Raw genomic sequence first — 130,873 nt, 5'->3', positions numbered from 1 at the left:
CGGGTCAAATTTGACCCACTTTCAAAGCTCTTTGCAAGTAAAGTTAATGATCAGGTCAGTACATTTCAGAAACAGCATCCCCAAACTGAACTTTGACATATCTGTGATCATCCATCAACATGAGCTCCTCTGATCTTAGCATTTAGTCAAAATAAACCATGATTTCTGCTTTTTTTAAATAATTAAAACAAATTAGATATACATTAAAAGAATTCCAAGAAAAATTTTAAAACTAGTGGTTACAAGTTGGTAGTAGTGGTTTATATAATGGTGGTAGTGGTGGTGGGTTTTTTTTCAATTTTGACCCGGCAGGACAACAAGTTCATAGTCTACAGGAAGACAACACAAGGGTTAAAGTAGGCTATCTGATATTTACTGTACTAAGTATCAAAAGTCATTTTATGATATTAAATGTAGGCTTCGTAACTATTAAAAGTACAAGTAATGATTAATTGATTATTATTGTGGCTTCCTTATAGTGAAGCATAATCTTCAGGGTTTCCACACCTTCTTAAACCTCAAATTCAAAGTCTGACGTCAACAAAGAGACAAACTGAAACTGAATTTTTTTGTGTGAGAAGAACCATTCACTCTAACATACAAAAACATTTCTTGCAAGTATAACGAGTAACGAAGATGCTTATGGGTAGGGATCGACCGATATAGTGTGCATCATATGGATGGGTGCACTGCTTATGGTTAACTGTGCAAGGGTAAAAGGCTTTCATCAACATCTACAACACAGCCTTGATGATGCATTGCTTGCTGACATATTATAAGATATAATCAAATCATAAAATCGGTCTATCACTACTTAAGGGAACTGTAGCAGAGTAAAAGTATACAATTTATTTAGGATATGTAGTGGAGTAAATGTAAAAGTTTCCAGAAATATAAATAACGAAGTCAAGTACAGATAAGTGGAAATTCTACTTAAGTACAGTAACAAAGTACTTTGTTACATTACAACACTGCAGTGTTGGAAGAAGTATTCAGATCCTACTTAAGTAAAAGTACTAATACCACATTGTGAAAAATACTCATATACTATACTTGTAATGTTGCAAGTACAAGTCCTGCATTGAAAATGTTGAAAGTATGCAAGTATCATCAGAAAAATGTACTTAAAGTATTCAAAGTGAAAGTATTAAAAATAAAAGTACTTAATGCAGAAAAATCGTAGAACTGGAAACGATCAAAACTGTTCTGTCAATCAACTTAGTGTTGAGTGTCAAAGAATGCCCCGCGCACACACACACACGCACACACACACACACACACACACACACACACACACACACACACACACACACACACACACACACACACACACACACACACACACACACACACACACACTAAGTATTTCCCCCCTTGTCTACCTTGTTCTGGAGCTGACTGCTCTTTGGTATTACTGTAAAATAAATACAAGGGTGGAAATCAACAACAAATCACCATAAAAAGAAACACTCTTGTGTGTCCTCTCTTAACAATGACTTTACAGATTTAACGTTGGCTTAACAATGCAGAAAACTGTAATAAACTTAAAATACCTCTATGCTAAGACTAGCTGAGTTTGCATGTCTGCTTGGGCTTCTTTCAGTTTCCTTCCACAGTCCAAAAATATAATTTGGGTGTGTGTGCGAGTTGTTGTTTTACTATGTAATAGACACACACACACACACACACACACACACACACACACACACACACACACACACACACACACACACACACACACACACACACACACACTTCTGCATCACTGCACCAAGCTGAAGTTAAGACATTAATGTAGGCTACTTAAACCTGCATTCATTTATTTATCTGGCCACTTGGGGGCAGCTGAAACAATCTGTAAAATCAGCACCGACATCATCACCTTTTAAGTTGATATGGCAAGCTTGGGGGTGGCTGTGGGATCAGAGGTATGGCGGGGTCGGCCCCTCAACCACAAGATTGGTGGTTCAATCCCAGGCTCTTCTGGCTACATGTCAAAGTGTCTTTGTGCGAGACACTGGTCCCCAAGTTGCTGTATGTGTCCACTGCTCCTAAGACTTAGGATGGGTTAAACAGAGATTGAATTTCACTTCATTGAACTGTACGATTGTATGTGACAAATAATCATTCGTTTAGAGCACGTGTGTCAAACTCAAGGCCCGCGGGCCAAATGCGGCTCGGTGCAAATTTTGATCCAGCCTGCGTATACATTTTAGGTTCACAATACATTTTGGCCCTGGCTAGTTGTGCACCAAACCAAAAAGATGGAAAACTGTTTTCAAACTCCAAATGACGCGACTCTCAGAGCAGAATTTGGCAGATTTACAGACTTTGAGACTGAGAAACTCCCACAGAACCAGAGAGTATTTTAATATTCAGGCGACGAAAACATCAATCATTGTTTTGCATGATTTGCTAATCTCTATGATGGCTAAGGAACTCTTTGCTGACTTTCTAGGGGTTTATGTCGAATGAAGTGCGACAAAAGTTGGAAAGAGCGACAAAAAAAAGCAACAAAACGATGCAAAAACCGACAATAAAAACCAAGAGTGATTAAAACGTCTGAGAAAGCCACAAAAAAAGTCAGAAAAAGCAACAAAAGTGACCAAAAAAGCGACATTCAGTAATACAGTCAAAGATATTTTACTTTTTTCGATGTATGCATGTGAATTTAACTCTACATATCTGGCCCTTGATGTGATTCTCTTTTCCAGTGTGGCCCTAAATGAAAATTAGTTTGACACCCCTGGTTTAGAGTCATGTTTGTGTCCAGCTGATGAATTTATGTCCAATATTCAACTCTCCTTTAGCTTTGTTTTTGTGTCTTTCTATCAACTCCTGAGGAAAATATCTCGCTACTCAGCTGCTAAATTCTCCACTCAAGTCCTCCAGCGAGTCGCTTACTTCGTATGACCACTGTTTTGTGTAGAATGAACAATGAAATAAAGGACGCTAAAACGCTCTGTCGAGTTGAGCCGAACTGCAGTCTGGTAATACTGATTACAATAGTAAATTCCTTGATTTTAATCAAAATTAATAGTGGGACTTCACATTTCTTATTTGCCTGTTCGGAGGCCTATCAGAGGCTCGGAGCAGCTCTGCTAGAATGATTTTTGTAGAATAAAAATTGGCCTGTTTACTCGGTTACTTTGACATCAACAAGGTAAACAGATCAATCTGTGTTGATGGTGGCTTTAATTTGAGCATTTTTTACAGGCACAAATTGCATCTTATTTTATTTGCAAACATTAAAATAATGAAAACCTGCCTCTCAAATACACTTAGTTCCATATAAATGTAATGTCAACTAAATTATCATGCACTGCCTGATATATTCTAAAATCTAATTCAGAGCAGAATCAAGAGTCACAGGTAGAAGTCTCCCAGGAACACACCACGCAGCCACTTAAACAAGAGAACAGAAGCTGCTGTGGGATTTTACATTGTAATGTAAGCCTGAGGTCCCGGCTCGGCTCACAATAAATGGGTCATCAGGTGAAATATTAATGCAGGTGGGTCGATGTGTTGTAATTTTAATGCCATCTAATGGATTTATTACATGATATTAAAGCTACATGTTTTCTGAGAGCACTGGCTGCACCGCATGTGTGCACTGAAGTTCACAATTAAACACCACAAAGACACACATTCTCATTCAAACACATGAAGACAGATATGAAGGTCCTGTGTTGTTCTTACTGTCTGACAGGCAGTTATACTCCTGACTTATTTATGTTGCTTTCATACTGTGGAACCTGCCATCTTTTTCTTCTACTGTCAGATTTTCAATGGTTTTACTGAACACAATGTGTAAGTCAAATATTACTCCAAATCTCTCCATATAAGTCATGAATCCTTTATTGGATTATACTGCACCTGAAACATGCAAAACACCTATACTATAAATGTAAGGGAAAACTAAGCATTTTGGTAATGCTTTACAGTACAGACTACTGATTACTGCATATTAGCATATAAGATTATTAATAAAATACCTACTGGGTGCCTATACTGTGACAAAGACCCAGATCTCAGGGAATAAGGGGGTAACAACATTGTGTTTAAGAGGAAATGACACTGTGCTGTACTGTAGCTATTTAAAAAAAGAAAGAAAAAGATTATCTTTTCGGGCATTTTAGGGCTTTATTTTATAGGACAGCTGAAGTCATGAAAGGGGAGAGAGATAGGGGGAAAGACATGCAGCAAAGGGCTACAGGTCGGAGTTAAACCCCCGGCCGCTGCGTCGAGGAGTAAGCCTCTATATATGGGCACGCGCTCTACCAGGTGAGCTACCCTGGCATCCTGTAGCTAATTTTTTTTATTGTAATCATCTGTAACACTGTTGATATTGCAATTAAATTATTTATTTTTTTAAATAGTATTATTTCATTTTGAATTAGGATGTAAAAACAATCCCTTTGGTAATAACAATGTAAAAAGCTGACATTGCAGGACTGTCGCATTAGACTGCATTTACACTGAATGTGTTTATTCCTGTAGCCTGAATAATGGAAGTGCAATTGACTCACTCGTGAAGACACTTGACAGTTTTTATCTATTTGGGATATTTTTGGAGCAGTTTCTGTGTGTAGTATTAACACTAAAACATATTTTCCTGGCATAAACAGTAAGCTGTATGTCTCGTTTGTACCGTAACTTCTAACCGTCTGTATTTCTTATCAAAATATGACTTTTACGTCTATACTTTTTTTGTGTAAAAAAAGGTGTATATCTTGAACACTTGTACATTAGATATTTGATGTCACTGCTATGTGTGACTAATTGATTTCTCAAGTGTGAAAGAAGCAGCGATATGAAACTGCACAGCTTGCATGTCCGGGCCTTTCTGACTCCTGTTACCCATTCAATGAGCTACATTTTTTGTAGGTCAGGTATATTTTACAAAACATTAATTCAGCAAAAATGTTACAGTGTACTTCACCACCTGTCCTTTCATGCAAGTGTGCACATAACTAACGGCTGCAAAAAAAAAAAGAGACTAGAACTATCTCTGTGGTAGATTCCTTCAGTATCTCTCTGATTTGTGTCACTTTCAGCAGCTATCTATATGAAGAAAAACACTCCCCGCAGTCTTCCTGAATATATTCATTGTTAAAGTTGCCGGAGATACAGTTATCTCGCTGTCAGCTGGTGGAATATGAGCTTAGCCTTGACAGTCTATTCTAGATAGCATAACTGGACTTCTTTGTATAAACCACTTCCTCCCCATTGCACTTTGCTGCACTGTATTGTATGTCTGGAGACAACAAAATTATGGATTACTGGTATTCCTACAAAGTGCAAAGGGTTCAGCTTTATTGAATCTTTTGTGCCATCTAGTGGTCGTCACCTAAAATACTAGTTCTCTTCCTGCTTTTTTATTTAATTTTTTTATTTGTAGGGGTTGGTGGGCTGCAGGTTGAACTACTATCAACGGGTCACCAGTCCCTCACAGGGCTAATTCAGATTGACAGACAATCATTCACACTCATGTTCGAGTACCTGTTGGCAGCTTTAGTTTTCTTCTCGTCTTATTTTGACCTGCATGGCTTTGTAGAGAGGAAAGAAACACCCAGAGGAAATCCATGTGAGAGCATGAGAACAAGCAGTGTCCTCTTAAAAAAGGCCACAGCAGGGAATCAAACCTGTGTCGCTATTGACAGGCACCATATTTCCAGAGGGTACTACTGTATAAAATGAGAAGTGTTGATCTTGTTACTCACAAAAGAGAATACCAATGTCAAAAAAACTGAGGCTTACATACGGAGGTGGTTGGATTTTTTTTATTTGCATGGAAATGTCATGTTATCAGACATTGGTAGCTTTGTTTCTGCTTTGTTTTTAAAGGATAATGCATGCAATGTAATTCTATATTTTCATCATTGCCAACCAAATCCCAAAAGTCAGTGTCTACTAGCCCCACGCCTGTTTGTTCCTACAGAACATACTAAACCACCATTTTCCCAAAGGGTTCTTCTGTTCATAATGAGAAGTAACACAAAGTATTTGTAGTCTTATTTGCAAAAGAGGATCTCAAATCTGGTCCACAAACCTTTTTTCAACCAGCACCTTTATGCAAAATCATTACGCTGATGATGGAATTGCGGACACTCCGTTAATTTAAACTGGATATGCCGTGTGTAATGATGATTGGGTCCCTTATCTCCATGAAAAGTCCCATTATTTGGCATTTAGCTCTATTCTTGCCACTTGTCTCCGTGGGCTCCACTTTACAAACTATTGTCGGGCAGCCAATCAGTGTTGGACCAACATAACTTTTGTTTAAATGATAATGTTTCTAAAACATTCTGAAGAGGGTCAACACTCCAGCAATATATAGAAACCACTTTATTATAAAATATGGCAATAAAGTAGTTGTTTATAACCTACTATAGGTTTATGCTAATGTTTTGAACTCTTCAGACTTCTCCATGCACAGTAGAAGTAGCTGGTAGTTGTTCTTCCAATGTTTCCAACAAGACTAATTAAGAGTCTACAGCCATGCTACTGGCTCTGTGAGACTGTACTTTGACAAAGTGGGGATTTAAGCTAATTGCTAACACGCTCACAATGCTAACATGCTGATGCTGAGCAGGTATAGGTATATTTACCATGTTCCCCATCTTAGCTAATTATGTTAGCGTGCTAATATTTGCTAATTAGCATCAAACGCAAAACACAGCTGAGGCTGATGTAAAGTATTTAGTTATACACTAAAGTACTGGACACATTCAAATGTTGACCTAATGATGGCGCTAGATGGAAAAGTCAGGTTATCACCAAAGTTGTAGTCTAAATCCACGATGTTCCACTTCCGGGATTGCTTAAGTGCCGCAGGAAACTCCGCCAGATGCATGTATTTTTGCAGATGTCCGTTTCCTTCTGCTTGCTTTGCGTTGGAATTTTAAACTCTGGTGGATTTCTGAGGACTATGGTTAACTGCTCCTCAGATCTCTGCAGGGTAAATCCAGACCGCTAGCTAGACTATCTGTCCAATCTGAGTTTTCCCTCACACAACTATTTTATAGCAGCTCCGTGCAGAGCTTAGCGCCACCCATGACGATTGTGATTGGTTTAAAGAAATGCCAATGCAATAAACCAGAGCACGTTTTTCTCCCATCCCTGAATGCTGTGTGGACTAGCCAGACCTTCCTTCGCAGCGTTTGGATGGTCTAGCAAAGCGAGACTAACAAAGTTGTAACAATTCATCCTGAGGGAGGCACAGGTATGTGTAAAACATTTCATGGCAATTCATAAAATATTTGTTGAAATATTTCTGAAAGTGCTGCTTGCATGGCTAAAATGACCAAAGATATCAGGCTGAATTGAGGCATAACACATCTACAGTACCGTGTTTCCTTCTGATGTAACAGTGCAGCTACAGTGTAAGCAAAGTGCTGTATTGGCTTTGAACATTTCACATTGTGCACAGTGAGCATCCAGTAAGCAGCTTCAATAAAGTGCTAAAACAAGCAGAAACATTTTTCAGTTTGTGATACTCATATACAGAGAGGAAAATATGTCTTTTCTGCTAATGTGAAAGACAAAGAATTAAGAGTTTAAGAGTCTAATGAATGCTTCAAGAACATTTTATGCTCACATTAACACAGGACGTCAAAAAGACGACATCAGAGAAAATATGGTGACAGAGTGCTCTCTGAATCTTGCAAAATCTCATTTACAGTACAGTTTAATGTCTGACTTATTCTTTTATGCTGTGTCATATTCTTTGCATATCAATTTGAACTCCCCTTACCAAATCATATTTGGCAACACATCTAGTATTTCGTACATTTCTGAGAAACAGAGTTGGCCTAGTTTAAGTTTCCTGATACAGAAGCTGCTTTTCATTGATAAGTGCTTTTCTGACAAACTCCCCTCACCACGCTGCCACTTCATTTGAAAAAGCATAAAAACACGTCATAATGATGTTTTTTTTTAAGGTTGTGAACGGTTGCAAACGTTGGCATTTGGATGAATAGCATTAAAACGCACCTACACCAAATCTGAGCAAACCACAGTTACTTCAGTGACCTCTTCAATAAATCATGCCTCGTGGTGAATACAGCAGCCAGGCCTGACGCTTGCAATTTATCCTGCATGTAAAAACGTTGACGCCTACTCACAACACAAATTATAAACTATAGGAAGACTTAAATTAGAGATTTCACAATGACAAATCAAAGCATGAAGCATTTCTGTCCTCAGTGAATTAAATTGGAACGAAATCAAAATTGTACGTGCATATCTTTTAAATTAATTCCTCCCTCTGTTACAAAAAATGTGCTGAAAATGTGCAGACTTGTAGGTGACATGCGTTTGAAGAGTCCTCACTGTGAAATGGGAGCTACTAGTTTGCTGTGGACATTGACTGCTTCCTTCCTGCCTTTCCATTAAAAATGTAGGAGTCACACTGACACACTCAGATTGTGCAGCAGGACGACTCGCAGCAGAGAGCTGTGAATAGAGGCTGTTTGTGTGTGTGTGTGTGTGTGTGTGTGTGTGTGTGTGTGTGTGTGCGTGTGTGTGTGAGTGAGAGAGAGAGACTGGATGTATGCCACGCGTTTGGTGATATGAGCCCTGTGTGCTATGGGCCTTCTGTCATTTATCACTCTTCACCGTCATTACAGTGGAGATTGGATTTGGACGCAGCATAAGGAATATGAGGATGACCTTGTCTTGTTTTTTTCTTCAGGCAGAGATAATGAAATTCTGCCTGTGCAGCGCAATAACACTTATTCTAAACTACTCTCCATGAGTTTAAATCTGCATGTTTTACTTTTTTTTTTTTTGTCGGAAGTAAAAAAAATAAATAAATCAATCCTTGCGGGCCGCTGTGTAATGTGACTCAGCAAGATCATCAGCTGTAACTCGGCACCATTCTCGTCCTGCCCTTCAGAGGCTGAAAAACAGTAATGATTCGGATTTAATTCTTGATTGCCAATTTGCTTCACGCTAGCATTGCATCTGTTTTATGCTCTCCACATGGTACTGCACATGGCGACTGCTTTAGTAGCTCAGCTCGACAGATACTGATACAGCATCAATTGTTTGCTGAGGACTTTTATGTTCCTACATCTGAGACTCACCATGCTGAAACTAAACCCCAGGTCTCTGTGAGCAAAACATTTTCTTCTGCATACATTGCAACTGGCTTAGGTTTTACAGACAAGGAAAAGGAGCGTGAAAAGATGTTCAAATTATGAGAAATCACAGCTGAGCCTCGCTGATGTCCTTGTATATCTCAGACGAGACTCTTTCTTCGTTTTTTTTTTTTAATAACAGCAGAGGGTGCTCTGGCTCGCCCCTCTCATGATGAATTTCATTCAAAAGAAGATGACAACAAGCTGAGAGAGATAATGAAGAACATCTGATACATGTGGACAAAAATATATTTGCTGTTTATGTTGATGTGATCCTGTATGATATGACACAGTGATGCAACACACATGTTGCTCCAACAACAGGACAGCAGCACCTAGTGTATAAGGAGGCCCAAAGGGTCATTTGTTGTTTGGTGAAAACTCAGCAGAGCCCTTTTTTTTTTCTTCTAATCTTTAGACTGATTGATAGTGAAGAGATACATGAGATACAAGAGGGAATTCAGACCAAATGGCATCTTCATCACCAACAATTGTTCTGAAGGGCCGCCACTAACTATTCATTTCATTGTCTATTATTTTCTCCATCAAGCCATTGGGCGATTAATCGTTTGTTCTAAAAAAATGTCAGAAATGCTGACATTTAGTTTTAGACATCTACTTTCCCCAGAGTCCAAGGAGACGTCTTTGAATGTCTCGTTTTGTCTGACCGACAGACCTAAATCCAAAGAGTTTAAAAATCACAGAAAACTAAGGAACCCAAAAGTATTTATTTAATTAATTGCTTATCTAACAAGAAAAGAATCCACAATACATATGTTGCACCAGCTGAACTGATTGGTCCATAGACAGAAAAACTCTCCAGGCTCCAGCTTCCTAAATATGGATCTTTGCTGTTTTCCTTTGTCTTCTAAGGCAAGGTAATTTTATTTGTATAGCACAGTTCAGCAGCAATGCAATTCAAAGTGCTTTACACAAGACGTAAAGACACATTCAAAAATTCATACAAATTGGTAACAGATAAAAAAAACAGTTAATACGGAAGAATAAAAAATAAAAATTCTCTTTTACCACAATGTCTGACAGTTTCTTAAATATATTCTGCATCAGCTTGTTCCAACTTTTCATTGAATCTGTGTGATGATTGCATCTATAGTAAACTCTCCATGTCTTTATGGCTGCACATTTCCAATCAATGGGAATATTCTAGATGTATTGTTCCTCATTTCATACACACTTTCCCAGATTTTAGCATAATTGATTTGGTGTATGTTTGGGAAATTTTATTTTAAATTGAATAAAGTTCAGTGGGTTTAAGCAAAGTTTGGCTGCACAGCATGAGTTTAAGCTAACTGTGTGTGAGTGTGGGTTTTACACTGAATACCTTTGGGGTTTGCCTTGTTGCTCAGACAAAACAAACAATTTGAATACGCCAATTTGGGCTTTCGGGAAATTGGAAAAGGATTTTTCATTATTTTCTGAAATTGAATGTGAATGAACCAGATCTATTAATTAAATTGGTAATTAAAATAGTTGTTAGCTGCTGCCCTGCTATTTTCTGTGTCTAAACTATTTTCATGCATTTGGTTTTGTCTAATCAGTGTTGTGTGTTGTTAAGAGTTGCTCCTGAACTTCTGTACGGTTAGACAGAATTTTATGGAGCAGACAGTTGACATCTGGTGTGAGCATGGTGGCCAACCTACAGGCTAAAACTCAATTTAAAACCTGCATCAGTGCTGGCACTTCTGCTGACTCGTGCACAGTGTTGGGGGAGCTATTTTGAAAGCATAGCTTTGCAAGCTACCAATCACTTCACACTGGAAGAAGATGAACTACAGCTTAGCTACTATAGGCAGAAATCTAGTTTGGTTAACCAAAGCTTCTTAGAAAAAGTAGTTCAAACTACTTTGTAAAAAAAACAGGATCAAATTGACAAAGTACATGTGATACGACACTATGACAAAATATAAACAAAAAAGTGACATGCCAGCGAACAAATGCCACTCAATTAAGTTATTTTTAATTATTTTTATTTTATTTATTTTTTTACAAAAAGTGCCCACTTGTTCACAGGTCATACAAAAATAAAATACACCACTATTCATGGGAAAGTGCAGCAATGTCAAATAGACTGGACAGTCTATGGAATGTCCGCTTTGGTAATGTCCGTCAGTCAGACACCTGCTTTCAGAAATTAGAGTCTAGTGGGGGTATCGCACCAAGCAGAATGGCTCTGTTAGTGAGGTAACCTCTAAAATAGCATGGATAAATAGCAATAACCAATACTTATGGCTGACACCGAATACAGTATATTCAAAAATTCAAGTTCAAAACATTAAAAAAATATAGCCAAATATTTTTCACAGTGAGCTTACATTCCATCTTGCTGGAATAGCCCTGAGATCTCAACCTGTCCTCAACAGAAGTGGCTGCCTGACATATCCATTGCCATGTATTCACAGCGGTCGGGGTGAACAGCGGCTCTTCAAAGGGGGTTCAATTACAATAAAGAAGCAAAAGGTAAAATAAATATCACAGTAATAAAACAAAAAAAAAGAGTAAGTAATTTAACTACTTGAATCACTTTGCAAATTTGAATGTACAGTAGATGAACTATCAGCAGGCTACTGCAACATGTAGTTAAACTGCTAGTCTAATTACATGTAGTTCACTACTCTCCCTAACACTGATAGCTCCCAGGAAAGATGTGCAGTTGTGACATCAGACCAGCAGAGGACTCCCCTGAGCCTCGACTGCAACAGACGCTGCTCTGAAAACAGGCTGACTTCAATCTAAAAATGATCCTTCTTTTCCTCCTCTGTCATCCGCTCTTTTCAATACACCTTTCATTAACATTGGAACGCTGGAAAAGCTCATTGCAAATGTCCACAGATGAAACCACCACATAGTACATATTATTAGTACAAAACACGAGGACAAAATGACTCTTTGCAGGTACACAAGCTCAACCCCTCTAGTTTAATGCAAAACACATCTGATATTCCCTCACAGAAACATGGAGGAGAGGCAAGACTTGAGGCCTGTGATATAATGCTGCAGAGTAGATAAATGGGCTCTCGAGCACAAGTGGCAATTACATGAGGGATCCATTTGTACCGAGCAATCAGTGGCTGTAGATGTGAAGACTGAGAAGTCTCTTTTTCTTGTTCTGTAAGTATCAGAACCATTGGACGATGATGTTTTAAGTGGGGATGATCTCATCCAATCTCCGTGTTTCACAAAAAACTGGTTACATTTGAATTACTTTTCCAAACATTTTTTCTCCCAAAACAACTCACAGAACTCTCTATCAACAGCAAGCACAGCTGTCTGAAACTACATACATTATCATTATAGAAATGATGAAGACATGTATTATGGCAGGATGTTGACGGATCACACTGACTTGACAGAAATAAGAAAGGGTTGATGATGAATAAAGTGATTTCAAGTTGTGAATATGCATGCATGTTTGATATTGCCGTTTGTGCTTACTGCATATAATAAGACAAGCATTAAAAAAAAAGGCTTGGCATTACTAAACTTGTGTATGGAAGCCTATTTCTGCCACAAGAAGAAAAAAGAAAAGTTAATCAAGATAAAAAAATAAAAAAAACGGTCATGTTAAATTACAATTATGAGATAGAAGCCAAAATTATGAGTTAAGAAATCAAACATTTGACTTACTAATTTAAAATACTGTAAGATACAAACTAACATTTGGACTTACTAAAACAATACAATGACAAAATAAAAATGAAATTATAAGATTAAAAACTGAAAATGATGAGGGACAGTCAAAATTAAAAGATGAAAGTCAAAGTTCTGACAATTTCAACACACTAAGTCAAAAGGATGATAAAGTAAGTCAAAAGTAAGAGCTAGAAAGTCAAAATGATGAGATAGTAAATCAGATTTATGAGCTAAGACATCCAAACTTGAATTACTAACGCTTGGTTCAAACTACACCGGACGTGTTCCCTCACAATCGTGACTTTGATCGATACACGAAGGAGCACAGAGCGTTCTTCATCTGTAAACATGATGAAGCAGAGGAGCAATGATGTGAAAGATCAAGATGTTTTTGGTGCTGTGAGGTGGAACTCTAAAACAGAGGAAAGGTCACCGTCTTGTGCAAAGTAAAGTTATGGTAAGTCAGAAATGTATAATAAGAGGTCACAATGTTGCCATACTAAGTAAAAAAAAAAAAGATTTGATAAATAGTGAACATTATAAGATAAAATTATGAAATAGTAAGAAATTTAAGCTAAGACGTAAGATAAAATACTTCCTAAATCAGAATTATGACATAGTAGCTAAGTCAACTATTTAACTTTTAGTTCATATTTTTGACTTTCCATAAGTTTTTTCTTTTTAAATGTATTGTGACTAACTTGACATCAATAGTTATTTCTTTTTTTTTTATTTCTTTTTTTAACCTTTATTTATTCAGGGAAGGTTCACTGAGAGGAAACCTCTCTTTGCAGGAACGCCCTGATCCCATTCACACAGTTCCACATTCACACCTGGAAGCTGCCCAGTACAACCACAGTCTGATCTGCTGGCCACTGGAGCGGTTGGAGGCTAAGGGCCTTGCTCAAGGGCACCTCAGTGGTGGTAATGAGGGAGGGACAAGCGCTGCTCTTTCACTTTCCCCAGATTTTATCCTGTCGGTCTGGGGATTGAACCGGCGACCTCTGAAATCGGAATATTGTTAAAAAAACAAAACAAAAAACTTCTTTCCTTCTATGGTGGAAACTGCCTTAGTGCAGAAATATACATTCGGAGAAAAAAAATGTGAAATGAGTTGAGATGAACTGTAATTTTTGTCACACAGCGTGCTGTACTGTAAGCAGCCTCGTTATATCGGTTTATCAGATGCAGCAGGAGTGAGGGCTCCTCCAGGGCTCTCAGACACTGTGACACCGCCATTTAAGAGCATGACAAAAGAGAGGCAGTGTTGCCCTGTATGCACTCCCTCTGCTGGCAAGGGTCCCGAAACATTTAGAAAAAAGAAAAAAAAAAACGAAGAACAGCTAAGCCTTAGAGGCAAATGTTGCAGCCATAGTAGATGCTTACCTTCGCACTCTGGTGCATTGGATGTAAATGACTTGCTGCTGCTGCTGGCCCTGCGCTGCTGTGACACTCAGCCTATAAATAAACTCCCCGGTCCTCCTGGCTTTCTGAAGGTCCTTTGCACTTGCACACACATATGCACACACACACACACACACACACACACACACACACACACACACACACACACACACACACACACACACACACACACACACACACACACACACATCAGGGAAACAAAAGCCCTGCTCCTGTGACTAAATGAAATCTGCTGACAAGGTATGTTAGCAGGTCAACAGCTACAAACCTCGACCATGTAAAGAGAGATAACAGGAGCTTAATTAGTGACAGCAGACGAGAATCAGCTTTATCGCTGCTATGAGTGCCTCTTTTGAGACATATGGGAGTTTTTTGTTTAGTAATTGTTGCGGCTGGTACTGTAAGAGTGAAGCAATATGGAGTTTATCATAATGAGATGGAGCCAGACGGCGATCAGAGACGCATAAGGTCAGAGCCAGGGGGCCGAGGGGCCAACAGCTGAATCTCACATTCTTCACTGCAGTCAGACAGACTGCCACATCCCGCCATCTGTACCTCCCTGTACTGTCAAACCCCCCCCCCCCACACACACACACACAGGAAATGTACTTCTTGTACTACTTCTCGTGACTGTCTCATCCTCACCATTGTATCAGGTAAGATATCATATTATCTTTTTTTTAAATCTTTTCTATCTATTTTAAAGGTTCACATACACATACACATACCTACCTACAGCAAGCACAAAAAAAAGACCAAATGTCACCTTAAATCTTGTTAAATGCTAAAAGTCACTCACTCACTCACACACACACAAACACACACACACACACACACACACACACACACACACACACACACACGGGAAAAGAGACAAAAAAAACTCAAAGAAATTGGATTGTGTGTTAAGAGCTACAAACGTTTTCATGAATTATTGTTCACAATGCTTTACAGTAATACATATTTTGGGAAATATTTGCTATACTTGCCGAGAGACTCCTGCACCCGGCCAAGAAATAATCAGACACATAACCGCCCATAAAACCACAACTTTACTTTCCACTCCGGGTTTTGTACGGAATAAACAAGCGACATATAACAATGAGCTGTGGAGGTGGTGATATGCATACTTTTTTGGGACAAAGCCAGGCTAGATATTCCAATTTGTTTCCAGTCTTTATGCACTAACTATCTCCTGGCACCAATTTCATATTTAAAGTAATGGACAGATATTGAATCTTCTCATCTAACTCTCTGTAAGAAAGTGTATATAGGCCTACAGAGACTGTCTTCCCAAGAAGAACGATAGCTTCAGTCCAAAACAACATCTGCTTAGAGCACTTGTTGGAATACACACATTTCCCAAAATGTCAAACTATTCCATTAATGTTTTTTGTTTTTTTTCTACTGAATGGATATAAAGTCTGGATTCTTCTATGCATAATAGGTACAACACTAGCCTCTGATTGACTGACATCTGCGTCGTTAATTCAAATGTTGCAAACGTGCTGGGGATTCAAGCGAAGGTTTCCTGTCCAAATGCTGCAAACTCTCTCGATTGTGAAGATTGTATTGAATATTTATTGACACCTAGTTCACTTGTGATGAATTCTCAAGCTACGTTTACACACCCTCACGCTACAAAATCTACTTTTAAAAGAGGAAAAAAAAGAGATGCTCTTTTGAAACAAAGGAAGAGAACTGGAGCTCTGAAGAACAATTGTGTTACAGTGAAATGCCTTTATTAAAAAAGGCATAAAAAACATACAACAGGTATGCAACCCAAGCATGACTCTTCCTGCATCAAAGCAGAAAAGCAGAGCCACGTGAAATGATATCATGGCTCTACTGATGACTTCTCTGAGGTTTTTAGTGGAAGTTGAAAAAGACACCACCTCCATCTGACACCTCCAAGACTCCAGCCTCTCTCCTGTTGAGATGACTCTATTTTCTGCCAATTTAGCCTTTGTGGCCCTTAATAAGCTACACACTTCCACCATAGCTGAGATCCAAGCCATTGTGGGGCCCCCTCTTTGTGTCAAGCCTCGCAACAGACATCTGGACAACTCTTCTGTTGCCCAATTTCCAGTCCCATTCAAGACGGACAAAGGAGAGCAGGCGTCTGACCGTCTAAAAGTCACTCTCCATCATGTTGGGCTCTCCCAGGCTGACATGGAGACAATACGGTGGAGGGAGAAGAAGCAACGGCACCGAGGAACCGATCTGCTCTGTGCTGGAGGAGGGGGAAATGAGTGAAACCGAGCTCATACCCCCAAGGGAGCTGTGTTTGTCCACAGGAGGAGGACAGAGGCCAGGCACCAGAGGCTCCAGCGGGGGGCCAGATTGTGGAGGGAGGAGTGGGTGTGAAACAACAGCTGCTTCTTAAATCAGAGAGTGGAGGCTCAACAGCAGCGATCCGGAGTGGCGAGGATGCAGGACGACCGTTAGCACGCACGCTCTCCATCATCAGCAGCAGCCGCATGACGATGGTGACGATGATGATGACACTGAGAAACGTGATGATGGGTGTGCTGAAGTGTCTATTATTGATAAACAACGGCAGTCGTCAGCAATTTAAAGTGCCACGTCAAGTTTATTTCAAACCGCACATAATCACACATTTGCCTCAGAGGGTTTTACTGAGAAGGAAAAAATAAGCTCACAGGCAAGAGTATAGAATAATCATCACTTTTTGTCCTGCAATTAATTGCTCATTTCACACTATGTTCAAACAACACGACAATTATGCTAGAGACGGTGTAGGGAGAAGAATAGAGAGCGACTTATGGGAGGATAATGTATAGGATATGAGCAGTGTTTATGACAAACACAAGACGTGTTGTGCTGAAAAAATAATAAATAAAAAAAATACAACATGAGGAAAAATATCTTGATGAAGCAGCGACCAGAAGGCGACCACGAGGAAATATACAAAATGAAAACCGATTCTGGTGGCTGGACATTGTTGAAGAGAGATGCAGTGCTTCTCATGAGTATAGGAACCCATGCTAAAGTTGAATAAAAAGAGGAATAAAAAAAATAATCTTTTGGAAATTGATCTAAATGCCTTAATTGAAAAAAATGAGGAAAAATACAACCTTTGAGAACACCAATTTTCTTTGTGAATGAATAATGTATCGTAAATAAATAAATGTTCTTCCTTAAAATACAGGGGGCATAAGTAAGTACACCCCTATGTTAAATTCCCATAGAGGCAGGCAAATGTTTATTTTTAAAGGCCAGTTATTTCATGGATCCAGGATACTATGCATCCTGATCAAGTTCCCTAGGCCTTTGGAATTAAAATAGCCCCACATCATTACATACCCTTCACCATACCAAGAGATTGGCATGGGGTACTTTCAATAAGATCATCTCTCAATGCAAATCAAAACCAGCTATTAGGCTAACTGAAATAAAACCACCAGAATGAGACCTAATAAAGCGATATTATAACTAGTATCATACGGTTTATCTCACTGACACTATTGTTGGTCATCCTTTTGAATCGCCATCATGAAAAGCATTTAGGTAAAAAAAAGAAAAAAAAGAAATGAAGATATAAACTTTAAGTGTAGCTTCACAAATGAATACATTCAGCACCTTGGATGGATAGCATTAGTGGAAGTGCTTTAGATAAATAAAAAAAAGCCTGGCGTAAGTGCAGTCCATTTACTGTGATGTAACTTATTCAGGATTCCCTCACTGGATTCACTTGAATTTCCAGTCTTTCGAAGGACTACACTGTATCCCTTTTATACTTTGGTGTTGTTTCCTATCAGGGGTTTTGATAAAATAAAATATTTTAGACTTCCAAACCCTAAAACCTGAAATCACAATCTTAACTTTAATATAAAATCTTTTTAAAAACTGATGTAAAGCCCAAAGTTGACCTCTAACCCAGTGGTTTCTCAACCGTCTTAGCTTATGGCCACTTAAAATGAAACGATACGAACGAAAATTAGTAGGAAGTCAGAATAAAATGAAAAATCTAAAACCATCTAGTCACCCCTAACTACAATTACCCTAAACCCAAGGCTCATTTTGATTTTAACATATTTCCTCAATAATAGACCCAATCCTGTTTTTAGGACTCATTTAAAAAGACTTTTTACCTTATGTTGTGTCAAGATTTTAGAGTCAAATGCAATATCCAAACCCTAAAATCTATTTTAGTCACACATAAATTCACAACCTAATCTTTGAACCCAAAATACAAGGTTCATTTCTATGCCTATCACTTCCAATAATAACCCGAACCCAGAAATAACCCTCCTTTTATAAGTCTGATCTCATTCCACTGACTTTTTTGGTTACACACACACACACACACACACACACACACAAAAAAAAAACACACACACACACACACACACACACACACACACACACACACACACACACACACACACACACACACACACACACACACACACACAGGGCGCAGATGTCGTCTCTGTCTCTTTAAAACACTGACTCCTGGAGGTTGCCGAGGATTTGTTGCAGATAGCTGGGAGTGCGGAGCTCAGCTCGGCATGTGCAGCGCCTCATTTTCGCTCAAACTGACGCCACAACCTGCAACTGCCCGGATCAGAGCAGAGAGAGAGACAGACAGAGAGAGAGAGACAGAGAGGAATACTTGTATGTATGACCGCGGCTAAATATAGTTAAAGCTCTTTTTTTTGTTTAGTTTTTCAGCAGCACCGGGGCATGTTGAAGAGAAGCCGGTGTATGTGTGTGACTATGCGGGGATGAAGAAGCGCTGCTGCCGAGTTTTGTTATAAGGTTTCTCCGTGGCGGCGGTGCTGCTGCTGCTGCTGCTGCTGCTGATTCTGATGATCCTGCTGCTGTTATGGCTTTCTGGGAGTGACATGGAAGTTTTTATTTTAGTTTGACGTGTTTTAAGTTAAAAAAAAAAAAAAAGATTCAGATTTTCTGACTGGAGGTTTGATTTAATCGATAATTTGAGTGTCCTGTCAAGAGGCTGCAGACTCCGGAGAGTGAGGAGATGAACTTTGGAAATTTACTTCTTGTGACTGTCTCATTCATCACCATCGTATCAGGTAAGATATTATATATATATATATTTTTTAAATCTTCTTTTCTATCTATTTTAAAAGGTTCTCTCTCTCACACACACACACACACACACACACACACACACACACACACACACACACACACACACACACACACACACACACACACACACACACACACACACGGCGTGACTGCCTCACAGTGTATTTGTCTTATCATGTTTTCTGTCCCTCCAGATGGATGTAAATGTTGTGTTCAGTTGCATTTCAACAGCGTTTCCCAGACAGCTGTGGGTACATCCTCACAACAACAAAAAATGAATTCCAAAGTGGAAATGTCACACGTGCATTAATTTGTAATTTAAATACCACAAGCTTAAAGCAATAAGATGCACATTTTCCCAGAGTGTGCCCCCTGAGCACTGGGGTGGTCACACAGGGAGGCCATTAGGCAGCATTGGCGGTCAAAAGAGGCTCCACTGTAGCCAAAATGAAACCATTTAACTGTCACTTTTAGTTCAGCTGTGAGCACATAAACTCTCAGGGATAGTGTCATAGGTTGACAAGCCTGCACCTCCCCTCAAAAATGGTTTGGAGCAGTTGTCTTCAACGTTTGTTTTTTTTAAACCAAGGACCCCTTAACTGAGAGGGAGACAGAGCAGGGACTCCCTACTACATATATTGTATAAAATGAAGTTGCATATTAAACTGGGCCTACTATAACGTGTAGGGCAGCCTAAAGCCTAGTTTATACATACCTCTGTTTGCTTAGAATACTAAGCTATTAAAATAATAATTCTTGGCATGATTTTATAAATCATGTTTTAATGTTAAACATAAATGTTGCACAGTGAATCCTTCGGATGAACTGTATCTGTGGATCTTAGTGACTGCCTTACCTATAGGCCAGTTAGCCTATCATCAGTGGGGATTTATATTTGCTAATAATATGTCGGATTCATGTTAAGACTTACATTTTTATTTTTTACTTTCAAAAATTAACAATAATTTGGAGGCCCCCCCCTGCAGTGACTCTGAGGACCCCCTAGGGGTCCCGGACCCCCTGTTGAAGATCTCTGGTTTTGAGGATGCAAACATATTATGAAATGCTTTTAAAAGCTCATTTTGATTACCTTTGAGAAAGGGATTATATTTTTTAACCATTGCTATAATAACAGATTACATTTCTGAGCCTTAATCCGAACCCCAAATAAAAGCAGGGCTCAGAAAATAATTCATGAGAGTGCAGATGTTTTTTCATTCTCGTGTATTAAAAGGTCCGAATGGCCCGTTTCAGTTGTAAACTTTGAGCGAACTAAACTGAACTTAACTCAGTCTCAGTGGATATAAAATGAAAGGAAGTCTTCGCTGCTAACCATATATCAATATTTGAGTTTTAAAAATCTGAAAAAAAAATCTGAGCTGATATTGATTTATTTACACAAACACATACACAACATTTAAGATCCAGATTGTGGCCACTAATAGCACTATGAGTAATGTTTTTACATGGCGGCCAGATGTGGTTTCATTCCTGCTAGGCTGCTGATTGAAAAATGGTAGCATTAACGCGGCAGTAAAGACTTATAGTAACAATGCAGGTTAAAATAGATTTTTTTTAAAATCAGCTTTCAAATGATCTACAAAGAAGGAAATGCACTCAACACATTTGTTAGGTCTCAAGAATAAACATAATGCGTTCTGGTGAGAAATCCGGAATGTTTGTTTACATGAAAATGGTACTTATAAACCGGCAATAACTGATTTGTGTTGGCCACTTGGGAGGAAACAAGATGTAAACACAACACTGACATTATCAGCTTTTATGTTGATCCTGTGTGGCTCACTTGTTAGCATGGTTGCTTGTCTTCACATCCAGCAGGTACATTAGCAACTTTAGCATTCATTAGGAGTCTTGTTACTGGCAACCAAGTGGATGTAAGTCCAATATTCTTCTTTTCGCTAACTTTGTCTGTCTGCTGTTTGGTGCTGGACCAAAGAGATTTACAAGTGTTTTCAATGGGAACATCTGCCGAAAATGACGCCGATAAAAGCAGTGAACCAAAATAATAAAGTTGCAGGACGTTAACCCTATGAGGACGAAAGACGCACCGCCGCGTCCAAATGATGTTTGACAAAACTCCTACTCAAAAAGCCATATTACAAAATTTCATTTCAGACATTTGTTTACTATTTTAATCATGTATAACCTAGGACTTTGGTGAACTCATTTCAAGCACCGAAACAATTCGTCAACACATCATGAGTAAAGGTTTGTTTTCAAAAGAGATTTGAGGATTTTTTTAAAAGCCTACATCGACGTTTCAGCTTTAGCGCCAAACCATCTCCTTACACATTTCTCTAGAAAATGTGTGGGCGTCACTATATGGAAAGCGGAGTTTGTTCTGAACATTTTGATAAGAAACACATGGGGATCAGTTATATGCAAATACCCTAAAAAGGTGAATTTAAGAAGATATGTGAAAATGCCCTTAGACCTCAGAGTCCAAAACCAAAACAATGAGCGGAAAGATGCTAAAAATACTCCTAAAGCTAAGGGAACTACAGAGTCAGTTGCTGATTCCTTGTGGGTTTGTCACTATACGAGCAACTCCTTTCACATTGTTAAAGGTCCCATGGCATGAAAATTTCACATTATGAGGTTTTTTAACATTAATATGCGTTCCCACATATGGTCCCCCAGTGGCTAGAAATGGTGATAGGTGTAAACCGAGCACTGGGTATCCTGCTCTGCCTTTGAGAAAATGAAAGCTCAGATGGGCCAATCTGGAATCTTCTCCTTATGAGGTCATAAGGAGCAAGGTTACCTCCCCTTTCTCTGCTTTGCCCGCCCAGAGAATTTGGCCCACCCATGAGAGAGAGAGAGACATCATGGCTTTCAAACGAGCAAAGTGGCAGTTGGTCAAGGCCACACCCCCACCCTCCATCTTGCCCCCCCCCCCCTCTCCTCCTCAATAGTTACAGACAGAAATGGCACATACTAAGGAAAGCTCATTGTGGGACTGGCTCTAGTGGCTGTTATTCTGCACCAAGGCTGAATTTCGGGAAAGAGACTTCAGATACAGTATTAGGGGACCACCAAGTGCCTATATAAAAGCATCCAAAGAGCACCATGTCATGGGACCTTTTAATATAAAAAATATTGATGAAAAGCAGCTTTAAATAATTGTGGAAAATATATTTGTTACTCTTCTCTTTCTCTCTCTTTGTTTCTAACCTACCTCAAACATATCTTTGGCATTTCAGTTGTGCAATTTCTGGTCACCTATTGGCTGACATGCACGTTAATACCAATATGAGCTAATAACAGCAGATATATCAACCTGGGCCAATTTATCAGTCTAGCTTTATTTTACATCTTCATCAATGATATACTATAATTTCACTATAAATCCTGAGCTCTGTGACTCCTCTTGCTACTCGCTCTGCTCCATTATTATAAACTGGTTCCACCTCTCAACATTAAAAGGTACCTCTTAACACCCACACCATCTGCCTTCATCCATTAATGTGGAGTGGGTATTTTCTTTTATTCCCACCATTCATCCATCCATCCATCCATCCATCTCCTATGGGTACTGCACATACCCATAGGGTGATGTGTATTTTCATAAAATACTTGAGAGAAGAGGATTCAAACAGGCTTCACAACCTCTTTGGGAGCGGTGTTGAAATAAATACCGAACCGGTAGATTTTCTTGTTGTTTTTGTATAATAGAAATAAAGAATCTAAGAGTTATAGTGAGATATGTTTTTTTGTTTTTGCCTATGTGTCCAGCCAATAACTTCTTCTCCATTGGTCTGAAGAGGCGCGGTGGGGGGTTTGATTGTGTTTTCACACAATCCTCTGTGTGATTGTGAGCTTTATTAAAGCAACAGTCTCCTTCACAAATTGTGTTCGATTCACACAAACCAAATCTCAATTAGGACGGCATCAGTGTCGACCCTAATGCGTCTCATTGAAATGTGTTATCTTGAGCTGTATTCAGACTCAGCTTGTTGGCGTGCTCGGCGTGGAACTAATCAATGCAGAACAAGCCTTAGCTGGTGATTTGTGTCCACTCTCTCCTCTTGCTCATTACTTCATGACAAATATGGCTGAAGGCCGACTAAAGCCTCTCACAGTCCCTCTTGATGAAACGACTGTGAGTGAATGAAAACCACTGTGTGCCTCGTGCTTGAGTCATGTCGGCAGATGTTGACGATGCCTCCATACAGTCGCTGATGACATCATTTAAAGATTAGATTACGGCCAAGGAGGCCGGTTGCCAAACAAAGGCTCAAAAAGCCCAGACTGATGCCAGAAGTAAATCAAACCTGACTCCTCTGCTTTGAAATTTTGTTTGTTGTGGCACGTTATCGGCTTCCTGCAGAGGTTACTTGGCAGTGCCACAACACTTCTTGAATGATTTTGGCCTTTTTAAGCATGTAAATGAATTGAAATTGAAAAAGACACGAGTAAATCTCAGCAGACAGCCCCCAGCCCCACAGACAAGCTGCCAGCCTTCTGCTCCTGTCTCACTTTAACCTGTAAAGTTAGTCTCTGAGCAGTGTGCCTATAGACAGTTAGTGTTTTTTTGTTTTTTTTACCAGATATCAAGCAGTGCGCTCAGACAGGTCCAGCTTCTTCCATGCGTTTGGCTCCGAGCCTGGCTGTCGCTAAAAGGCACCGAGATCTTAAGCAAAACACAGACGTGCCCTCTGCAGCTTTGTTGTTTTCGCACATCAGTGTGGCATCAGTGCACTTCTGCCCCTGGGGAGGATGCAAGGTTAATATTTTGAAATACTAATTAACGAAAGCGCCCCTTGTTATGTAATGCCACCGCTAGGAGCCAAGAAATGCCAAATATAGCCCAAGTCAACAGAGTTTTCAAGACGTGATCTCGATCACCACCCCCAGCTCTTACCCTGCTAAATATGTGTGTTCGATGAGGCAGAAATGTAGGAGACGCCATGAGCAAACATGTGGGCGTGTGTCTGAGTTTGCAATTAGGACCAATGCAATAGCTCGTCGGAGCTGCGTGCGGCACTAATGGGCATCATTTGGCTGCGGTTGCTTGCTTTCTCTGGGTTTTTTCATTTGCTTTGTGAATAAATGAAGAAATTCTCACAGATCAGAAGCAATCATGGCAATTACTGCATCTAATCATCCTCACACACATGAACAGATCACAGTGAGTTAGGTCACATAAAGACCATATAGACAAACAGCACCATACATACAGTACAGTGGCTATAGGCTCTCACCAAAAAGCCACCAATCAGAGGACGCCAGCAATTCTTCCTGGTATGCATACAAATGAAAGCGGCTATAGTATACGATATGATATTTTATTGACGCGTCATGCCACTAAGTGGCCCATCCCACACGGAATTACATGTCACCAATACAAAAGTAATTTCATCCACAGCTTCCGGTCCAATGTCCACACACATCATACTCTACTTTGCACAAAATAAAGAACAAAGAAAACATATCACAGCAGCCATAACACAATAGTGTAACCCATAAATTGTCCAACTAGAACTAAACATTTTATACATGAAACATTACTGACACAAAAATAAATAACAGGGAAAATAACAGGCAATTCCAGACAGAGAATCATCACTATCAATATTATTATCAATATATAGTCAATATTCTTTTTATAGCAATGTATTAAATGACAACGTGAAAGGAGTCGCTCGTAGTAATGGACCTACGGAGTATAATCACCCGAATCTGTAGCTCCCCTCAGCTTTATGGAGCGTTCTAGTGAGTTTCACTTCATTGTTTAGCTGTCTTCCCCACCACTTTACTGTTTGGGTTCAAACAAGTCCTCCAAACCATCTGACGATATACTGTTGGGGTGAGGAGAAAATCTAAAATCGTATGCATTGTTATTGTTTTTACGACAATTATGAAAATCATTTCTTTTCCCCAGAATCAATATATATATTTAATTTCTTTTTTTACCTATGAGTCACCTATTTTTTGTCTGTTTATACTGTACGCTGACGGTGACTACATCATATCGGTTTCCAGCAAAACAGAGCGAAAGCAGAACATGCAGAAAATCCATGTTATGTACTTCTTTACAAATGTCTTCTTTTTAGAAAACAGTTAGTTTTTAGAAATGCGTGTATATTATAAATGCGAGTGTATTATTAAACTTTTGGTTTTGTTAAAAGAATGAAAAGCATACCATTGATGTTAAATAACCTTAAGTGTTTCATTTAGTGGGTAAAAAGAAAATACCAGCTTCAATGTCAACACGTATCAAATGAGTAGAGCCGTTGAATCAAATTCAGTGTATTTCTCCTATGAAGGACACCTCAGCCTCCCGCCCTGGCGCATCCATTTAAGGATAGCCGTGAGAGTGTACAAGAGAGCGATAACCTTGCACGAGACTCTGCACAGTCCCCCTCCGTAGTGATGACAGCTGAAGGTTGACTGCTTTTCACTCTTATGGATTATCTTAAAGCGTAACTCTAGGTTGCCAAAATGCAACCAAGGGTCTTTTTGTGAATGTACCAGAGTCAAACTTTCGCTTAAAAGCTTATTTAGGATGGAAGCGCCACTTTTAAGATTTACCGTATTTTAGTTTTTTGGTCAAATGGCCTTTTGGATGGGAGTGGTAGGGGCACTTTTATGATGGCCTCAAAATAACTATTTTTAAAACACTGAGAAGGCTCGACACAACATTAAACTTTGCTCCAGTAAAGTATTGCCAGGGGCTCTACACCTTAACGAAAGCATTGACAACATTGTTTGTGGACCCAGAGTTTACTAAAAAAGGTTTTGAACAACTCACCGTAGCTCTTGTTGTTTCCGGCCGCTACCACCTCGGCAGTCAAAACGAGTCGATATCAAAACAAGTAGCCACAGATTTAGTATATCCGTTGTGCACCGGTGTAGTTAAGGTGTAGAGCCCCCGGTGATACTTGGAGCAAGGTTTCATGTTGTGTCAAGCCTTCTTAGTGTTACAAGAAGAGTTACATGCACACCAATATTCCACTATTATTCCGAATATGACAATATTGCGAATTTGATACACTAGTGCAGTGCCTGTTAAAAATGTGCCTGTTTGGAACGGGCCGATTGCTTGGCCTGTGGTATTGCTGCTTGTAGAATTCATCAAAACCAAATCCAAAACCAAACCCAAAATTACTTACAGAAGGACCCCAAACCAATTTATATGCAACTCCCCTGTATACCCTACTACTAACTTACTGATTTACCTGACAGAGAACGTTGCAGATTCAGAATGTAATCACAAAATATCACAATGAAAATGTGGAGTTATGTGGCCGGGTTGGCTCAGGGGGTAGAGCAGGCGCACATATAATTAGAGGTTTATGCCTCGATGCAGTAGTCCAGGGTTCGAATCTGACCTGTGACGATTTCCCGCATGTCCTCCCCCTTTCTCACCTAGTTGTCCTGTTGAATAAAGGTGGAAAAACCCAAAAAATAATCTTTAAAGGTCCCCATGGCATGAAAATGTCACTTTATGTGTTTTTTTTTTTAACATTAATATGCGTTCTGCCAGCCTGCCTATGGTCCCCCAGTGGCTAGAAATGGCGACAGGTATAAACCGAGCCCTGGGTATCCTGCTCTGCCTTTGAGAAAATGAAAGCTCAGATGGGCCGATCTGGAATCTTCTCCTTATGAGGTCATAAGGAGCAAGGTTACCTCCCCTTTCTCTGCTTTGCCCACCCAGAGAATTTGGCCCACCCATGAGAGAGAGAGAGACATCATGGCTTGCAAACGAGCAAAGTGGCAGTTGGTCAACGCCACACCCCCACCCTCCACCTTGCCCCTCCCTCTCTCCTCCTCAATAGCTACAGACACAGAAATGGCACATCCTAAGGAAAGCTCATTGTGGGACTCGATCTAGTGGCTGTAATTCTGCACCAAGGCTGAATTTCGGGAAAGAGACTTCAGATACAGTATTAGGGGACCACTAAGGTCTATATAAAAGCATCCAAAAAGCAGCATGTCATGGGACCTTTAAAAAAAGAAAATGTGGAGTAATCAGACATTAGCCTCATGGACTCATGGCAGTGCGCTACCCACTCCAGTCCGTTTGGTGCGTTCCGTGCCGTCGTCCGTTGGAGGGGCCATTGGCCTTCATTTTGGCCGACCTGACTTGCTGACTGACTTGAGGGCGGGCAGTCGGGCTCAATGACCAATCTGTTTGGTGGAGTGCTAACCCGGAAATGGCGAGTTCGAGTGACGAACGCCTCTCAAAATCTGACAAAAATCTTTTAAACTTACCTTTGTCGATCTGAAATTAAGACAGATTCAGCAACTGCATTGCCTATTTCTCGCTGAAAATGTTTTCAGAAACACGTTTCAGTGAACTATCTTGGTAAAATACGAAATTGTATCTATTTTTGTATTAAGTCTCGCGCACGCGCAGAACGTACGCTCAAGTCGGCGTTGCTTTGGTGCGTTCCGAGGCACTTTTTGGACCTCGCGGAGCTGAATGATCAGTCCGACTGCCTTTTCTGCCGACGGTCAGCCGTCGGGTTGGTGTGTCAGGGCCTTAAGGTTCAGAGAAGGTAATGTGTGTTTAAAAGCGTTTTATGGATTCGTCCTCTATGACATGGCTTTGTCACAAAGATGATGCATGTTTTGTAACTACCGGGGCTGATTTGTTTTGTATGGTAAGATTCAATGCATCCTTTTGAATCAATACACATTGAATTGGACATTTGACCTCCTGTTTGGTTAAAAGAATCTGGGTTGTTGAGCAGATGTCCTGTTGTTTCTTTTTAAACCCACCTATAGCTGTATTTGTTCATTGTAAAGCACTGCTTTTGTGTTATTTGCTGCCGAGAAACCACTTGAAGCAGCCAGAATTTAACTTCAATCTTTTATTCTGAGGTCTCCAAAATAGTGCTTTAATAAAATTGAACGTACAGTGAATTGAAAATATTCTCCTGCTGTAATTTGCTGCAACATATCGATCAAAGCTGTGAATTTGGGGAATCATAACAGCTTAAATAGAAATGAAGCAGCAGTTGGTGAAACATTTTTTTTTGTGTTTATGTCATTTGTTCTAAAATTCGACATCAGTATAGCCAACGTCCTTCTACTTGTACTTGTTCACCTCTTGTAAACATGAAAGTCATTTCACACCAGAATTCCCCAGATTATTTTTTTCACACAAATCAAGTCACACTCTAAATTCCCATGTGCGCTGGGATATCTCCGAGGGCCCACTGCCGGCTCAAATGGGCCGTGTTTATGATCTGACTAAAAACATACCTTCACAGAGGTCCCCATTATCGCCCGTGACGTTTATTTTCCAACGAGGATGACAGAGTATCTTTTTTTTTTTTTTTGCTGAAAGGTGCTTTCAACCACTGCACCGCAATCTTCCTGTCATGAAGCAAACGTAACTGAAAATATTCCTTCTCACAAAGAAAATGTGTTGCTGTCGCGCTCAAGGTGGCGGAGACTTTTTACTGATTGCACACTTGTCACAGGAGCATGGTTGTTGCTTGTCACTTTGCCCACATGAGGCTATTTGCAGTTCTTTTTGTTGCTGTTGACAAAACTATTTACTTTGTAATACAATGGCGCCGCATTGATACTGTTGCACGATAGCTGTTGTAAGTAAACATATTAACCCTCATTAATAATCCCCACGCCTGATGTGTCAGTGGGGCGTCAAAATTCCTTTTGACATTTTTCAAAGGCGTTTCTTGTTTCATGCAAATATGCACTCTCCGAATCAAACGAATACACAAGTATTTGTCATGGTGACATTCAAACCAACTGAAAGCAACCCAAACTTCACAGTATGTGCTGCTGACACACCGAGTGCAAGGACTGCTGGATCTTATTCATGCTGCAAAGAGAACATTACAAAACAGAGAGCCTCGACTACAGCCACAATAAATGCATATAATAAAAGGAGGGAAATTACCCATTGTTAAAACTTAATGGTGTTGTTAATGGCAGATTGATGGAGGTGGTTGGAATGATGGAAATAACCATTGAGCCTAGCCTGTATTCCTGTGAGTAAATATAATGTAATTTGTAGGTAAAATAAAGTTATTCGATATATGTATGTATGGTCAGGTGAACACAAACATGACTCTAAATTAATGGTTATGTTGCTCTATATCCGCTGGATGTGTAAATAGACAACTATTTAAGGCAATGACATGTCAATGTTGTGTTTGCAGTTTTGGTTCGCTGCTCCCAAACAGCCAAAAACTTTACAGCTTTAAAAGGGAGATTTGTTTTAAATGATGCACCGTCTTTAGAAAGTAAAGTCAGATAATCAGATCTGGAGTTCTCAAGTCTTGTACCAAAGATTGCGGTTTAAGCTAGGGATGCACCGATACCATTTTTTTTTAAGATCAAGTACAAGTACTTACATTTGGGTACTTGCCAATACAGAGTACCGATACGAGTACTTAACAATCCCTCTGGGATCAGAGGTTTTTTCAGACACACTTCTCTGATATTGTTATCAATTAGAAACAAAGCAGTATTTTCAAAGTGCCATGCCTTTTTTCTATTCAAAGCTCAGTGCCTGGGCCTGGACATTTCCCCGAGCTAGTGTCAATAAAATAAATCCTATAATTCCTACTAATAAGATAATGAGTGAAGTTTAGAAAGATTGAAGAACACAAAGTCCGATGACCTCATTTAAGTAGCATATTAAAACGTGCGTTCATCGGAAAAACATTTTTCCCAGTGAAAACGAAAGGAAATCACAAATCAGCTATTTGTCGACTTCTTGAGCCGTGTGTCGCCAGTGCACACATCGGTTTGAATTATGTTTTTATATGTTTTATTTGCTCTCACGATCGCTTACCACTGCCAGGGTTGCAACTGAAATAATAGGCCAAAGCAACGACAATTTATGGAAAGCACAAGTGTAATTATGGTCAAATCTTGTGCCTGACTGATGAAGTGATATTGATAAGAGTTGTGATTTAAACATCTACAGCGTCGGCTATTTTTTGTTGCCAGCTTTCCTGTATTGCGTTTTCCTTGGAAAACCGCGTCTGTGTTCTTAATATTTATGTAGAATTATAGTTTGCTCTTCTTATATAAAATATGCGGCTCTGGTAGATGTTTGCGATTGGTCGTGCTGTGCAAACACCGCCTTTTTTATGTGAACGCACGCGCCGCTGGATTGGGAAACCCTGAATTGACTGAACTAGTTGTTAACCAGCGTCGTGACACAACTTATGCGGGACCGTGGTTGTTAGGTTAGGTGAAGCTGGGTAACTGAAAGAAATCCAGGGCATGTTGCACTTGCTTCGTAGTACAGGCCTCTGATGCTCTAGGCTACGGCCAACAGTTGGTGGCAGTCATGCAACAAGTTGTTATGCCAAACGCCAATACAACAGAAGAAGAACACGCAACAGGCTGCTGACATGCTTTTTCACAAAGCAGCTTTGGAAACACTGTTCCTGTGATGTGGTGACGGCTGGGAGTCTCTCGGCTCCAGTACACTGAGAAGACGTCGAAACCCAGTATTATTAACGTCTGACAATGGCTGGTCGTTAAGTGCAATCATGCATTGGTCAAGAGCCTAGTTATTTTTTTTACAGCCAAAAATCTCCAAACGGCTGCCATTGGTCCTCTTCCGTCGCCTATACCTGCTTGACGGAGAAGTTATTGTCACATTGCTATGAGGTGGTAGCGGTTGTGGTAGTATCGGAGTAATTTTATGACTACAAGTACATGTGCACGGCATCGGACCAATACCCGATACTGGCCTCGGTGCATCCCTAAATTTAAGATTTTGTTTTAATCTGCATAAATTACGTTGATGATGTCATAGTCTTGGTGTCTTGGAGACCTCAACAGAAAGCCTGTCTTACAAACTTGGGAAAGCGAGGGAGGGTATAACGAAAAACGCCTTTGAGACGCATTATGGGATGTGCAGGATCCACTGTTGTTCAACATCATTGCCTCTGGGGGGTTTTTTTAGCGGCTATTTTAGACTTTGCTGCATGGATTTTAATACAAACTTCATGGGAATGCAGCATGAAACTGCTGAAAGTAATCTTTTAAGAGGTCAAATCTCTCGCAGTATTTTTGTGTGTGATAAAATCCAGTTATGATAGAAGAGGAATAGTTCAGAGTGATGTAAGTGTTTTACATGAGCTGGGATTTGAAACTGCCAGTGAATCCTTTGCATACTTTAAAAACCCGGTTCACCCCCAGGTCATCACTCAGCTGTTCAAAAAACGAAATCAAAAAACATTTTCTGTAGACAAACGCAGTCAGATGTGTCAATATTTACTTGTCACAGATGCGATAGAATCTAATCTAAAGGAAAGTACATTATAATATCTTCAAGGATAAGTTTACAGGCCTAGCATGAAAAGATTTACACTCGTTCTCTTTTTGTAACAAAGTCTGTGTTTTTGTTTTTGTTTGGACTGACTGGAGGTGCTATGGCACATTTTAATGGCTCGATTAGTATTCATCCACATCCTGCATTAGTGTTTTGAGCTGTCCTGGTTTGTGACCCCAGGGTGTTTAGCTGAGAGCGCACAGATCGCTCTTTAGATGTTTACTTCAGGTTTGTGCCATTATGGCGACTCTTGCTCCGCGTGGATCAAATCACTTCACGAAAAGACATAAATCTGCTTACAGCTGAAAAGTGAGGGTTTATCCTGATGCCTCCGATTTAAGTATAATGCAGCAGAAGCATGTGCAACAACATGTGTGTCATTAGGTTACTCCTGACTGCTCCTCTCCAATGATAATGGAGGATTTTCTAGATGTCTAGATTATGTGCTGAAAATAATGCCTCTGACTGAGCTGCACAATAATCAGTGGCACAGTGACCATTTTATTTTCTTTCATTTTTTCAGAGTGAGTGAGAGACCATCTGTTCTTAAAAGCAGTGGCATTTTGAATTATTCATTTTTCTAACTGTAACACACTGTCAGAGACATTTGGTCTTTGCCTAAAAGCTTACCTTAGGATTGGAAGCAGTGTGCCTTTCCCTTACAACTAAGGGAATATAATGGATCCCCAGAGAGAAGAATATGGGCGTTATCTATATCTCTCCAACTTGCTCATTCTCTCAACTTCGGTCTTTCTCCTCTTAAATGCATAGATCTGCTGCTTGTCTTTTCTCAGCTGTTCACCAACTATCATCTCTACCTCTGCAACAATCCTGGTTGAGACAGAAATTGGCCATTACCATATCACATGGCTGATTGAATCCTCTGTACAGGCGGTGTCTGCTGTGAAAATACTCTGCTGGATATAGGGTATATATGTTCTCTTAAGGCAATATGGGGCTTCTGTGTTTTGCTATTTGCAGAATATAGCAAGAACAAATGGATATCAAATGTAGTGATCTGAAAGGCGCAGGTTGTTGTTGGAAAATGTAATGCCTTCCCTTGACTTCAGAGTTAACCTTCAAAGAGAGATTTGCTGCTTTGCTACACAAACAAAGTGTTTTTTGTCCAGCAACCTCTAAAAGGAAGATATCCTTGCTTTTCAAATGGCTTTTCTGTCTTGCCCTTGTTACAAAGAGATTAAACATTTCCATGAATGCTAGGTGGTCAGATGGATACATAACATCTGTCCTCATCTCCACTTCACAGGGTCCCGGGCACGGTTTGAAGACAGCGCACCTCGGATTGTGGAGGACCCCTCGGATTTGATCGTCTCCAAGGGGGAGCCTGCCACCCTCAACTGCAAGGCAGAGGGCAGACCCGCTCCCAGTATAGAGTGGTATAAGGATGGCGAGCGTGTGGAGACCGACAAAGACGACCCCAGATCTCACCGCATGCTCTTGCCCAGCGGCTCCCTCTTCTTCCTACGCATTGTACACGGACGCAGGAGCAAACCAGACGAGGGTGTCTACACCTGTGTGGCCCGCAACTACCTGGGAGAAGCCATTAGCCGAAATGCTTCACTAGACGTTGCGAGTAAGGCTCTACATTATTGACCATAGTCCTAAAATTGTGTGTGTGTGTGTGTCATGTTTTTTTGTGTATTGATGTGTGTGTACAGTATACAGATGCTTCGTGCAGTTGTGTCCCAGATCTTTTTGCAGCCGTCTGGCAGCTTTATGGAAGTCCACTGGAGAGTTGGCCGTGCTGAAGAATAATGACATGAAAAAAAAAACAGAGTGTCGGAAGCAAACCCCAAAAAGATGGTGGTGTGGGTGGACATATGTTTAGTAATAAGTAATAGTCTGCGGATTTGTTCCTAATTTTAGGCTACTATGGGAATAAGACTTGAGGCACATTGAATTAAAAAATTGTTGGGGCATTTGAGCTAGTTAACTAAAGACTTAGCAAATTAGTCATACATTTACAGTAAGTATGCAACTATTTAAGTAACATGGATATAATACCAATACAATGACATGTTTTGTTCATCGATTGAGATTTTGGCTAATTTTAGTTTCACAATTGCTTATAAGATCTCTATTCTGGTATTAGAGGGTGTAAATTTTATTTGTAGTGTCAAATTATAACAGAAGTTCTCTCAGGGTAATTAACAAAGACCCAACAATTCCCAGTGTTCTGAAATTACACTATATAAGTTTGTTTTCAACGTTGATTGTGAATTCTGGTGGTTGTCTAGTCTCAGATTCTGTCCAAGTATTGATCATGAGGACACTTAACCTTGGAATGCACTGATTAGAGATGCTGGATAGGTATGGGTGCCTTTACTGACTATAGGAAATATCAAGTGTTTATGCTAACAGTAACAATCATAAAGATGATTTAATGAATGTGTGGTATACAGATATTATTACTGGCAAATAGACTAGTAATGGACTGGTATTGGATCAGTTTATGATTTGAACTGAGGTACAGGAATCAGTATTAGGAGAGAAAAAGTTGGATCACTTCACCCCTAATTCAACTCACAACCTCTATTGCAAATATTTGGGAAACTCTGGTGAGATCAACATCAATCGCTAAAAAAGTGCAAGCCTCCTTTAACATCCAAAACCCTTCAGTTTAACAGAAAAAGCATTACTTCAAACGCATTCAAGTCTTTGGGTCATCCGTTATGCTATGCAGCTCACTACAACAGCTGCAGGGGACTACTTTCTGTTTACTGTCAGTCAAGTGTTTGAGATGATTTCTGTTAAACTGACGTGTTTTGGAAAACTGTAGGAGGGTTGTGCTTCTTCTGATCGGTTTCTTTATTGCCAGAGATTGAGTTCCCCAAAATCTTTACAATGGAGGTGGTGAACATGTTATCATGACTAATGGACAAACGTATGAGGATAGCACCCAGGTTCTCTGAATTTTCCTTTGAATTGCTTCTTCCTGCCTGGCCTTTATATCCACATGATCCCAGTAATACTCTAGGTATGCTATAGCTAAACTCTCCAATCAACTTTCAAGAAAAATCTCTTTAACGTTTTGTCTATAAACATGTCATAAAATAGTGAAAAATCCCAATATAATTTCCCAGAGTCCAAAGAGATGTCTTCAAATGTCTCATTTTATCTGATCAACAGTCCAAACCACAAAGATAGTTAACGGTCATATATGTCAAATAGCGGCAGAAATCATCACATTCTAGAAACTAAAACCAGTGACATTTTGGCATTTTTGCTGCTACATAGAAAGAAAAACTGCTCACTGGTCAGTTTTATTGAGAAAATGTAACACAACTGTTGTTGCTGACCTGTGGAGACCTTCTCTGCAGCAGCCAGATTCTCATCATATCACCTGCGAATCCTCTCTGCGTGCACCAACAAGATCATGTGTGTGAGCCTGCACGTATAGCCATGTTTTCTTTATTGTATGTTGACTGCTGAGTACAGCAGGGGAGTGTGAGCTTTCTCATACATATCTTGGTGAAAGTGCACTGAAGTAAAAAGCTCCCTCTAGGAGCCGTGTCTATTATTTCCACTCCTCGGTCGAGGACACGTGCCATTGTCTTCCTTCCCTCCCTCCTAATTGTGCCAGTGTGGCTCGGCCCTAGGCTGAACTGCAGCTTCTCTTTGCCATGAGAAAATGGATTAGTCAGTGGGTTGATTATGGGAAGGAGCGTTGCATTTTAGCAAGGTCGAACTGTCCTCGTTAAAAAAAAAACACACAAAACAGCAATTTGGGCACAGTCTTATCTTCCACCATATTGAAGCTTCCTTACTGACTGGTGTACAGTAAGTGCTCATGGCTGGCTGACATCTGTAGATCGCATCCGAAAATAGGGACTTAGATATGCTGTATATTGGGAACAATGAGCTGCTGCGACTAATGCAAATATCTAAGCTGGGAGACGATATGATGCACATATTGTCTTATGGCCTCTTTTAAATTTTTGATAATGCAATTATGCAGCTGGAGATTACAGTACAGTCATACTGGTAAAGGGAGGATTCACCTGCAGGCACTGAGTGACTAACAGTATTAATAAGTGCCTGTTTTTGCTCCTAATCTTGCTGCCTCTGGCTAGAGAGGGCATATGCTAAGACAGCATGATGGTGGTCTTAGACTCCCCCCCCGCCCCCCGTCTGTGTGAGGTTGTGCTGACTGTGGGGTAAATACTGACCCAATTAGCTCTGGAAGGGAGGTGGGGGGAGTATGCAGTGTTAATGAGCGGCCAGTTTTTAAGCTGGTGGTCCTGCAGGAATGTGTGTGGCAGCCGTCTGACTGACAACAGGTGGGAAGAGGAAGAGCTTAAAACTCCCACTGAGCAGTAATTAATACTGATGCATCTGTTCGGCTGTTAGTACGAGTCTGAGTCGGGAGCGGGAGTGCTGGCATTAACCTGGTTTTAACCACGGTAATTACACAATAGTCTCGCATTGCCAGACCTTCCTCCACAGCGCTGCGAAGGAAGGTCTGGCTAGTCCACCCAAAATTCCAGGATGGAAGAAAAAAGTGCTCTGGTTTATTGGCATTTATTTAAACCAATCACAATCGTCTTGGGCGCCGCTAAGCACTGGACGGAGCAACGGTGCCGCTGCAAATTAGCCTCGGGAAGGAACTTTTTTTTGGTGGAACGTGTACGTTCAAAGGTTGTTTTAGTCGTGCAACAGAAAACTCCGATTGGACAGATAGTCTAGCTAGCTGTCTGGATTTACCCTGCAGAGATCTGAGGAGCAGTTAACCATATCTTCATAAATCCACCGGAGGTTAGAATGTCAACACAAAGAAAGCGTAAGGTGACGGACTTCCGGCAGAACATTCCCAGAAATGAAACGATGATATAATAATACACTGTGCTGCATGACTAAGACTTCTGTGCAGTGCACTCACAAGATAAGAGCTTTTCTCTGAACTGGCATCTGCTAGCTGGATTTGCTTCTGCTGAGATGCATATCTTTGTGAAGCTATGCAGAAAAGGGTGTTATGGGTAATCGTAGATCGCAAAGCTTGCAGAGGAGCCAATGCGCCCACCTCCCAAATCTCAACGTCTAGTGCGGACCTGCATGTCAAGCAAGCTGATTGGTTGATCCAACATCATGTTGATATGTTTTCTGTATGTATTCTTACAGGGTTTGGGTGTACATTTCAGCATAGGACAGCCAAAGGTGATTGTCAAGCAGAGCATAGAAAACAAAAAAATTCCTTGAAGGAAGTTAATTTCTTTGACGATAAAACGAACTTCAATTTCCTGATTTCTTCTACGTTTTTATTTTTTACATTGTGGTTTACTATACGCCACACCTACTATCTACTATCTACTGTACTATCTACCCCCAAAGAAACATACAAGAAGGTGTTCGAACAATACCTGTGTATGTTCGCTTACATGCAGCCCAGGGAAGAATAATTCCGGCCTTAGCTGTGTGCTACAGGTGTCTTCCTTTTTCTTAGAGCTTTTTGAATGATGTGGAAACACAACCTATGACATCTAAATCTGATATATCTGATAATATGACATCTAAAAGATTAATGTGATCATATCGACTCTGTTGCCACAGACTGTGAAGCAATAAACAATCTAAAAAGCTCTGAGGCTTATCAGTACTTCCACACAAAATAAATACTACCGGGCATGTTTTGTTAAAAAGGAGATTGGGTGCAACCTTCAAGATCAAGATTACTTTATTTGTCCCTCGGGAAATTTGTCTCGGACATAAAGAATGCCACATATTACATACACAGACGTAGTGTAACACAGTCAAGTGCAGACAAAGTGAATTCACATACATGCACCTTATGTCCTTTAGGAGATGTACTAATAGAGGGATGAAATATTATCCTGTATTCAATTGGACCCCTGTAGTGTCTACCTGATGGGAGCAGTACCTACATATCTAAAAGACAAAGACCCAAGTCAGATCCTTTGGATTTGTCTTCTTTTGGTGACCGATTGGAAACTGGATTGTTGACAGGAACAATCCGTTTTTGGTTGATGTAAGCTGCAAATCTAGTTTAGCTTGATCATCCGAGTGTGCATATTCAAAAGGCTACGTATCCTCACATTTCAGCAGCTGACCCAGTAGATGTTTGCCATTTTTTTCTTGATCTTTCTGAAATTTAGCTTAGCTTAAACGTTGGAGCAGACGGGACCAGTAAAACTCATCTGTGAACTGTCAAACATTTGAGATTTAACGCAATTTTGCCCACTTGTTCATGTCGTCCTACCATCTCTCTGCAGGAGAAGGCAGAGGTATGATCCCATTATCCCATTTAAGGTGCGACAGGTTTTGTTTACCAGATCATTTATTTCCCATACAGCTAACTGTCGCAGACACCACTTCAGTTAAAGGAATAACCAGAAGGTTTCATGGGCTAGTAGCTGGGGAGCAATGTGGATTTGTATCTCAATAAATAGAAGAAAATAAAGCTGGAACAAATGCTAACTTCACTGCTGAGTCAAGGAGGTTTGTGTCCAAACATAAAAAAGGATTAAAGAACTTAGATTTCTTATTCTTTGCAGTCAGTCCCTATGTGCTTCACAGATGCAGTTGAGGTAAAGGGTTGTTTATGCTGAAATGCATCTTGCGCACCCCAAGGTCCACAAGTTCTGTTTTTTGTATGGCGTGTATATCGTAGCAGGGAGCTTGCTTTGCTTGGAAATGCCAGCAGCAGTCATTATTCTGTCTTTTTTTTTATTCCTGTTTTTACTGTAAGCTGCCAGTGACCGGCTGACTTGCCTGGCTGTTGAAAAGAAAAAAACTGAATAATGAGACAGTGGATTTAAAATATAACTAGAAAACAGTAGTAGTGTCTATTTCAAAACCATGAATGTGAGCGTCTGTCTCAGGGAGGAGACGGCCACATGGTGGATTAGAATAAAGTAGGACAAATAAAAAATAAAACTTGCTTAAAAAGCTTTAGAGCCAGATGTTCCTCTTACTCCTGATGAGGGATTATGGAGGAATCAAAGTTCTGGTTGCAGCTTGTTTCTTGGCTTCTTCTGCTTTACGTTCTGTTTTCACTGGGGATACATATCAGATACATATCATCCCTGATAAATACGGTTTATACAGTATGTGTAGCTTAGAATTTATCTGCACTTGGATGCAAGAAAATCACCAGTTTGACTGAAATTGTGCAAATAACCACCGCTATAGTTTATATGAGTGCTGTGTATATTAATGACAATTTCAGACCAAACCAACTGCATACTAAGCATGCGCCGAGGCGTTACCAAACAAACACAGATTAATTCGTCCTGAAAGGACATAACAATGAGCACTGCCAAGCCTCACTAACAATGCAGAATGTCTTGTCTGTATGCAATGTTTGTTTGTAATTGAACCATCCCCACATTTTTGGAAAGTGGAAGAATTTATAGTCATGCGTTTGTCATAAAGACTATTTGCCCTGGAGTCTCTTCTCATCCTCCATCAACACAATCAGACAATGGATGGATTAAAGCAATCTCTCTTCTCTGTAGGAAAAGCCTCCATTAGCTGTGACAGGGCAGTATCATGGCAATGGGATTAGACTACCTCCCTAACGGGTTTATTGCACTCCGAAATAAAAGAACAATAGGAGCCAGGAAGCGGGTCGTCTCAGGCTCTCAATAACGTGCACTTCCGCTTTCCTTTAACCTCTCAGTCCGCCCTCCTATCTGTCAGCCGTGAAAACACAGAGCCTGGTAGCCATTCACACATCTGGCCGGCCCACGCTGTCTGCTCTGCCTGCTTCCCACACTCACTGTCACCTCGCGTTCAGTACAAAAGCCTTTTTTTATTTTCTGTCCCGTCTGTCACACTCACCCATCATGTTGCTTTCGTGCTGGGTATGTAAATGGTCTGTGAACTGTTACGTAATTTCCCCTGTGGCTGCTTGATTTTAGACCAAGTCACAATCGATTTACAAATATACAATATACATTAATTAGCCCTGTGCATGCAATGCAAAGTGTGAATGCCATGCGCACAGTTTTTCTTGTGATTAATATCGCTTCCTCACTCTGTTCATTTTTCCAAAAACACCAACAGATGGCCTTTCTGCCGTCCTAAAGCTCCTCTGTGCTAAACACTACATTATAGAGATAAATGTCACTTAAAAATCAAGTGATGAATATTCTCGTGGAGATTAAATCTACTAATCTGTATATCCCTGAAATATTAAAGTTATGAAAATGAATGGGCGCTCTCGGATATAGCGCCCACAGAAATAATGATGAAACCGCTGAAAGTCATTGAGCCCTCCTTTGCCATTATTTAAGCTCACAGGAAGTGCCTTGGGCGACATGAGGATTTGTCTCCGCAGAGGCTGGGTCAAACCTCAGCTGCCCTGCAGTAACCACGCTCCCTGTCTGACCCCAGCGTGGACGGACGGACCGAAGCGCGAGCGCAGCCTGGTTTAGGAGATTATTTTTCAGACCTATTCGTATTAACTTGTTAAGTTAAGTTAGGGACAGTAGCCCCTCAGGAGACAGAGGGAGGATTCGTCTTTGTGTTTCTGAGGAGATTGGTCGATTCTGTGGTTGGATCATCACATACTTAAACATCTGTGAGAAACTCTGTTTGGCGTGTCAGGCTTTTAAGTCGGAGCAATGAAGGATCACATTAACTTGAACACAGCTTCAAAGAACATTTTGGAGCTTATGTTGCACAGTGTTTGGGGGTAGTGAGGTAAGGAATATACTCTGCTCTCTAGCATGGGTTTCAAACCCTGAAATGTCCCACTTTCTGCAAGTCTGTGCCCGGGGACTTGGGGTTTCAAATGCTAAAGGAAGGTGTGTGCGTGCATGTGTGTACAGTTCAGGGATTAGCTCTATGCCCATAACTTTTTCACTTCAGTCACCATGGCAGTGAAACAAAAGGTTTCTGTGTGCACATCTAACCAGGCCTTACAGACGGAGGTCTAAAAATAATGCAGTGCTTTCAATTAGCCCCTCAGCTCTGCTCAGGCAGCCATGTGAACAGAGTCTGGTTTTTTGGTGAAAAGTCCTTTGGGAGGAGAGTGAGTGCCTTTCCTGGTTATAGGCCACCCCGGCTCTTGCTATAGCTCCTGCAAAGGCTTCTTAATGGTCCTGGGTTGTGAAGGTCTTTAGGGTGTTTTACTTCTCTGTGGCAGATGTCCACACTACAAATGTCTTCTACAAGCTCCCTGGTCAGGAAAAATCCTCCTCAGTGTTCAGCTAATACCTGGGTCCTCATTTATAAAACCGTGCGGCGCATTTGCGCCAGAAGTGGCGTACAGACGAAAAATAGGATGCGAGTACGCAGAAATATTCTGATTTATAAAACCATGCGCACACACATCCTACGCCGGTTTCCCTTTATAAATCACAATCGACTAATTGTGGCGCAGCTTTGGCAGCTTCATGTCACGCCCACAGTTGCCCTTAAATAGTCAGTGAAATGCCCCAAATTAATATTTATTCATACGGACATGCGCAGAGAGAAAAACAAAACTAGGGACTTTCACTCAATGTGAAGTTGTAGTTCTTGTTAGAGAGTTGGAATAGAGGAAATAATGTTTGGAGGGCACAGTGTGGACATTACTAATGCAAAAAAGCTGTGAGTGACAACATGTTGCAGACGCAGTTAATGCCACAGCCTCAGAGGTCGGACCGTGCCGAAATTAAAAATAAATGGTCTGATATTAAAGGTGATTAAAAAAAACACAGAGAAAGTGTTTTTGCCACGGAACACCGGAGCAGACCCCTATTGGAGTGGGACTGTCACGGCATGGTTTCCACGAGTGCTCCTCTGTAACGCTGGGCCGAAAACAGCAAAGAGATCCAACAGGACAGCTCGAGGAAGTCGGAACCGGCTCTGAGGCCACTCGTCCTCATTTGCCAGCAACTCTTATTACCGTTTGTCTCCATTTGCCACATCTTCCAATAGTGCAAAGCCAGCCATTGTGCGTCATTACACATGGCATGCCTTTTTATACCCATCAATTTGATTGTATCTAAAAAGCTAAAAGGAGCATGTATTTAGTAAAACTTTATTTCTATTGCACCTTTCACAATGGTTAAAACATGCTTCAGACCTACAATAAAAATTTTAAACAAAAATAAAAAGATCTAAAGTCATAAGAATAAACACTATGATAGTATATGATGACCATATTATGCTCCGCCAAATGGAGGCATCGAAAACAGCATCAGTGTTAACATTATTTGTCCTGTTTATTGTATTATTTATGAGAATAAACTCCATAACATGCCAATATAATTACAGAACATGTTTTTTTTGCAAATATTTGTTTGAATTTAAATTTACGATATTAGGCTCTCTCATTTTATTTTCTGTATTTCACTGCAGATCAATTAAACGGGTGTTTGTGTAGGATATTTATTGTAAGAATGGCTTTGTGAATTCTTTATATCATCACTCAGAGGCAATATTTTGATTTGTTTTACACAATGGTCTCAGTTTCACATGTTTCATCCATCTGCCGTCGGTGTTGCCGTTTCTCATTTCAACCGTTTCTGTGGGTACACCTGGGTCAGGGTTTCTGTGGAGGACCGCACATTTTCCCGTCATGTTTGCTTTTTATAAATCCCAATTCTTGGGTAGAGAGCGGCATACGTCTTCTTTTGCACGTACGCCACGTTTATAAATGAGGCCCCTGCTCTAAGATGTATTACAGCGTCACTGCAAAGCAATAAAGACATTTAATCGAGGTTAGAAGTTCTGAAAAAGTCTTTTTGTAAAGACTTCCCACTTTTCCTCATCCTAACTGTCAAGGCATTTAAAATCCCACTCGGGGAAGAGAGTAAACTTCCACTTAATTTAAATAAAGTTCCGTTTTAGAACGCAGGTATGTAAGATTGATATCACGGAGTAAGTTGAAGACAGTGCGCATAATGCATGGGTTGACTGATGTCCACTTCAGATCTGAGAGAAAATGATCAGCTGCTTTACATAGTCTTGGTTTATTCATTAGGGGTTTACCCACACAATTATGAGCATCAAATTTAGAGTGAAGAATGATTTTCCGTATTTAAAAAACTGTGATAGTCATTTCAGACCCAGTAGGTCTAAATATTAATGCTGTATTAAAGGACAGGGTTGCCATGTTGACGCATACCTGTCTGGCGTACTGATGGATAATTAATGTGGCATAGATTGAATTATGTTCTCAGAGTAATTTGCTTTGAATGAACTAAGTCCTTAGTTTAGTAGATTTAAGGTGGATTACTGCAATGTCAGTAAATCCTAATAAGTAAAGACTAGCTGAGATTACACCAATTGATGGTTCGCTTGTTCCTCTTGCTACACACCTGTCAAGCTAGTGAACATGTAGGTTACAATGACTTACCACTTGAAATTCACGGCCATTTAAAAAAAAAAAAAAAGAGAACCGAAATAAACAGAACTTCTCATTTCTAGAAAATTGCTGTGGATTTTGCTGGCTAAAATATCTGTCATTAGCAAAATTGTATCTGTAGGTAGCAAGATAACGCTAACTTCGCATCTTGGCATAAAACTGTCTCCAGCTGACTTTTTAATGTTCCTGCTGATAAACGAGAACCATGAAAATCTATAAAATGTGCACTTGGTGGTTGCATACTTGATTAAATGCTAAAAGACTGTGTGCTATGCAGTCAGCAGACTCACCATTTGATGATCGAAATAGAAACGGAAATAAAGAAACAGCATTGTGTATTTTTCTTCCCTGTAAAGCGACTTTGAGTCCATGAAAAGCACTATACAAATTAAATTTATTATTGTTTTAGGGAAGAGATAGTCAGCCCTCTATTACTGCATTATAATTAAAAATATAATTAAAATGTGATTTATTCAGCATTTTGCAGTTGGTATGCCCATAAGGTATGCATAGAAAGGAAGGGAGATTCTGTGCTCTTGACTTTTGCAGTAAGAATTTCATACAGTTATATATATATATATATATATATATATATATATATATATATATATATATATATATATATATATATAAGGTTATATGCTACATTACTTGTGTAAAGGGAGGTTTCTGTGCTTTCAACCCTTTCTGGACTCTGGAGTTCATTTCCCACAAACTAACCTGAGCTAACTTGGGCGTAGTCTTGGTTGGCATCATTACTACTAGCTGCCGTTTCACACACTGGTATTGTTAGCTAGGTACGGAGAAGACAGGTGTGTGATAAAGTGCTGCATACAATTTTACCTTTAAACTGTATTTTGACTTGTTTACAGAAAGTTTCCACATTTCTTAATACTGAAAATGTTCCTGGATTGTTTTTCGAAATCAACTCAATGGTCAGACTTTTACAAACTACTAACACAAATTTGGCTTTAAACTTCCCCAAACCAAATTAAGTGCAGGACAGAGCTGCTATCGTTCAATTCAATTACATTTATAGTGTTGAATCATAACAGTAGTTATCTCAGGACACTTTACAGATAGAGTAGGTCTAGACCACACTCTATAATTTACAAAGACCTTACAATTTCCCCCAAGAGGAAGCATTTGGTGCGACAATGGCGAGGAAAAACTTCCTTTAAACGGGCAGAAACCTCCGGCTGAACCAGACTCTTGGTAGGCGGCCATCTGCCGCTGCCGGTTGGGACACAGAGACACTGATACAGATATACAGAAATATGATTCATGATAATTATAGCAGTTGGTATGATGAACAGTGGCAATTATAGTAACAAAGATAATAAAACTACGACTAGAAATAATAGTAGCAGTGCAGGCCGAGTGTGAAGCGGCTAGGATGTAGCCTGTGACACCAGACCCTTCTCAGATGTAACAGAGTGGGTCTGGGAAAGGTTAATTGACAGTTCATTTCCAAAGGGGCGTCACCAACGGACGCCGCTCAAATGCCTCTGGGCGCATTGGATAGTCCTTCAACCAATCAGACCAACAAAAAAAATGTGAGTTTGGTTTTTGGTGTGGTCCCTCCATGCCCTACTTTTTCCTTACAGGTGTTGCATATTGCAAACTTGTTATCTTCTGCACACACGCTGAAGAATTTCCAAACAGCTGACATGTTGCAGGTTAATTCACAAGGTTCCCTACATGTGCAAGAATAGCGCGGACACGCGCTTCACACCGCGAGCGGGTACACGCCACACACGGCGGAGAAGTTGAGAGAAAGGAAAAAGAGACTGCGTCCTTGAGAACTGTAACTCGTATAACTAGTGTTGTTAGTTAATTGTATCATTGACCGGCATGAAATCGGCATATGTCAGACTGACCTGCCGGTCGCCGGTCATGGCCGAGCACGTGAAGCACGGCTTCAGTAGCCGTCATGTTGAATGTAAAGCTGCTCGCCGTCGCTGCGCTATCCTCGTCGCGTAAAGCCCGCCTCAACGGTTGTGATTTGTGTAAAGCCCGCCTCAGCGGTTGTGATTGGTACCTAAATTTTGAGGACATTGGAAATGGGTTTGAATGGGCTCTTCCCCAGACTGACTTGCAGAGCAAATCTCAAATTTTCCGGAAGTTCGTCAGGGTTTACCATAGACAGTATATAATGGACCAACAGACCCCGTTGCTCTGGACGGAGACGGTGTCAGTACCCGATCCGTTCCACCGGCACGATCCGTTCTGCGCATGTGCAAGATGACACGTATGCCATGACGTATGCGCAGATGATAATACTGTTTTACGACCTGCCCAATCTGTTCCACGCTAGCCTCCACCGGGATAGCTAACAGCTAATTTGGCTAACCGCTAGCCGACAGCCTTCAGTCTAAAATAACGCATGCACAGAACGGATCGTGCAGGCAGAACCGACAGATAGATTCAATCTAAAATAACGTTAAGTCAAACATAATGGGAAAAGCAGGCTACAGCTAAATTAAGACTTTACAGTAATAACAATAAAGACAAGTATTGAGTGATTGTATTTTAAATGAGCACAAGTAGAACTGACGTAACAGCTGTTATATATGTTAACGTTTATTTTCAAGTTTTATTTTGAGGGTCTTTTAAAGTTTACATGCTGTCTCAGCTAGCGGTTAGCCGAATTAGCCGTTAGCTAAACTCACGTTAGCTTAACTGTGGAGGCTAACGGCAGACCGCTATAATCACCTAGCGGTCCGCCGAATTAGCTGTTAGCTAAACTAACGTTAGCTGGAGGCTAGCGTGGGAACAGATTGGGTAGTGTCGTAAATCCTCGTACCACAGCGCATGCGTGAACATCCTGCGCATGCGCAGAACGGATTGTGCAGGTGGAACGGATCGGGTACTGACAAGTGAAGGCTATTAGAAACACTTTTCCGGTGATGGCCAGCTTTACTGCGCAGCCTCCAACTGAGAGAGACAGCGTAAATGTGACGTGATCAACGTGTCTGAAAGTTGCAAGTCTTCTGGTAGCTGTGCCAAGAAAAATCTCAATCATTCCCAATCTTACAGAGAAGGAGAGTGTAGGTATATGTAAGGAGATAACCTAGGCACAGGCTAATTATTGCTAACTAAAATGCTAGTTAACATTAGTAATTAATCCTAAACAGCTCATGTAAGTCGAAACTGCCTGCAAGTTTATCCTGTACTATACGGTAATTCCTCTACTATGTGACACAATCGTTAGCCTATTTTTACAAAAACGTTTGCTACGGAGCCATAACGTGAGGTACAAGGTAATGGAGCCTTTTATACATTGTCGTGTTTCTTTAGAACTAAACAATGGACAAATAGAGTCTTTAAACGCTTCAGATGTAAAGTTATTCGCTGTCAAGTGGCGCCAAAATGAATGCTGTCAGTGGAATGCTAACGGGAGGTGATGGCCAGGTAGCAACAAAATGGCGCCATAGGAGGTTCGAGTTCTGAAGCGAAGCTTACCCCCTTGGGGTTTACCCAGGCTAGCTAGGATGAGGATCAGCACCTCTAAATCTGAGGCGATGGTTCTCAGCAGGAAACCGATAAGTCTTTACCCCAAGTTCAAGTATCTCAGGGTCTTGTTTGCGAGTGAGATTACAATGGAGCAGAAGATTGGTTGGAGAATCAGAGCAGTGGGAGTGACCTCCAAACTCCTGAATTGAGGTCAGTCATGCCCAATTACTGTTGCTAAGGTAGGATTGCTTTTCGGGGGTGGGGCTTTAGTGATTGATCAATTGATGATTGAGTTTGTTAATGTTTAATATGTTGCCATGGATTGCAGATTGACTTGAAAGCAGATGATCTTCCCATATTTGTATCTGTGAAAGATCGATAAAATATTCATTAAGTGTAAAAAGATTGTATTGATTGATTATGCAGGAGTAATATGCTTTGATGGAGAGAAAAAAGCCTGTCAGCTGTAGATACAGGATGTGGTCGAACACGAAGAGTGAAGCCGATTTGTGTGTGTTTGAAAATGTGAGCCTGTCAGCATTTGGGTATGAATTTCCATTGTACAGGAGGGCTCATGAGAAGGCTCCAGTTCACAGTTCACACTGAGGCTTTCATCTGTCAATCACAGACAAAGATCAGAAGATATCAAAAAGGTCTCCGTGTCAGAGTCATCTCATCCGGTCGTCATCCACAGGGTGGCGTAAGTGCAAACTTCAGGGGTGACATGAGGATAGATATTCATTCCAGGGCTGATTTTATTTGAGTCTGAGTTTTTCAGATTCGTAAGATAGCTTTTGGAATCAGACACACAATCCCTTCAATAACACAGGGGCCTTTTTTTCTCCCTCACACATGGGCTAAATTATGAATGCGCTGTTATTTGTTTACTCCATGTTGGACTGAGAGATGTGCATTATTCATCTGCTCTGACAGGAGAGACAGCAGAGTAGGACGCAGGCCTGGGAAAACATTAAAATGAAGCGCAGTCTAACAAGGACGTTGCCAGGGATTTGAGCAGTCATGCACATGCAAACACAATAATCGACTTTCTCTCAATGAGCTTGTTTGCCGCAAACCCTCTACAAGAAGATATGGTCCACTCAAGAAAACAAGTCTTAATGATTTCCAAGATGAATTGGTGTTTCTTTTGAGGACAGTGGTCACGTGTCTATGCTGCTGCTCACCAATCTGTGGGTCAGATTTACAGTCCTTGTTTTGAGTACATCAGACAGACAGAGCTCCTGGAGCTAATTCGATTTTTGGTTCTCTTTTTAGTCCTGAGAGATGATTTCCGGCAGGCCCCGAGCGATGTGGTGGTGGCTGCTGGTGAGCCTGCAGTGTTAGAGTGTGTGCCTCCACGTGGTCACCCTGAGCCCACCGTGTCCTGGAAACGCAACAACGTCCGAGTCAGCGCCAAGGATGAACGCATGTCTGTGAGTTCAACGTAAACACTGAACAAAGACTGAGTCAAGTGCTCATTTCAAATTAAAATAGGATAAACAAACATAGCTATTTAACCTATTCAACTCTCCATGTTGTGCAGCCAAGCATCAGTCAAGTTTCAATCCAAATTTGGTGCAAATTTTAACCACATTTCCAGAAAATCGGCTAAAGAAAAGAATGCCATAAATTCTCACTAGAGCAAATGTGTATTAATCTACAACTGAAAATAGTCCCCAAACAAATTCATGATTTACTCCTGTTAAAGTAAAGTACAGTGCCCAGCTGTTTAGGAAATTATTCAGCCTTTTTATTTTGTTTGTTAATGAAAGTTTGTCACGTTAGATTGACTTCAATGTCTTCAGTAGGAACAAATGGCCTTGTTGCTCAAACCATACATAGGACAGGCAAGTCAGAAGGTATTAAGAGACATCCTGATGCATTTTTGGTTTCTGTCTTTTTTGACAATAACAAAAATATAGAATATCACCATCCTTATCTTTTAAGGAGATCAGGAGTGTAAATGGCCAAACAATAGCTAAAATGAACAAAAATGAACAATCTAACAAGAAATGACATCTGAAACAACTACAAGACGGCTTCTTTCTTTAGAGCTTCTTTATAAACCCATTTATTACCATCATTCAGCAGTCTTGGAGAAAGGCAGAATCATTTACTAACATGGGCAATAGTTTCAATAGACCATAATTCAATGCCTTGGTTTTCTATGGACCGGAAAATGTCTTGGATTTTGCTGTCACTTGTGTTCTCTCCTCTCTCGTGTATAATCAACAGCTGGACACAATCTTGAGTTGTTTTAAAAAAAAAAAAAATCTCAAAATGTAGGAAATCACAAGCAGTTAGATAATCGAAGCTGTGGTCGAGGGAAGGAATCAGACCCTTTACTTAAGTAAAACAATACGCACTATAAAAATACACAAATAGAAGCAAAAGTCCTGCACTGGAAATGTTACTTAAGTGAAAGTGCGTATGTATTATTGGTAAAATGCAAGAATCTAAAGTAAAAGACAAATATATTATTGGGTTATTATTACCAATACATTAAAGTGTAAGTAGCATTTTCCTCATATGTTTTGTATGTAAAATCTTAATCTTCAAAATAACTTGTAACCATAGCTGTGAAATAAATGTGGTAGAGCCAAAAGTACATTATTTCTCTCTGAATTGTAGTGGAGTAAAAGTATAACTTAACATAAAATAGATATACATTTGGGCGACTTTACTTGACTTTACTACTTTACTTTAGTATTTAAGTGCAATACTACAGTAAATGTACTTATTTCCATTAGATCACTATACAGAAGTATACCAAAATGACTCATATAGTACTTTGAGTAAGAAGGATTAATGATTTATAACCAAATGTGGATTATTTTTCCATTAAAGCTATAGTGCGTAGTTTCTGTCTTCCCCATGAGGAATTCTAAGTAATGACAACAACACTGTCAGCGCATCCACATGATACAAGCCTTCCGTGATCGCGCACACGACCCCACCCCTCCTCCACACAGTTGCTAGTAGCCAAGGAGGACACTGAGGATTAAAAAAAAAAAAAACATGGACTCTTCAGAAGAGGTCATTCTCGAGCTTCTGCGTGGCAAAGTCGCCGGACGCCACAATCTTCTGAACGTAGCCATACTGAGAAATACAGAGAGAGTTGTGTGGAGCGGATAGTCTTAATTAGCTTTGTAGCAACTCATTTGGCAACGGCTTGAATGGAACGGATGTTCATTAATATCAAAAAGTTACGCACTAAAGCTTTAAAGGCTGTGATGATAACGAGTAGTGTAAGTAAGTAAAGTTTATTTATATAGCACTTATCACAGTCACAAAGTGCTTCACAGGCCAAAAGCATAAATACATTAGATATCAATCATAAAAAGCAAACCATAGTAAATCATAATAAAACAAAAGCATAACATACATAGTAATACAGTCGAGAATGTGGCTTAAAAAAGGCCCGACTAAAAAGATGAATCTTTAGCTGCTTTTTAAAGATTTCATGTCTATCTGTTGTCTTCACTCAGGACACTGTGAAGACTAATCTCTTCAACTATCACTGTACTGTTTTTCAGATGCATGGGGGCAAACTGATGATCTCTCAGACCATGAAGAGCGACGCTGGCATGTATGTTTGTGTGGGCACTAATATGGTTGGAGAGAGGGACAGTGATCCTGCAGAGCTGGTAGTGTACGGTGAGTAAATGTCTGTGCAGCAGTATTAGGTCTTTCAAGGAACATAAGCTGGACATGTTTGATATCTTCGGTCTTCCTGCAGAACGCCCTGTGTTGGTACGGAGGCCGGTGAACCAGGTGGTCATGGAGGAAGAGACCGTCGACTTCCTGTGTGAGGTCCATGGAGATCCCCCTCCCACTGTCCGATGGCGGCGAGAGGAAGGGGAGCTTCCCCGCGGGAAGTGAGTGTGACAGACATGAGCACAGACCAATAGAGAGACTGGTGCTGCACGTTTTATGAGGTTGAATAAGAAATACAGCTTTACCAGAGACAAGTCATGCATTGGATAATTAACACGTGACCTAGAAAACGTATGTGGAGTGATTGTTAATTCATATCTTTCTATCAGTCTACTAATATAAACTCATAAATGGATCAGACCAAAGAGGATTCATTAGATGGCGGAATCCTCCTGTGACCAGTTTCATCCTCCCCCCCCCATCTAAACTCAATATAATTTATATTTAGCTAAGCCTATTAAATAATGAAATTTTTTTCACTTTCCAACATACTCTAAAACTTAAAATAAAATGTTTAAAAAATAATAAAAGAGCTAATCACTTATACAGCCAACACTATGTTGAGCTGAGGTTATAAATTCTAGGTATTCTCTACTTCATTTATTTAATAAATGTATGCAGATGATTTTATGTTTCCTGCCTGCAGCACTGCATGCTCTACAACAACTTAGGATGTAATGCCTAAAAATTTGTGAGGTGCCAATTAAATCTAAAGCAGGTAAACCAAAAAGTTGATTATTTTAAAAGAATAGTTCAACATTTTAGGGAATAGCTTTCGTGCTGACCGTTAGATGAGATTGATACCGCTCTAATGTCTGTACGGTAAATATGAAGCTACAGATTACAGTGTGTTAGCTTAGCATAAAGACTGAAAACAAGAGGAAACCGCTAATAAGCTAGTTAATCAGCGAGCTACAAAAAAGGTAGTTGGCAGACTTTGTTATCTTTGGACCGAGCAATGCTAGCCGTATTCAGCTTCACATTTATTCATACAGACATGAGTTCTTTTGTCCACTTTAAAAAAATAGGTAAATAGGTAATTATGATGAGAAACTCATGAAATGATAGTTTGTGAAGAGCTATATTTTTGTCTGTCTTTCATCTATTCCTGGTTATCTTTTATCTTGTATTTCTTATATATTTTGCTTTCATGGGTTATGAGTATGAAATTAAGTGAATTATACTAGTTTGATTCATTGTATCCCTTTGCATAGTCAAAGACAGCTGAATTAGCTTTCTGTATTGTGGTCGCATTTGGCATTTTCAATAATTCTGCTCTGCAAATCCATCTTAACTTCATGTTAAATCCACTACAAAAAAAAATGCTGTTTCCCAGAATAACATGAAAAAACCTTTAATGGGTTAAGATGATCTTACTTGTTTCCAATTGATTTTCAACTGTTCCAAGACTTTTCCAGGAACTAGCGACAGTATCTGAGGCAGATAAGGCACATTGTTGCAGTCGTTTCAAGATGTTACTGGATTTGAAAAAAGAAAATCCTTGCAACAGGTTGATTGACAAGAAAGAAATGAACTTATCTCGTTCTGCTGGCAGATTTTCTTCGCTTTGTGTAAATTAGTATGCTAATTTTCTTTTGGCTATGCTTCTCTGTTAGATCTTACATTATCTCTTTTTCTCACTCCGAGGTTTGAAATTCGCAACGGCAACAGCCTCCATTTGTTCCGTGTGAAAGAGCAGGATGAAGGGACGTATACCTGCACATCTGAGAACAGTGTGGGCAAGACTGAGGCCTCGGCCATGTTGCAGGTCCACGGTAAGAAACACATCATGCATATTGTATAGCTGCACACTTAGACTTAGGCATGCATACAAAAGCTCATGTTCATGTATACAGGCACAGAGCAACAGAATCATGCAAAAGCCGGTTCCCATTCCCTGTCCAGTGCTCTGGGTTTGTATCAGTGTATCTTCCAGCGGTGCTGCCAGGAGCTTATGCTAAACCGTATGGATTACGCCATTTGACAGATGTTTGGTACATGTGTGCCTTAACTCAGTGCCAGAGCAGTCCCAGTATTAATAAGACATGACTCCCATCCTCTCGCCTCCTCGCTCTCCGTGTGTCTTGGTTTAAATAGTCTCAGACGACTTCATCCACTAATGCTTTTATCAGTGTAAATGAAATCCAAACCGAGCAGTTTTCCATTCACTCGGTTTTTGTTTTGTTTCCTTTGGCTCTTTCCCATGCTAGCGCTGGTTTTGTTTTGTAGCTGAGCATTTTATCCATCTCATTAATTTTCCATCTCTCTCTCCATCATGTTTCAAACCCTATCATCATTCCAGTTGGCCCATTCCGTAAGTTCACTTTCCATCTAATTCTTCTCTAACAAAAGGCATTTTGTTTTATGCTAATTTATTTTTGAAATGGTTGGTGCTCTTTTCTGTATAGCATTCTTAATAGATTTTTAAATCAACAAGCAATGCCTAATGGTGTAAATAAGTTCCTCCATTAGGCACTGAGTGAGTGCAGTCAGGCATTAGGTAAGCCTCAGACACAGTGAATTAATGTACAGCAGATTAAGGACTCCTATCAAAACACACATCTGCTGTGCAGAGAGGAGTGTGTCAGGATAGTATGACACCCTGTAAATCCCTCTCTCATTTGCAGCTACCAACTGTAGCTGCAAGGTTTTTAATTACAACTCAGTGGAAGTCTTGGTCTTCATTTGTAAATGAGGACATGACTTGACCTCAGGTTACATTGCTGATCATTTAAAACAAAAATATCTATCTATCTTGTTGTATTACTATTAATCATTTGGGGTGAATACACACACCCTTTTACATACTGAATAATAATAATAGTTAATATTAAAAAGGGGTACTCCAGCCATTTAGAATTGCTTTTCCCTAACATTAAGGGAATCATACGAGACAGTAATTGTTAAAATCACTACATGAAAGGAGATCCTGAGTTGTAGTCCCTTGTAGCTCTAAAAACAACTGTATCCTACATTTCCCATTATGCAACTCAGATTTTTTCATTACACCTTTCATGACCAGTAAACAACCACATCTTTCTTCCATGCCCCTTGTTTTTCTCAAATTTATGTTTTACATTTTTGGTGTCAAGCTCAGTTAAAAAAACAACCCTGATTATGTCATAGTGATGTCATAAGGGTTGTTTGAGTTATTTTTTTATTAGTTATTTTCTCTGACTTGACAAAATCTGCTCCAGAGCTGCAGAAGAAATACAACGGTTTTAAATGGCTGATCAACAGAGAGCCAAAGTGACGCCCTTCTACTTCCGGTCCATGGGACCTTAATTCGAAAAAATATGAACGAGAGTGAATGAGGAGATAATTATTTTTTGATCCTGTTTGAATTGAGCCATGGATTACAAATATGATGTTCGTCAATTTAAAACATTTTTCAGCCGCGGAAAGTCTCAGTTTATTGTTAAACTGTTGAAGTATAAGACTGTGAAAATACATAATTAGAAAGATTTCACACTTCAATGTCTCATGGATGACGTCTCGCTGAAGCTACGATGTCTGTGTGTAGCGTACCGGAGATGTAAAGTTACTCAAATGAGCAGAGGATCTCGCCTGTTCTTTTGCTTATCTGCTAAAAACACTTCACTGGATAAACACATCAGCTAAGATAACGTTACATGTGTTGTGGAACAGAGCCAAGCTAGCAAGCCGAGCATCAAGCTATGTGACGTAAATTGTGTGACACGGGAGATGTAGTTCACTGAGCGGTTTCACACAAAATTAAGTGGTACTACGACAAACCTACGGCTAACAGACTTTCTTCGGTTGAAAAATTCTCTTTTAAATTGACGAACATCATATTTGTAATCCATGGCTCAATTCAAACAGGATCAAAACATTATTTACCTCTCCCCGTTCACTACCGTTCATATTTTTTCCGAGTTAAGGTCCCATGAGGTCCACCGGAAGAGGCATGACTTCGGCTCTCTATACTCCCCATACAGTAGCTATACTACCTTTCATGTGTAGAATTTGTGGAGTGTCCCTTTAAGTAATACTGTAGTATTAGTAGTAGCATCTCTTGTCTTGATTTTATCAATATTATAAAGATTTTCTTTCTTGCATCCATTGGTATATCCATCTATTTTTTCTTTAATCTCAGTGTTTCCCATACATAGGTTCTACTTGGGCGCACTGCCCAGGTAAATTGAGACCCACCTAGGTAGCTAAAATCCCAATTACATTTTTCTCCCCAAACAGTGTATTTTTTTTTTACAGCGCACCCAGACCAGCTGCTTCAACAGGAGTTAGGAGGAAACAGTGTTGAGATTTATAACATGTAACTTTCTGTATGGATCATAGTACAGTATTATGGGTATTTTATCTGCTGAACATTTTCCCTTTATTTTGTTATATATCTTTTTTGTGCATGTAATAGGTTTACAAAGTGAAAAAGCCCAAAGTCCACCCCAAAGGGAATTACCATCTCCAACAGAAAATACTGCTGTAGTCCAGCCTTTACTTCCGTGACGAACGTGTGTCACAACACACGTTATAATGCTCGCCTAGGCTAGCTGCCAGCGTGGCACACCCTCATACTCTGCTTCTGACTGGCTTGTAGTGCTGACCTAGGCACTGCGCATGTGCGACTCCAAAAAAAGATGGAACAGAACTGAGATGCCTCACTCATACCCCTTTTCCACCAAGGCAGAGCTGGTGCGGGTTCGGAGCCGGAGCCTAGTTTCAAATCGGTTCATTGTTTTTCGACCACCAAAGCACCAGCTCCGAACCAGTAAAAGCGGTTCTTAAGAACCAGACGTAAGAACCACTTACGTCAGTGGCTGGGGCCGAGGTTACCGTGAACAACAAGACGAACAGAAACTTGTGACCGCCATTTTTGAATTAGCAGATAAACACGATGGACGCGATTAAACAACAGCAGCGGTCAGAGGAGGAAACAAGCTGCTTTCTTGCACTATAAAGGCGAGCCGCGCGAACACGTTGGATCCGCCAAGTTTGGATGCCGATGTAGGTCCGCAAAGCCATGAACATCAAAAGCAAAGCAACGTCTGCCATTGTTGATGGTGTGTTTGTGTTTGGCGCCGTAAGACCTGGCTCTGTGCTGGCTCTTTAGCTTGTGGAAAAGCAAACCGGTTCTTTGGAGGCTCGTCAGTCGAACCAACTCCGAACCGGCACTAGCTCTAGCTCTGAACCAGCACCTGGTTCTTGTTGGTGGAAAAGGGGTATCTGTAGCTGAAAGGAGAGCTCAACACACAGGGTGTAGAAAGGAGCTGCAGCAATGTGCAGTACTACAAAAATATGGTGTTTTGAAAATTAAACTAGGTAAACCTATTCTGATACAACCTCTAAATACAATTATGAACCTGAAAATGAGCATAATACGAGCACTTTAAATTCAAAGAGCAATTTGTTGTATTTTAGCAGAATACTAAGCAGCAGAAAGGCAGAAATTAGTTCATTTTAATCTGTTAATTTATCGCAAGTAATTTTTATCATTATCGCAATATTCAACAACGTTAGGGCATGTTGCATATTTTCCTCATATAATTCATCTTTTTTTTGCAACCTTCACTGTATCACAACTTAATTGCAACAAAAATACAAAAGACATCGCAACTTTTAAATCACAATATTTTACAAAAGCTCTCGCAAAATCAGCCATTTTGGGCCGCAACAATCTCAAAAAAAGCTGTGAAATCCTGGAGGGACTGATATTCTTCATCTGAAGCCATTTTACATCAGCTGCTCGACTTTCAACTTCCAACTAGATGAACAGCATTATACAGATAACACAAAATATATCACACAATCAAAATATAAATCAAATAAAATCATAGTTGCCAACAAGTCATAAAAAAAAACTAAATAGATTAGACCAATCTAAAGCTATAAATCATAAGACCATAAGTGTATGAGACTAACCAAACAGATTTGATGAAAGACATTACAATCAAAACACTTTGATGTTGATGAAAATGGGAGAAGTAGTCAGTGTTTGGGAACATGCTCTTAGTGAGAACACTACGACACACACAGATGACTCAGATACCTTGTTATTGAGCCAAATGTGTGTTTGCATGCTCTCGTGTGTGTGTGTGTGTGTGTGTGTGTGTGTGTGTGTGTGTGTGTGTGTGTGTGTTCGCTCACAGATTTATAGAGGATGAATCCTGGCACGAGAAGCTTCTCATCCTACGGGAAGCGTGAACCAATTATTCAGACGGGAGGTAGAAGGCGGTGGTCAGTGTAAATCCACAGAGGATGTGATGATGGGACCAACGCAATGATCTGACCCGAGCTGGAAATTGGCAGCTCTGCCCAGACCTTTCCCAAAATAACTGAGTAAATGTCATCTGAATGCCGCTGCGGTGATTTGTTAATTTCAGAGGACACGGAGGTGATGTCTCTCATTAAAGATGAGAAAGCAATGACAGTGTTGTGATACATCAAAAAGCTCAGAAGGTTAAAGAAGCAAGCCTTACATCTTTGCTTGTTAAGGGCTGATGAGTGCTTTATAGGTACAGATCTGGCTTCCAAGAAGTGGTGGAAAGTAACGGAGTATATTTACTCAAAACTGTCAATCAATGCCTTTACTTGCATGTTTTACTACACTGACAGCTGCTACAGTATAGTTACTTTTGAGATTAACATTTTACTTCAAAAGCATATTATTTATTTTATATGGACATCACAGTAGCCATTGTAATTGTAACATAATTGCACAAGAAGCAGATGCACGGTGTTGAGGGTTTGTATTTAAATGCTAATTCACAACGTCAGAGGAGGCTTTTGTTTTTAAAGTTAAAAGATACATGCATATACTAAAATATATTGACATGGGGTACTTTCCATAAGATCATCTCTCAATGCAAATCAAACCAGCTATTAGGCTAACCGACACAAAACCATGCCGATCTCTAGGTATGGTGAAGGGTATGTGATGATGTGGGGCTATTTTAATTCCAAAGGCCTAGGGAACTTTATCAGGATGCATAGTATCCTGGATCCATGAAATAACTGGCCTTTAAAAATAAAAATCTGCCTGCCTCTATGGGAATTTAACATAGGGGTGTTCTCACTTTTGTTGCCAGTGGTTTAGACATTAAAATTAAGTTATTTTGAGGGGAGGTTTTATATATATATATATATATATATATATATATATATATATATATATATATATATATATATATATATATATATATATATATATATATATATATATATATATATATGTATGTGTTATACAAGCTGTACACTTAATACTTTACATGGTAGCAAAGTGTAATTTCTTTAGCATTGTCCCATTAAAAGATAATGAAATATTTACTAAAATGTGAGGGGTGTACTCACTTTTGTGAGATACTCCGTGTGTGTGTGTGTGTGTGTGTGTGTGTGTATAAAATTTAAAAAAAAGTTATGTATAAGTGTATGGGTTAGCAGTTCCATCACAGAATGACTCCCCCCTCTACACTTCTACCAAAGAGGTAAAATTATCACATATTTCACAAAACCAAAAATGATTGCTTTTCTTTTCTATATTTCTACCTCATTAATCATCTCACGACCCCTCAGATTTATCTAGAGACCCTTTGGTGGGTCCCAACCCCTAGGTTAGAAACCACTCTGGTATATAAAGTAGTTAAAACCAGCTCCACCTCAACCAGCTAGTTACTAGGGTTAGGTACTGAACCCTGTACTTTTACCGGTACCGACCGAATCACGTCGGTATTACTGAATATTGCTTCACGTAAAATCAAACTGTGGCAAATTTCGGTTCCTGGGAGCACGTAAGCTTATCTGTCCTCTCCACACCCACACACGGCAATGCCGATAAAGTGGTTTCAACTTCACGCAGACACCATTCACTATGATAGGATATTAATGGCGAGCCGAAAGCAGTCGCGGTGCTGTTGATGTTACACTTCCTGTGAGACAAGCAGGCACAACAGTGGTTTCTATGCCCTGGGGGCTGACTGACAGGCTGAGGTTGTAAGGCAAGGCAACTTTATTTCTACAGCACCTTTCAGCAACAAGGCAATTCAAAGTACTTTACATGAAACATTAAAGAGCAATTAAAAACAGTCATGATGAAAATGAAACAGGCTAAAAAAAAAAAAAAAAAGAATATACAAATACAAGTTTAATAATTATTCAATTTAATAGGTTGTAGGGACGGGTTTGGGAGGAGAGAGGGAGGGGTTTTATTTTTATTTAATTTCTGTCAGTGTAAAATATTCTAAATAACATAATGTTCTAAGTAATTAGGATAGGAATTATTTTTACAACTGAATTCTTTTTTGTAATTACAGAGGGAAAGTACCGAAAAAAGTACCGTTGATATTGGTTCAGATGCGAAAGGTACCCAACCCTACTAGCTACTACAGTAAAATGCTGTTACACATTGATGCATCAGTTAATCTAATTAGGTTATACAGACTAGGGTTGCACGATATTGACAAAATGTGATATTGTGATAGATTATGAAATTTGCGATAATTTTTAATTTGTAAAATTACAAAAGTTATGGGAAAACAGATTAAAATAGATTCATAACAAATTAAACAAGTTTTCTTACAACACAAGGTTTACTTCAACTGACTGTCATATTGGACTGGTCCAACATGAATGAATGAATGAATGAATGAATGAATGAATAAGGACCATGTCTACAGAACAGGACATGTTTTACTGGTTGGACAGTATAAAATATATAAATAAAGAGAACAGGACATGTGTTACTGGTTGGACAGTATAAAATAAATAAGGACCATGTCTACAGAACAAGACATGTTTTACTGGTTGACAGTATAAAATAGGGCTGCAGCTATCGATTATTTTAGTAATCGAATATTCTACCGATTAATCAAGTAATCGGATAAGAAATAGTAAGAAAAACTTAGTAAACAGCAATAGTAAATATTTATTATTGCCGTTTACTAAAAAAAAAAAGGAAACCTGTCGCTTGTATATATACAAAAGACAGGTTTCCTTTTTTATAAAAAGCAACATTTTTTATTACCAAATTCCAAGACCCTTAAAAAAACAAAAAACAAAAAAAACATTACAATAGTACATTTTTGGTGGCCAAAATGTTAATATTTTTCACCCCATTCCCCTTCTTGCCTCTGGCTCTTTACACTGGATATGCAAAAGAGCTGTTCACTGACCAGAGGGTAAATGTGACTGTACAAAGCTTACAGCAGGGCTATTCCACTATACTGTTCTGGGGAACACATTTTTAGAAGCCTAATACACAGTGAGGAGCATAGATATATCTATGGTGAGAATAAAGAATGCATGATGACGTCATTCACGTGCATATTGAGTAGCCATGCTGGGGGGAGGAGCCAGTTTACCTCGGCAGCAGCTAAATGTCCAAAGAGTAGAAGCAAACTAATAAACAGACTACAAACCGACAGCTTTCGTTTTAGCTTGGTAAAACATCGCTATTAGCAGAGTAGCATGCTGTAGGCTAGTTGTGTAAAACATGGCTATTAGCAGAGTAGCATGCTGTAGGCTAGTTGTGCAAAACATGGCTATTAGCAGAGTAGCATGCTGTAGGCTAATTGTGTAAACAGAGAGCAGCAGACGTTAGCTACCTTGTGTCGGGTTGGCTCCGTGGAATGGAGGAGTACACTGGATGTTTGTTACAGAGATCATGTAGCAGCATGTTTGCAGCTTAAAATGATCCCAAACTTTCTGTCGTTTTCTCTCGCCGGTCTCTTCTCTTAGACCCTTGCTATTTTAGTCTTCCTTCATTTGTAATCTGGGCCGTCAGTCTTGTGTTTATATACTGTCTGTGCTTGTGTTGTGTCCATGGATGTATTAAGAGAACGGTTGTATTGTCCGCAGAAGCGCAAACCTACACAGTGAGCCGTACAACCTTAATTACATTGATTTAACGAAGCTTCGAGGCAAAGAATTTTGCTTTGAGGATTTTTTGTAATCGAATTATTCGAGGAATCGTTTCAGCCCTAGTATAAAATAAACAAACAAACAAAAAAAAAAAAAATAGAAAAAGGACAACTTTTCTGTCTCTTCTCCGATTCGTTTCGTTGTCTCTATTCTGGGTATATACAGAAATCCTGGAGGTAAATAAAAAGGTAAATACCTTTTAATACCATTTTTAATAACTTCAATATTTTTTAAAACCAACATGCCATTGAGCTGCAGGTTTATACGGCAACACGTTTGGCCAATAGAACAATGCAGATAGGGAAAGTCAACAGAATAGATTGAGACTCACTGACTTTGGAAAGATCATGCATTTATTCCACCTATTGAATAAAATTAATAGATGAAATAAAATTATAAATTAAAGCAGTTCAAAGAAACAAGCATTCACTGATGCCATTGTAACCACTTAAAACTAATTGAACCTTATCCTGTATATTCAGACACACCGTTTGAACTCGTGATGCCATTATAACCATTTGAAACTAAGTGAAAGTGTGATCTCATGGTAAGTGCTTCAATTTAATTGCTTTTTCTTCCCCACGACGTGTACATACCGCTCAAAACCAGTGTTTCCTTTAGGATTTTTTTTAGCAGTGGGGGCAGGTCCGCCACCCCCCTCCCCCATGAAACGGTCCTGACACTTCGCTGCAACACAAACCAATATATTTATTCACCTCTATTCACACACACACAATGAGGCATATTTTCAGTTGTGATAGAACTGTATTTTTTTTAGTTACTGTATAGCTAAGCCAACTTTGATCTTGACATATAGGTTAAGCTTTCTGTAGCAAATAACAATAAACTCACTATTAATTACATTATCTTAATGCAGTGTAACTACTTCAGTATGTAAATATTGCACCTAAAATACAAACGTGGGCAAGGGCGTTCAGCAATCGCTATTATATCGAATCAACAGCCACGTGCAATTTAGCTCGCAGGTGAAGAATACAAACAAATCACCAGTTAATTTAAATTTGCAAGACCAGGCTTAAATGAACTGACAACATAAGTTATATGACTTACAGTTCTCATGGACGTACACACCATCTCAATTGGCTAGTTATCCTCGTGTGTCTGCGCTATTCTCCAACATGCACTAACAATGCAGCCTTATTTCTGATACCGTGGGGGGCCGCCACGGTCAAATCAACCGAGGAAACACTGTTAAACTAACATGAAAAATGTAGCTAGTAATGTTCAATCAGCGTTTTGTTTTGTTGTTAAACTGTGTAAAATGAGCAGAGACGTTAAATCACTGGTTTCATGTGGCACCGTCTATTTGCTGGATGGTTTTAAGGTAACGGTCGGTAGCTAACATTAGCAGATAAGCCCATTGACAGCGACGTTATTGTTCATATTTTGGCACAATCAATGTTTCTGACCGTTGTAGTAGTGGTCACAGTGACTGAAAGTGTGATGTGAGATTTTAAAAAGAATCTACGTACGCTGTTTTCAGGTAACGTTACTTTTTGACGATCAACACCCCCACCCCCGCTGCAGAAAACAATTCTAGAGGAAACACTGTCAACCATCACAGCATCTACATCGAGAGCTAGGAGTACATAGTATATTTGTTTCAGAACTTGTTCAAATAAATGATTTAGGTAAAAGCAATGACACTTCCACACTGTTAAAAATCAAAACATAATTCAACAGTGATTCAACCATGAACCATGACGTTGTTTCAACCGTAAATAAACGTTGAAATGCCGGCTGGGTGCACAAAACCACCTTGCACACTGAGACCGCCAACATGTCCTTAATCAATCTGAATAACCTATCCACTTCTACTGTCCCTATACAATATTTTCTTACAATGCTGAGATGCCACCTGCCAACTGCTTGTCCTGGAGGAATGTTTGCACTATACTCTTCATCTGTGTGATGCACCACTCAATCTCTGTTCACGTGTGTGGGATACAAACAACTTTTAAACAAAGAAGAGCTGCTTCTGGCTAACAGCGGTCTTTGGAATCGGCTTTGGCCGCGACTCTGGAAGACTTGGAGTTAATCTTTTCTTTGAGAAAAGAAAGAATGGCACTGAAGTAATTCTTAAAAAAGGTAGATGTGTTCGGAGTTTTGCCAACCGGATACGGCAAAAGTTTAATCTATCAACTAGCTCCGCAATCTTCTTCGTTGTTCTGCTTGGTTGTAGCGTGCAGAGGGAATTTGAAAGACAACCGTTTATCCCGCCCCTCGGATGGAGCCCTGCCAATGGTGTGGATTGTCAGGCTAAAATAGGCTATCACCCGATGCGGGATAGGATATTATATCACACAAACTTGACAAGATCAACTTAAATAGACCTATTAAAACAAATTGACAATTCATAGTTCGCAAAATTTTTTTTTTAAAATGAATACCTCGTAAAATGACGATTAATACCTTTTTAATGGTCTTAAATTTTTACTAATTTGATTTACTACCTTTTAAAACCCCGTGGTCACCCTGCTATTTCTTCACTTACACTGTCACTCTGTCCAAATGTGCACACACGTGGTACGCTCCATAGGGTTTGTCACGTAGTGAACCCGTGCGCTGACATGTACAACGTGCAAGTGGCATGGTAACTGGCCAATCAAACATGATCATTAGAGCGTTTCAAGCGAACTCTAAATCAAACCCAACTAAGCCTCAAAGCCAACGGACGGGACGCAGCACTCCACAAAATAAACTAAATATTGCATACTTATTGAGACACTTTCAATATAATATTGCGCAACGTGATATCACGATAACGAGTCGATATATCATGCACTCCTAATACAGACTTTTTTTTTTCTGTAGAACAAGCACTTAAGTACTTTTACTTGTGAAACTAGTTTGCTGATAATACTTCTGTACTTTTACCTAAGGACCTTTACTACTGTAATGAAGTATTTTTACATGGTTGTACTGGTACTTTTGCTTAAGTAAAAGGAAATAAGAAAATAAAAAGATCAAGTGTTGGCGCACAGTTGAAATACAGAGCAAAGCAGGAGCTTAACAGTTTTCATGCAGTGGAAACAGTGCAGCTTTTAATGGGTGGTCACCCCTCTTTTCCTCCTGCAGTACCACCTCAGATTGCCACAAAGCCCCGAGACCAGATTGCCAGCCAGGGCAGGAGCATCACCTTCCAATGCGGCACCACAGGAAACCCCCCACCTGCCATCTTCTGGCAGAAAGAGGGCAGCCAGGTAAGAGACTGGAGCAGGGAACAAGACATCCTCTAATGCTGAATACTGCACCAACATCCACTACGGTAGTGTTCGAATCACTGGATGAGTACGGTGTGTTTGGGGATATTTGGAACACTTACTCATACTGTATAGTTTTATCATATCCACAAGCAGAGTTTTCACACCTTCTTTGTTTTAAAAGGCGAGAACTCACATGAACAGGTTTTGTCCGATTTAATCATACTTTTTCCTCACACTTTTTTTTTTTAGGACTCACTTATTAACACACATTTTTCAAAGAGAAATAAGCGAGAGGCGAACAAGAGAATGCAGCACATTTGCATTTGGCTACGAGATACGACTAGAGACAAAGTGTTGGAAGGCATTGTGGTATTGCGTTGGCGAGAAATGTTTCTCCTGCTTGCGGCCGCAGTGTAACAGAGTTGTGATGAAGAGGGGGTAGGGGTAGAAAAGAAGAGGGAGAGGTGGCAGGAAGTACACCAGGTGTGAAAACTGCGTCTTCGGGGCAAACCTGTAGACAAACACTGTCCTCCTTCCACACTGTACACAACTATAAATACCTTGTTGCTCAACAGCAGCTGGGATCAGTGACTTGGAGGAGCAGTTTCAGATAGTTTTAGAAGCTTGTCAGAGAGCAAACAGGAAGTTCAGCTACAGATTTTGTGAATAAGCTTCCGTCTGCAGGATGGTTCGGGCATGGCTTGGCTGTTTGTAGAGCTTTTTGCTGTATTTGGGGGATTATCTGTAGCCTTATAACCTTGGTCCCTCCACCAAAGTCTAAGCCTCTTAGAGGAATGAAATGGATGGCTGAATGGATTGATGTGGATCCCTTCCCCCTTGTTCACATCCATCACACATACAGAAAAACAGAATGGGACAGCTATAAGACGTCTGTTAACCGGCATGAATCCCAAAAAACACCCAAACAACTATAGCCCACTCACTCAATTCTAATTGGTTACAGGATTATCATGTGCCCCTTTAAATCTGATAGATCCATTGCATGGGAGATGAATTGGTGAGGGGTACTAAGATGTAAAATTGGGATGAGTCTACAGTAGCCAACAAATTCGGGCATAGGAGTCTGAATAGGGTGCAGAGAGGCCTAGCGTCACTGTGTCCATGTTCAGACACCACTCGCTGCTGTTGGCCATATCCAGACACTTCCGTCCGGACGCACTTTTTGCGTTACTTTCCAATTCCGATCATCACCAGCAGAATTGATCTATACCCATCTAACAATCTACGTATGAGTTTTCGTATATGCACATGGACATTTACAGGTCTAATTAGTATATAAAAGTGAAAATATTTTTACTGTACTGGAAATTAAGGAGGTTTTATTGCATAATTCAGAGTTGTTGAAGCATGTCATTTTATTGTGACGGACGTATGTGCGATCCCAGTAGTTTTGACAGCATTGATTGAACTTAATACCCCCAGAAAACCAGCAGCGCCCAGTGTTTACAGCAAGGAGATAGGGGTGTCCAGTTACAGCAAAGGGTAACGCACGGCTTAGTCACCGGTGTTACCATATCATAGCCAGAACTTGTAAAGTAAAAGCTTATTTGACACATGAATCACATTACTATCACACCTGAATACACATTAAAACCACAGTGATTGAATGGCATTCAAGAACATGTTTATTCCAGATTCAGGCAAACCTTTAAAATGTCCTTATGACCCCAAAAGAAGGTTAACACTCAGTTTGTGGTACCACAAACGTTGGCATGCTTGTTGGAGCTCATTTGAAATCCTCATGGAGAATATGGCCTGTACTCACTGTTCCTCAGTAACTCAGAAAGCTGTTAGTAGCAGTCTTTTCAAACCCTCTGTCCAGCGGGAAGCTGTACGATGAAGAAACCTGTCCTGAGTCTCTGTTCGTGTGCAGAACACAGGCTCTTCTCCTGCCATGCAAGTCATGAGCACCTCTACTGCAGCAGCGTGCGTGGCAGCATCCGACGTACACTATCCAGAAATTCACAAACACTTATGAGCTTACGAAAGCTTAACTTAAATGTCCATATCATTACAGTTATCAATACTCACCCAGAAACTTGGTGGCAAAGTGGGTTTAAGTCGGTTTAAGCACGCACAGTATCTTCTCCCAGCTGGTGAGGGTGATAGTTAATTAGCTAGCTAGCTTATTAACAACCGTACAACCTTGACTGTGACGTTAGCTCCACTTCAGTAGCTCCAAAACACAGCTCCCGTTTCAGCAGGGTTACAGACTGACATAAATTCCCCGGGTTTTAACTTTAATGAACAGTAATGTAACCGATATACTGAACTTCCAGCCAACCCTTGACGTTTTTCTGACTTTTCCCTGCTTTTCTTGCTCACAATCTTTTTCTCGTACCGCTAATTCCCGCCCGCAAAATTACGAATCCCACTATGGCCACGCCAAGACCCGCCCTACGAAGCAGCTTGATTGGTTAGGGTTAGGCATTTCACCTCGAGTGGTTAAGGTTAGGGTTAGGGGATTGGTCAGGGGATAGGACCTGTACGTGTTAGCATGGACGCCTGGCCAATAGTAGTGTGTGAATGCTATTGAAGGGCGGGTCTTGGCGTGGCCATAGTGGGATTCGTAATATCGCTTCCCGCCCCCTCAAAAGAACCCGGTAGGTTGCAAGACTCTTCTCTGATTGGCTAGTAACAAAATTGACACCTGACTGGCGTGGCCGCACCCAATACAGAAGAAAACCACCTGAGAGGTTCAAGGACTACTAACAACAGAGGACATTTTAGTATCTTACCAAACTATGTGTTTCTCTGTGTTTATGCACAAGTTATAATATACCAGGGGATTAGGGCTGGGCAATATATTGATATTATATTGATATTGTGATATGAGACTAGATATCGTCTTAGATTTTGGATATCGTAATATCGTGATATGACAAGTGTTGTCTTTTCCTGGTTTTACAGTAAAGTGATGTACTTTTCTGAACTTACCAGTCCTAATACATCCATGTACCAGACTGTTTTAGCTGTTCTATTATTTTCCTTTTCCCCACTTAGACATCATGTTCACATTACTGATGATTATTTATCCAAAAGTGTAAGATATCTAAGTGTGATATCTAAGTGTGAAGATATTTTGTTAAAGCACCAATTGTCAACCCTAGAATATCGCCGCAATATCGATATTGAGGTATTTGGTCAAGAATATCGTGATATCTGATTTTCTCCATATCGCCCAGCCCTACCAGGGATAATTGAACCAGCCCATATATTTTTGTATATTTTGTATATTTTTGTTACATATCAAAGAGCAATATATAAACAAATTCAGCAGGGTGCTACACAACAATCTCTCCCAGTTCGTTTCAGCCATGCTAGTGGTGACGTCGGTCTGTTGGTCCACCATTTGTTTCACTATTTAATGCCATTTTAAAGATTAAATTATTAATTAATTAATTAATTGAATAATAGACACAATGTAGCCTTGCTTTTATCTTCTGTTCTGCTGTCTGTGTGTTTAGATGTTGTTGTTCCCCGGCCAGCCACCGTCGCAGTCTGGCCGTTACTCTGTCTCCATGAGTGGAGAACTGACCATCGCTGACGTCCACCCCGAGGACTCTGGTTTCTACATCTGCCAGGCCATCAGCGTAGCAGGAAGTGTGTTGACCAAGGCGCTGCTGGAGGTGGAGGGAGGTGAGACTTCAGTCCACACAGTAACATTTGAACCTGGAAGAGGTTCATTCTTTATTCTCTACTCAGCTAAAGAGAAGAAAACATATTAATTACTAAGTAGGTGCATAACAATACGGCTCATAAAGACCAGGAAGGAACACAGTTAGAGACCCCATGCTGGATGAGCAATGAATGTTAGGCTCAATGTTTTTCCTCAGGCTGCTTGTGAACACCAGATTTAAGCTTCTTTTTTTGTGCTTTTTATGCAGCCTATTATTTTCTGCCTACTAAGCATCTGAAGTACTCTCACCCTTTACACTCGGGCAGGTATTAACTTTATAATCTTATTTTCTATAGGCCTTTTGTACGCCCTACAAATATGTTTTTCACCACTTTTTGACAATCTGATCTTGATTGTTTTGTGGTTCCTATCCTATCATCTACTGGCTTGACCTCTGTGAGTTGATTCTGAAAGCAGTTACGAGGGCTTGATAAACCAAGTGACACAAAGCAGCGTTCAGTTCACGATTTTCCAAAGGTTTAATGAGACACACAAGAATACTTACATTTTCTAAAAATGTATCTACTCTTACTTCGATGACGTGAGAGTAGATAGATAGAAAGAGGCACCAGAGGAAAGGAGAAATTTAACTCAAGGTAGGTTCATGGTGATAAATCTTCAGGAGAGAAAACAGTGTAACACTTTATCATACAAATTTACGATCCCAATTAAAGCAGATGAGGGAGGCTTTGTTCAGAGTTTTAACAGAATGGAATGTAACAGATTCACAACAATAGCCAATCAGAAGACAGACATAATATTCTGCCTCCTCTCCCCTCAAACTGGTAGGTCCTTCAGGTCGTGTCCCGCCGATTATTCGCCAAGGACCGGCCAATCAGACTGTATCTCGGGGCTCGACGGCGCACCTGCACTGCCGTGTGATCGGAGGACCCTCGGTGAAGATTTCATGGGAGAAGGATGGAGAGAGACTTCTGGGAAATAAACCTCGACTGACCTTGATGGAGAATGGCAGTTTGCGAATCACAGACATAAAGGTGTGTGTGTGTGTGTGTGTGTGTGTGTGTGTGTGTGTGTGTGTGTGTGTGTGTGTGTGTGTGTGTGTGTGTGTGTGTGTGTGTGTCAAGTGGGTGTCATTTATTAGAAAGGGCGTGAAAAGGATGAGCTTTGCTGCTAAACTGAAGGTAAAACTGTCCGTGTGACTGCACAGAACAGTGTAAAAATTTCCTGTCTGATCTCTGGCCTTCTTTCACTTTCTCTGCAGCCCACATTGCAACATGTTTTTTCTTCTTCCTTTTCCATTATAAATTGTATTTTCGTTTGTAAAATTAAGGTGAGACTGAGTTTCAAAGACCAATCTCTCTGAGGCAGAGCGTATCTCTCCAGCACAGTTATGTGCTCATACGGTGTGTAATTGTAATGTTAATGAAGGTGCTTGTTTGTAAATGCTAATGTGTTCTACTTTGATGGAAGAGCAGTCGGCAGCCCCTTTGTGCTTTAACCCCTCCTGGAGGTCAGCGAGTGCACGCAGGACGGAGCGAAAGCAGCATCGTTTTCGTTAATTGACTGGCGATAGATGATTAATCATCTGACCGGCTTTTAATTAAATCTCCTGCCCCGACTATGCTTCTCCACTTCCTCCCACTTCCTCTCTCATCCTCTTTCCCCCCGCTGTGGTGCTGAGCAAACTTGGAGCATTAAGGTTTGGTCCAATGCACCACTGAGGCTGGGGAAATCTGCCATGCCAGTGGACTCAATGGAACAGAAGAGATGCATTAGTGTGGCATCAAGGGGATGACAAGGGGAAAAAAAAGGAAGAGGGGAAATTTAGATGACGAGTGAGGGACTAAAAATATTTACCCTGCTGATGCCTACCCACCATCAATATTTTAGCAGCAGCTGAAGTCATCTAAAGAAGTTCACCTGCCCACATGCTGTGCTGTCTAACAGCCAGAGGTCAGCAGCACTGCGGTGGATGATCTCATACGGTCTGATGACGGTTCCAGCAGACTGGCTCTCAGCCAGGCCAGGGCTGGAGCCAACACTAGGAGTGTCAGTGAAGCATGGAGGCATATACTGTACAAGGCAAAATGTAAACAGGAGGGCAGGTACAGTAGAGTTTGGTGTGGTGCCTCATGGTTTGTTGCAACGGAGCTTTGAGAGCTGCCGTGGCTCAGGTGAAGACTACTGAGCAGTGTTGGAAGAAGTATTCAGATCCTTCACTTAAGTAAAAGTGCTAATACCACACTGTAAAAATACTCTGTTACAAGTAAAAGTCCTGCATTGAAAATGTTACTTAAGTAAAAGTATGTACATATCATTAGGAAAATGTACTTAAAGGTCCCATGACATGGTGCTTTTTGGATGCTTTTATATAGACCTTAGTGGTCCCCTAATACTGTATCTGAAGTCTCTTTCCCGAAATACAGCCTTGGTGCAGAATTACAGCAACTAGAGCCAGTCCCACAATGAGCTTTCCTTAGCATGTGCCATTTCTGTGTCTGTAGCTAATGAGGAGGAGAGAGGGGGGGCAAGGTGGAGGTTGGGAGTGTGGCCTTGACCAACTGCCACTTTGCTCGTTTGAAAGCCGTGGTGTCTCTCTCTTTTTCATGGGTGGGCCAAATTCTCTGGGCGGGCAAAGCAGAGAAAGGGGAGGTAACCTTGCTCCTTATGACATCATAAGGAGAAGATTCCAGATCGGCCCATCTGAGCTTTCATTTTCTCAAAAGGCAGAGCATGATACCCGGGGCTCAGTTTACACCTATCGCTATTTCTAGCCACTGGGGGACCATAGGCAGGCTGGGGGAATGCATATTAATGTTAAAAAAAAACTCAAAGTGACATTTTCATGCCATTGGCCCTTTAAATTAATAATAGTAAAAGCACTCAATTCAGAAAAATCCTCACATTTTAGAAACTGGAAACTAGAAAAACAGTTATGTGGTTAATCATTTCAGCTGGACTTGTAGGCCTGTATTTTGTTGGGTAGTTTAATTTGTAATAAGACATCGTATTTTATAGACTGCGTGTGTGCGTGCAAAGAAATCTTATTTTGTAAATTAACTAGTAAAGAAAGCTGTCCGATTAATGCAGTGGAGTTAAAAAGTACAATATTTCTCTCTAAAATGTAGTGGAGTAATAGTAGAAAGTAGCATGAAAAGAAAAATACTTAAGTAAGGTAAAAGTACCTTAAATTTGTACTTAAGTACAGTACTTGAGTAATTGTGCTGAGTTACATTCCACCACAGAGTGAGTTTAGGCAAGCGTGGATTACATTTGAATTTAAGAATGATGGAAAACCAGACAGCAGTGGTCAAAGAAGTATTCATATCCTTTATATAAAGCTGAATTATGACCCGACACTGCAGTCACCCTCAGCTCGACAGAGCCTTTTAGTGTCTGCCAGCTTATTGTTTAGGTTTTATCACTTTAAATGTGCTGGGTTTGACTCTCACTGCTCTCAGCAGCATCATGCAGCTGTTTTCAGTGAAAAAGCACAGATATTTCCCTCAGGAGTTGGCGGAGGCCCAAAATGGAGCTAAAAGGAGAGTGACTATTGGACTTACATTTATCAGGTGGCCAGCATCACGACTCCAAATGAATGCTAATGTTGCTCCGTAACTGATGGATGTGTAAGTAAGGAACTGTTTCCAATAATAACTGAATGATGAAAGAATAACTATTTGGGTTCAAACAGGGCATCTCCTTTCGGGCATTCTTATTTTCTCGATAATTACATGATTCCTTGATGAAAACGTCTTGGGTTAGAAGTTAGAATAAAATGATTTGGAATTTATGGACTTGTATAAAGCGTTAGTTTACTTACATTTATGTTAACTTAAAACTTATTTTCATTGTCATGACCTGGCTCAGGTGGTCACAACAAACAGGGAGACGACACCATGTTGAATGTTTAAAGACAACTTTATTTAATCAGGTTAAATCAAATTAGACCACATTAAATAACCAAATTACCGATATACAGAATGGGATGTGGAGATCAGTGGAGTCAGTGGCGTAGGGTGTGCATGAGTGAAAGAGGTGAGTGTGTGTTGGTGTTGTGAAGTGTAAACATCGCAAAAGGCAAACCTAGGACAGCATAACCAAACCACGGTGTGCCTGTGGAGACAGCCAGAGCAGAAAGAGGGAGAGCCAGAGGATACTGCAGTTTAAAGTGATGGTTCGGAGTAATTTCACCCTAGGGTCCTTTGCACCATGACCTCGAGCCAAACACCCCCCCAGAAGCTTTTTTCACCTGGGTCGAACATTGGGAGAGTTAGCTAGAGTAGCGTTATCAGCTGAATAGCTTAGCGCAGGGGCTAATGGACCCACGTTTGTATCTCGTAAATGACCCCACTAATAATGCCCGAAATGATACCAAACTTCTACACTAGTACAAATAGGTTATGTACTCATTAAATGATGGATTGGAAAGTTTGTAAGTACACCAGAAGTTTATGAACACTTGCCTGCTCTCTTCTGCTCTCTGTTGCTCGCTGCTGCTGCTACCTGCAGTTAGACGAGTGCTTAGGGCCGTCTACAAATTAAAACACCGAAAAGAGATACAACAAAAATATTTATTAATTTCATTTAAATGAGATAATGTCTCCAAACTTACCTCAATTATAACATATCGTTATACTACAGCACTTACTTTAAAAAAAAAAGTTAACTTAAAAAATATTTTTGTTGGGAGGCAGAGGTTAGAAGCACACCTCCACAATGTCAACAGCAAAAAAACACTCCAAAATGACACCACAGGGGCATCACAATTATGTTTTAATGGGATGCATTAATATGTGAACAGCATGTTGTAGCTACATTATACTTTAAAATAAATCTGTAAAGTACAGAAACTAGTACATGTACATGTAGTTAAGTAAAACATGCAGTATTTATGTTTTGAAATGTCAAAGTACAAACTAGCATATTATGGAAGTGCTTCAAATTGTATGTACAGTAAGCACAATACTTATAGTAAATGTAGAGTCTTCTACTGCCAGACAGATTGAGAATAGGATGACTTTGCTGACTTTGGCGTTCTTGAGCAAAAAATTTTTTTGCAGTCATCTAAATAGATCCAAACCATCCTTCAAAAATGAATAACTGCTGACAGAATTTGTTCTCTCTCCTTTTTTCCCGGGTGTCTGTCTCAAATGTTAACTGCTGTGCAACAGGATGCAGACTCGGGGATGTACACGTGCGTGGTATCCAGCGCCACAGGGGAGACGAGCTGGAGTGGGATGCTGACTGTCAGAGGTACTCCCACCAAAACTCTCCACACTCTGTCTCTCTGATACACTTTACACTCTGTCACTCTCACACTACACCTCCATGCTCAAGAAAACTACATGCTCTGCCAGTGTTCTTCATAAGAGCACAGTCTGTAGCCATAACAGGACAAAATCCTCTCCAGTTTCAGCCAAAATGTTGATGAGAATCAATCTGTTGTCGTGGTATAACAGTGCTGTTTGTGCTGTGGTTTGTGTAACAGAGGATGGAGTTTCTTCTGTATCCAGAGAGTTTATCCAGCTTCCGGGGCCTCCACAGAAGCCTGTAGTGACGGAGGTGACCAAAAACACTGTCACCCTCACGTGGCAGTCCAACCCTCATGAAGGCGGGGCCGCCGTCACCTCCTACATCATAGAGGCCTTCAGGTACACAATGACACACTGATACAGGAACACCTTCAGGTTTTTTGTACATTGTACAATTTACATTGTTTAAAAAAACATTTTGAGTTTGCAAAGTCAGATCAGGCATTGTATTGTAATCTGAAAAGCCTTATCTATTAAAATATATCATTAAAAGCATAAAAAGAAGATGTTTTCATGATTGTAGTCTGGCTAAAGGAATACTTTGATGTTTTTGGGAAATATGCGTATTTGCTTTCTTGCTCAGAGTTAGATAAGAAGATTGATACTACTTTCATATACTGTGTCTGTTCAATATGAAACTATTGCAGCTTGTTAGCTTAGCTAAGCAGGAAGACTGGAAAAAGGGGGAAACAGTTAGCCTGTCAACCCTGCATAAAAAAAATCCACCAACCAGCACCTTTAAAACTCCCAAATGACCGACTGATCTCATAAAGTGGCCTATGTATGACACGCTAATTCGTATGCCATTTTGGCGTGTTATCAAGACGCATAATCGTTTTTTGGTGTGTTTATCAACTCCGTTTGGCCTCCATTGACCTACATTACGCGTGAATTATTGCCGTAGCGAGTAGTATGAAAGGACGGAAGTCTGCGGATGGGTAAAACACAGGACTTTTTTTTTTAAGCCTTCCCAAATGTTTCTTTCCTAAACCCAACCATTTATTGTTTTCCTAAGCGTGTGACGTTGGTCACCGTATTGTTTTTGCTGTTTTTTGTGTGTTACTAAAGCCTTTCCCAATGTTCTTTTCCTAAAACCCAACCTGGGTGGCGACGCCACGTGGTGTACGTTTACATCCGCTGTATACAGCGTGGACATACACGTAGATAGCTCAAAATGCGTACAGATAACACGCCATTTGGCTTTAGGAAAGTGGCGTGTATGTTTACGCAAAGTCATGATGCCACGTTGCAAATGAACACGTTCCATCTCGTTTGTTGAATCCGTCCAAACAGAGCTAGTATCTGTAGCTTTTTCAACTGTATCCACACTCTTTTTATTTCGTCAGTATTCTGACTATTCACACATAATGAGGTCTTCTTCATTTAGAGTTATTAGAGTTGGGGAATGACTCATCTCTGCCTGAGGGAGAGACAGTTCTATTAAGTGACATTCTGAAGTGAAACCGTGACACTCATCGCATCCGTATTTAGCCGTGGCAATCCCGAGGAGAGCCATGGCAGTTCTAACAACAAACTAGAGGCTTTAGTGAGACAGACAGTGAGTGAAAGAAGAGACAATTACTGCTGTGGTCAGCTCGGCAGCTCTGTCCTGTCCTGGGGCGAAGGAAGGAGGGGATGCTAGCCCAGTTGGAGAGTTCACTCATTATAGAAGCAGGAGAGAGGGTACAGGCCAAGTGTACAGACACAAACACACACAAAAGTCCAGTTGGTATGTGTGTGGAAAGAAAGCTCATTGTGGTAGACTTGCACGCAGAGCTGATGAGGAAGATCCACTCACTGTTGCACGCTCCACCACCAACAAATTGTTTGGAAAGGTTTGATTTCAGGCTTCAGCAGGAACAAAGTAAGGAAGTGCAAACCAATATGTTTCTGTTATAGTATCTACTGCTTGTATACAGTACATAACAACACTTTCATTTCTATTTTTAATTTAAAAGAGAAGAAATATTGGAAGGAGGATGTATGTAAAAGCAGCCACTGTTTCCTCTCCAAAACCCATTCACAGATGCAGCTTTTTAAAAAGCTGGAAAATTCTATTGAAATGGCAAAAACTGTTACTCTGGAGAACATTTGGCGTGAACGGAAACATTGATGATAGGGAAACGCTGTGGCCTGCTCGTTGAAATTGCCTCGCTATTTTCCTCTCCAAGGAGTTGAAGAAAATGTTCAATTGTGCTCACGCTGTCTGATAGTCACCCGTCCCTGCACAGCATCAGGCTGTCATATCCTCGCAGGACCCAGTCAGAAGCTGACGTTACAACTGGCTGCAGTAACAAAAAGGAAAAAAAATTGTCATTGGAGCTGTCCGCAAGCGGAGACCCGCCATGTGGTTTTAAATTAATAGAATCTCATGGATCCAAGACGCAGCTGGTTTATTCAAGATTCAAGTTTTTATTCATCCAATAATGGCTGTTAAGAGCCATGGCAGTGCCAACAGATGATTGTCTTTGGATTGCTTTGCATTTTCTCACACTGTCCTGTATTAAAAAATTATTATTTTGACATGTTTTGTTTGCTTTCTTGCAGAGAATTCGATGAGAAGATCGATACCCTCCTAATATCTGCCCGTTAGAGGTCCTGATAGATGGATATGAGAGTGGTATCGATCTTCTCCAACTCTCATCAAGAAAGCGAATAAGTGAATTAAGTGTATTTCCCAATATGTCAAACTATTGCTTTAGGACACCAACCAATGCTGAAACAATAAGCGGTTAATTGAAAGTCAATTGATATTAAAGTAATTACCTGCAATTTTAGTAATCTATTAACTATTTAAGTCATCTGTCAAGACATGTTCTCAAATGTGTTTTATGTCATTTTAACTGACATGAAAATATTAATATGGACTTTGACTGTCACCTTGTGCTCGGGGAAACTGCAATGGGCCTTTTCTGACCCAAACAATGAATCAGTTAATTGAAAACATAACGGACAGATGATCTAGAGTGTCATTTTTTTTTACCTGCAGTTGTAATCCCAACTAATTTATGTCATTACCTTGAGATATCACACTTTGTTTTCTCATAATCCCAAAGATAGCAACACATGTTTTCAAAACTTAAATGTGTGATTTACCCAATATGTAATAATTTAGATCTCTCTTCTGTTATTGTCTGTTCCAATTTCATCAGTCTGTCTGCTGTCAGGCTTTCAGAAATCAAACCCATTATGATGTTATCGCAACTTGATAATGAAGCCGTGCTCTCAAGATAGCAGCAAGAGAAAAAAAAAAAAAGTTTGCCTGTTGAAACATTAGGTTTTAAGATCCTCCTGATAAAGATCTTGACCTCAAGTGTGACGCTATAATCTTACATTCCCCCAAATCCCTAAATAATGAAATAAATATCAAAAGCAGTCTTTTAATCTGACAATCTAGGTATAGTTAAACCATGATCACAAAGCAGAGAGATTTTAAGAAATGCTTTAATTGTCTTGTTTCTTTCCCTTCAGCCAATCAGTGGGCAGCACCTGGCAAACGGTGGCGGACCACGTGAAGCATGAGAGGCACACAGTGGTCGGACTCTTCCCCAACACTGTTTATCTCTTCATCGTCCGAGCAGTCAACTCTTATGGCCTCAGTGACCCCAGCCCCATCTCCGAGCCTGTCAGGACGCAGGGTGAGTTATAGAAACAAAAACTCATATTTTTCTGATTATACTCTTGCGTAATATAAGTCCTACTTTACAATCTTTTAGTTTATATTTTTGAAGAAAGACATTAGAGATACTGAGGCTGGCACCAAGATAATGAGGTTTAAAAAAACTTTGCTTTTCATGTGCAGTCTCAAAACTAATTTGCTTTCCCAGTGTGATTCTCTTTTACCTTGAGCGCTGCTGAATTTCATCAAAAAGCTTCGTTTTTTTTTTTTTTTTTCTGAATAATTGCTATCCGGCTGTTATTGTGGCTTGGACTGACTGATTTTTTTTGTTGTGTCAGATGGAAGTCCTACAGAACAAGGTGTGGACCACAGACAGGTGCAGAGGGAGTTAGGAGAGGTGTCTGTCTACCTGCAGAAGCCTGTGGTTCTGTCTCCTACCAGCGCCAGGATTTCTTGGACTGTGAGTTGAATACTCGGCTCATCAAAAAGTCTACTTACTCAATGTCGGCTTGCAGCGTGCGGAGGACACGCTATTCTCCAAGAATTAACTTCAAAACCCCCAAACATTACGTGACACAAACAGATTAGCTTGAAGTACAGACACAGCTGGTTCTGCTTGTCATTACTGATGTAAATGTGAAACTCTGTTTCTTCTTCTTCTTGCCTTGCCAACTTTTCTCAGGTCGCCTTTCAGTCCCGGTACGTTCAGGGTTATCGTATATTTTACCGGACTATCGGCAGCTCCTGGTTGGTCCAGGATGTGGAGGCCACGTCTGACCACAGCATCATCTTGGTAGATCTGTATAGCAGTACGGAGTACGAGGTCAAGATTCGCCCTTACTTCAATGAGTTACAGGGACATGACAGCCTCATGGTCCTGCTGCGGACGCCTGAGGAGGGTAAGAAATGCGTATCAATAACTTTGTCAATAGCATAGAACTGTAATTATCAAGTGAAGCTCAGGAATGATTAGATTAGCAGTTGATATAATTGTCCCTTAAAAGGAATACATCAAAGTTGGTAACACTTAAGTTGATGGTCCATATGTTCTTATTCCTTTCGAAAAGGTTTCCTTGAAATAACTATGCAATTTGGGAAGTAATACAGAGACAGTGTTCACTTGCTACACTTGCAACTAAATTTGTTCATTTGCAAGTGTAAATGGAAACAAATCTGTGCACAGCAGGTCTGCTGAACACGCACACATGTGCCAGATATGGAGAATAACGTTTCCAATAATAAATAAATAATTACAGAATATTGAATTGGATTTAAACAGAGCCTTTCTTTCAAGGACATTCCTATTTCCCCCGAATAATAGCACCACATTACACTTTTTTTTTGAGGGTGGGGGTGAAGGGGGAAATGGGGGGACCTCTTGGACATTATTGGGAAATTACCCAGAAATCACAGACCTGTAAAATCGATCGCTACCATAACACTGATATCAGTTAATAATGTAGAAATGTAATTTTCTTCTTCTTATCTCTGTCTGCAGTTTTAAGTGCACCTCCACAGGCTGTATCAGTGGTTCAGCTCACCAACAGCTCCAGTATCAGTGTGTCCTGGGAGCCTCCGACTCATAATACTCAGAGCGGCATCATTCGAGAGTACAAGGTGAGACCTTCTTCCTGACATTTACCAAAAAAATTTCCCCGTTAATGAGTTTTTCCTTGACTACAGCTATCAGTATGTGACTAGACCCGACTCCTGAGACAACACCCGACTGTCTGTCTTGTTCTCTGATGTTTATTTCTTCTTTTAAGTCGGTCAATCGGTAGTCTATATCCACGACGTTCCGCTTCCGGGATTGCTCCGTTGCCGCCGGAAATTCCGCCGGAAGTCCGTTACCTTCCATTTTCTTTGTGTTGGAATTTTAAACTCCGATGGATTTCTGAGGACTATGGTTAACTGCTCCTCAGATCTCTGCAGGGTAAATCCAGACAGCTAGCTAGACTATCTGTCCAATCGGAGTTTTCTGTCGCACGACTAAAACAACCTTTGAACGTACACATGTTCCACCAAAACAAGTTATTTCCCGAGGCTTTTTTTGCAGCGGCACTGTTGCCGTTGCCGTGGTACTTAGCGCCGCCCAAGACGATTGTGATTGGTCTAAAGAAATGCCAATAAACCAGAGCACGTTTTTCTCCCATCCCGGAATGCTGTGTGGACTTGCCAGACCCTCCTCCGCAGCGCTGTGGATGAAGGTCTGGCAAAGCGAGAGAAGTGACGCTGTAGACTGCGTTTACAAATACGAAGGAACAAATTGTTCTTTTAATCCATATTTTTACACACTCAGTGTTGTCCACATTTGTTGTTTAGACACAGAAAAACACTCATTTTTAATTAACAATTAGTAATTACTCACGTCTCTAATCTTCTGCCAGTCGCCGAAAGAGCCTCAATTATGTCATCCGATTGAACACTGACTGTCCCTGTCGTCTGTTTGCTCCGTGAAGAAAACATTGAGTTCTGACTGTCTGTCTCTTAGTATGAGCACGACACTGATTACTAATCATCAGGCTGCTATTGCAGAAAAAAAAGGAGGAACATGCAGTTCTATTGTTTTGATTTATTCTTCCCATCTGCGTCTACATGTAGAAAGTTAGTGAGAAAACCGCACGTCTGATCATGAAAAACCAGATCCTTTTTGTGTGTGGCGGCTCATCAGCCGATGGCAAAGATCACACTTAATCCCCTTAAACATTTAATTTGCTGAAACCTGCACGCCATGTTTTGTATAAGCCTCCCCGTGGGCTGAATGTAAAAAAATTAAATGTTGAATTGGCAGTACGGTGTTACAGGATAGATTTTCATCACAAAAACTATTTTTTTAATAAAAAGTTGTTTCATTGTACATTATGCAGATGATACTGGAGGTAGAAGGTACCTAAGAAGTTCTTTACTAATGTATTGAGGGACTAAGGAAAAAATATTCTACTTTTTGTTCCACTATATTTATTTTCAATAGTTGCAGATTTTAGCTGTTTGCTCATTTTGAAGTAGTATGCATGATCCACTGTTAAAATTAGCCAAATGTGTAAAAAGTAGTTCAAATTTGCTCCATCTTGACCAACTGCAACATTAACATGCTAAAAAAATTCTGCAGGATACTTTTATTTTGAAACTTTAAAGTAGCTTTTTGCTGTTAATGTATGTTTAAATCGAGACTACACAGAACAAATAACATATTCCTCACTTACTTATTAAAAGTGGAATTCATGAGCGGTAAAATGCACTATTGTTCAATTTAATAGACTTCAGGGTTACTTGGTCTGGTATGACCGGTAGCTTACGATGGCTAATGTTAGCAAATTTCAGATAGATACTGCTGTCTGATGATGCTGACTTGATGACTTCATTTTATTTCTGCAACTTTTACAAATACAGTTTAAGCATTTCCCATCCTGTAATGGTCACTTGGCCATAGTAGCCAAAACACATTTAAAATAAATCAGATATAATTAGTTGTTTATCAACTTGATTAATCAGAAAATAATGTCAGCACTTCATTATTTTTTGAAGTTATTTATCAAGTAAAGAAACAAAAATATGCTCAACTATTCACAGCAGTTATTTGAAAATATGACTCTGAGCTACAGGAACTTCTCATCTGTCACTATTTATGATCTTATAAAACATTTTCGCCACTGTAGTGAAGAAATCGGAATATTTCTTCCACTGCAGGATTTTAAAAGACATACTTCAAATCTAACATGCATGAGAGTAACACATCCAACACATAAAGTGAATGCCTAAAGGCACGTACATTTGGAACATCAGGATTTTAAATCTGGCTTTTAACTGTCATTGCACTGACATCCCTTTCGCTTTCATCTTTGCTGTATCTTTGCCGTCATTCTCCACTGCGTTCTGCCAGATAAAGCTTCAATGCCTGTCTTATTATAATAACAGGCCACGTCTTGTCACAGGGTGTGCAGGATAAATGAATGTCTCTATGATTCAAACATTAACCCTTCATGTTTGCTGTGGATCAGGTCTGGTGTCTGGCCAGCAGCATGGAGCAGAAGAGCCAGATAAACCGAACAGTGGATGGATCGGTGCTGTCCATCCTGCTGACAGGCCTGTTGCCTGACGTCCACTACACCGTGGTGTTGGCTGCTGTCACCAGTCTGGGTGTGGGTGCTCAAAGCGCACCCGTCAGCCTGCTTCTCAGTGAGTCACTCTTACTGTAAAAGCCACTACAGATAGATAAATATGGCAAGATGTGCTTTCAGCGGGCTCAGTTTACCATGAATGAAATCTGTATGTGGAATGTTGATTTGCTGTGTGAGTGACTTTACAACAGATAAGTCATCAACACTGATGCACTGATTGTGAAAATGTTAAAAGTGTAAGAAATTCACAGTGAAGCTGAGACGTTAATTAAAACTGCATTTGAAGTCTGGTCAGCTACACAGCCAGTTACCCAGACAAGTTTTAGGCCAGAGGGAGTGAGCGGTTTTCTGAGACCTTTATCCTCTCCTCTTTACCTTCTGCTGCAGTTTTTTGAGGGAATAGTTTGACATTTCTTTCTCTTGCTGAGAGTTAGATGAGAGGGTTGATGCCATTTCCATGTCTGTAGGGCAATTGTGAAGCCACAGCCAGCAGCCGCTTAGCTTAGCATAAAGCAGGCACATATTTGTGTTCCTTTAGTCCTATCTTTCCCAGCCAAATGTCTTTTTAATATGACACATTAAGGCAACCTTTCAAAAGGGTTTTATGTTCTCAGCATTGTTTTTTTTCCCTAGGTCAATATGTTGAAATCAACCACCTAAGGCTTATAGCCTACTGATGTTATACTCCTTAAAACCTATGTCCTCAAATTTGCGGGCAAGCCCATTTTCTTGACTTTAGACATTGACATCTCCACAGTGGCTGAACGGATCTTTACGATTCAAACTGCATTTGAAAAGTCCATCTCCCTTCTCTCTTGAACTCTGAAGATATCCCTTACCAATCTCTTGCAATGTTAGTTTATATTAACAACATAGCCCCATAAGGCCTAGAAACAGCTGGAAACAGCTGGGAACAGCTAGCGTGGCTCTGTGTCCAAAGGGAACAAAACCTGCCTTCCAACACCTCAAAAGCTGACTAATTAACACATTGTATGCCGTTTGTTTAATCTATACAAAAAACAACAAGTTGTGATTTTACTGAGGGCTATGTGGCACATGCCTAGCACCACATAAATTGTGGTTTTACAGTCAGGCTAGCTGTTTCCCCCTGTTTCTAGTCCTTACGCTAAGCTAAGCTAAGCTAACCAGCAGCTTCATATTGAACTAACAGACATGAGAGTGGTATTGATCTCTTCTGTCAGCAAGAAAGCAAATAAATAGATTTCTTAAAATGTCAAACTTTTCCTCTGAACGGTCACCAGATCAGGATGATATAAAAACAATACAAATGCATCAGTAGAGAACAGCTCTCCACTTGGTCTTTAACTTTGCTACTTTTCTTTCAGCTCTCCCCCCGGACAAAACGTCAACGCCTGTGAAGAAAGGCGGTAACCTCAGCATATCAGAGCAGATCACAAGCGTGGTGCGACAGCCGGCCTTCATCGCAGGGCTGGGTGTCGCTGCGTGGTTGGTGCTGATGGGCTTCAGTGGTTGGCTTTACTGTCGACACCGCAGGAGGAAGCAGCTGGGACACTACACCACATCCTTCGCATACACACCGGCAGGTATGTGGAAAAAGCTCGGACTGATCTTAACTGAGTTTTAACGTCAGGACAGGTGTTGGTAGCGCAATGTAATAACAGGAAAATAAATCTGTATATTGAGTTTCTGGAATTCGACATTTGTAGAGATGTTCCGCAGCTTGAGATTTTTGATGGCAGGAAGATTTATACTTAAAGAATGAACTGTAAAAAGCAGAAAAGGCTACAATGACATGACCCAGGATGGTTTTCAGATGCACTCGGTCACATCTTATTCATTATAAATCTCTTGTCCATGAAAAGGAGAAGTTGCAGACAAAAAAGGCTTCAGTTGTTGTACAGCGGAACTGTCAGATTTTAAGTTCTAAATAAACCACTGGGGATATCTCCAGCAGTGATGAATCTTTTTAATTTTAGTTTGCACACACTTGCACTGGATATTCGGTTAATTAAAATGTATGTATCCCCACTGGGCAGTTTTCATGAAGACACACTGAAGCATATGCAAACCGTAACCACTCTGTGCAGTTTATTTTAGATTTGTATGCCCTTTGGCACATTAGCACATAAACACATCAGTTGTTTTCTGACTTTGAGAGATATTTGTCCATGTTCATTAATAATCAATGGACAGCCCAAAGCTTTGAGCAAAAATATCAGCAACTTGATTTTCCCATTAATATTTCACAGTGACTATTATTGCCATGCTGATGACTAAAATGTTTTTTTCTTTCATTTTAGTATGGAATCTTTTATCATCTTGTTCATTTAGATGCCACAGACTGATTCATCAAATAACATTTGTAGTTTTTTTATGTATCGCAGGCATCATGTATATAGACGCGTTTATGTAGGTCAGCTTATAAAATATTGATTAAAATCTGCAATCTTCAAACTTGTGCTTTTGTTTTTTTTTAAGAATAGAGCAAAATTCAGTTTGAAATGTATTTAATTTCCAGTGAGTCTTTTGTGTCTTCTCTGCTGTAAAACAAGATTAATAACAGTGATATTTGTTCTTTCAGTAGGCTTTGCTCACAGTGAAGGATCTGGAATCATCAATGGAGGGTAAACTGAAGATTATGATTTGATTCAGATAATATTTGTGTTCTTGATGTACAAAGTATTGATATAATCTCACCTTTTTTTTTTTTTTTTTTTTTTTTTTAGGCCTGGCTTGTTGGGGTCAAATATGGGCAACTACCCCTGGCTGTCCGACTCTTGGCCGACTCCGAACGTCATTCATAACAGCAAAGACTCTGTCAACTGCTGCTCTGGCAAACTGGACTCAGACAGATATTATAACAGTAAGAGCTCTCGGTCTTTGAATGTTTGGTGCAATAACTCTTTTTAGAATATTGAATATATAATTCCCATTGTTAATGAACCTTTGCTGTTCAGCAGTCGGCATCATGAACTACCCGAACCAGTCCGAGAAACGCAGCACGGCGTCCAACGACAGTCCCATCTACAGCACCATCAACACAGCCGCTGAGGACGACCTGCTGGCCTACTACGACACCTACTCCAGTACGTCCTACAACCAGGGTCCGGACCCGTACAGCAGCAACCCGGTACTGACAAACCGTGGCCTTGTGGGTCTGGAGCTAGACCTGGACCAGTGGACCATCCAGTCTGGTCAGTCTGGGTCTGAATATGCCAAGCTCCAGTATACCAAGAAAAGCAACGGTGAGTTTTCTGCCTCTATAATCCATTAGAAGTAAATCAAAACAATGCTGCAATGTAGCGGCTAAGTGTAAGAAATCCAAGAGAACCTTGAATATAAAAAGAAGCTGGTCAACCAAGAGAAACATCCTTAAGGCATTTATAAGCAGAGCAAAGATAAATAAATGCTTTAAAAGACTGCATTGACTTGAGCATATTTACACTTTGAAACCGCCAGCGGATTCAATCTCAGGGTCAGTCTGGAGATAATAAAAACACAGTGGTTACACCTTGTACACAGTACTGTGTGACATATTGTGTTTTGGCTTTATAGACAAACTGGTAAAGCAGAGGTCCGCTGGGTCCTCGTCCAGGTCAGCTCCTCTCACCTGGGTGGATGTTTTATCGCTGCCTCTTCCGGCCAACAAAGACAGAGCTCACCCAAAGACAGACAAAGAGGAGCAACACAGGTGAGACTAATTTAGACTTATTTAACTTGTACATCAAGGCCCTTTTTTCCTCCTTTAAGAAGCTTTTTGTTCCGTCTAATATTCTGTTTATTTATAGCATTAAGGCCTCTGACTTCACCTACATGACAAAGAGCGTTAAGGCAGATGGATATCAAACTTGCCCTGTAACTCTGCCAAGGCTGTCAAACTAAACTTTAGTGAAGTTTGGAGTCTGGGGAGTTTTCAAATTAAAAAACAATTGCGACTGCAGGCAGTGAGTAGATTGAGCTGTGGGGTTTCGGAGGGGAGCGTCTCCTCTAACTAGTTCTGACAGAATAGATTGCGGACATAACGGGGTGGGATCCGAGGGCTGTTCTTACTGCGCCGTGGCTTTTGTAATGGCATTAGCCACCATCTGACAGTCTGGATTAGTACTTTCCATTTTCAATGACACAGCCATCATTAAATTAGCCCTGACAGCACTGAAGTGACAAAACAAATCACGGAGGTGGTTCTCTCAAACTCTATGTTGACTCAAGTCCCCTTAAGACTGATTTAAGGGGTTATCCCTTAACTTTTCATTTTCGGCCATTGACAGGTGCAAAATTTGAATTTGTCCAATACTTTGGTTTATGACAAAAATACCTGAAAAACAAATCTATCAGCTGTACTTTCGTGTTTAGTGCCAATAATAAAAAAAAATGTTGGCGTGCTAATACACTAAATTTATTAACACTGACGTTTGCGTTTAGCTCAAAGCACCACTGTACAGCCTCACAGAGCCGCTAGCATGGCTGTTAACCTTGTTTTACATTTATTTTATAAAGAGTAGGTTTCACGTTGAGCGGTTTCCCTCTGAGACACAGACTCATGCTGCCGTTACTCACTGTCCGTCCTCTAGCTCTGAGGAGGAAGATGACAACTGGTGTCCTCCGCTGCCTGCCAGAACCTACCTGATGGACACTTCCAGGGAGGAACTCTCCAGCATGCCCTCCAAACCAGACGAACTGTCCTACGCAGCAACACTGATGTCTCCCTCCCAGCGAGATAAGCCCGGTGACAGTCCACGGCTACAGCACTTTGACCTCTTGGCCCGTAACCACTCAGGCTCCCAGGTCTCCCAGTCCAACCCAGATCTGTTTACCAACGCCAAGGCCCAGGTTGCAGGGGGGGTGTACCACACCAGCCAATGGGCAGAAGATTTCAAGGGGGAAAGCCTCGGAAACGGTCAGTTCATATTCAGTGTCGAGCCTCACATCTTTGGAAGTGACTTCCCGAGAGTCAGCGCGCAACCACACAGTGTCATCCATAATTTAGTTTATGATGATGTTACCCAGCAGAAAGCATTTGTACGTGAAAATCATGTCGCATTTATTCAAAGTGCAGCTCAGTGTTCTTTAGTTTCCTCTAAGTTTCCTGAGGATGACATCAGTGTGCTTTCTTGTCAGGACAATCTCCTGCTCCAGCTGCCGAGTCTGGCCCCGCAGCCCAGGCAAACAGATCCAGGAGTAAGAAGAAAACACCCAAGGATGGACAACTCAGGCGAGAGCTACACAACCAAGCAGGTATGACACAATGTTTGTAACTCATCTAACTTCTGTTTTTTTTTGTTCCGTTTTATTTTTTTATTTTTTAACCCTTGTGTGGTCCTTCGGGTCACCGGGACCCGAAGGACCACACGAGGGTTAAAGCAAGAGAGAGGAATTACTACTCATAAGACTCTTTTTTTAGAAACATTTTAAGCCAAACTAGTAGCATGACTTGCATACCATGCTATTTTGTACACACATTCATGTCCCTCTCAGGCTAAATTGTAATAACTTTGGTGATCCCTTAACTTTTTTTATCTAACCACTCCATCAAGTCAAAATTCCAGTTAGCATTCTAACACAGTACGCTAATCTATGATTGTTATCAACGTGGTAAAAATGATGCTCGCTAAACATTAGCACGTTAGCATTGCCTAAGTACAGTCTCCCAGAGCTGGGGCTGTACACTTCTTGAGAGGAGAACAAATTCAGCTTGCATTATTTTTGGTCTAATAATTCTGACCAAGTCGTGGTATTGCTAATGTTAAAAGACCATTAAAGGAAATGTTTGACATTTTGGGAATTGCTTTTATTTGCATTCTTGCCGAAAGTTTTACGTGGTGTTACGTGCCAAACTTTGTCTTGGCCACGACCAGTAACATCCTCAACTGGTTGCCTGGCAACTGTTCATCGCACATAATTAGTTTGGTCCATAAAACGTCCAATTGACAGCTTTACTCTGAGTCTTTTGTACTGATTAAACAAAACAAGACATCATATGTTAACCAGTCAGCTGGTCCTGGTACACTTTTGGACAGAGCCAGGCTAGCTGTTTCCCTGTTTCCAGACTTAATGCTACTTAAAGCGACTGCTAGCTATAGATTTATATTTAACGTACAGGCATGAGAGTGGCATCAATCTGCTCATCTAACTCTTGGCAAGAAAGCAAAAAAATGTCAAACTGTTCCTTCAAAGCAGCATTTCTATTTGCAGTTTATTAATTACCATTGATCAACCATATGTAGGACTTCCCCCTGCACCAGCCCCTCCCCCTACAGATGACTCCCTGCAGCTCTTGGCTGATGTTTTGACCCGCAGCCAAACAGACAGTGAAAGAAAAGAGGGCAGCGACTCGCCTACTCTTCAGAAGAGGGGAGAACATTTCTCAACCCAAAGGAAAGGAGCTACAAAGTGGTTATCACAGGGTAAGTACAATATGTAATACTCGCCTCTGTAGCATTATTCTGCATCTGTCAACAATAGATGATAAAAGAACAATTTCTGCTCCAACAGCTGGAACCCAAATAGATGTGTATTAATATTGTGATGCTTCATACAAATCCCTTTGAGCTTAGAAAGAACCAACTGCCACCCGTGTATGCACACTTATTATCCCATAGTAGTAGCTCTGCTTTTAGTAGCAGGGGGTCTATTTTCAGTCTGCTCCATCACTTAGGGTTTAACCTATATAAATACAGCTGGAACTTTGAGTGATTTGTTTGCCATCCACAGATGAGAATGTAATCCCATATGGACAGTCCAGCGTCCTGCCCCAGGTCCAGATGTCAGGCTACGGTTCCCTGGGTGGAGGGGTCCTTTCAAGACCCTCCACCACTGGCCAAAGGAGAGACGAGGTATGTCTGGACTTACAATAGGAACTGCTGAACAAACATTGTGTTTTTATAATGTGGGTCACAGTCTGTTCAGCAGTAAACTGAGGGCATTTTGAGCTGCTTGTCAGAATCCTTGCGACAGTGCACGTTAGAGGTTTCCCATGGGTTTTGGGAAAGAGCCATGTAACATCATGACTCGACAAAAGTCTCTAAGAATCTCCTGATACAATATAGGAAATTGCAAGATTGCTTGGAGTGCTGTTAAAGCTCTCCTCTAGTTTTTTTGTGTGTTAAGTATGCACAGGAATAAGGATGGTTTAAGAAAAAAAAGCATGTATGCTTTAATATAGATGAAATAAATCATTATTGATACCGTACTCCACCCAAAATCTGGCTTTTGAGAATAAGAGTGGAAACTGTAATGAGATTGATTTCAAGGTTCCAAGCTTCAGTGGACATTTAATGCTTCATGCACTTCAAGGTTTATTCGCCAAGTCTGTTTCGATAACGCTACTTAATGTTGAATTTTGTTTTCGATCCACCACCCTTTCCATTTCTGCCAAGAAATAAAAACATTTGTCAACCAGAGAGCATTAACAAGTATATTTTTCAACAGTGAAATGTCTCATATGAATTTAAGGACAAACTTATACATTTAAGGGACCCTTATTAAAAGTGTTTGCTCATGTTATGTGTTTATGATTTAAGGAAAAAAGGAAAGAGAAGGACATCCCTTCAAAATATTGATATCTATATTTGCCTATAAAAATTCAGTACTGGTCAGGGTCTGTTTAATATTCTCTATGTTTCTGTACGTACATGTTACTCTCCGTCTCATTGCTCTGTGTTGGGTTTGTTTCCAGAACCTCATGTAGACGGACGCCGATTACATGACATGCCTTCCTCCTTTTTCCTCCCCCATTTCCTGTCTTTGCGAACCATCAATCTGTTGCCATGGTCTCTTATGAAATACTGAAGACTAAAGGGAAAGCATCAAGGCTAGCCATCTGCCTTTTCACAAAATATTGTTTAATTTTAATGATGTCCTCTTTATTTTTTGTGGTTTCCTTCACCCTTTCTCCGTGTATATATACTGTACATCTTTGCAATTTTATAAAGATGTGATCAGATGTATTACTAAAAATGGATCTGGGGTTTAAAAAAAATACAGTATTTTCAGGCAGTGGGAAGTTCATGCAACTATTACATTATTGTACAGCAGATTAATGAATGTATCTTCTGTTTACTCCTGACCATGAAACCATGATGATGTACAGTATGTGTTTGACGAAAGACTGGAGAAGACATAAGGCAGAAAATGGGTTAATAAACTAGTGTGTGTGTGTGTGTGTGTGTGTGTGTGTGTGTGTGTGTGTGTGTGTGTGTGTGTGTGTGTGTGTGTGTGTGTGTGTGTGTGTGTGTGTGTGTGTGTGTAGAGTTGTCTGTGTTACTGTTTTTATCTCTCATTTCTGTGTGACTGTGTACTGTGGTATCCCTGTAGATCACCAGTGTGTTAGTGTTGTCAAGATTTTTAAAATGACCAATAAAACATTTATTAAAAAAAAAAATGCTTCTGTCCATGTGTGAACTATACTGTATACCAGTGGTTCTCAAACTTTTTTCAATAATGTACCCCTTTTGAATTGTTTCTTTAGGCCAAGTACCCCCTGACCAGCGCTACTCATTTTTGGTAGAAAAAAAGGTCTACATAAAGAGGAACAATACAGCGCTGTCAGCGATAGATTTACTAAACAACAGCCTTGGAACCGAAAAAAAAAAAAAAAAACTTTAAATGCTGATGAGAAAAGGAGACAAAAACTGTAAAAAAAAAAAAATAATTACAAAACCTTAGAAAAAAGATGGTAAAAAGAAGGAAGGAAGTAGCCTAAGGCATGAACAGGTCAAAATAGTATCAAAAACTTCAAAAACAGTGACATAACTTCGAAAAAAGGGAGAAACTTCTACTAGAGAAACTGTCCTACTAAAAAGTAGAAGGACAGTAAGGAGGGAACAGGGAAGGCCAGTCAAAAGAAGTCGACACAAATGTCACATTTTTGTCTACAGTAAAGTAGGTCTACATCAGTGTTTCTCAACGGGGGCGGTACCGCCCCCCAGGGGGCGTTCAGAAGATGATGGGGGGCGTTGGAAGCAATATTTTGGAAAGGGGGGCGTTGAGGTGCCCTTGGGGGGCGTTTGTTTGAAAACTAGTTTAAACCAAAGATTCACAATAACAATACATGTTTACACTTAAACTACTTGCAAAAAACAGTTTTCTGCAACATTAAAAACCTGCCAGTTCACGGCACTGCAACTGGACGAGACGGTGGATCATTGTTCGGCGCAGCTCCGTGCTGCCTTCATGGAAACGGGACGTCAGAGCATCGTCTTAAATGAGCTCCGTATTTCAGCGTGAAGCTGCGTTCAGAAAAAACGTCAATCGCCGCAGGGTGGTGCGACGTCCTGTTGTATTCTTTAATCCCCCCAATGTAGCACAAGTAGACTTTATATTTCACAGTAACAGTTTTTCGTCAGATCTTTTATAGAACCCAACGTTTCCTACTGTACCTGAAAGCAGCTTAATTTGACGAAGAAAAAGAGAAAAGAGACGAGCGAGAGATTTTTTTATTTTTTTTACGAGCGAGAGATATCGACTGTGCTTTGTTGTTTGGCAAACATTTAGCTGTCCCCCAAACTCCCGGGCAATTCAGGGCTTGTGTTTGCTGTTTTAAAACTTTCTTGTTGAAGCGATAGAGGAAGAGATGTCGCTGTTTACTGTACGGGACTCCACCTCCTCAAAACGCAGCGCGATGTGGGGTTGCGCTTCTCCAAACGTTTTTTTCTGCTATTTACTCGCAAGACAGGCGATAGCAAACCTAGACTTTCAAACCTAGACTCTTCAAACCTAGACTCTTCTAACCTAGACTCTTCTAACTTATACTCTTCTAAGCATCAACAAAGGGCTCTCACTAACTTTCAAAGGTTGTAAACTTATTTCCATTCGGCAGTAGGTGTCGTTTGTCATCACCAAAATGAAAACCTTGTTTCTGTGTGTGTGTGTGTGTGTGTGTGTGTGTGTGTGTGTGTGTGTGTGTGTGTGTGTGTGTGTGTGTGTGTGTGTGTGCGCGCGTGTGTGTGTAATCCTGCTTTTACCCCTTGATAAGTGCAAGCTTGTTTTCCGTTGGAACAATTTGAATGAAAAATAGATTTGAATGTTAAATTGCTAGCTGTTTCTGATTGGCTACTGTTAGTGTTTGTAATAATAATACATATTATTTAAAGCGCCTTTCATGACACCCAAGGTCACTTCACAACCAAAAAAGGACATTCAAATTATAGTCATCTTATAAAGGTGCTGAGGTTCACACCATGCAGCATGCCTTTTGATAATACCTAATTATAGTTTGAATGTTACATATCTAGTAGTTCTGATTGGCTGCTGTTATTTAATTTGAATGTCAAATGGTTGCATTTAAAAAAAAAAAAAAAAACTGTAAATATTTCTATTCACATGGCTTTTTTGATACCTGGGAAACTAATACATGTGTTGTTTGTCATTCAATGATTTGATTTATTGATTATTTTTAATAATAATAGTAACAATAATAATAGGCCTATATTAGGGTGTAATCATTAATATCTGGGGCAATTAGCCTACATAATATTTGATGGGGGGCGTTAGGGACCTGGATAATGGATAGGGGGGTGCTGGCACAAAAAAGGTTGAGAACCACTGGTCTACATAAAGAAGAACAATGTTCTGGACAAACAGCCTTGTAACTATTAAACATTTTGTTAAATATTGCACGTACCCCCTGCAGCCCTCCAAAGTACCCCTAGTGGTACACGTACCCCCCCTTTGAGAAACACCGCTATATACACTACCGAAGCATAGCTAACGCATTTCTAGCCACGCTAGCGGCATGGCTCTAGGCCTGGCAATGTCAGTCGGTTCTGTGGTTGGTCCACCACTTTGGTCCAGACTGAAACCATTCAACTAGATTGCAATGAAATGTATACAGACACTCAAATCTCCCTGAACTATTATAACTTTGGTAATCACCTGACTTAAAAAAAAGAAAATTTGATCTTGTGCCATCATCAGGTCAAAAAAAGGTAATTTTTCCAATTGGGTTATAACCTACAGAGCCCTGGACATGCGTACAACTTAATAATTTGGGCTCTGAAATGACTAATTTGTGCTGTCGGTTTAATATCATATTCATGGAGTGCTCCAGAACCCTGAGGCTGAGTTTTTATGTGGATGATATCTGCAATATCGTCAAAGTTTTTACAGCAAAACAGTTCGTCATCCTGTAAAATATGTTAAGGGGATCTTTAAGAGAACACATCGTTGTGTTGAACAACCAAAACCTAAAGTTTTACTGGACCTGAAAAGGTGTATTTTTGTACGATTCATGGTCCAGCGAGAATCCACCTGCCGAGGTAAGGTTTGGGTTAAAAAGGGTCGGGTTTATGGGGTTCCCTAAAATCGACCCTTTCGGACAGAAATCCCTGAATGCTAGCTTCTCCCATGTGCTATCAGCATGTCAACATTGTGAGTATGTTAGCATGCTGACGTTAGCATTTAGCACAAAGCACAGCTATTTGCCTCACAGAGCCTTGTTGATGTAGTTAATAAAATTGTGTTTGATTTTAACTGGAAAATACTGACACCTACTTTAAATATATCGTGAAATAATTTGAGTACAGACCATTTGAGTGAAGTGAACAAAAATCCTTTATGACATGAAACTAGATGTATGTGAGTTGGATAATTCAGACGACTTACAGGAGTACTATTAAGAGAAGATGGAAAGAAAGAGGGTAAAAACGTAGACAAAGAAGTGAGCTCAAATGTTTCCGTTAGAGCCAAATGTCTCTGAGGAGTTTGTTATCTCGTGTTCCCAGTAAAATGGCTCTTCTGAAACAAGATAATGTGAATGAAACAAGATAATGTGAATGAATTGATGCCTTTTTCAGATTGCAGTATTGTGAGAAGCCACGTTTGTGAATTCAGCTTAATAAAAAGGAGGTAACCTTCGTCTCATGGTGCGAGTCCAAGTGTGTCAGCGATGGGATATAAAAAGGCTTCCTTCATGTCTGCACCTTCATCTGCTCTGTGTCCTTGTGTGCAGATCTCATTGGTTTTGGCAGGGAGGCAGTCGGATGGTGTGGAAAGGGAGTTGGACTCTCCTGCCTCTGGCAAATACTTACTGGGTCCCACCAGGCTAGGGGGATAATGGTAATCCGATGCAATTTAGAAGGGTTCTACAATTTTATGCTTTTAGGCCTTTAGCATGGATTAGGCTCTCTGTGGTGTACACCCTCACACACACACACACACACCCTCCCACACACACACACCCTCCCACACACACCCACACCCACACACCGAGTTACTGAGGCCACTTCACATGTGTTCGCAAATGTACCCAACTGGATCAACCAGAAGAATTTTTTTCTTTTGCTATAGAAACTTATTTTCTTGAAACAATGTATTTTAACTGCCACTGTATTACTTCAAATAAAAAAAAAAGATCCCCTCCAGGCAAATTTTAAGACATAAAATACTCTGCTTGGAATAATAAAGTGTCAAGTTTCCACATCACACTATAAGTTGCATATTGGACAACGATTGGCCTCCAAACAGGTTGTGATGTACAAGCAAAATCAGGCCGTACGTACAGGTCTTAAACTTAAACCCTCTTTAGCAGGTGGATGTGAAAACAGCCGTCTCGTGTCAAACTCAGCACAAACATCATTCTGCGCAGTGGAGCTCAAACACCCAAGTGAAGTATCATTAAGTGTAACATTTTTCAGTGGAGAGGGACTTTAAAAATCCACATACTGTATATGATGGTCAAGTTGGCAAGAATCATCTAACAGGGATTCTCAACCAGGGATTTGTGTACCCTATAGGAGTACGTTTGCAGTTAGTAAAGTGCTTGTAATGTCATACTTCTCATTACAGGCATGTACAAGGGAGTATGTGCAGGATGATGGAGTAGCTCAACTATTTAAAAAAAATTATGAAATTATGTTTTTGGTAAAATATATACTGTAAATCCAGTTTTAGGAGGAACATAAACATGATAACCAATACAATAAACATGCCTCCCACCATCCAGAATGTGTTCTAACACCTAATCAACACATGCTGTGATTAAGATCATAAGTTAGAAAGTGAGCAAAAAAATCTAAAGTTAAGTCAAAACAACTTAAACATTAGTAATGCGAATACAAATCTGACCAATATTGAATGAATGGGGTTGTGCGCTTGCGACTTACAATGACTTACATAACAGCTACAAGTGTATGCACCATGCAGGATTTACCCCTATTATACTTCATCGATAGTATAATAGGTCAAACTGCAAACAGCCAGCCACAAATAGTCTATGAACAAAGCATCAGGCCGTCTCAGAGATTTCACATGAACAATGAAGAATAATTCCTACGTTCAATTAGGCCTAAGCGATGCACCCCAAGGTTCCATCCTTAAACAGCCATGTATATCGGCTCTTCCAGTCTCTCCACTGCTGGCTGTTCCAATTTAATGGGAGAGAGGAGCAAGAGGGGTTAGGATGGTGACCAGCCTCTGACGAGCTGTTACCACTACCATCGGTCAGAGAGGACATTATTTCTTCAGCTTCTTGCATTGTCACCCCGGTGGGAGGTGTGCCAACAGGGCTTGCAGCAGGTGAATCGGTCGTGTTATTAACATCATTGCTACATAATTTCTTAGTAAAACCAAAATGAATTAAACTGCCTTGTTTTCTTTTTGCCATGGCTATATGAGGCTTACTGCAGAATAGATTTCAAGGACTTTGCGCGCCGATTAACTGCGTTTATATTTTTTCTACGAATCTTTGAGTTAACATGTACTAAACATGAGTTGAATTTGCACCGCAGCGCCGCCACGCCTTGATGCTCATGACAAGAATAGCATGTATAGTTATCTTTATTGAAGTGAATTAGGTTCAAATCGCCATCATGCATGCATGAATGGTATTTTTGCAATAGTACACATAATAATCCACGATTATCACATTACACAAAACTGAAATTGCACGTCAAAATGACACATTGACATTGACAATTTGACAAAGCACGTTTTCAGGGGAGCCCATGTCTTATTAAGGGGAGCAGAGCTCCCACTAGCTCCCCTGTAGTTCGCACCCTGCCTTTACCCAAAACACAACGTGCTTTATTTAAGACGTAAAAATGCGTTAAGCATACAAGGCAATATAAAAAGACAAAGGAAAACATAAAAATTTAAGAAAAATAAGCTCAAATGACTCCCATATACAATTTAATTCAAAGCAGTGATGAATAGAAACATTTTAAGCCTCAATTTAAAAAGGGACAGAGAAGAGCACTCTGACAGTAGAGCATTCTGCATAAGGGATGACTGTCAAAAGAAAATGGATTTGGGGTAAAAAAAAAAAAAAAAAAAGTCTGGCTGAGCAGGTGAAAACATGTATTCATCATTTAAGTGAGAATCTTACAGTGAACAACGATTGTTATTCTTCTATCCCATCATGGCATACTGGCAACACGTGAGCGAAAATAAGAGAAAATCTAACCAATGATTCAGTCTTTGCTGCAAAACCAAACAAAAGGCCCCATCTAGTGGTCATAACTGAGACACGCAGGGTGACTGTGATGCCCAGTGACTCCGCGTGCTGGACTTTGTTAATCATCAGTAAACCCTTGTCCAGAGCTTAAAGCTGCAGCACTTTGTGTGGAATGTAATGTAACTTACCAGGGCATCCACTGATATTTGAAGCATTTAGTTTGACTGTAAAACCATCACCAGTAGCCAGTGCAGGGGTCAGGAAACAACGGAGGATAAAAGCCAGGTATAACCTGGTAAAAAAAAAAAAAAATAAGACTTGTCATAGCAGGAAAAGCATGTGTTACTAATAACATTAGCATTGTTCTATTCAAATGTCCCATTAAGTCATGACAGTGAGCCACAGCATGAACATGGGGCAACCATTACATGCCAGTTGATTGTCCACTAGAAACACTATTGCAGGGAAGTTATTGTAAAATATCCTTCAGAAAAACCTCCTTTGGCCAGACATCTTTCTCTATTAAGGGAGCCAAGGCATGGAATGAGCTGCCCATTGAGCTAAAAGCTGACTGTTTAAAACCCTTCTAGGGACGATATTGGAAATTAGCAATAGCTATAAATGCTGTATATTGGAGATTTGTTGCACACTTCTATTTTTAAGCATCTGTCCCTATTCAAATAAACATGAAATGAAATGCAGGCTCAACGCAGGATCCTGAAACTGAAGCAGCTAAATGTAATTCAGCCATCATTAAGAAAATCATTTAAACTTTGGCTTTTGCTCATGTGACATGTCAAAACATCCTTCGTTGAAAAGGCTTATTGGACAAAGACACATTTCAACCCTACATATTACAGCAGCGTTTTTTCAGTTATTTGTGTAAATGTTATCTCCCAAATGTTGCGGGAAACAGGATACACTCCTGATGGGGAAATACAGTATCTTAAACTTAGCCTGAAAGTACAATAAAAGAGTAAATGATACCATGTCTAAGTTGTAAGTTTCTAAAACCCCAAATTACCAGGGAATATACAGAGAACATGACCTCTGTGTCCGCTGTGGTATTATTTACAGCCTACAAATCACAGTTCACCTTAATTCAGTGGTGGAAGATAACTAAGTACATTTATTCAAGTACATGTACACACTTTTTGTAATGTACTTTGTAATGTACTTTTTTCCCACGCTAGTTTATACTTCTACGCCACTACAATTCAACAGGCAGGATGTCAAACATCTTATTGAGAAGATTAACAAAACACGAGAGTAGCAGGACAACGTGGTAAAATTGGGCAAAAAGCTCATTTACCCAAACAGACCGCGCATACAAACGAGGGATTGAACACGCTCAAATCGGATTATCATCGGTGTTAAACTGTGTGGGAAATGTGAAAGAGTGCATAATGTCGGATTGTAAAATTCTGTAATTTCCTGGTTTGGCATCTGTGCAAAGTAACATTAGTTGTGATCCCACCATTGTTTCCAACTCAAACACCACTAAGGCTACATTCAGACTGCAGGCAAAAGTGGCCCATATCTGAATTTTTTGGGGGTCAAGTGACCAGGTCAGACTTCTTCAGAAGTAGTGTGAACACTCAAATCTTCCCCAGATCTGATTTTTTCAAATCAGATTTAGACCACTTCCATATGTGGTCCTGAATCAGACTCTGCTTGGATTTTTTTCAACACGGTCGCAGTGTGAACAACCAAGGCGGATTTGTTGTGACTTTTAAGTCAATCTACAATTCTCTGCCGGCAGGAGTTTGCCCTAGACACAGACAGTAAAATTAAAAACTTGACTAGGCCTACAAAATGGAGTACAGTGATGGAGCAAGTCCCCCCACAAAAGGCCAAAATAGCAAATTTGGCTCTCTTTCTCTTTATTCTTCTCCTCCTCAGCACCTGCTCATTAATGTTACGGCGGCCATTACAAAAACATTTTGAAATAAAAGCAAAAATGCTTAATTCCTCCATAACTTTAGTGCAACAGCATGCTGCGTCTGATGTCATTGTTATTGTTCTTTTGCGCATGCGGGAAACCGCAAACGGTTCACACTGGAATATGATATAGGTCACATTTTAAAAAGGTAATGTGAACAGCCATACAAAAAAAAAATAAAAAAATAAAAAAATCAGATCTGAGCAAAAAATCTGAATTATGCATTAAGACTTGCGGTGTGAACGTAGCCTAAGTGTGCTACACCATCAAAACGTGACTAATTTCTCAGCCATAACTCTCTCTACAAGATGCTGCAACAAAGATGAATCCCCCTTTATTGCAGCAGTTTCACCCAAACGGTACATACCCACAACTCTGTTAGCCATCCACCATCCAGCTCGTCATACTCAGTTAACTGTACGCATCGTGGCCTGTGAATTGATGTTGTTGGCTGTGTTCAACATCACTGTTACATGCGTTTCATTTGATAAATGTCTGAGCAGTTTTCCATCTGTAATTAAATAAATTGCACTGGGCTTGCTGTGTGCCAACTAAATGACAGGAACTTAATGAAAATACGAGACTAAATGTAACATTAATGAATTAACCTTCAGTCAATGTAGTATCTTCATCATTTATACCATATGCCTGAAAAAAAAAAAAAAAAAGATTGATTTTATGTAAATGAGCACAACATAAATTATAATTATTTGTACACAAGCGGGTATAGAGATTTGTATTTAAAAAGGCAGAAATGACCTGATATTTACTGAAAGTAATGTTGCATTTCGAATCAGCATACTAGACAGAAGGATTTACCCAAAACACATCAACTGAAACACAATTCAAAATGAGTTTTTACATTTTTACCACTTAAAATAATCTCTGTTAAATTTACTTTTCCAGCAATGGCTATGGGTAAGCCTATTGGAGGCCATGAGTTTACTGTGTGTGGTTGTGCAGCATTTTGAATTAAAAGCCTTGTGTCATCAGTATTACGGAGATGTGCGCAGCGCTTTATCAGTTTTGTATTTTCAGCAGATTCCCTAAAACACAAAACTCATCCTCTGTGATTGGTTGCGGCTCAGCATGCTCCATTGTTCCATCAGCCCGTTTGTTCGCTTGGTTTCCTACGCACAAACAAAACTTTCCTGCCCGTACTGCGCAATATTGGGCTCCTGTGTGCTTTGACAACCCGAAATATTGGAATCTCTGACTTTTTCTGAGGGGAGAAAGATAAAGGTAGGTCGTTAACATCAAAACACAATGTGTGAAATAGTGTATTTGTGCTCAATATTTTGCATTTTAAATAGATAAAAGGTCATCTTATTCATTCCTACCCTACAGTTGGTAGTGTAACTCTAAATATTCCTAACATAAATTGGGAGGAAGTTCCACTTTTAAAAACGCAAGATACCATGTTTTTATGGATGCAGCATTGAATCTAATAAAACAATACTTCTAGATCTGTTGTGCATCATTTTAAACACTTTTCCCCATAGTTCAGCGTTACATGTTTGGTATCTTTGGAAACCTGGTGGTCTTAATTAGAATTTGAAATACATTTGTGTGGGTTTGTAAAAGGTTTTTAAAGATGGACCCACCTCTCAGTCTGGCAGGTTAATGACTTGTCTGACTGAGCTGGCTGCTTGTCCAACATGTAAATTCCCTCAATTTCATTGCCTAATGAATATGGTTTCTATAATCAGATATGTCAAGCTCCAGTATAACATTTGTGGCATCCTGCTGAATGTATTTAGCTATTGTTTTATTCATATTCAGTGTATGCCCATGCTCTGTAACAGGAAATGCCTGCTCTAATTGGTAAAGCAGGGGCCAGATGTTTGACGATGCCCTGACCTGCTCCATTTTCCTCTCTGTGTGTCAGTCAGTGCTTTTTTTGGCAGGATGTACAGCTTCATGGGAGGTGGCTTGTTCTGTGCCGGAATCGGGAACATACTACTCATTGTCTCTACGGCAACTGACTACTGGATGCAGTACCGTCACTCCAGCAATTACATGCACCAGGGCCTGTGGCGGTACTGTGTGCCTGGGAAATGCATGACACACACAGACAGCATTGGTAAGACTCGCTGGGGGTCTTCCATGTGCACGTGCATGTACATCCTCATTTATATTTATTAGTGTGCTGACAATCCATCTGGGAACTCCACACTTACCCTGATCAACACTAGGGTTACTTCCCTTTGGGGCTTTGTCGGCGTGTTTGGGAAAATATGGCTGAGATTCAAATGCAAAGAAGTTACGGTCATTTAAATATTTTCAATTAATCTTTAAAAAAAAAAAAAAAAAAAAAAAGATTATTTTTGTGTAGGTGCGGTTTTAAGAGATTTCTACATAGAAGTATATATACACACGTTATGTTGTGAGTTTACATTGTGAGTTATATTATAGTACATATTTTAGGTTAAAATAAATCATTTTCAGTTATCTATCATAGGTTTAACTCATCAAATCGGGTACAAATCCATTCCCAAACACTAGATGGCAAGCTAGATCTGTCTCCTGTAGATGATGAAAAGCGTGAATAACTGAAAATGTAAAAATGACATGAGCTGTGTGTATAGAATAGAAAAACACATTCTGAATTCTTCCCTTTAGTACTGGACATACGTTTAAGTCTGGTTTCTCAGGTCCCTGGCTTTATCCTCTCTCCTATCTCCTCTCACCCACAGCGTACTGGGATGCCACCCGGGCCTTCATGATTCTTTCCCTGCTGGCTTGTTTCATCGGCATCGTGATCGGTGTCATGGCCTTCATCCACTACTCCTCCTTTGACGGGTTTGACAAGACATTTGCAGCCGGCATCCTGTTCTTTATCTCCTGTAAGCTCCTCCGCCACAGCTACTGTACATGCAAGCCTCGGTGATGTAGTAAAGACCTTTTTCAGTTACACCTAATGATTGTTATCTCTTGTGCAGGCTTCTTTGTGTTGCTGGCCATGGCTGTCTACACAGGAGTGACAGTGAACTACTATGGTAAACGCTATGGCAGCTGGCGATTCTCCTGGTCCTATATAATGGGCTGGGTGGCAGTGGTGCTCACATTCTTCTCAGGTATGCACCCCAACAGATGAACAAATTAAAAAAAAAAAAAAAACACATAGATGTGCCTCTTTCTCAGGTTTTAATTCTGTTCTCGATAATGTGATTGTTCTCTTCTAGGTATCTTCTACATGTGTGCCTATCGGATGCACGAATGCCCAAGAAACTCTAACTCACGCTGACCTGCCAAAAACGTCAAAACACACACACACACACACACACACACACACACACACACACACACACACACACACACACACACACACACACACACACACACACACACACACACACACACACACACACACACACACACACACACACACACACACACACGGCCAAGAGGAACCAATGCCCCTATGAACTTTCCAACTACTTTCTGTTAACCTGAATATTCATGAATAAGCAAAATAAATGAGAAAAAAAGAAGGCATTTGTTGTCTATATTGTCTCTCTAAATGAATAAAACTTAAATAAAATACAGTATAGATGGAGAGGTACACAATGTTAGCTATGACACCAGTATTGGAGCTGATGCAGCTCCTTGTTCATGGGTTAGCAAATTTGTTTGCCAATTTAAAACCTGCAACATAATGACATGCGTTTCTACAGTGATAAACATCTTCTATTAGAGGAGATCTTGTCTGTGACGGATCTAATCATTTTAGTTTGAAGCAGTAGAGTATTCGCCATAAGCTGAGTTTGTCTCGAGTCATGTCTCCAAAACTACTCCGCACATAGAAGGCCCCCTGCTGGTTGTACTACAGCACATACCTTTCAAAAATAAGCATAATATAATTTTGGGGAATATTTTTTGCCAAAAACATTTAATATTTTAATAATTAAAGAGTGGTGTCTCTTTAAAAATAGGCACATGCATAATTTTGGGGAATATTTTTTTGCTAGGACTCCCATTACATTTTTTTAGCAAAGAATATTCCCCAAAATTATATTATGCTTATTTTTGAAAGGTAAGTGCTTTAGTACAACCAGCAGGGGGCCTTCTATATGCGGAGTAGTTTTGGAGACATGACTCTGTAATTATGACATATAAATTTTTTGGCAAAACATTATTTTAAAGTAAGTGCTGTAGTACAACTAGCAGGAGACAAGTTATAATTGAGGTAGGTTTGGAGACACTACCTTATTTAATTAATACATATTTTTGTTGTATCTCTCTCTGTAATTTATAGATGGTCCCTAAGCCCTCCTCACGGCCGGCTGCTCGTAGAGACCAATGTTATTTCTCCAGGTTGGAGGACGGCTCGTTTTGATCATAGACAGTAGATGAAATCGAGTTTGTAGCTCTTGTTTACCTTACTACGTTAGGAAAGATGCATTGTTTGTGATTTAATAACATTTCGCTATAGAGTAATTGATCCCGGAAGTTGGAATCTGTGAATATCTTTCTAACTTTGCTCACGTTTATGAAACCGAGGACACGGATTATGAATCTGTGAGGACAGTTTATGAAACTGAGGGAACCGATTTTTATTCTGTGAGCACGGTTCGTTTTTTTGTTTTTTTTCTCAGCTGACCCTAGGGGGGCTCCGTAAAAAACAAATCCCAGGGTTCGTACAGGTGCTTGAAATCCTTCAAAGTGCTTGAATTTTGGAGAAAATGCTTGAAAATGCTTGAAATTGTAACTGTATTTCTTTCACAACAAATACCTGACTGAATAGTTGGTTTATTAAAAGAAATTGAATAAATGAAATAAAATGTTGGAGAGCCTAAAATTAAACCTGCTCGTTTGTGCATTTGTGACTGCGATCTGCCGCCACGCCAAGACCCGCCCTAGGAAGCAGCTCGATTGGTTGGGGTTAGGCATTTCACCTCGAGTGGTTGAGGTTAGGATAGCCGATTGGTCAGGGGATAGGACCTGTACAAATGGGGTTATCTTACCTTGCGTAAGAATCATGGACACCTGGCCAATAAATGCTATTGAAAGGCGGGTCTTGTCGTGACCATAGTGGGATTCGTAATATTGGCAGGCTGTCGTTTCAATGAACGTTGGCTGGAATATGAAAAATACAAATTATGGATTAAGAGTTGCCTCTTGTAAAGTCTGCAAAAAAAGACATGCAGATTTTCACAGTGGGCGAGTCTGCGCTCTTGAGTCACATGAAGTAAGTTTCAAGTATCCAACTGAAGTAGCCTGCTGTACACGTTAGCGCCAGTTAGCACAGATTTGTTTACGCTAGTAACTTCTAGCTAGGAATTCGCAGGCTAGCTAAATGACTGAGAGTACTTGGTGTGATAATGTAACGTTAGTATTGCATGTCCGTCATGGCACGTTCATTTGTGGAATATGCAGTGAATATAGCCAAAGTTACATCACAATAACTGCAATGTTAACTACCCGCAAATTAAAACCTGCAAACGTTAGCCCAGTGCATAACAATTGTTGATTGCTGAACAGAAATCGTGTCAGATGGAGTGTCCTACAGGTAGCCTACTGTAAGGTTGAGGATGGCCTTATGCAATATTTACACTGCTCTATTCCAGTAGATAAATGTATATGTCTTGACAATGAAATACTGAGTCTTCTGGGTTAAAATGGAATTACAGGTTGTTGTTGCACTATCTCAGATTTTGTTCAAACCTCGTCTATATCAAGAATGTGTTCCAAAACCAAGGCCTGTAAAATATTTCTGTTCAATCATATGTCTTCATATTTTAGCCCTCGAAATTACTTCAGTTTTACAACCTGAAAATCACATTATCTGGGAAGCAATATTTGGACATTTATTCATAGGCAGCCCAAACTTTGTAGGGTGGAAGACAAACATGTCAATATGACTGAACTATTACAAGTTTGTACGGTATGTCCTAGATTTGGAAAAAAAAGTGTGAAAAGACTGAAATTAAGGGTAGCATAAACTTTGAGCAAAATCTAGGAGAGTGCACCAACTGTTTTCCTGGATTTTGACCCAGAATGATCCAGCTGCATGTCATTTGGCTCAGATCCTCCCACTCAGTGCTCCTCTCCATAGTGGTCTTACTATATGTTATGTTAGGAACCATGAAGAGAAGGTGATAATTGAGGGTTAGTGAAGTGAACCTGTCGAGTGAGTTTGTTTTGGGTAAAAACAGTCTACTTACAGTGATACATTTTGAAAAATAAAACGTGTTTTGTTTAAATATCTGATCATGCTATTACGAAACACAATTTTGTCTGTTTATAGCATTATGTCTTTTAATGTGACAAAAACACTAAATAATAATTGACTATGTGTTGGTATATATTTTACGGTGGTATAAGGTGCTGGAAAAAGCTTTAAAATGGACCTTGAAAGTGCTTGAATTTGACCTTGGAAAAGGTGTGCGAACCTTGAGAGAAAAAAAAAAAAAAAAGTCAAAACACAATTATTAGCCAAGTCAGCGAGACCTTTCTGAAAGCCAATGAACCGTGGGGTGTAAACAGTGGCGGATTTTGGTACGGGTGAACCGGGCAGCTGCCCGGGGCAGTATTTTTTTGGTGGGCGGCACTTTTAAAGAACTTAAAAAAAATAATAATAATCCTCTGAGCCGCGAAGCGGTTTTCTGGATTGGCAAATCGGCACCCCCTGCAGCTGCAGGCACCCTGCTTGCACCCCCTACTTTCACAATGAAATGGACTAGTCCGTAATGGTGCAGGACAGGAGAACTGGGAAGTACACAGAGACGGAGCAAGATGAGTCTAAAACTCTTTTATGTCAATGGTCTAAATGCGAAAATGAAACAAAGTTACCCAAGTGGCTCAAATAAAAGAAAAAAGCGAAAAGACATGTTTTTGGCAGTAGCAGGACCTCCATCAGCTCCCGTGGCTGATGATAGTGGTGGTGGTGTCTGTCGGCGGAAGTGGCATGCAAAGTGAGGAGAGGGACAGAGATGAGTGAGTGAGGGTAGAACCTGCGGTAAGCACAACTCCCCTTAAAACACTTTGCCCCTTGATAAAACTGAGCCAAAAACTGAGTGGTGGACAAACTGTTGATGATAGCACTACAACAATAAAAGACGTAGGCATGCTTTACTGTATGATTCTTGCATTAGTAGATATAAACGTTGCACCTCATGCAAATTTTAATGAGAAATATACACACACATACACACATATATACACACACACAATATATATATATATATATATATATATATATATATATATATATACACACACACATACACATACATACACACACATACACATACATACACACACATATACATACATACACATACATATATATACACACATACATACACACACATGACTATTTACATTGTAGATTCTCACTGAAGGCATCAAAACTATGAATGAACACGTGGAATTATGTACTTAACAAAAAAAGTGTGAAATACCTGAAAACATGTCTTATATTCTAGTTTCTTCAAAGTAGCCACCCTTTGCTCTGATTACTACTTTGCACACTTTTGGCATTCTCTTGATGAGCTTCAAGAGGTAGTCACCTGAAATGGTTTTCCAACAGTCTTGAAGGAGTTCCCAGAAATGTTTAGCACTTGTTGGCCCTTTTGCCTTCACTCTGCGGTCCAGCTCACCCCAAACCATCTCGATCGTTCAGGTCCGGTGACTGTGGAGGCCAGGTCATCTAGCGCAGCACTCCATCACTCTCCTTCTTGGTCAAATAGCCCTTACACAGCCTGGGAGGTGTGTTTGGGGTCATTGGGCCTCATTCACCAACCGTTCTTACGAAGAAATGTGTTCTTAAACCCTTCTTACGCACTTTTTACGAAGATTCTGGCATTCACTAATGTTTTCTTAACTTGGATTTGTTCTTAGCTAAGAACAAAATCTACGAACACTGAAAAGCACTCTTACGCACATTTGAGTGATGACAATTTGCTCCAAATGATTGGTTACTGCATTTTATTTAATTATACAGTTGTTTACAATGATAGTATTGTACTGAAAAAAAAAAAAAAAAAAAAAAAAAAAAATCATGTTACAATTATCTATACTTTCTACTCCACTACATTTCTAGAATGTTCCGTTACATTTTCTGATCAGTTTCCCCCTGCCAAAACGTCTTCCTGACAGTCACACATTTGTCTCACCAGTGAAGTTTGGTTGCCGCAGATATAGCCTATATGAGGCACCGCTGATCCAAGCCGGCTCCGGTGCTCCCGAGCCCGGGCGCAGCGCTGCTGACCCCCGGTAATACAGCCTCCGGTAAAAGTGAAAATGAAAAAGGTTTGTTTTTTATTATTCCCGTTTTTAAATCATAGTTGCGTCTCTACAGCGTTGTTTACTTCTCCGCCAGGCAAGACGCGTTCATATCTTATTTATTTGGCTGGACCTCTTCACATCTCCCCATTTGCTCTGCTTCACACACTTTATTTGCTTACTTGCATGGTTAAAGAATATAAAATACATCCATGAATAAAACCAACCGCATTCCGATTCTAACAACACATTTCCATTTTATGCTGGTTAGGATAGGAACTTCTTATAAAAGCCAGGCCTTGTTTGTGGTAGGCCTATCTTCTACTTTTACTAAAGTAAATACGTCTTTGGTTATTTGTACTTTTATTTAAGTACTGAGATTCAGGACTGCCTCCACCGCGGCTCCGACAATCTCTAATGCAGTCTCCCAGGAGGTGCACAGGAAGCGTCATGTCCTTATATGGGAATTTGCGGGGCGTTTTCTTATGCCAATTAGGAACAACTGGCACACGCTTTCAGTTACGAAGACATGGGATTCATCAATCCTAAGAACACAGGTGCGAAAAATTCTTCTGTTTAAGAACACGTCATGAATCCGACGTAGACTTCTCTTAGAAACTTTCTTAAGAACATATTTAAGAGAAAACTTAAGAAGATATTGGTGAAGATATTGGTGAATGAGGCCCATTGTCCTGTTGAAAAATAAATGATGGCCCAACTAAACGCAAACCGGATGGGATGGCATGTCGCTGCAGGATGCTGTGGTAGCCATGCTGGTTCAGTATGCCTTCAATTTTGAATAAATCCCCAACAGTGTCACCAGCAAAGCCCCCCCACACCATCACACCTCCTCCTCCATGCTTCACGGTGGGAACCAGGCATGTAGAATCCATCCGTTCACCTTTTCTGCGTCGCAGAAATACACGGCGGTTGGAATCAAAGATCTCAAATTTGGACTCATCAGACCAAAGCACAGATTTCCACTGGTCTAATGTCCATTCCTTGGACACGAGGGATTCTTCCTCTGCGCCCAGCCTAAAAGCTCCTGTGGCTACAGCTCATCCACCCCCCCCCCCAACTCCTCCTGCTGACTGCATCAGCCCTGAATAGTGAGGACTTGAGTGAGACGATGACCAGAGAACCAGACTCTGTTGTGGCTTCAGCTCCAACACCTACCGTGACCCCTGTTGATGAACCTCCTATCATCACTCTAAGTAAAGTTGTCCAGGATGGTTTGACAATCAGCCAGATTGAACCAGCTGAGCAACCTGCACCAAAGGTTGACTTTGTTAAGAGGACATCTCCACTACTTCCCATGACTCCCCCTGCTGAACCGCCAGTCATTACTTTAGTCCTGTATGGTGAAGATGTGATCGAGGACCTCGGCAGAGTACCAGACTCAGCTGTGACTGCGGCTCTACAGGCTCTTCCAATCACCCATGATGCAGCGCAGTATGGCCTGACAATCAGCCAGGTTGAGGTTGAAAAGAAGAGCAGAGTCCAGCGCTTCTTCAGTTGGTTCAGGAAAACACTATGCTGCTGTTGCCTGCCTGAAGACGCAGACTGAGCGCCAGATGTACTATCGCAAGGGGAAAGTGGGAGTTTCCCATAAAGAGATGGGAAGGGGAAGCGTAAAGTGCGCCTGTGATGCCCTTCGCTGTCATTTAAGTGTTAACTTGTGCTTCCTATTTGCAGGTTACTGATTAGCTCAGCTGGGTCTGGTGTGCTGAGGCCACTTAAGCTGCAGTATCCTCAGTCTCTTCTCTCTGCTCTGGCTGTACTCACACGCACACCAACGTTTGGTTATATTTGGTTTGGTTGTCCTAGGTTTGCTTTTTGCTGAGTTTACACTTTACAACACCAACACACGCGCACCTATTTCACTCATGCACACCCTACACCACTGATTTCCACATCCCATTCTGTATAGTTAATTTGGTCTAATTTGGTTCAATTTGGAAGTCACTGTTCCATCATCTTTAATGTGACTACTATTGCCACGGTTCATCACATCCCCAACCGGCACCGTCAGACACCGCCTACCAAGAGCCTGGGTCTGTCCCAGGTTTCTTCCTAAAAGGGAGTTTTTCCTCACCACGGTCGCACTGCTTGCTCTTGGGGGAATTATTAGAATTGTTGGGGCTTTGTAAATTATAGAGTGTGGTCTAGACCTATTCTACCTGTAAAGTGTCTCGAGGAAACTCTTGTTATGATTAAATAGTATACATTGAATTTGGTTTAATAAAGTATTGTTTAAACATTTAACACGGTGTCTCCCTCTTTGTTATTACCACCTGAGCCAGGTCATGAATGTGCCTAATTATGTATTTTGCGGCATGTATAAAAACCACACACGTGACAGCGCACCTAAAAGCAGGTGTCATCGAATCTCCAACTCCGCCTTCACACTGGCAGTTAAAATCAGCTGCGATACGGCTTCGAAATGGCCGGAAGTCATTCATTTCCTATGGAGATTTGCAGACCGCATGCGAATGGGTCCGAACCATAGACAGTATGGTCCGAACGAATGCGGTGTGAAAAAAAAATTGTGTCAGTTGGTCATCTGGATGCGTTCAAAAAAATTGAACTCTTGCGAAAGGCTACGGACGGTTCCTATCCGACGGAAGTTAGCGTTGCTATGGTACTGATAAACAAACCTGCTAATGCTAATTGGTTAGCTAGCAACAGACACCGAACTATTGACATTATACCGCTATATCACATTTAACCGACCTGACATGTCAACGTCCTGGGCAACTTCTCTCCACGCAGCAGCCTTTCTATTTATAGCTGTATAAGAGAGGTCAGAGAGAATCATACATTCAGACACTTATCACTCGTTCTAGTCTCTCTGCCATTTTTGTGAGTCGCTTCCGAAGCTTTTCAACAGTGTAGTACGACGTCCGCTGGGGGCGTATTGCGTATTACGGAGCTGATTTGAACTGCCAGTGTGAAGGCGGCGTCAGCGTTTACATTCCATTCCAGCAGTTGTTAAACGCCTCGCTACGTTACAAATATTGGCATCAGGATCATTTCAAGCAGTCATAGCATCAGCAGTGGGGATATTACTTAATGCTTTGCTACAGGCAGCGCACTAGTCAATACATACATTTCCCCACCACTAATGCTGAAATAACACGCATCAAGCTGTTACCTCATGAACAAGCAGATCAACTTTGTTATTGCTAAATCTTTGTTTTGACTGACTTGGTGGCTGATCCATGATAGAAAGAGAGAAGGAGGCCCATTCAATTGTGCTTTTAAAATTATGCACAATTTACGGTATAGTGGGCACAAAAAAGGCGCCGATTACCCAATGAACTGCAGGTTTGGTAAATCTGACATAAGCTTATGTATCACAGCCAGGCTTCAAAATTAACTTTTTCGTCTACCAGCCAAATGGCTAATGAATGTTCAAATATTACCAGCCACTCAATAGATTACCATTGGGTTTTTTGGCTGGTGAGTGAAGCAAATCTACCAGCCACTTGCATATTTCACCAGCATTTGGCTGGTAAACGGTGCCAATTTGGAACCCTGACAGCGTGCGCTTTCTGCGAGTTGGCCATGGCGCAGATAACGCTACTTTTAGCAAATGTACGTACATCTGGCCCTGAGACTATTCCTCAGTTTGATGGTTTCTTTTTTCGTATTGTTTATATTCCTGTTGAAAATAAATTCATTGTTGCATATTAGTCACTCTGTTTCATTTAAAATGTGCTGTGAATTCATGCAACAAGACAAGACGTTACGAGTCTGTAAAGGTTTAACATGTCTTATCTCAGTGCCAGAAAAGTGTGAAAAATCATAACATTTATTTTTATGTAAGGATATACAAACACCCAGCAATAATAACAGACGTAAGAAATGAGCACTTTGAAGTGCAGAGAAATTAAGGTGACAAAGTTTTTACTACATCCACAAAGAATAAACAAAGCATCAGAACAATCATAAAGTACAATACTCTTGAGTTACTAAGAAACTTTCTAACTATAAATGTATATTTTAATGATTGAGGGTAAGGTACTTAAGGTATATTCTTTTACTGGGGACATTAGTCCTTAAATGTGCAAAGTTGACCAAATGTGAGATAAAACTGCACTTCAAATGTTGGCCAATAATAAAAAGGTGAAAGGGGAGAGTATAATTAATGGTTTATAGGATAGTACTGGTAAGGTACTCCAGTTTGACACTACTGAATGATAGACATTTACATATCATTAATGTGAGGTTTCCCCCCCTAAACTTTACTCACTCTAAACACTAAATTGATTTTAGATAATAGGCTACAATGTATTACTATGAGAATTGTAATACACTATGATCCGTGAAAAAAATGTCAGTGAGTGACCAGCAATTAGTATTATGATACTTGACCTTAAAGTGATGGTTCGGAGTAATTTCACCCTAGGGTCCTTTGCACCATGACCTCGAGCCAAACACCCCCCCAGAAGCTTTTTTCAACTGGGTCGAACATTGGGAGAGTTAGCGTAGAGTAGCGTTATCAGCTGAATAGCTTAGCGCAGGGGCTAATGGATCCAGTGATGTATCTCGTAAATGACCCCACTAATAATGCCCGAAATGATACCAAACTTCTACACTAGTACAAACAGGTTATGCACTCATAAAATGGATTGGAAAGTTTGTAAGTACACCAGAAGTTTATGAACACTTGCCTGCTCTCTTCTGCTAGCTGCTGCTGCTGCTGCTGCTACCTGCAGCAACTAAAATATTTATTAATTTAAGTTTTTTTTTTTTTTAAGTAAGCGCTGTAGTATAACTAGCAGGAGACAAGTTATAATTGAGGTAAGTTCGGAGACATTACCTTATTTAATCATTAAATTAATAAATATTTTTGTTGCATCTCTTCTCGGTGTAGTAATTTATAGACGGCCCTAAGCACTCGTCTAACTGCAGGTAGCAGCAGCAGCAGCTGCAGCAGCAGCAACAGCAACTGAGAGCAGGCAAGTGTTCATAAACTTCTGGTATACTTACAAACTTCCCAATCCATCGTTTTATGAGTACATAACCTGTTTGTACTAGTGTAGAAGTTTGGTATCATTTCGGGCATTATTAGTGGGGTCATTTATGAGATACATCACTGGATCCATTAGCCCCTGCGCTAAGCTATTCAGCTGATAGCGCTACGCTTACGCTAACTCTCCCAATGTTCGACCCAGGTAACAAAGCATCATGGTCAAAGAACCTATGTGGATGTACTCGAAGGCTATCGCACTAAGATCACTATAAAATGCTTTTTAATGTTTCAAGATTATAGTTATAAAATATTATGGATATTTACGAGTGCTTATAACTATAATTATATAGTGCTTCAAGCGCATAATGCATTATAAGTATGTTTTTATAATGCATTATAGACATGGGCGTCGCAAGTATTTCTTAAATCTGTTGTTCTAAATCATGCTCTAAAGCAATTTTGACAGTTAAAAAAAAAAAAAAAAAACAGTATATGTCACGGTTATAAGGACTAATATTTATAATATGATTGAATCCAAACAGAACAATTCAAGACTGCCAGTAAAAACTGTAACTCCATCCATAGACCGTATTTATTATGACAAGAGACACAGAAATAAGTAGGATGACTAGGAAAGGAAGTAGGGAGAGTCAGACCTGCTGAATCCAACCCGGTTTAGTTTTGGCCTCCCATCCTCTCTGCTCTTCCTCTCATCCTGACATAAAATAGTCATCAGGTGTAGTGGTATGAATACAGTCTTCAGGAATACAGTATCTGGAACCCTGTGTATGCATCTGTGTGGTTCTGTCAGGACTATGGTGTGTGTGTGTGTGTGTGTGTGTGTGTGTGTGTGTGTGTGTGTGTGTGTGTGTGTGTGTGTGTGTGTGTGTGTGTGTTTTGTATGACAAGATTTTCTGTTCTATGGTCGACAGGTGCTAAATAATAAAAGGCAAAGCACCAAGAACAAGTGAGAGAGAGAAAATACAAGACAGAAAGTACACGAATGGAAGAGGAGAGGCAAGAATAGAAGAGTGGTGGAGGAAGAGAAGAAAAACACAGGAGAAGGAAACACAGGAAGGACGAGGACAAGACTTGTGAAGAGAAAAGTGCAGCTTGTTCAACTCTGAAACTAGACATCACTTCCTCCTCTCAATGTCCTTCCTTTGTTTAGGTTCTCTCTCCTTCACTCTTCATAGCTCCTCCCTGCTACTGTTGGTGATCAGTGCCAAGCAATAGAGCTCTTCGGATTATGGAAGAGAGCGCAGGTTTGGAGACAAGGAGGGAAAAGCAGCGCTGTAGGGCATGACTGATGGTTTGTTGGTATTGTGTGTCTTGTATATGAATAAAAACCAAGGCCTGTAAAATATTTCTGTTCAAATCCTATATCTTCATATTTTAGCCCTCAAAATTACTTCAGTTTTACAGCCTGAAAAAAAAATCACACTATCTGGGAAGCAATATTTGGACATTTATTCATAGGCAGCCCAAACTTTGTAGGGTGGAAGACAAACCTGTCAATATGACTGAACCATTACAAGTTTGTACGGCATGTCCTAGATTTGGGAAAAAAAGTGTGAAAGGACGGAAATTAAGGGTAGCATAAACTTTGAGCAAACTCTAAGAGAGTGCACCAACTGTTTTCCTGGATTTTGACCCAGAATGACCCAGCTGCATGTCATTTGGCTCAGATCCTCCCACTCAGTGCTCCTCTCCATAGCGGTCTTACGGTTATGTTATGTTAGGAACCATGAAGAGAAGGTGATAATTCAGGGTTAGTGAAGTGACCCTGTCGAGTGATTTTGTTTGGGGTACAAACAGTCTACTTACAGTGATACATTTTGAAAAATAAAACTTGTGTTTTGCTTAAATATCTGATCCTGCTATTACGAAACACAATTTTGTCTGTTTATAGCATTATTTCTTTTAATGTGACAAAAACACTAAATAATAATTTTGACTATGTATTTGTATATATTTTACAGTGGTGTAAGGTGCTGGAAAAAGCTTTAAAATGGACCTTGAAAGTGCTTGAATTTGACCTTGGAAAAAGGTGTACGAACCCTGAAATCCACAACAACCGGTCACATTTCCTCAGACAGCGACCACAAAGCAATCAACAACATAATCAGATCAACAGGCTTCCCCACAAACACCACGCACACACAAAGGCACAGCGGCCACTGACACTGCTCAAATCTTCAACACCAGCAGCAACGATCTAAAGCGAGCAGTAATAGCTAGTTAAAACATTTTACTAAAATGCAGAAAAATCCATTAAACTTACCAAAAGCTGCTCATCATTTGATGAAGAAGAACATCCTCCTTTCTTTCATTAACTTTACATCTTAAACCCAGGGGCGGCCTCTAGCTCAGAGCGTTCCCCCCCATGTTGGCGGAGTCCTGCAGTCAGTCTGACCTGCTGCCCTTTGCTGTGTGTCATCCCCCATCTCTCTTCCCCTTTCATGTCTATCCACTTTCAATAGAAAGGGAAAAGCCCCAAAAAATAAAATTAAAACTTTACATCTTAAATCCGAAACGAACTTGAACTAATGTTACTTCTACAGTTATGTGATGCAAGCTAGTTTTGCTTCTCAGCCACCGTATACTAACTGGTCCGACAATTGCTGACGTAGTGGCTGGCATGGATGGCTGGGCCCGGGCCCGACAGACATGTTGACATGTCATAGTAGGAAAAGCACAGGTGTATTCAAAAGCATTAATGATGGCTGGATTCCTCTTAGGAGAGGTCCTGGTATTGTGCATGCTGACTCACTGAAATAGCTTACTGGGACACTGGATGGAATTGAGCCATCGTTAAGGTTATCAATTTCAGCTGTGCTTTTCCTTCTATGACAAGTCAAAATGTCTGCTGTGAAAAAGGGAATACGACAATCAATAACATTGTCCCTATTTGCTTGAACAGCATAGGGATTCAGTCGAAATTCTGAAGGCCTCAGAGTAGATTTTTCACCCGGAGACAGCAGAGGTGAAATTTGATTGGATAAAAGCTCTAATTTATGGAATGCACTGGAAGCCACACAACCATAACAGTCTATGCACACAACCGAGGGAGTGTAACAATGGGAATGGACTTTGAAATATATAGTGTGTGTGTATATATATATATATATATATATATATATATAAATAAAGAAATTAATATGGGTTTTATATAGTATGTATATTATAAAAACATAAATTTTCTGATTCTGACAATCTCATGGCCAGCAGAGAAGGCCTTGCTGGCCCACCTCTGACTGTAACACCTAAAATCTTTATATAATTAAAGTGACGAAATACAGGAGCAATGAGTCCAAGTTCAAAAATAACTTTTATTTAGTCTCATTTTGCAAAGTACACATAACCAACTCAGAAAGGAACACGCTGTGGTAATACGAACATTAACTGGTTTAACTAGACACAACACAGTCGCTTGAGAAGTTGTCTTAAACCTGGCCCACAAAAATGATCAAAACAATCCCAAAAGAGACGTCGTTAATGTTTCTCTGAGTATAACAATTTAGATAACTGAGATATAATGACTGTGATCACCTTTCACACCAACCTCAAAACAGGAAAAAAAAAGAAAAAGCTCATGCAAGTTTGCTTAAACCACAAGTTTAGTCGACCTCCTCAATGGTGGGACCGGAGGACGCTCCTCCTCCAGGAACGTCGCCGGCTCCAGGGAAGCCGCCTGGCATCCCCCCCGGCATGCCCCCTGCATTCTGGTACAGCTTGGTCATGACGGGGTTACACACCTTCTCCAACTCCTTCTGCTGATGCTCAAACTCGTCTTTTTCTGCAGACTGATGAAAAGAGGGAAAGAAGAGGAATTACGTATCAATCTGATGCCAGCCCAACCTTTATTTTAACACCTATGACCGTAACCACCAGCTTCTGCTAATTCATACCTGGTTTCTATCCAGCCAGCTGATGACCTCGTTACACTTGTCCACAATCTTCCGTTTGTCCTCGTCGCTGATCTTGTCTTTCAGTTTCTCGTCCTCCACGGTGGACTTCATGTTGAAGGCGTAAGACTCTAGACCGTTCTTGGCAGACACCTTCTCTCTCTGCACGTCATCCTCAGACTTGTACTTCTCCGCTTCCTGGACCATACGCTCAATGTCCTCCTTGCTCAAGCGACCTAGACGGGGGTTATTTCAAATGAACGCAAGGCTGACTGTGGCGCGTCAAATTTCACAACAAAGATGCAGCGTTAAAAACGTAATTCTTCAGGTTACCTTTGTCGTTGGTGATCGTGATCTTGTTCTCCTTCCCGGTGCTCTTGTCGACCGCCGACACGTTCATGATGCCGTTGGCGTCGATATCAAAGGTCACCTCAATCTGGGGAACCCCTCGGGGTGCCGGGGGGATTCCAGTCAGCTCAAATTTCCCCAAAAGGTTGTTGTCTTTGGTCATGGCCCTTTCGCCCTCAAACACCTGCGGATATAAACCTCAGGTCAACCCATCAGTAACGATTTATTTGAAATTAAAAAGACCATTCTCTATAATAATGGGCTTCCCCCCCTGCTAAATATGGTGGTCATACCTGAATGAGCACACCAGGCTGGTTGTCTGAATAGGTGGTAAAAGTCTGCGTCTGCTTTGTGGGGATCGTGGTGTTCCTCTTGATGAGAACGGTCATGACTCCTCCGGCAGTCTCGATGCCCAGAGACAAGGGGGTCACATCCAGCAGCAGCAGGTCCTGCACATTCTCCGATTTGTCGCCTGACAGGATGGCTGCCTGCACAGCTGCAGAGCAAATGGGTGGATTTTGAGGTTTACATTTGTAGCTAATGTTCTCGTTCAATCTCTCTCAAGATTTTTTTTTACTATGCGTTACTGCTAGGGCTGGGACGATTCGATAGTATTGACAATTGTGATTTTCTTTTCCTTCTTTAACAAAAAACAAAAGTTGAATAATACATGATCTATGTTTGTACAATATAACATGAGACATTTCTAAAAACTAATTGTTTTCGCAAAAGAATCAGTCAGACATTTACAGTATTTCTCATTTGTAAAGAAGTACATTTCAGTGCTTTCGGTCCGTTCAGCTGATGCGGTTGTCGCCAGCAGTACCGTATCAATAGAATATATTTTGGTGAATCATTGGTAAAAAAAAATAAATAAAAATATCGACTGTAGAAACAACAATTTTTTTTTTTTTCCACCCATACTTACTGCTATATTTATGGACATAAAGGGGTTATACCTGCACCATAGGCCACTGCTTCGTCAGGGTTAATGCTCTTGTTGAGCTCCTTCCCGTTGAAAAGGTCCTGCAGCAGCTTCTGGATCTTGGGAATACGAGTCGAACCTCCCACCAAGACAATGTCATGGATTTGAGCCTTGTCCATCTTGGCGTCACGGAGAGCCTTTTCCACGGGCTCCAGGGTTCCTCGGAACAGGTCTGCGTTCAGCTCCTCAAACCGGGCCCTGGTGATCGAGGTGTAGAAATCAACTCCCTCGTACAGAGAGTCGATTTCAATGCTGGCCTGAGTGCTGGATGACAAAGTGCGCTTGGCCCTCTCGCACGCCGTGCGCAGACGACGCACCGCCCTCTTGTTGTCGCCGATGTCTTTCTTGTACTTGCGTTTGAATTCGGAGATGAAGTGGTTGACCATTCGGTTATCAAAGTCTTCTCCGCCCAAGTGTGTGTCGCCTGCTGTGGACTTCACCTCAAAGATGCCATCCTCAATAGTCAAGATGGAGACGTCAAACGTGCCGCCCCCCAGGTCAAAGATGAGCACGTTTCTCTCAGCTCCAACCTGTAGTTTGAAATGATTTTGTTGTAATTTGTAGTAGTGTAGTACTGGATACATCCACCTTCAGCAAGTACTTTGGGGACTTTTTCTTTAAAAACCTAACATTCAAAGTCTACATTACTTCGGTACATTTAAATACCACATGTTGGACTCCAAAAGTACACATAAAACTGTCAAAAACAAAAAAAAAAACTTAAAAATAAAGAAAAAGTAATAGTCCTTCAAAAGACAGGCCAGAAAGTAATTGTCAGTGTGGTCATTAACATGCAATTTCCCACAATACACTACATTTTATAGAAAGCTGTAGCGTAAGGATTATTTGACCTTTTTGTCCAGGCCATAAGCAATAGCAGCAGCAGTCGGCTCGTTGATGATACGAAGGACATTAAGCCCAGAAATGGTCCCTGCATCTTTGGTGGCCTGGCGCTGAGAGTCATTGAAGTAGGCAGGCACAGTCACTACTGCGTTTGTTACGGTCTGCAAGAAAACAAATGGTTACAAGTTGCAGCAGATAAAGAGACATAAATGACATTCTCAACAAAAAAAAGTTAAGTTTTTAATCAAAACTAAGTTAAATTAGAGCGCTGAGATCCCGATCTTATATCTTTAACAACAATCTTTAACAACAATATAATTGTGAACCAAATACTGCAGGGTTTGGTTTTAAAGAATCCATGTTTTGCAGCGGCCAACTTTGTAAAACGCAACACACAGGTTTACCTTCCCAAGGTATGCCTCTGCGATCTCCTTCATTTTAATTAACACCATGGAGGAGATCTCCTCTGGGTAGAAGGTTTTGGTCTCGCCCTTGTACTCCACTTGTACTTTGGGGCGTGTAGCATCATTTATGACTATAAATGGCCAGTGTTTCATGTCTGACTGGACAACGCTGTCATCAAACCGACGTCCAATGAGACGCTTTGCATCTGAGGGACAATGAAAAAAAAATGCAATAAATAAGCAGAAGCATTAAAAGTGAACTAATCATACTTGTTTAGAAATTGATGTTTCATACCAAATACTGTGTTGTTGGGGTTCAGGGCCACCTGATTCTTGGCTGCATCCCCAATCAGCCTCTCTGTGTCAGTGAAGGCAACATAACTGGGTGTGGTCCTGTTTCCCTGGTCATTGGCAATGATCTCAACTTTGCCGTGCTGAAACACTCCTACACAGGAGTAGGTAGTGCCCAGGTCAATGCCGACTGCTGGTCCCTTGGACATGGTTCCTGAGAATATAAAAATCATCAGCTGTTAACCGTACATTGGGACTGAAGTGAAAATCTGGGTACATGACAGATGAGTAACCGTGGCTGGCCACCACAGTATTTCCCATACATTGATTTATTTGCGGCCGGCGTGCCACAATACCAACGTTGACCGCCACATATGGATTTATCTTTTTTTTTTGTGTTTAAAAAAAGAGCTGTGCACAGCGCATTGATATGCTCAGCCCCTCCTTGTCCCTCTCTTATTTGTAGGGCTGGGTATCGTTCAAAGATTTTGGATACCAGTACTGATACCTCGCCCCCTCCCCTCAAACAAACCTGTAAGCCAAAAACTGGACTCTTAACTCTGTTGGAAACACTGCACCATGAAGCACATTTAGTATCGTGTAATGAGGCTATTCTCAGAGTCTGAGCAGCCCAAACAGAAGTGGAAACAACCTGTCTTAGTGAAGTAAAGGTCCACAGCACCTGTTTACAAGCCTCCCACGTTTGACAGCTTGGCAACAACTTCCTTTATTATGGCAACAGCAGACAACAGGGAGGAGAGGGCCTTTTCTGAGATGCGGATTTACTGTATAGCCTGATAACCTCGCTGAACTGAACATTAACATCATTAAGTTGATCCACTGACAATTATTCAGCCACTATTTTGATTATGAATTCATTGTTTGGGTCATGTGTCAAGAACAAAATGCTAAACTTTGTCTGATTTGAGTGTGTAGGTTTTATGCTACTTCTTGTGACTTGCGGTTTTGTAACAGAACACTCATTAAATACAGTTTGAATTGAACTAGAGCTGGGTTTATAAGTTACTGGGATCATTTTCTGAAAACCATATAAAAATCGGGAAAAGTGAAAAAAAAAGAGGCTTGTTTCACTCTACAACAAAGTTATCAAGATGACTCAGTAAGCAGTAACTTCTTTGAACAGGCCATATGTAATGTTTACTGTTGCTACAGCAGCATAATATCAATATACTGTAATGTACGCCTAATGTTAAGCCACATGGGAGGTCATTACAGCTATCCTGGGCAAAGGATGTCATACTATGGTGGGTGGGGGGACGGTGTAATGCTTCAATCATTTTTCAAGCAAAAATGCTAAAACAGTGTTTGGGGTTTTATATTATATATATATATATATATATATATATATATATATATATATATATATATATATATATAAAAACTGGAAACTTGTGATGAGCTAGTTTTTAGTATTTCCTGACACTTTATAGTCTAAATTATTATTTGATCAATTGGTAATTAAAACAACCAATGCTCATCAAGCCAAAATGTCAGTCAAATCAGAAATATGAGGAAATATACCTTGCTGTTGAGTTGTCCAAGGCAATACAGCAACAGAGCCTTGTGTCTTTTGTGGGTAGGTTTGTGCACAATCTAAGTTCATTTTTGATTTGTACAACATAAACTAATGACAAATATGCACGTTCATGTTTTAGAGAAGGCTAACATAGTTAAACTTGGCTCCTGTTGTTACAACAGTAGTTTCCCCAATATTGTTAAAATTTTTTAAAAGGCCATTTGGTTTTGGGACAAGGGGCTAGGGGGTTTATGAAAGAAAAAGTGCGACAGCCAGCCAGCAAGAGCAAAGTGAAGTGCTGCATCATTAACGTTAGCTTAGCTATCAACAGCAGCCCCAGCACAGGAGGGCGTGCCACTTTCACATTAGCTACAGAAGGATGGGAACTTTCTGGAACATTCCTTTCGCTTTCTCATAACGTGCACACAGTTTACAAGGCTTTAAATAACCTCTTATGAAGATGTGCATCATTTCAACGCAGATTAGCAACTTTGCTAACCAAATAAGCAAGCGTGTTAGCAGCACCAATTCATACCTGTTGTTAGCCACTTTCTGTACGTTAGTTCGAATGTTAAATTGGTCACCCTTAATTACCATACACAACAATAACAATACAAAAAGTCATCTTAAAGCATCAATCAATAAGACTTGGTGTTAATGGAGATGTGGGGTTGGATTTGACTAACGTTAACGTAGCTAATATCCAAATACAAGTCAGTATATATTTGCTATTATATTTGCTATTAAATTAACGTTAGCAAAAAAACGTTAGCTAGCTAATATAACGTCTCTGACCAGAAAAAAAGTTACTATAATGCAGTATTCAACTAGCTAATACTCACCTCCGTTAAATTCGGAATCGGTCGTTTAATCGGCTTATCGTTAAACTGAATGTTATTAATGCTGCAGGCTGGTTCACCCGGAGCGACTCTCGTTGTGAAGGGTCCCCTGATTCCTTCTGCCTGTCAGTGCGCGTGTGCGTTTCATGGATGTAGAGAACGGTATGTGTGTGTGTGAGCGGCCGCGCCTCCTCCACAGCACTTCCTCTCAGAACTCTCCAGAACACAGGAGAAGCGATGCTGACCAATCAGCCTCCATCCCTGCCTCTATAAATGGTCCAATTGAAAATATTGTTTGCATGTTGACACAGCAGCAGCAGCTATCAAGATTATTATTATATGAATGATTTTGCAATTGGCTTGTAGCGTGGCTATTTGACAATGGCTGATTACAGTGGTGGAAGAAGGAGCCTACTTAGTGTTAGTAAAAGTAGCAATATCACAGTGTAGAAACACTGTTTTAAATACAAGTCCTGCATTCAACCTCTAAAGTAAAAGAACATTAGAATACAAGTATAATTAAAGTACCAAAAGTAAAAGTGCTTGTTAATCGAAATGGCCCATTTTAGAATCATATATCACTGGATTATAATTATTGATGAATTAAGGCTGATTTTAATTACTTTATATAGGCTACAGCTGGGTAGCTTAATCTATAATATGACATCATATTTTATAAATTGATTTATATTTCGTATAAATAATCTGCCAATCTGCAAAGTAAAGCAACTAAAGCTGTCATGTCATGTAATTGTAGTGGAGTAATACTACAACATTGGCTTCCAAAATGTAGTGGAGTAGAAGTATAAAGTACCATAAAATGGAAATAAGATACAAGATTGTACTTAAAGCTATAGTGCGTAGTTTCTGTCGTCCCCAGTGCTAGTAGCCAGGATTAATATATAAATTATTAATATAAATTAAATGTATTATTATTATTATTATTATTAAGAAACATGATGGACTCTTCAGAAGAGGTCATTATCTTCATTCGAGCTTCTGCGCGGGAAAGTCGCCGGACGACATAGCCATGAGAAATCCAGAGAGAGTTGTGTGGAGCTGATAGTCTTAATTAGCTTTGTAGCAACTCATTTGGCAATGGCTTGAATGTAACGGACGTTCATTAATATCAAAAAGTTACGCACTAAAGCTTTAAGTACAGTGCTTGAGTAAATGTAATTAATCACATTCAACCATTGATAATGGCACATAAAAAAATAAACTTTAAAAAATCCTGCATTAAACTAAGTACATTTATTCAAGTACAATATTGAGGCACTTGTACTTTACTTGGGTGCTTCCACTTTATGCTACTTTATACTATACTTACTTACAGAAATGTACTTTTTAAAGTATTGCTAATATACAAAGTATCTAAGGTACTTAAAGTATCAAAAGTAAAAGTACTCATTGTGCAGAATGGCTCATTTCACAGTGTTATGTTATTATCGAATACGTTACGATTCTGTTTGTATTACTAATAAATACATGTAAGAGGTTTTTTAAGTTGTAGTTTGTCAATGTGAAGCTAATTTCAGATACTTTGTATTCTACTGGGTATATTAGTACTGTTAGTACTGCATCATATCATAAAAGCAGTTCATATGTTTTCATTTTAAGTAAAAAAGTAATTATAAGTTTCAAAAGTACATTAACCTCTCAAATGTAGTGAAGTAAAGGTATAAGCAGTACAACAATACTGTATAACTATGTATGCATATTATTGAGTTTACTGCACATGTCTCAACAGTGGTGGAAAGTAACATTAAATATTAAGTATTGTACTTAAGTAAGATTTTAAGGTACTTCACTTGATTCTTTTCTATTTCTGCTACTTGTTACTACATTTCCAAAGGAAATACAGTATTGTACTTTTTTACTCTACTATATTTATCTGGCAGCTATAATAACTTAGATTAAGATTTTGCATATATATATATATATATATATATGATCATCTTATAAAATGTGATGCATCATTATCTCACAGTACCTAACAGTATATCAAGTAAAATTAGCTTCACCTGAACCAACTACATGATTAAAAATAGTAATCAGTCATAGTAATCCCATAATACTGCATACACATAGCACTATATGAGAGGGCTCATTCTGCTTTACTGTGAGCAATACATCTTTAAGCTTTTGGACGCATGGCTTGTAATGGAGTACTTCTTCCACCACTGAAGGGGAGTATAAGTACTGTATAACTATTTGCAGTCAGTGCAACAAGGAGAACTGAAAACAAGTGCAGGGTTAAAACGTGATTTTAGTAGGACACTAAAATGTAAGCTTATCCCACAAAAAAACAAACAGATCTGTAGCATGACCTGCAACACCAAATATTCCATGTGGGAACAGTTACTGAGATTAGGGTGGATCTCCAAAAAACAACAGTTGGGATGGGTCACAGATTATCAAGTTTTATAACCAACTCTGGTTTTGGTTTACCATTTACAGTGTATACATGCAAGAACTGTGTCCTGACTTTTTTTTTTAAAGGGCCTACTTGATATGATCCTGCTCAGGTGTTGCATGTGTTTGATAGTGTGACTCACAGTACAGCATGGTCTACTTACAAAAGCTGTTGTTAAAGGATATCTATTGTAAGGTTAAACTAAATAATTTGATACTTTCCGGTTGACCCCGTAAAGATGCAAGACAAAAAAAAAAAAGGAAGGGAAAGATAACATCCAACAAGATAGATCTAACTACATTGTATATAAATAAAATGTACATACATAATAAAATAAAAAAATATTGAGCTTGCAATGCTTTCTAATATGCTTTCTAAATGTAAAAATGCAGGAAGATCAAACAAACTTTACAGTAATGAGAAGGATGGACATTGTAATTTATTTAGGCGCTCAAGTTGCAAAACTATACTTTACTGCAGACTGGAATTCACAGGCTATGATGCTGAAATCAAGTGCTGATAATTCCTTATTGTTGAGAGTGCCAACATGATTATAAATGTCAGACATTATGAAAATACTGGCTGTTCTATGTGGCCTTGTGTAATGTAACTTAGACTGTTTATGAACTGTTCCCAAGAGCCCCTTTAGTGGCGATGTATTAAAATGCCTTTACTGTCATAAGCCTAGAGACACAACACTTGTTTTGTCCCCTAAGACTTTTGTAACCGCTATTCTTGTTTTAATGTAAACATCCGTGGAGGCATTTGTTTTGTACACATTTGACATGAGCACAGTTGCTCTTTTTCCTTACCTACACCCACATTTCCTAAAAACATGTAACTTCTTAGTAATGTCATTATCATATTAAGGCACTTTAGGATATTAACTTTAATTATTTCTTCACAGTTTCCATTGAGATTATATGAAGTCTATATTCCTCACGTCTATAAGTCACATTCACTGACACATGACAGTGGTATGTTCAGTGGCCTGGCATTCTTAAAAAATGTAAGGGATGCATGCAGGGGCGGACTGGGACAAAAATTCGGCCCTGGCAATAGACCTTTTTCACGGCAGATATGTTGACATGTCATAGTAGGAGAAGCACAGGTGTATTCAAAACCATTACTGATGGCTGCATTCCACTGAGGAGAGGCCCTGGTATTGTGCATGCTGACTCACTGAAATAGCTTACTGGGACACTAGATGGAACTGAGCCATCGTTAAGGTTATCAGTTTCAGCTGTGCTTTTCCTTCTATGACAAGTCAAAATGTCTGCTGTGAAAAAGGCCCATTCCGTCCCTTACCGGTCCAATTTCAGACGGGGACGTTATTTGCTTTGTAATCATGCAAAAATCAGGCTCACGTGAGATTATGGCACCAGCAGCATGAGGCGCACTTACAGGCTTTCATAATGAAATAATACACACACGTTCACATTCAATAAACTATCTTAGAATAAAATGGAAATGCTTGCATATTTAAAAATATTATTACTTAAACACCCAAAACACCAAAGTGCGAAGACATAGCGGACGGGACGCAAGCTTTTATTTTTTAAAGTAGAAGCCATGACGGCACCAGACAGGAGGCTCCAGGCTGCAGCCGTACAGTCTTACATATTTTTGTCAGTGTGAAACGCCAGTGTTGCCAAATTTGTTCTTTTCTTTTTTCCAGCAGCCCAAATCGGCCCAAGAGTGCACCGGCCCTTCGGGCATTCGCCATAACTGCCAGATTGCCAGTCCACCTGGTCGTGTCTGTCCTTTACATACAAAGCTGCAGCTCGTTGGTTTAGCTTAGCATAGCAGAAAGACTGAAAATAGGGAAACAGCTAGCCTAGCTCTGTTCAAAGGTTACAAAATCTGCCTACCAACACCTCAAAAACTCACTAATTAAACCCACAGTAAGTGACCACCTCGGGCGGTGCAAATAAATTGTGAACACAACATTGATGTAGAAAATCCTCTTCAAATTGATATGCCGAACATGACAGTAAACGGCAGAGCAACATTATTTAGCATCATTCATTTAGAGTCTTGTTTCTGGACACCTGATCAGTGTTTGTCCAATAATCACTAGGGGTGGGGGAAAAAAAATCAACACAGCATAGTATCATTTCTGTGGCAATACAGTATCGATACACAGACATCAGACGCTTAGTATCGATCTTTTATTATATATGTGTTGGTCAGTTTGTCTGCTTGACAATCCCATTTTGCAGCAATAAAATGAAGTGAGATGAACAAACAGAGAAATGTATCTTTTTAGATAAAACAGATGTTGATAAAGTTCCTTTTGGGGACATCATTTTAAATTGGGAAACATTTGAAGTTGGAAAAAAGGTAATTAATTGCAATATGTTTAAAATGACAATCATATCGTATCGTGACATAAGTATCGTGATGATATCATATCGTGAGGCCTCTGGTGACTCACGCCCCTGATATTCACTCTCTTTTATCTTTGTTTTTGAACTCCTGAGGAAACCTGGCTCTTTAGCTGCTGAATGCTCCGCTATGTTCAACAGCTAATCGATAACTGTGTCGGTCTGCTGTTTGGTGCTGAGCAGTGGATAATGTTTCTTAATTACCTCAAACATATTTTGGGCATTTCTGTACTACAATTTATTGTTACTTAGAGTATTGACCAACATACACACTGATAGTTTATCTGTGATAAGCCGGGCCTTACAATCCATGCATCTCAGCTAAGCTAATAATATACGCTCTTGGTCTACCTCATTCCCAGGTAACACAGCACAGGGATACAGCGTTGTCATCCGATCTTATGTCTTTTTTTAATTAAGATATTTAATGCTCATGTGTACGTGTCAGCCTATATTGTGGACTGACGACTGTAGATTATTAGGTACAAATTGAGGATAAGTTCATCCTGAAACGGTCAAAGTCCTTGTTTTTTCACATTCAAGCCGAGGCATGAGTCAGAATTTGGATTCTTTAAAGAACTACATTTGTGTGAACTTTACATTAAAATACACCTTCAGCAAACACTAACAACAGACCTTTTTCACGGCAGACATGTTGACATGTCATAGTAGGAAAAGCACAGGTGTATTCAAAAGCATTAATGATGGCTGGATTCCACTTAGGAGAGGCCCTGGTATTGGGCATGCTGACTCACTGAAATAGCTCACTGGGACACTAGATGGAATTGAGCCATCGTTAAGGTTATCAATTTCAGCTGTGCTTTTCCTACCATGACAGGTCAAAATGTCTGCTGTGGTGGCCAGGTTAGCTCAGTTGGTAGAGCAGGTGCACACATATAGAGGTTTACCATTTGACGCAGTGGCTGCGGGTTTGACTCTGACCCGTGGCCTTTTGCTGCATGTCATTCCCCCTCTCTCTCCCCTTTCATGTTTTCATCTGTCCTGTGAAAATAAAGGCCTATAAATGCCCCCAAAAATAATGTCTGCTGTGAAAAAGGTCCATAGCCGTGTTTCCGTAAACACATTTTTATGTGCATTTTGAATTGTGCAAAAGAGTTCGCTTCAGTTGATTTTTTTTTTCTTTGTCGAAAAAAACAGTTGATTCGCTAAATGGGATATGGAAACATTTTGCCGAATAGGAAGAAAGTTTGCTTAAAATTAGTTTTGCAATTGAATTGAAGCATGTCTTCTATTGCGTTTGTTCCCTTTTAATACAAAACGCTTGTGTTTATAATTATGGGTCCTGACCTAAATCTGCCATAGCAGTGTAACAGGTTAATATCATTATTCCCCAAGGGTGAGCACATTCATTGCTTCTGGGTTGAGGTTTTGAAGAGATATGCCCTTAGTTACACTGATGGCATGGCTTGCAGACAAATGCTTATTTAGACAACAAAGGGGAGATTAAAACTGGCATTTGACATCGGATATGACTAAAGTAATCTAACAAGCACCTTTTTAAGGCCGTACCCTCATGGTGTATTGTGGTGCTGTTCTTCGGGGACCCGAGTTTCTCAGATGTCCCTTTCCTATCGTCATGCTTCACAAAAGAATTTGGAGTTCCCTCAGATAGGTGTGTCTTTTATCCGCAGACTGTACAAAATGGCACAGGGACTTTGTATTTACAGTTTACAGCCTGAGGCCACAACAAAAACTGATCCATTACAGAACTTGCACACGAAAGAACAATAATGAGACTTTTATAATATCATAAGAGCACTAAAGAGGACACTTGTAATCAGATCACTGATCCTGCTCTTTCATAGTCTAGTATAATGTATATTCTAGTATACATTATGGTTTCCTATTCGATGCTCTCATCAATCAAGTGTTTGCAAGGCATCATTATCAGCCAATAACCTGACATATAAAATAATATTTTGTGCCAGACCAAATCTGAGATGATTGCTAATGCATTACTGGAAGTTTAAAGCTGACTGCTGTTCAGTAAATGTGGCGACAAAGTCAGAATCAATCTGACGGTAAACATCTTTACTCCAGTACAGTACACATGATAAAAGCAAACTATGTTTTATACAACTCATCTATAGTACATCCATGAAACAAATTAGTGGCTATTAATTATTAAATTATCAGCTAGGAAACTCATTCATCTCTTAAGAAATAAGTACCCAGGTTGAGCTTCCTGTATCTGCCTTTAAATAACATCCTGACCTTACTGAAGATAAGAATAAGCTAAAATAAATAAATCTCTGCTGAGATCAATATTGTCACATTAATAATACAACCGAGCTGCGGACATATGGCATGAGGATTGATTCTTTTAAATGAACAAATAAGACCAAAAACAGGCTTGGTATCACTGAATACACTTTTTTTGTGACACGTTATAAATAGTAGTCACTTGAAAGGTATTTAAATGTCAATTTTAATTCAGAAAGTGTGTCCGAGGATTTCAGATAAATAGACAATCAAACTATGTACATTAATACAACACTGGTAAATGCTGATCAAAAATCCTTATGTAGAATAATTGTTTCCAGAAAGCAACGGATGACTTATAAAACCACATTTTCTTAAGACAAATTCTACTTTTTATATTTTTATGTATGGAAACAAACATTCAAACACTACAGCAACTTAATTGTTATTTGAATTCAAAATGATATAAAAGAATATTCAGAAAAAAATTAAATAGTTCAAAGCCCAGCTCATGTTACACTTTTGTCTGTGTAACACACCCCTGTGGGGGGCAACAGTATAAATGGAAGGATCAGCCGACAGCAGGACAGAAAATGAAGACCTACAGGTGAGTCCCTGCAACAACTTTATCACCTCTTTTCCTGGAAGTTTGGTGCTGTAGGCTATGTTTATTTATAATGACTATACTTTAATCCAAAAATGTCACCTGTAAAATGCTGTTTTGAAGTTTCTTAGTATATCATCAATGCTGTTTGTTTGTGCCTTTGAATTAAACTTGAGATATGAGATATAGTAATTTGGGTCTTTATATGCTCCATAATGAACGTTTTTTTCAAATTTTATTGACATGCAAAATACAGGACTTTTTTTGTGTAGAAGTACAGCTAATATTTTGTATTATACTTATTGTGTCTAAGAATCTTTCAAAGATGCAACTTAATTGAAGAATAATAGTAATTTCACATCAACATTTCTTTCAGATTTTTTTCAAATCATGACACAGCCCAGTTTGAAGCAGGTCCTTCCATTTTCTTTCAAGTGGCTGCTTACTGTATGTTGCATAATGGGCTTAAGTAACTCTATTGCCATCGTAGGCTCTTCCTTAATGTACAGGAAAGTTGTGTTTGATGTTAACATTCTTGAAAAGCTTTCTTTTAAAGCACTTTCCTCTGACAAAAGATAGTGAATGTCTTGGTTCCAATTGTTTTTGCTGTCCAGACTCAGAACAATGAGGCTGATCTTCCTTGTGTGCCAGCTTGGACTCATTTTAAGGACCAAGGCCCAGACACCAGATGCTTGCCTTCTTAGCGATACAAACAGACCTCCAAGTTTGTGGGATTTATTACATAGTATTTAGTGACTGTTATTTTCACACCTCCATTGCACTTTGATTTGCATCCTCTTTTTATTTTAATCTCTCCCAGGAAATACGGACATAACTGTGGTCTGTGGAACTCAGAATATGGACCTGAGCATCTACATCTGCCCTATGTACCAAGCTCTTTACAACGAGTCAATGATGGTCCTCAATAATCAGTTCAATACACCGGAGTGTTTTGGGAAGGCTGACTGGAACGTGACCCCACCTGTCTTAAAATTCAGATTCCCCATGAATGAAAGTGCTATCTCATCCTGCAAAAATCAATTTAAGGTATTCATCACACAAGCTTTAACAACAGAGGCAAGAGGCACAAGAGGCACTTTGTCCATCAGATTTATTAGAAGATCTCTTGCTATGGCAGTTAAAAAGATTTTAATGCAATGTGGTAAAAGTTTGATTTTGGTGCATTTTTATAGGATTAAATAGCATTATATGAAAACCAAGGAGTGTAGAGTGATTGTATGTTGAATTCCTGCATCAAAGAATTAATCAGAACTTGTTTTATTTTTCTTTTAAAGATAACCACTCAGGTTGGAAGTGGAGCGTTTGCGGACTTCTCAAACGTCCAGTTCGTCAACATCTCTGGCATCATTAACTCTGTAGACCCCTCTGCGGGTATGATCACCTATCGCCAGCAGATCCTGTACAAGTTTTCCTGCTTCTACCCAATGCAGTATCTCCTGAACAACACTCAAGTGGCCGTGTGAGTATGTCAGGAATAACACTTGTGCATATGAAGAAAGCACAACTGAGCTACATTTTGATTAATCCAAGTTTCTTTACATCCAATACAGATCAGGGGTGAGTCTTGCTGTAAGAGACAACAATGGTAGCTTCATCACCACGCTGAGTATGCAGCTCTACGAAGTAAGACCTGCTCTAGCTTATGGAATTGGACAGTTAAAAAAACAAAAAACAAGCATTAAATCACTTCATTTTGTTTTCACTTTTCTGTGGAACAGGATAGCCTTTACACAAAGATCCTTACTATCCCGCAAACAGGACTAAACCTGAAGACCAAGATTTATGTTGCAGTTAAAGCTACCAACCTAACAGAAAGGTATTTAAGTTTTGCAGGTTTACAGTAAAACACAAGTTACATAAATAAGAACATATACTTAATTTCCACCCGTCTGTCCTACTCACAGGTTCAACGTGCTGCTGGACAGATGCTACGCATCAATAAATCCATATCCCATGCTCACCACCTATTATGACCTTTTTGTAGGGTGAGTCTCCTATGAGTAACCACAGTATATAATACCTTCCACTTTTACACTCAACTCCAGGCTGGCTCTTTGTGCTTCCACATGTGCAGTCACATTACATGTCTTCTTTTCACCTAAGGTGTCAACGTGACCCACAAACTAAAGTGGACCTCAACGGGGCGTCTCAGAAAGCATACTTCTCCTTCGAGGCCTTCAGATTTGTGGAGCATAAAAATCTGACAATTTCTACTTTCTACCTGCACTGCGTCACCAGGCTCTGTGAGGTGGCCTCGTGTAGTGCATTAATGCCTGTGAGTAGACACCAGAGTTTCTTTAAGAGTCCTAATATTAGGATATCACAGCTATGTACTTACTGTAGTTAATTCATACATCAGAGTTTTGATTATTTCTTTTATTCATTTTGAACAGACCTGTGGTGCCAAAAGAAGGAGAAAGAGAGAGGCTGCAGATGGGATTGGCAACGGAACAGTCACCTCGCCTGCAATTATTGTGGGAAAACTAAGCAGTGGTGCGTCTTAGGGCAAAATTCAACAAACACAAATATCTCATTATCCTAACCATCCTATCCATCATCCTAAAAATGTTGATTTGCTTGGTCAATTCAATCTGACTGGATTCTTGTTTAAACATCATGAATAACTTTATATATGACAATAAACTAAATAAATTATATTATTAGAAAATATATAATGACCGTCTTTCCTCATGGTATCTTTTGTAAGAGAATTCGTTTGACAATTTTGGGAAATGCGCTTATTTGCATTCTTGCCAAGAGTTAGATGAAAATATCTATACTAGTCTCAAGTCTGTTTGCTATGTGAAGCTACTGCCAGCAGCCAATTAGCTTAGCTTAGCATAGCATAAGGACTAGACACGGGAAAATTATGATATTTACACTTTAGTGTGGTTGAAACAAAGAACGTATGGTTAATTATTGCGATTTAGAGGTGCTGATAGGTTGATTGGACAGAGCCCGGCTAGCTGTTTCCAGTCTTTATGCTAAGCTATAGCTACTGGTGTTAGCTCCATCTTTAACTTAGCATACACACATCAGAGTGGCATCAATTTCACATCTAACTCTTGGCAAGAAAGCGAATAAGCGCATTTTCCAAAATGTCAAATTACTAATTTAATCAGTTAATTTTATCAATAATGACACAAAAAGTGAATCACGTCAATTACTGACAATAGTTTGGTTACATTTTTCAGATGACGCTCAAACTTACTCGGCTGCTGTAGGTAAGAATCATCACGGTAATTAGCAACATTAATTCATTCACCCATGATTCATAACACGGTGTAATATTTTCATGCGTTTCTTCTTTCCTTGCTCACACAGGTATGCCACCCGAGGCCAACTACAGCAGCCCTGTGGTGGCTGTAATTGTCTGCATCGTGATCCTAACTATTCTCCTTGTCGCCATGGGTGTTTACTTTGCGGTGTTCATCAAACGGAGAAAAGCACTCATCCAGTAACATACCCTGAGTGAGAGCGGAGTCCCTTCACTTATCTCCCAAACTACCGGTTCAACCATCATCTACAAACTATCACCATTATGCTGCAGAGACAGTAAAACAAGTAATGAGAAACAATAGAAATATCATACTATACTACTATTTTCCATTTCACAAACAGCAGCAATATAACAAGGTGGTCAGCAGTAATCTAGGCATGCAACTATATAACCATTATGAGTCACATATTCTGTAATGTAATTGAGCATTATAATTATGTGTTTTTAATCATGTTGTCAGCATCTTATTGTAGTATTTAATCAAGAGTGGCATCTTTTGTAATCATTTAGAAATGATGTACTTGTGAAGTGTTTTCAATCAGAATGATGAAAACTACTCATGCTTTGTTCTTTGATAAAACACACCATTAAACTAAACATTAAAATATGAACAGTCTCTTTCATAAATTAGCGCCCCCTAGCGGTGGCAAGAAAATACGACCGGGAAGCGTTTTCTGTCCTCGTGGCTAAACCAGAGAACGTAACGGTTGCAGTTTTAAAATACGTTGTTAACTTTGTAATACAGTCACAGTTTGGTCATGTTTAGGCACCAAAACTACTTATTTAAGTTTAGAAAAATAATGTGGTTTGGGTTCAAATCAGACGTTACTTCTGGTTACGCACGTGACACAGAACGTGACATAGCTCTGTTTGCTCCGTTTTGTTCTGTAAAGTTTCATTTGATGTTTAAATGGGACAAAAACCCACGTCTCCTGGGTGAAAGTCTTGTGATTGTTTAACCGATCCACCACCCCAACTTACCTCCTTATGCAAAATTTGACGCTCTTATACTTTGTCACCATACTTTCTGCTTTGCTCCCGTTATAATTACTTTGGCCGCTAGAGGGCACTGCCACTAGAAACTGTTTTAGCTGTACGTCCTTGCCGGTTTTGAATGACCTACACATATTTAAATAATTGAGAAGGCAAATATAATGCACTGTACTGCATTGTATACACTAGACAAGAATGTGTCTGACAGGCAGAGTTTGTCCCAAAAGCTACGTGTTATCTGTGTGTAATTTACTTTTTGGACACTTGATTAATTACACATTTGTTTGGTAATATCCATCAATAAAGTACAACATTAATTTAGAAGTTTGTTTCATTACC

At 40.0% G+C, this 130,873-nt stretch overlaps 4 protein-coding genes and 1 long non-coding RNA gene across 9 annotated transcripts; 3 read left to right on the top strand and 2 right to left on the bottom strand.

Annotated features, from left to right (window-relative positions):
* Positions 1-18,704: 18,704 nt before the first annotated feature.
* On the top strand, positions 18,705-88,320 carry zgc:77784 (uncharacterized protein LOC402947 homolog). Of its 4 annotated transcripts, none has more exons than XM_039780600.1 (27): positions 18,705-19,282; positions 32,864-33,190; positions 47,663-47,820; positions 49,924-50,044; positions 50,127-50,265; positions 51,752-51,879; positions 52,407-52,418; positions 63,095-63,219; positions 66,711-66,882; positions 67,712-67,917; positions 72,058-72,139; positions 72,375-72,537; positions 75,670-75,836; positions 76,156-76,277; positions 76,500-76,716; positions 77,316-77,434; positions 79,816-79,993; positions 81,282-81,500; positions 82,499-82,541; positions 82,644-82,780; positions 82,875-83,162; positions 83,473-83,608; positions 84,489-84,814; positions 85,036-85,152; positions 86,160-86,321; positions 86,629-86,750; positions 87,593-88,320. In XM_039780600.1, exons 1-27 carry the CDS (start codon positions 19,228-19,230, stop codon positions 87,602-87,604), a joined length of 4,053 nt encoding a protein of 1,350 aa, XP_039636534.1. In that variant the 5' UTR covers positions 18,705-19,227; the 3' UTR covers positions 87,605-88,320. The 4 variants fall into 4 exon arrangements, with proteins under 4 accessions (XP_039636534.1, XP_039636508.1, XP_039636517.1 ...); XM_039780574.1 differs by having other exon boundaries at positions 86,142-86,321; XM_039780583.1 differs by having other exon boundaries at positions 82,878-83,162; positions 86,142-86,321; positions 87,593-88,319.
* On the bottom strand, positions 75,625-112,186 carry LOC120545939. Its single transcript, XR_005636761.1, has 3 exons — positions 111,740-112,186; positions 94,495-94,598; positions 75,625-76,707 (listed from the first exon to the last, which is right to left on the bottom strand). It is a non-coding gene; the product is annotated as an uncharacterized LOC120545939 (long non-coding RNA).
* lim2.3 (lens intrinsic membrane protein 2.3) lies at positions 97,318-99,560 on the top strand. Of its 2 annotated transcripts, XM_039780618.1 has the most exons (6): positions 97,318-97,490; positions 98,137-98,234; positions 98,289-98,331; positions 98,945-99,094; positions 99,191-99,325; positions 99,434-99,560. In XM_039780618.1, exons 2-6 carry the CDS (start codon positions 98,157-98,159, stop codon positions 99,493-99,495), a joined length of 468 nt encoding a protein of 155 aa, XP_039636552.1. In that variant the 5' UTR covers positions 97,318-97,490; positions 98,137-98,156; the 3' UTR covers positions 99,496-99,560. The 2 variants fall into 2 exon arrangements, with proteins under 2 accessions (XP_039636552.1, XP_039636547.1); XM_039780613.1 differs by having other exon boundaries at positions 97,324-97,490; positions 98,137-98,331.
* A 581-nt stretch (positions 112,187-112,767) lies between the features above and the next one.
* hspa8b (heat shock protein family A (Hsp70) member 8b) lies at positions 112,768-118,807 on the bottom strand. Its single transcript, XM_039777866.1, has 9 exons — positions 118,614-118,807; positions 116,239-116,448; positions 115,944-116,149; positions 115,548-115,700; positions 114,671-115,226; positions 114,005-114,207; positions 113,697-113,895; positions 113,367-113,599; positions 112,768-113,261 (listed from the first exon to the last, which is right to left on the bottom strand). Exons 2-9 carry the CDS (start codon positions 116,441-116,443, stop codon positions 113,076-113,078), a joined length of 1,941 nt encoding a protein of 646 aa, XP_039633800.1. The 5' UTR covers positions 116,444-116,448; positions 118,614-118,807; the 3' UTR covers positions 112,768-113,075.
* An 8,057-nt stretch (positions 118,808-126,864) lies between these two features.
* Positions 126,865-129,722, top strand: LOC120544225 (zona pellucida-like domain-containing protein 1). Its single transcript, XM_039777853.1, has 10 exons — positions 126,865-126,964; positions 127,061-127,287; positions 127,536-127,720; positions 127,812-127,884; positions 127,980-128,077; positions 128,166-128,246; positions 128,365-128,536; positions 128,655-128,754; positions 129,456-129,485; positions 129,586-129,722. Exons 1-10 carry the CDS (start codon positions 126,865-126,867, stop codon positions 129,720-129,722), a joined length of 1,203 nt encoding a protein of 400 aa, XP_039633787.1.
* The last annotated feature ends 1,151 nt before the right edge of the window (positions 129,723-130,873 follow it).

The sequence above is a fragment of the Perca fluviatilis genome, chromosome 2, assembly GCF_010015445.1.
Source record: "Perca fluviatilis chromosome 2, GENO_Pfluv_1.0, whole genome shotgun sequence".
In the NCBI taxonomy this organism is placed as follows: Eukaryota; Metazoa; Chordata; class Actinopteri; order Perciformes; family Percidae; genus Perca; species Perca fluviatilis.
The sequence above is the reverse complement of the archived record's forward strand: the minus strand, read 5'-3'. Positions and strand labels throughout refer to the sequence as shown.

Coding starts and splice junctions, on each gene's coding strand:
- zgc:77784 (XM_039780574.1), top strand. CDS start 19,228: ATGAACTTTGGAAATTTACTTCTTGTGACTGTCTCATTCATCACCATC. Junction 33,191..47,662: donor TGCTTCACTAGACGTTGCGA/GTAAGGCTCTAC, acceptor TTCTCTTTTTAG/TCCTGAGAGATGATTTCCGG. Junction 76,717..77,315: donor GCTGCGGACGCCTGAGGAGG/GTAAGAAATGCG, acceptor CTCTGTCTGCAG/TTTTAAGTGCACCTCCACAG.
- lim2.3 (XM_039780613.1), top strand. CDS start 98,157: ATGTACAGCTTCATGGGAGGTGGCTTGTTCTGTGCCGGAATCGGGAAC. Junction 99,095..99,190: donor CATCCTGTTCTTTATCTCCT/GTAAGCTCCTCC, acceptor TCTCTTGTGCAG/GCTTCTTTGTGTTGCTGGCC. Junction 99,326..99,433: donor GGTGCTCACATTCTTCTCAG/GTATGCACCCCA, acceptor GTTCTCTTCTAG/GTATCTTCTACATGTGTGCC.
- hspa8b (XM_039777866.1), bottom strand. CDS start 116,443: ATGTCCAAGGGACCAGCAGTCGGCATTGACCTGGGCACTACCTACTCC. Junction 113,600..113,696: donor CACGATCACCAACGACAAAG/GTAACCTGAAGA, acceptor ACCCCCGTCTAG/GTCGCTTGAGCAAGGAGGAC. Junction 113,262..113,366: donor GCTGGCTGGATAGAAACCAG/GTATGAATTAGC, acceptor TCTTTTCATCAG/TCTGCAGAAAAAGACGAGTT.
- LOC120544225 (XM_039777853.1), top strand. CDS start 126,865: ATGAGGCTGATCTTCCTTGTGTGCCAGCTTGGACTCATTTTAAGGACC. Junction 126,965..127,060: donor CGATACAAACAGACCTCCAA/GTTTGTGGGATT, acceptor AATCTCTCCCAG/GAAATACGGACATAACTGTG. Junction 128,247..128,364: donor TATTATGACCTTTTTGTAGG/GTGAGTCTCCTA, acceptor TTTTCACCTAAG/GTGTCAACGTGACCCACAAA.